Source organism: Dermacentor andersoni, chromosome 11, assembly GCF_023375885.2.
Source record: "Dermacentor andersoni chromosome 11, qqDerAnde1_hic_scaffold, whole genome shotgun sequence".
Lineage (NCBI taxonomy): Eukaryota > Metazoa > Arthropoda > Arachnida > Ixodida > Ixodidae > Dermacentor > Dermacentor andersoni.
Window position 1 is genome coordinate 15,500,884 of NC_092824.1, and position 125,272 is coordinate 15,626,155.

Consider the following 125,272-nt stretch of genomic DNA (forward strand, 5'->3'; position numbering starts at 1 on the left):
AGACGGGCTGCCGTCAAGCTTTCGGTTTCAGCTCGTGTAGTTTACACGGAACAAGACGGCTACGGCAGGAATACGCCTGAAGTGTCCATATAAGTTCTATCGCAGTAGTATAATAAGAGTGTCAGAGTCCCGTGGCCCATCACTTTCCGGAAAAGAAGAAGTAACAAAATCAAACTTTCACCATGCAACAATACCCTGCGCCGCAACAATGTCTTTCTTTTGTGGGACGGGGGCACCGGAGAGAAAAAAAGAACGAAAGGGAAAGCATGTTGGCCACAATCTAATGCCTACTTTGGGCACCTAATGTGGTTACCGAAGGAATATCGAAAAAAACGAGAGACGCTAGGTCCACAGAGAGCTATACGCCTATTGCTCGGTATCCTACACCGGCGAGACAAAAGATTTTCCGGAAAGGTTGCGATAACATCAAAGTGAAGGTGATGCACTCAAGTGGAGGTGTTGCAATCCGTCGAATCCCCACAGTGATGGCGGCGAGCGACCATTATTTTTCTCGTCTACTAGCCAGAAAGTGTCCAAAACTCTGGCAGGCCAAAATCCAATCGGCCTGAGAAAAACGAACGCACACCAAAGTGCGCCGTGCAGTGGTCCGGGCAACACGAGAAAACGCATGCGTTCTGGCCGGCTCTAGTAGCCTGATAGTAGCGAGAACAAGAAAATTGAAGAGGCTAAATGTGTCCTCCCGAATAAAAGCCAAAGAAAAAATAAATACGACAGTAGTTACCTATGCTGGCTTTACTGCCTTGACATCGGTGCTTTGGCGCAGGTGAAAAACATGTTGATATTCTCTTCTGCTACATGACGGCGAAAATGAACCGCCACAATGCTTCGTCTCATAGGACCTCGCTGAGTGCTTTGCCCACTTGTATGATAGTGTGTTGATTTGGCTCGCCTCGCTGTAGGGTCCGATGTACGACTTTAGAAAAGTCAATGCACTTTTGGTTTCAAAGGTTTATAAGAATTTTATGCCCATAAGGTTTCGCAGTTGAAATCCATGCGCTCCGTAGATTCCGCGGCCTCCGCGCGACGCCGTAAGGAGCCCGCTGGCCATCAAAACGCCCTTGAAACATTGTGGTCGGGTGGGACTCTGCGTTATGTGACTCCAGGTGCATGGGCATCGCCACGAAATCCAGCCCAAGTTCGCAATGTTCGTGCCGAAATGTCTTTTCGAGCATAAAAGACATTCTAGACAAAATCCAGAATGATTTCCGGCGCCAGGGTTGTTTTGGTCGTAGTAGAGCCCGGGCAGCATATATTGAAAAAAGTCGCGGCGCGCGGTAGTGCTGGACTTTGCGTCACAAGTTGACGGCTGAAGGCAATTATGCTTATTCAATCGTGTTTTTTTGCTAATGGTAAAAACGTGTCATTATTTCGCATGATTGGCGGCGCCTCCAGGACACCAAAGCGGCAACGGGGACACCAAAGCTAGAACCTGAACTGGTCCGTGGGTTGGAGCACGGGCCGCCCTGCTTCCAGCTTTGATCCCCACGCTATCCCTTGGGTGCCCTGGAGATCCTGCGCCGCCTGCTCTAACCTCAGGTGCTCTCCTGAGGCCTGTGTTTGCCAGTTACATGTGCCCTCCTGGAGCAGTGCTTGCAAAAAATGCAATCTATCGTCGCGACGAAAAAAGCCACCCGCGCCTTATACAACACCAGTCAGAACCTTGCCCCTTCAGACACAGCGATCATCAAATGGGGCGTCCGCGCCCACTGCCTCACCGCGCGGGCAGCCAGCGGCTGAGCGTACTCGGCCGCACTCCGTAATGCCGGCATGTCTGGGTACAAACGAATACAACGCGCGCTAAGAAACCTCCTCCGTGGTGCCCAGGCAGAGTCACATATTCAAGGAACAAATGTCCCCAGATTTTTTCTCTCGCGCCAGCTCTTACTCGCGCCTGCGCACAAACTGCTGGCGATGCCTCAAATGAACGTCTCGTCCCCAACGACGCCGCACATGGAGGAAGGAAACTGAGGAGAGGCCCTACCCCCTCCGTGCGCTAGGACAAAAGTGTGGAGGAAATGACGTAGTAGGTTCTCCTTTGTTTTGATGTTTTTTTTATTTATTTGCTGTAGTGGCCCCGCCTTTCGGGCCACAATGGCGGCTTTGTTATTGTTCTGTGCTCTCACACATGTTGCTCCGTAGGTTTCGTACCGTGGCAAAGGCGCCGTGCGGGCAGGTTTGCGTTGGTCTCGCGTGTTTTGTTGCGCTGCGTTATCTGTACCGTGCTCTACCGGATGTTGCTGTGGCCAGGTGGGACAGGAGGAAATAAAGTTCGTGAAATGAACGCGCATGCAACGCTGTACGCAATGTACCGCGCCACGGCAATGGCAATGGACGAAGGAATATCCGCGGGAAATTTCGCCCTGTTTGGCGAATCATGCTAACTTGCTAACGATTGCTTAGTATTGCTGCGGAGCGCGCCAGTCCGAGCAGCACGGGTGCGCGCAGCGCGGCGTGGTTTCGCGAGAAATGTAAACAAGAGAGGAGAGCTGGCCCGATAGGCAGAGCAACGCCATGAGCAACGCCAACTTCCGGCTTCACTTTCGCTTCACAAAGGGTGACGTCAGGCCCCGCAAACTCTCAAGCTCAAGAAATGGCCACAGAGGGCGAAAAAATCGACCGCGCGCCGCTGCTATTAAACAACTATAGTAGAACACCTCAAGGGATTCCCGAGTTAGTTTCAATATCTCCCGCTAGGGGCGCCATAATAAGCGCAATTTTTTTTTACAAACTTTCTCCTACATTTAGCGAAGCATGTTTATTACATAAGATAAGCCATAAAATTATATTTGCTAATTACCTACTGTACTTTTCATGAGTAAGTTTACTGTTTTTGTCATTATAACCGCAAATAGCGTTCAGCATCATCGATCTTCCACGTGACTCCTCGCCTGGATTCAAATTTTTTTTCGAGTGCATGGCGACACGGATTCATTCGTTCGTACACTCAGACTGGTTGCTTCTTTGTTGCTAAAATTAGTTTATTGCAATTCGATGTCTCGCGTTACTTAACTTCGGGTGAAGTGACGTGTTTGCAAGTGGACATGTAAGCCCGAAAGCTACGTTTCGGTCGTAAGCCGTGCGTCTGCATCGAAATGGGAACCGTATTCTGCGACTGAGGACAGCAGTACCGGTGAGTCGTTTAATATCGCTGCCTGAATCCTTAAGTAATATCGCTCTCGTTAATTTACAGGCGGGGACAAGTTAACGAACTAGATGCTGCATTACATATGGGCCTTTAGGACCCTCCGTTGCTGTTTCCGAAATAAACTTTTAGTTGCGAATTCACGAAATAGAAAGCGATATCGGAACGCGCGTCACATTTTTTATCTCGCAGCCGTAGCCATGGGTGACAGTAGACTTATCAAAGTATTTTTTTTTCGAGTCCGCCTGCAAGTTCTTTCGTCCGCAGAACCCAATAACCCTTTGATAAACTGAAGCTAAAGTATTGAATTTATTGTATCAACCAGTTGCCCGCACGATAATTCACCCATATTTCGTACCTGCTGGTTCGAAATGTTCTTGCTGTTTAGTTTGGTTTACCTGAGGACATTTATTTTTATAGTAGTGAAGCGGTTCATCACGTTCATGCAGAAAAAGAATGCATCATTGATAATAGCTTCATGTCTTTCATGCATTTACTTGTGAAACCAGCAGTGTGATCTCTTCTACTGCATAAAATGAGCGCACAAATGTTCTCATTTGTGATCATAATGATACTTAAGCTGTTGACACACATTCTAGTTAGGAAAATACCAAAGTTATGAACAATGGCAATATTTATTTAACCCCACAAAGCCAAACATATCATTTTTGATAAGCTGGATTCGATTAAGCTGGAGTCATTCGATAAGCTGGAGTCATTTAATGTCCGTTAACAACTCATCATCATCATCATCATCAGCCTGGTTATGCCCACTGCAGGGCAAAGGCCTCTCCCATACTTCTCCAACTACCCCGGTCATGTACTAATTGTGGCCATGTTGTCCCTGCAAACTTCTTAATCTCAACCGCCCACCTAACTTTCTGCCGCCCTCTGCTACGCTTTCCTTCCCTTGGAATCCATTCCGTAACTCTTAATGACCATCGGTTATCTTCCCTCCTCATTACGTGTCCTGCCCATGCCCATTTCTTTTTCTTGATTTCAACTAAGATATCATTAACTCGTGTTTGTTCCCTCACCCAATCTGCTCTTTTCTTATCCCTTAACGTTACACCTATCATTCTTCTTTCCATAGCTCGTTGCGTCGTCCACAATTTAAGTAGAACCCTTTTCGTAATCCTCCAGGTTTCTGCCCCGTACGTGAGTACTGGTAAGACAGAGCTGTTATAAACTTTTCTCTTGAGGGATAATGGCAACCTGCTGTTCATGATCTGAGAATGCCTGCCAAACGCACCCCAGCCCATTCTTATTCTTCTGATTATTTCAGTCTCATGATCCGGATCCGCAGTCACTACCTGTCCTAAGTAGATGTATTCCCTTACCACTTCCAGTGCCTCACTACCTATTGTAAACTGCTGTTCCCTTCCGAGACTGTTAAACATTACTTTAGTTTTTTGCAGATTAATGTTTAGACCCACCCTTCGGCTTTGCCTCTCCAGGTCAGTGAGCATGCATTGCAGTTGGTCCCCTGAGTTACTAAGCAAGGCAATATCATCAGCGAATCGCAGGTTACTAAGGTATTCTCCATTAACTCTTATCCCCAATTCTTCCCAATCCAGGTCTCTGAATACCTCCTGTAAACACGCTGTGAATAGCATCGGAGAGATCGTATCTCCCTGCCTGACGCCTTTCTTTATTGGGATTTTGTTGCTTTCTTTATGGAGGACTACGGTGGCTGTGCAGCCGCTACAGATATCTTTCAGTATTTTTTACATACGGCTCGTCTACACCCTAATTCCGCAATGCCTCCATGACTGCTGAGGTTTCGACTGAATCAAACGCTTTCTCGTAATCAATGGAAGTTATATATAAAGGTTGGTTATATTCCGCACATTTTTCTGTCACCTGATTGATAGTGTGAATATGGTCTATTGTTGAGTAGCCTTTACGGAATCCTGCCTGGTCCTTTGGTTGACGGAAGTCTAAGGTGTTCCTGATTCTATTTGCAATTACCTTAGTAAATACTTTGTAGGCAACGGACAGTAAACTGATCGGTCTATAATTGTTCAAGTCTTTGGCGTCCCCTTTCTTATGGATTACGATTATATTAGCGTTTTTCCAAGATTCCGGTACGCTCGAAGTCCTGAGGCATTGCGTATACAGGGTGGCCAGTTTCTCTAGAACAATCTGCCCACCATCCTTCAACAAATCTGCTGTTACCTGATCCTCCCCAGCTGCCTTCCCCCTTTGCATAGCTCCCAAGGCTTTCTTCATTTCTTCCGGTGTTACCTGTGGGATTTCGAATTCCTCTAGACTATTGTCGCTTCCATTATCGTCGTGGGTGCCACTGGTTCTGTATAAATCCCTATAGAACTCCTCAGCCACTTGAACTATCTCATCCATATTAGTAATGATATTGCCGGCTTTGTCTCTTAACGCATACATCTGATTGTTGCCAATTCCTAGTTTCTTCATCACTGCTTTTAGGCTTCCTCCGTTCCTGAGAGCATGTTTAATTCTATCCATATTATACTTTCTTATGTCAGCTGTCTTACGCTTGTTGATTAACTTAGAAAGTTCTGCCAGTTCTATTCTAGCTGTAGGGTTAGAGGCTTTTATACATTGGCGTTTCTTGATCAGATCTTTCGACTCCTGCGATAGCTTACTGGTATCCTGTCTAACGGAGTTACCACCGACTTCTATTGCACACTCCTTAATGATGCCCACAAGATCATCGTTCATTGCTTCAACACTAAGGTCCTCTTCCGTTAACAGCTAGTGTGTGGCTAATTGCTGACGTTCTTGCCTGTGCTGTATCTGATGTGTTGCTGTTCTGCCCCAACAGAGTCTGTCCCAAGCACGCCTGAACCCAGTCAGTTGACCCAGCTCCACTACCCAGTGAGCACGACTCCGCCAGTTGTCGTTCAAGGTGCGTTCACAGCTAGTGTGTGGTAGTGTGTGGCTAATTGCCGACGTTCTTGCCTGTGCTGTATCTGATGTGTTGCTGTTCTGCCCCAACAGAGCCTGTCCCAAGCACATCTTGGTCCTCGTCGCAGGAGCTACCATCTACGCCAACAGGAAGAAGCCGGAGCCGAATCCGCAAGGCTTTTACACCACGAACTAAGAAGCGGACACAGAAATATTTGGATGAAATAGCAAGCCTACGGAGGACGGTGTCAAGACTGAAAAGTGCCTCGGCCTACATTCCACCAGCACGGATATTGGCAGAGTCATCCAGGTACCTCAACAAAGACATTTTAGAAGTTCTTCGTGTTCAGATGCACCTGCAACCCATGACCAAGCACGGACGACGCTGGCCAACAGAGTTCCGCCAGTTTGCACTTAACCTCTATTTCAATAGCCCAAAAGCATACAGGTACCTGGCAAAAACCCTTAGCCTTCCAACAGTAAAAACATTAAGAACCTGGCTGTCGGCAATATCGCTCAAACCAGGATTCATGCCAGAGATTCTGGATTTTGGGAAAGAAAAAACAAAAAATTGGGATTTGATGGACAGGGCATGTGTCCTTATTTTTGATGAAATTTCTCTGACACGAAACCTGCAGTATGACTCTAAGCACGATGTTGTTCTTGGTTATGTTGACAGTGGCACTGAAAGGTCTGGTCGTGTAGCAAACACAGCACTCTTGTTTCTTGTGTCTGGTATAGCGAAGCAGTGGCTCCAACCTGTAGGTTTTATGATAGGTGACGGCACAGTTCCTTCTGAAGCCATATTGTGTTTGCTGAGACAACTAATAAGTAAGCTGAAGGACAGTGGTCTCCTTGTAAAGGCACTGATCTGTGACCAAGCTGCCAACAACTGTGCACTTGGGAGAGCCCTCAAAAAAAACCCCACAAGATCCTTTTTTTGAAATGGATGGGACGAAAATATACTTTATTTTTGATCCGCCACACTTATTGAAGTGTACTAAGAACAACTTGCGGAAGTATGACCTCAAGGTTTGCAAGGATGTTGTTTCATGGAAACACATACTCAAGATATACGAGCCCACCCACCACTTAAAGCTCAAATACCTGCCTAAAATCACTAACAAGCATTTGTACCACACTCCTTTCGGCAACATGAAAGTAAAGTTCGTCTCGCAGGTCTTCAGCAACAGTGTGTATTTGGCAATTGAGGCCTTCATTGCTTTTAATGTTCTGCCTCCTGCTGCCACACACACGGGGAGCTTTGTAGAAAGGATGGACAAGCTATTTGATGCTTTGAACAGCTCCGCAGTACGTATAAAAGAGCGAAAAATGAGACATGCCATGACATCGTCCTCAGAGCACATTGAATTTTTAAAGGCTTGCGTGCCTTGAATCAAGTCCGGGAAGTTCGATAGCCCTCGCCGGCCTACGACTATATATGGATGGCAGGTAACAATCAAGGCAATCTTGTTGCTGTGGCAAGATCTGCACCACTCTTTTAATTTTCAATTCTTGCTAACCCGGCGACTCAACCAGGACCCAATTGAGAATATGTTCGGGCTCATTCGGCAGCAGCATGGTTGCAATGAAACTCCAAACGTCTACCAGTTTTGTGCCGGTCTACGGCACATTGTTGTGTCAAAGCTTTTCAAGCTTTCTGACAACTGGCAAACCTTCCAACACACTTAAAAACCTTCGACCGATATCCCTCACATCGTGCGTGGAAAATTGAAGGAAAAGATGGCCCTGATGAGACCAGAATTGCACCTTGAGAGCCAAGGCCATGTCCCAGACACACTCATCGGCTTCCGCAGGCACGTATGCGCCCAAGACGTGGCCCTGCAAATTACCACAGATGTCTACGATCACCCTAGCTCGGCGCAACTCCGGACAATTGCAGGCGTGGATATCAAACGTGCATTCGATAATGTACTGCACGAAGCTATCATTGACAACCTAGCAGCCACCAAACCCGGAGAACGCTTGGTTCGCTACATCTGCGGCTTCCTCAGCGCTAGGCAAATGCGCTTCTTGGGTCCGGACACCCAGCCATCCATGTGCTTCCCTATAAACCGAGGAAAGCCACAAGGTTCCATTCTGTCACTGACTCTCCAACTTTGCGATGCAGGACCTCCCCGCAAAGCCCAACCTCGTTACAGGTTTACGCCGTGCAATATACGCTGACGACATCCCCCTTTGGTGTGCCACCGGAAACCCAGGCGAACAGGAAGCCACACTTCAAACCGGCTTAGACATCGTCGACGCCTACATACACCAGCTAGGCCTCACATGCTCCCCGGAAAAATCGGAGTATGTCGTCGTACTGAATTCCTGTACGTGCAAAGCAGCTGCTGAACGTGCACGCATCACCCCGACTATGACCGGCGAACCTATCCCGCGCAGAAAATCCGTCCATATCCTCGGATTTCTGTGGCAAGAGAATGGACGTAGTGCGGTGTGGCTACGGCGCATTCCCCATCAGGCCAGTCGAGTCATACACATGAAGACACGCGTAAGCAAGCGCCACACAGGCCTGCGTGAACACGAACTCCGTAAAATTGCTGAGGCAGCAATCTACTTCAGAATCCTCTACGGTCTGCCATACGTTGCACTTACACGCACTCAGACCAAACGATTTGAGGCTTCTTTGCGAAGATGTCACCGCACTGAAATGCGTGTTCCTAGGTACGCCAGTAGCATCGATGTTGAATGCGCAACCCTGCGCAACACCTTAGATGCGAAGGTCCAAGCCCACCGAGAGCCTCAGCATCTCCGTCTGAGCACCTCGTCCCAGGACGCGCCATCCTGCGAACGTTGGGACACGACACTTCACCACTGCCACCTCTTTCTATCGACCCTCCACCATGGATAACTATCCCTCGAATCGAAGTCCGACCGATACCCCGGTATATGCGCCCCGAACGCAATGCAGGCAGACGACAGGTGCGGGCGACCCGTCTAATTGACCCAGCGCATGACACCTACTACGATGACGCTGCCTTCTCGCCTACCGCATCCAAGACGGCAGTCATTGGTGTAGTAGCGTACGGCAACTGAGAAGCCGTACTCCAGAAAACGACAGTGGCCGGTGCAGAACAAGGAATCAGCGTTTATTCTTTTGGACACGCTTTTTATAGGCAGCGGTTGCTTATCCGCTGCTGATATTAGTGCCCGTGATGACGAAGTGGCACGGCATGCACTGGACGTTACGTCATCACATTCCTTCCCCCCCAAGATCGTCGTCGTCATTAACTATCTTCAGTTGCGGAAATTGTGACACCCATATCGGTCTGGTGGTTTCCTGGCGCGCTGACTTCTGCGCAGCACTGGTGGAGGATCGGAAGGTGCTTCGGCTTACGCCTGAGGATGGTCATTGTGGGTAGCAGGCAGTGGCAATTCCTGACCGTCTGGTGGTAGCGGGTCCGGTGCTATTGCATCCTCTGGGAGAGGTGCTGCCGTGTCCGCTTCATGATACGCCTGCTGTGGCATGGTTGGGGCCTCCCGATGACGCACAACGTACTCGGTCCCGTGTCTTCTCGGGGCTTCCGCACCAACGTTTGATCCTGCATGCTGGAAACTGTGCGAGCGTAAATGGTCAACATGAACGTGCCGGTCTGTGTTTTGCGTTTTTACGAGATATGTCACAGGGTTAACTGGCCGCACCACACACCCTTCTGTCCACGACACCTTCTCTTGCCTGACAGTCTTCACGTATACGCTGTCCCCTGCCCTGAATGAACGGAAAATCGATCTTCGTTGGTCATGCTGCCGTTTCACCACTTCTTGTTTGCTCTGCATGTCGTCTCGAAATGAGGGCCTTGAGTTTCAGTTTAAGCGGCTCTTCCGACTGTCACGCGAGACCTTTAACTCTCTTGCAGACCACTATCAAGCATCTCCGTTCTTCCCAGAAGCTCGAATGAGCGCCGAAAGAACGTGTCCCATCGTTTTGAGCCATCTCGGGAGCTAGTGCAGCATGTACTCAATTGCAGACAGATTTGATGTTACAGAGTCATCTGTGCACGCATGCATTGAGAGGGTGTTAAACCTTTTACATAGCATGAGTGAAGGACTGATCACGTGGCTGGACCAGCAACAGCAAGAACGTAGCAAGGGTTCTTAATAAAGAGTGCTGGGAAGGGGCCACGAAACACCATTCGCTGCGTGGACGGAAGCCACATGCAGATAAACACCCCGACCGAATCACCGCACTCGTACTTCAACCGAAAAAAGTTTCCTTCTTTTGATACTTCAAGGCATATGCAACCATGAGAACAGGTTCATAGATGTGCTCATTGGATTTCCCGGCTCGGCGCACGACGCCAGGGAGCTCCGCGAAGGCCTCTTTTTTGAAGCTGCAGCAACGAAATGCAGCAATGGTTACATCCTGGGGTATTCAGCCCATCTGTTGCTACCATGGCTTATGACGCCTTACAGGATACACAGCGGAGCTTCCCCTCCTGGAAAAGGAAATATACCAAGTGCCATTCCCAGCAGCGATTTCGCAGGCTGTACTTGGTGGACGCAGCCAACATCAAGCAGTGCTGCCTTATAATCGTGGGCGCATGCGTCCTGCACAACTTATGCAATGAGGAGAGAGATGTCTTCGAAGAGCTGCAGGAGCTCCCGGATCTGGAGGAAGTTGGAAATGATGAGGATAGTGGCCATGTTGTTGACCGCAGTGTGGCAGGCTACAGTAAGTGCCTGCGAAAGGCAATTGTCGATAAGCAGTGCTAAAACACAGAAGTGCATATCCTTGTGCGACTAGCAGAACTTATGCAGATAAGTTTTGTTTCACTTTGTGTAATGCTGCAAATATACTTTTTGAATAAACGTTTGTGAAATGTAAAGAATCGAGACGTTTGGGGCCTGCAAGTCCCAGGCTACTTTGTATGGTTGTCTTGTGCTGTCTGATAATAATACACAATACGCACACACATAAGTATTAGTGTTTTTGTTGGAAATTTTTATTCAGAAGCCGTTGTGGCAACCTTCTCAACAGCTGTTACCAGCCGCTCTAACAAAAACATTTTTCTGTCAAAGCGTTCGGCCCGCTCTTCCTGTGGCTCCAAGGCGATGCCTCGCTATGGCTTATGAATGTCTCGTTGTGCGTAAATTGCTACTTTGCGGTGATGCCGTAGTGAATCCCGGTCCTACACCGACCGAGATGCTTAAATAGTTATATTAGAGGGGCAGGATACTCTTCGTAACGATATACAAGCACAGCAAACGCATTTCTTGAAAACTGAGAAGCTGGTTTTGGAACATTACAGCACGCTTAACAAAATGCAGACGCAAATCATGCAAACAATTGATACCCCAGTAACAAACACCCATAGTTTACACTCTATTGAGCTCTTGATCAGCTTCAGGCTAAAAAGCTTACAGACCTTGAGGATCGAATCCGACGATCAAATCTGATAATTCATGGGATACCTGAAATTCCGAATGAGGCAGAAAATGCACTCAAGGATAAAGTTGTTAAGGATGTATTTAAAGAAAAATTGCATGCACAGTGTGATTCTGTCGGTCGGATTCACAGATTAGGAAAGCAAGGTGACAAGCGACCGGTAATTCTGTATCTTCAGAATTGTAGTTAGAAGAAAGAAATACTGCAAAATGGAAGAAAACTGAAGGGAACTAGTATTGTCCTCCAGAACGACTACTCGCAATTTACCTTAAAGAAGCGCAAGCTTCTGTGGGAAAGTGCAAGAAACGATAAACTTCAAGGAAAGAAGGTGTCACTTATACACGACAAGCTCAAAGTAGACAGGCATGTTTTCTTTTGGGACGAATCGCAGAAAAAACGGGTACAGGTTGCAGATAGTCGGTCTCGGCAAACGTAGTCGTGATACAATGAACCTTCAAGGAATAGGCAACTACGATTATTGAATATTAATACTAGAAGTATTGTAAATAAAGCAGATTCCTTAGAAATACTGTTACTTCAACACGACCCTCACATTACTGTTATTACCGAAACATGGCTTCGCGAAGATATTAACGACCAAGACATCTTTCCTCCCTGCTATAGTGTTTATCACGTGGATAGGTCTATGAGGTGTGGCGGTCCTAATTAAAGATCCGATAGAGGCTGTCGTTCTGGACATACTACCTACGTTGGAATTGTTATGCATAAAGGTATCTCTTTGGGGTTATACCCTCGTTATATTCGCAATCTACAGACCTCCTGACTCCCCTCCTGAATTTTTGCATGAATTACGGTCTTGTATGAATAACTATTTACACAGTAATATTATCCTACTAGGTGATTTCCTACTGTGATGTGGCCCGGGCTAAAGGCCTATCCTACAGGGTGCGCCTTCAGCCCGGGCCACATTACAGTCAGAATATTAATGTACTGTTTGATATCATGTTAACACATGTTCTCAGACAAGTTGTTCTTGAACCGACACGTGTGCATGGTCCATCTTCAGTTTTGGACCTTGTTTTCTTAGCTCGGAAATTCGCTGCATTCACGGTGGTGATCGACTAGGGGCTGTCTTGTTTGTGTTTGCTTACAGCTTGTTTCCTGTGCTAAACCTAAAAAATCATCTGTCCATTTTGTCAAAGATTATCCTCGCGCGAACGACGCATGCGCGATTGATTACTTGGAAAATTGTCTGATTTTGACGAAAATAATGTTAACTCACTTTGAACCCGCTTTAAGGACATGTGTCAGTTTTGCCTAATACCAAATAAATAAATAATACCAAATAAGAAAAAACAAGATCTCAAGCAAACACCATGGATCAATCGCAACATCATTCATATGAAACGTAAAATTAAGAGGTTAAAAAAGGCCCGTACGCAGCCAAACTTAATATCTGAACCACAAGACAAGCTTGCACTTGCCGAGCGTAAATCAAAGGATTATTATTTTAACTCATCTCTGCCTAATTTTATTACAAACGATCCAAGTAAATTTTCGAATTACATTGCCGAGAAGAAGAAACCAATATCCAAAATGACAATAAATGGACAGATGGTTACGGAGAAGGTTGAACTTGCTCATCACTTTAATATGTTTTTTTCAGTGCCTTCTCAACTCCCAGTAATTATTCACGTAACTGCCCAGCGTACCAAACGTTTGATGTGAATATTATATCGCATGCTAGTGTACTGTCTATGGTGCTGAACCTAAAACCGATATGCTCAAGTGGGCCTGACAATATCCCTAATTTGTTTCTCCGTAGATATGCTGTAACCTTATCAAAGTTTCTTGTTATAATATTCCGTGCTTAATTATTGTCGTCTGAATTACCGAATGACTGGAGAACAGCCCGAATAACACAAATTCATAAAAAGGGAGACCGTCTACTTGTAAATAATTACCGTCCTATTTCTTTAACGTCATCATGCTGCAAATTCATCGAACATATTATTACGATATCATCGAGCGATGCTCAAGGTACGAGGCGCCGCGAGAACGACGACGAAGTGGGTCTGTGCCCTTGGCGCGAGTGAATGACGGCCTGGTGCTCTGGCTCCAGTCCAGTGTAAATAGCCTGTAAATAGCCTCTTTCGTCTGTGTCTTTCTACACATAACATTCTGGTGGAGGTCACCGATCCCCGTTCTCGCCACGGAACTCCGGAGTGGTCGGTACATCGAGCTTGTCACCATGCCTCCCGGTGACGAGCCCGCCTCTGCAACGGCTTCGGCTGGTCCGACTGCTCCAATCATCACGGTTGCCCAACATCGCGACCCTGGTGTGTTCTCTGGCCTGGAGGGACAGGACGTTGACGAATGGATCAAGCTATATGAACATGCCAGCGCTAATAACAGGTGGCACCCAACCATTATGCTCGCCAATGTCATCTTTTATCTTGGCGGCACCCCACGCGTGTGGTACCAGGCGCATGACGACGAGATAAGCAGTTGGGACACTTTCAAAGAAAAGCTACGGGAACTGTTCGGCGACCCCATTGGCCGCAAGGTTGCCGCGAGAAAGGCTCTTGCGTCTCGTGTTCAGACATCTACAGAGCCGTACGTTTCATACATCCTCGACGTCTTGGCTCTATGCCGCAAAGCTGACCATAAATCAATAGTCTGAATCAGATAAAGTGTCACATGTTCTAAAAGGCATCGCCGACGACGCTTTCAATTTGCTTGTTTTCAGCAACGTCTCGACAATCGGCGCCTTCATTAAAGAATGCCGTCGCCTTGAACAAGCCAAGAGCCGCCGTATCACACACCACATCACGCGGCTACCCAACACCGCTGCTACGTCGACATGTGAGGATCGACCGCGTCAGGCCACCACCTGTGACGACGTCACCCGTATTGTTCGCCGCGAGCTCGAGGCCGCCTGTTCGCCAGTTTTCTCCGCGACGCCTCCCGATCCGCCAGCAACCACGATTGCCATGATTCAGGCCGTAGTCAGACAGGAATTTGAGAGAACATGGGTCTGAACTCCGTGTGTTCAACATCTCAACCCAGCGTTCCCCAGTTCTCTACCGGCCCTCCTCGTCCCCGACAGTCCTTTTCTACCACATCTCGCCGCAACCCGTCCGAATGGCGTACCTCTGATGACAGATCAATCTGCTTCCACTGCTGTCGCATCGGCCACGTCGCTCGTCACTGCCGCAACCGATGGCCACCGCCTCCTCGGACATACGCCGCCACTTATTCCCGCACCTTTGGGCCTTCTGTTCCCTATGCCACCCGCCATGAACCCAATGCCGCTGATGCCCCTGCTCCGAACCTTCGCTACAGCCGCTCGCCCTCACCTCGACGCCATCAGTCTCGTTCGCCCCAACCCCGCCGCTTCTCTTCGCCACCTATCGCCTCCCGGGCCCAGCCGGAAAACTAGGCACTGCAGTTTCTGGAGGTGAAGCGGCGTTGTCGACACTGCCCTCAAATCATCTGCTCACGTTAAACACGAACCAAAACCTTCTTGACGTTGACGTTGATGGCTATCCTAACACGGCACTCATCGATACAGGGGCACATCTTTCTATTATCAGTGCTGCCTTCCGACGACGACTGAACAAGCTCCTCACCCCAGTGTCGGCATGCGTCGTCCGAGTTGCGGATGGCGGTACTGTGCCTATCATCGGCATCTGTACGGCCCGTGCTAGCATCGCCGCCCGCCACACTCCTGTCCTCTTCACCGTGATCGCTCATTGCGCCCACGACCTCATTCTCGGCCTCGATTTTCTCTCCGCGCATTCTGCTCTTATTGACTGCTCTGCCAGTACCCTCCGCCTTGAGTTGCCGATTCTCGCAGAACCTTCTCACGCACCTCAGTGCCGCCTACGCCCCACCGGCTTTATTCGCCTGCCGCCAAAATCAATAGCATATATTGAACTCTTGTCGTCCCCACCAGACCCTGATGGCGAGCACCTCGTCACTCCTGTCCGACATTCCACTACAGTATGACGTTACCGTGCCTCACAATATACTTACTATTACTGCGAACCGCACTTTCATGCCTATCTTTAACTTTGGATTGGCAAAGTAAATTCTACCGCAAGGTATTTGCCTTACCAACGTTGATTGTATCGGCGACCATCACGTGGCAACTTTATCGACCGATACTTCTTGCGAGCTTAGCAGGCCCATCATGCCAGCCTCGGCCGCCGATCCGAAGATACAGAAAATGGTCGCGACGGACCTGTCTTCTGCGCAGGCTGAAGCCCTTTACCAAGTATTATCGTCCTAGAGATATTTTTGACTTCGACGATCGCCCTTTAGGCCAGACGCTCGCGGTCAAGCATCGGATTCTTACTGGCGATGCTACTCCTATTCACCGACGACCGTATCGAGTTTCTGCATCGGAACGCCAAGCAATCCAAAGTGAAGTGAACAAAATGCCAGACAAAAACATCATTGAGCCTTCTTCGAGTCCCTGGGCGTCACCTGTAGTGTTGGTTAAGAAGAAGGATGGCACGTGGCGCTTCTGTGTAGACTACCGTCATCTGAACAACATTACTAAGAAGGACGTCCACCCGCTCCCACGTATAGACGACGCCCTTGACTGCCTGCACGGTTCCAGCTATTTCTCTTCTATTGATCTTCGTTCTGGATACTGGCAAATTCCTGTTGACGATATGGACAGAGAAAAAACCGCGTTCATCACACCTGATGGCCTATACCAATTTAAAGTAATACCGTTTGGATTATGCAACGCCCCTGCCACATTTGAGCGTATGATGGACTCCTTGCTCCGAGGTTTCAAATGGTCCTACCTCGACGACGTCATCGTCTTCTCGCCCACGTTCGACACTCACCTTGAACGTCTAACAGCTATACTTCATGTATTTCGAAAGGCGAAGCTGCAACTTAACTCGTCCAAATGTCGTTTCGGCCGCCGCCAAATTACTGTTCTGGGCCACCTCGTTGACGCTTCCGGAGTACAGCCTGATCCCGACAAAACTCGCGCTGTCCGACACTTTCCGGATCCGAAGACAGCCGCAGACGTTCGAAGTTTTGTAGGGCTGTGCTCGTACTTTCGTCGTTTCATTCAAGATTTTGCGGCAATTACTGGACCCCTCACTAATCTTTTGAAGAAAGGTGTACGATTCTCGTGGGGTAGTGCAGAAGCCGCCGCCTTCTCTTGTCTCGTTACTCTTCTCTCCTCACCACCCATTCTCGCCCACTTCGACCCTGATGCCCATACAGAATTGCGTACAGATGCCAGTGGTCATGGCGTAGGTGCCGTCTTAGCCCAGCGTCAGCGTGGCCAGGATCGCGTTATTGCTTATGCGAGCCGCCTCTTCACACCATCGGAGCGCAACTATTCCATTAAGGAACGAGAATGCCTTGCTGTAGTCTGGGCGGTTGCGAAGTTCCGTCCTTACCTTTACGGTCGCCCTTTCTCGGTAGTCACTGACCATCATGCTCTCTGCTGGCTCTCATTGCTAAGAGATCCTACAGGCCGGCTTGGGTCGATGGGCTTTGAGGCTACAAGAATTTTCATATTCCGTGGTCTACAAGTCTGCCCGTTTGCACCAAGACGCTAACAGCTTGTCGCGTTACCCTGTTGACGACCCTGACTCCTCCAATATTACCGGTGCTGCTTGCGTTTTCTCTGTGTCGCAGCTGCTTCATTTCGCCGACGAGCAACATCGTGACGCCTACATCAGAGCACTCATCGACCGTTTTGAACACTCTCCGGCCAACGCCACTCTACGCCTCTTCGTCCTCCGCGACGGTACTCTGTACCGTCGTAACCTTCATCCGGACGGCTCTGAGTTCCTACTTGTCATACCTAAACACCTCCGCTCAGCCGTTCTAGAAGAGCTTCACGACGCACCAACGGCAGGACACCTCGGCGTATCTCGAACCTATGACTGTGTACATCACCGTTTTTTCTGGCTGGGCCTTGCCCGTTCCGTACGACGTTACGTCGCCGCTTGTGAACTTTGCCAACGACGCAAGAAGTCTTCCCAGCTCCCCGCTGGTTACCTGCAGCCGCTCGACATCCCTGCCGAGCCCTTCCATCGTGTCGGCTTAGACCTTTTTGGCCCATTTCCGGAATCTACATCAAGAAACAAGTGGGTTGCAGTCGCGGCGGACTACGCCACCCGCTACGCCATAACCCGCGCTCTTCCGACCAGTTGCGCAACTGATGTTGCGGGCTTCCTCCTGCATGATATCATATTGATTCATGGTGCTCCGCGTCAATTGCTAACTGACCGTGGCCGTACGTTCTTAGGCAAAGTCCCTGACGACATCATGCGTGCCTGCTCAATACAGCATAAACTTACCACCTCCTACTACCCTCAAACGAACGGCCTCACTGAGCGTTTGAACCGCACCCTTACAGACATACTATCCAAATACGTTTCAGACGACCACCGTGACTGGGACCAGGCTCTACCTTACATTACCTTTGCGTACAACTCTTCCCGTCTCGACACTGCTGGCTTTTCTCCTTTTTACCTATTGTATGGCCGTGAACCGACGCTACCACTGGACACTGTGCTTCCGTCCACCACAGCATCAACTAGCGCTTATGCCCGTGATGCTATCGCCCATGCTGACCATGCTCGCCAACTTGCGCGCGCTCGTCTACAAGTCTCTCAAGGAAAACAAAAGCAACGCTACGACTTCCGTCACCGTGATTTCCATTTTGTGCCCGGCATCCTCGTGTTGCTTTGGTCACCATCGCGTAAAGTTGGCCTTTGTGAAAGACTGCTTTCCTGCTACACGGGCCCATATCGCGTACTTCGCCAAGTAACCGATGTCACCTACGAAATCGTTCTAGCCACGCCCACTGCGTCCTCTGCTGTGACAACCAGTGACATTGTCCACGTCGCCAGACTCAAACCCTACGACTCTCCACGCGCCTTGGATATTTAACAGCACCGTGACGGCGCTTTTGCCGCCGGGGGGTAGTATTACGATATCATCGAGCGATGCTCAAGGGACGAGCCGCCGCGAGAACGACGACGAAGTGTGTCTGTGCCCTTGGCGCGAGCGAATGTCGTCCTGGTGCTCTGGCTCCAGTCCAGTGTAAATAGCCTGTAAATAGCCTCTTTCGTCTGTGTCTTTCTACACATAATAATATCATAGCAAAAAGCATAAGCACATATCTAGAAAAGCGTTAAAACATTCAATTTTAACTAACTTCCAGCACGGGTTCAGAAGAGAATATTCGACTGTCACACAGCCGGTCACTGTAGTTCATTCATTTGCATCAACCCTTGACAAGAACGGACAAATAGACATAATTTTCCTTGACTTCCGTAAGGCATTTGATACGGTCCCTCATGATAAACTAATTCTAAAACTTGAAAATGCAGGAATCCCTCAGATGTTTATCTCTTGGATTTCTGCTTATTTGTCTAACCGGAAACAATTCGTTGAGATAAATGGCGATAAATCGGGCTGCCTTCCGGTCACATCGGGTGTTCCCCAGGGCAGTGTGCTCGGTCCTCTTCTTTTTGTTCTATATATTAATGATATTGTTAACACAGTTGAAGGTGGTGTACAGATTCGATTATTTGCCGATGATTGTGTGCTCTTTAAAGATATTGTTTCTCTCCATGATCAAAGTAGTTTATGTTGTAGTTTAAATAATATTCTCGCATGGTGCGGGTGCTGGGGAATGACACTAAACAAAGATAAAAGCGTACTACTGCGAATGACACATAAGAAATCATCCCTGCTTTATACATGTAAGTTAGGTCCATCACCTCTTCATGAAGTCACTAGCTATAAATACCTAGGAGTGACCCTTAACAATACACTATCATGGAATGATCACATAACTAACACTTGCGCTTCAGCCTTCAGAAAACTATGTCTGTTGAGACACAAACTTAAGAAAGCCCCATCTAACGTTAAAATGCTATGCTACATCTCCCTAATTAGACCTAAGCTCGAATATGCTTGCATAGTTTGGGGTCCATACACAAAAACTAATATCAATAGTCTTGAGAGAATTCAGAGAAAAGCGGTCACATTTATATTTCACAAATTTTCCAGATGTGATTCCCCCACCGAACTTATGGAAATTAACAACCTTGAACCACTCGAACTTAGAAGAAAAAAACAGAGACTTGAATTCCTTAAACTGCTTCACACTAACAATTTATCCCTTGACCCATCTGAGCATTTATAGCAGCTATCGACCAGAACTACACGCCACCGCAGACATGATGCATTAACCCCTTACTTTGCAAGAACAAACACATAAGTTTTCTTTTTTTCCTCGAACTGTAACCGAATGGAATTGTATAAATTGAATCCACTTCCTAATCTTGTTTTTCATTGTTCTGCTTTTTTTTTCAATCTGATTTTCTTTGTATGTACCATATGTCGCCCTCCCTGCTTGGACCACGTGTCCGCAGTATTCAAATAAATAAATTCTGTTAAAAAGCATTCCAATTATGTGCTGTCCTTCTTCCTTTTCCTTGGCAAGGCATCCATTGGGTGGGCATTCACAACTGCAGCTGATGCAGGGCTTGGCAGGGGTTTGCCCGTTGACAATTCTTCTGGCTCTATGTCATCAATGCCGTCATCAGCGTCGGGAGACTTGCTGAAAAACAATGTGCACCATTAAGGAGGATAACTAAACTTATGTCAAAATGAGGCAACTGCACCTACTGTCTTTTTCAATTGTTGCTCCAGGCTTCATCAGAACTATAGGCGTGATGTGATGTTCTTTTTCAAGAACGTCACTTAGCTCTCTATGAAAGAAGAAAAGAATTAGTTGCAAATACAAGAGCCTGAGACTGCAGGCAATAGTCGACAGCACTCACACTTCATATTCACACAAAGCCGTCGAGTGCCCAGATGAATTGTTTTTTTTTTTTGTTTTTTTTTGGGCTTCTTATAAGAGCGTTCAAGGCTCTTCCATTTATTTTGCACTTGGAGCTCAGTCATCCCTGCTGAGAATTCTGTGGTGATCTTCAGAGCAATTGCTTGCCACATGGCTTTTTTTGTCCTGTGAAAGAAAGTCATGGATTAAAAATTCGCAATCCTAGCACATTAAAAGCTACTGAAGTATGCTCACAAGTGCCTAAGAAAACAAAGTTGAAATTTGACTTTTTGTTAACACGTCAGAAATGAGAAAGTAAATGAAACTTGCTTAAGGCCGCCTTTTTTCCATTGAAGAGGATTGAGTTCTTTGTATTTCAAAATCAGGAACCGGGTCCTCCGAGCACTCCAAAGCTCGGCCTCGGGGGATCCGGATCGCTCCTCCATCGGTGCGGAGCCGATGTCCGCAGGTGTTGCCTCCATGGCAGGTGATGCCGATGAAGCTGCTTCTGATGCGTCAGTGTCAGATTCTTGAAATATCACCGTAATGACCGCCCCATCTGTGACAGAAAATAGTACCGCATTGAGTTGTAGGTATGCATCTACTCTAGACTAACGTATTCGAAGCTTCACACTTAGGCTCAGTAGTAAAGAGGAGCGACTTGTCAACCTACGCACTCAGACGTAGATTTACATGTAGATTCTTGTGGCCTAGTGGCACGTACCCACTCTGGGGGATTGGCCAACAATCTGGTAGTTTATAGGAAAGTGTAAAATAAGTCAAAATTTCATAATAGGTAAGTAATAATCGAAAGGTAAAGATTGTGGAGCCTGTATAATTTCACAAAAATGAAAATTCTACGATACTTACAATAAAACACTTCAAATTCAATTTTAGTGAAAGAAAATGAGGCTTAAAATTTTGTATTCAGAGTTGAAATCTCATTGCTCCTAAAAGAAAATCTTGGATGGCAGCGCTAACCTTCCCGTCGCTATGCCGAAGTGTGGAGGCACCCAAAGATAGCACATTTTGAAAAGTTAAATCTAATCCAAGAAGGTGGAGTGGTGTTTGTAGGGTTTGTTTACTTAAGCTAGTAAATCGTCGACAAGAACTTAAAATAATCTTCTATGGTCTCATCTTCACTACAGGTGACAAATCGGTGAGGGTGCCAGAATGCCACAGCGAAGCCTACTAATAGTGACTGCAATTTTTTTATCGATTGGCATACGACCTTGTTGTATGCAGTGCAACAAATAAACGTTAACGTCTTCTTTCTTTTGTCGCAGCCAACATGTTTAATTTTTACGCACGTTACTACGTAATTGCTATTCTCTCCGCCTTTGTTGCACGGGAAACAATGCGCAATAAATTTTCGGATCCAAATAACATGCATTTTCTACACTTCAGTACTGGCATATTGTCAAACAGGCACACTACTATAGCTAAACAACGAATACATCGTGTTTACCATATTCACAGGCGCTGACAGCTGAATTGAAGAAGCTTACAACAAGAAATTAACCCCATGTGACTAAAGATGGTTAACATACCTGGCGTTCTGTAGGCAAAACCATCGCCGAAGGGAACGCGGGTCCCATGCTCGTTGACTACAGGGTAACCTGCGTTTGCACCCCGTCTACAAGTACAAACAGCGTCGGAAAGTCGTTCGCTGACATCGTCTGCTGTGGTCTGCTCTCAAGTGTGCAAGCTCGGCTGATTGACCAAGTGAGATCAAGGTTTGTGTCCTTCTCACGTGAGTTCCCCAATCTGGTGGGAGTGGTAACGTCGTTTAGGAGAGAGACTTTGCAGTTTGACATGAAGGTGTCTAACTTGCGGCCCAGCACTAATGTTTGGTCATATCCCCAAGAAGGGTGTCGACAGTTGAAGTCTCCGAGGATTAGGACAGTATGATCAGATGTTAAGCGTTGCTGGGAGGGGTCGTAGCTTGATAACGGTCAGATATTTTGATTTGGCGTCCAATAACAGCTCAGAATATCATGACTGTAACCATGAACGTCTGTCCTCGTACTCACATGCTCAGTAGTCGGTGTACTCATATGCGTAGTGTCGAGTTGGATTATGGACAAGGAGCTCTTGACGTAAGTCACTGTCACTGTAGGAATAAGTGGGTCTGACGTACCCCATTGTTTGTGTGTAATACTAGGGGTAACAAAATGTTTATAGCCAGCAAGGGGAAAGGCACCGTGAGTCTCCTGCAACACAAGAAAATCCGGTTCTGTTTTCAAGAATAGCATATGTTGCAGGAGATGTTTCTTGCGTCTGAGACCACGACAGTTCCATTGTCATATCGTGAGAGATGAGGATGGTGGGGTTGGGATCGGAGGTGTTTGCCTAGAGCTAGTGGTCATGTTGTGATTCAGGAGGGTTATGGGGGATGAGGCGTTTGTGTGGGTGCATAATGTCCTCTATGTGTTGGAGGTGGGTGGAAATTTGCGCAAATTGGTTTGGTAAGGGGGTTAGAGCGGTTAAAATGGCGTGTTGTATCTGTTCAGTAACTATAGTTGCTATAGTAGATCCAATCGCTTGTTGCACGATGCGACGAATACGTGCATCTAACTCCTCTGACAGAAGGTTTGAGCTCTATGGTGAGGGCTGCGGAGTGGGGGCAGTTTCTGGGAGAGTTCTACCACTCACCTTTCAAGGCATAGACTGCGTCTGTCGCTGGTTAGGTAGCGCAGGCCAGTTAGGGTCATCAGCAGCAGGCTTAGGTTTAGGTAGTTGTTGCCACGAAGGACGGTGCGGATCGTGTTGATCACATTGTGATTCGAATGATGCTATGCGCACTACGGAGTGTACCTCTGCTGGAAATGGCTCGGATGGATGGATGGATGATTGAGGCTCAACCCTTTGAATCGGGTGGCGGCGGCGCGCGCCACATAGCCTTGAATGGTACTATATGCATGCATACCTATGTATTTACTCCTTGACTTTTGCCTTGATATTATCCACCAATCAGATAGCCTCCGCTTAGTTATTTCTACCTGTTCAAAGTCTCTTTTACTTTCACTGTCTTTAAAACACAAAGCTTTGAATAGTTCCCCGTTACATTCAACTGCAGGGTGAAGTTGTTTACAAGCAAGTATCAGGTGTTCAGCCGTTTCCTCCTCCTCTACACACGCCCCGCACAAGAAATCTATCTCCTGGTATCTGGCTCGGTACGTTTTAGTCCGCAGTACACCTGTCCTAGCCTCAAACAACAATGAGCTGCCTTTAAGGTTACCGTAAATATTTTTTTTTTGGCTATTTCTTGCTTAAACGTCCTGTATGTCTCTAATGCTGATTTGGTTTGCATCTCTGTTTTCCACATGCCCCTCTCTGTCTTCTTAACCTTTTTCTTGACGGATGATTCCTTACCTGTCCCCCCTCTGCTGCCCAAGTATTTGCTTGACAATTTTCTAGTTCGCTTCCTCCAACTTGTGTCAACATTCCTCGTGTATAAGTGACTGAAAACCTTCCTAGCCCACCGCATTTCCCCCATTTTTCTCAATCGCTCCTCAAATGCTATCTTGCTACTATCCTCTCTGCCCTCGAAAGAAGACCAAACATCCCAGGTCGCCCTGCACCCCAAGATTTGGTGTCTTGCCATGTGCTCCCAGAGAGAGCTGTTAGAATCGCACCGCTGGCACGAGTTGTTGGAACCTCAGTGCTGACACCCGTTGTTGCAAATGGGCCGCAAGCCCCAAGGGTAGCGTTGGCCTGGCGGCCTGGGGCACTGGAAGCATCCGAAGGTCCCGGCAAAGCATGAGTAGACTGGTAACAGAACAACTTGTTTATTCTAGCATCGCAAAAGAGCGGGCGGTCAGGTCGACCGAAGTGGAGAGACGGGAGAGCACGTAACTCAACGGAAGAAATCGGAGCCTCTCTTGGCGTCCGGGGGCAGCTGCTCTTATACTTTCGCAGTTGAGGGCAAGAAGGAAGGCCTCGTGACGAGACCACGTGACGGCGGGTACGGACAGACTGAGAGACACGTTGAGACGAGTGTAGTGACGCATCGCCAAGCTGGCGCCTGTCAGACCTCCTCGCTTCACACTTGGGGAGCTCCTCTCCCCGGCTGCCGCGCTTTGACAAGCGTGGGCACACACACACACACGCACACACGAAGACACGTGGCACTGAAACACGCCTGGACGCGCTTGGCGGGGAGACTGCGGGAGCTCCGAACGGGCCAAAATGTCCGCCGCTTTGAACGAAGCTCCGGCGTCCGTTGCATCCGCGCCGGCTATACCGCGCGTTGTAGGCGAAACGTAACAGACCGCCCCGCCGGGGGAAGGAGATCCCGATGGTCAGGGGACTGCATCCGCTGTCCGGAGGGATGTCGCTCGATGATGCTCATAACCGAAGTCGGGCGTCCTTCGGCGTTTCTTGAGCGCAGCGCACAGAGAAGGCCTCGTTCTCTCGTTCAGGTTCACCCAGGACGCTGCAAAGTGACTTCGGGAGAGTTGACATTTTTGTTCTCGTTCCCGGCAAGCGTTAGAACTACGCCGTAACTCAACCGCTCAGTCAGCAAGCACGGCACAACCCTCACTAAGCCCTGCCAGGCTCTTTCCCCTTTTATACTACTGCCTAGTTCCTTACAGTAGTTTAGCAGCACTCAGAACACGTCCACGAATTGGAAAATTGCACGAGAAAGCACATCATCACTTTGAAACACTACACAAAAGCAATATGTTAAAAATCCTGCCTCAGGAAGAAAAACATCAGTAACAAACAATTTTGAGGCTGATTCCCACGTTAGGGGCTTCGACTTAAGCCATCGGCGTTACCGTTGAGACTCCCCTTTTTGTAACGCACCTCAAAGGGATATTGTTGCAAAGCTAGGCTCCAGCGCAGGAGGCGGCCATTTGTGGAAGAGATGGTCTGCAGCCATTGGAGAGGGCAGTGATCCGTCTCGAAGCATGCGAAGCGGAGATCGCAGCGAGCGATCGTACACTAGCTCAGCTGGCGAAAACCCCGTAGCCGCATGCGGTGCGGTCTTTAATGCCAACGTCACCCCAGGCAGACACAGCTCCCAGTCAGTTTGTTGTTCAAACCACAATGCTCTCCACACGCGCTTCATGACGGAGTGGAGCTTCTCAACGGAATTCGACTGTGGGTGGTACACTGAGCTGTCTAACAGCTTTACCCCGCACCTTTCGAGAAAGGCTGTCGTCAAAGCGCTCGTAAACACCGTGCCCTGATCTGACTGGATTTCCGCAGGAAAACCTACTCGCGCAAATATGGACAGTAGTGCATTGACTATCTCAACTTAGCTGAGTTCTTTAAGCGGCACTGCTTCAGGGAACTTTGTCGCTGGGCAGATCACAGTCAAAATGTGTCTGTACCCCGTGGCTGTTACCGGCAGAGGTCCCACTGTATCAATAACGAGCCGTCTAAAAGGCTCCGTAATGATAGGTACCAACTTCAACGGCGCCCTCGATTTGTCCCCTGGTTTGCCCACCCGCTGACAGGTGTCACATGTCTTCACAAAGTGGTCTGCGTCCCGAAAACACCCTGGCCAATAGTACTCTTGCAAGAGACGGTCCTTAGTTTTCTTAACTCCTAGGTGTCCGGACCACGAACCCCCATGCGACAAGCGCAACAGATCCTGACGATAGCATTGAGGCACGATCAGCTGATCGAACTCCACTCCCCTGCGGTCTAGATACTTCCGGTACAGGACGCCACCTCTTTCCACAAAGCGAGCATTTTTCTTGGCGATACCTTCCTTGACAATGCAGCGTATGTTTTCTAGGCTGCCATCCTTCTTTTGCTCGGCTATCAAAGCCGCCCGGCTGACTTTTAGCAACCTATTAAGTCCGTCTGACGTAGGCGCGATGAGCAAATCTGCAGATAGCTCTTCTAACTTTCCCGTGTCGGGCATTTCCTCTCCAGTATCTGGTGCCTTTAACGCTACAGGCTCAATCTTATTCAGTTCGGGCGTGCTCTGAATATCAGCTCGCTGCGCCTCTGACCCTTTCTCATCGTTCGACAACGTCGGTCCCGCAACTACCGCCTTTGCAGCGAGCTCCCGAACCTTCGATCTGGTTAAGGCCTGAACGCTAGCCTCACCAAACAAAAGCCCCTTCTCGCGCAGGAGGTGATCGGACCTGTTCGAAACTAGGTACGGGTACTGGGGGGGGGGGGGGGGCAGCATAGATGACACTGCGGCCTCCGTCTCAAGCGCTCCGAAAGGTCCTTCAATAAGCACTTTTGCTACGGGCAGACACACGCTATGAGCTTCCACGGCTTGCTTGATCCATGCACACTCGCCGGTGAACATATCGGGTTCTACGTAAGAGGGGTGAACTACATCCATCGTAGCTGCGGAATCGCGAAGCACTCGGCACTCTTTCCCGTTCACGAGGAGGTCTCGCATGTAAGGCTCGAGAAGCTTCATGTTCTCGTCAGTGCTGCATAATGACAAAAACACGACTTTTGTTTTTGTTTCCGGACACTGCGCCGAAAAGTGACCCGGTTTCTGGCACGTATAACAAACGCGCGCTTGCCTCGCCTCGAACCGCTTTCTCCGTTCGGCTTCGGTTGCCGCCGTCTCCTTACGTTCGGTCGGACTGCTTTCACTCGCATCCGCACTACGTGTGTCCCCCTTTGCTCTCATGGGCGTGAACTTCGGCCTCTCAAACTTGGAGCCAAATTCACCCTTTTGACCGTCCTTAGCTCCGCGAGCCCGACGCGTCACAAACTCCTCGGCTAGCTCAGCGGCTCGAGCCACCGTACTAACGTCTGGCCTATCCAAGACCCAGTACCGCACGTTCTCAGGTAACCGACTATAAAACTGTTCCAGCCCGAAACACTGCAGAACTTTCTCGTGGTCACCAAACGCTTTCTCTTCTTTGAGCCACTCCTGCATGTTTGACATTAGCCTGTAGGCAAACTCTGTATATGACTCACTTCTGCCTTTCTCATTTTCCCGAAACTTCCGACGGAACGCCTCCGCTGACAGTCTGTACTTTTTTAGCAGACTCGATTTCACTTGGTCGAAATCCTCTGCCTCCTCTCTCTTCAAGCGAGCGACTACGTCGGCCGCCTCGCCGGGTAACAAAGTGAGCAAGCGCTGTGGCCACGTTTCCCGAGAGAACCCCTGCTTCTCGCACGTTCGCTCAAAGTTAACCAGGAACAAACCAATGTCCTCTCCAAGCTTAAACGGCCGCATCAGGTCAGTCATTTTGAACAATACTCGTTCTCCTGCACCGTGTGCCTGACTTCCATTACGAGCGCGTTCCATCTCTACCTCGAGACGCTTCATTTCCAAAGTGTGTTGACGGTCGCGCTCTTCTTTTTCTTTCTCTTTTTGTTCTTTTCGTTCGCGCTCATCTTTCTCTTTCTGTTCTGTACGTTCGCGCTCCTGTCTTTTTGCCGTCTCCCTCTCCTCAATGGTCTCAAGGCATTCCGACAGCTCGTCATCCTCAGCTTCTAACTCAAGAATAGCCCTTAGCAGTTCCGGTTTTCTGAGTTTGTCTGAGACATCCAGACCCAACTCTCTTGCAAGCTCCAGCAATTTCGGTTTGCGCAACGACTTCAAATCCATGGCTGCTCTGAATGCTGCTTTCTCTACTGCCTTCTATTGTCTTGCCGCAAACTAACCCGGCAGCAACGACAACCACAATTACCAGCTCTGTTTCTGACACTAACAAAAGCCTGGCAAAACTCAGAAGAAGAAAGTCCCGCACTCACCAAACCTCGCAGCCAAGAATTCAGCGCAGTCGTTCCGCTGCAGGCAACCAGTCATCACACAGGGCTCGTTGCACTGCTCCCGGATGGTCGTTGTGCTGCTCAGCATACAGTCAACTGCATATCTTCGCTACTGGCCTCCGTTGTCGCGATCTCACCGCTGGCAACCAGCTGTTGGAATCGCACCGCTGGCACGAGTTGTTGGAACCTCAGTGCTGACACCCGTTGTTGCAAATGGGCCGCAAGCCCCAAGGGTAGCGTTGGCCTGGCGGCCTGGGGCACTGGAAGCATCCGAAGGTCCCGGCAAAGCATGAGTAGACTGGTAACAGAACAACTTGTTTATTCTAGCATCGCAAAAGAGCGGGCGGTCAGGTCGACCGAAGTGGAGAGACGGGAGAGCACGTAACTCAACGGAAGAAATCGGAGCCTCTCTTGGCGTCCGGGGGCAGCTGCTCTTATACTTTCGCAGTTGAGGGCAAGAAGGAAGGCCTCGTGACGAGACCACGTGACGGCGGGTACGGACAGACTGAGAGACACGTTGAGACGAGTGTAGTGACGCATCGCCAAGCTGGCGCCTGTCAGACCTCCTCGCTTCACACTTGGGGAGCTCCTCTCCCCGGCTGCCGCGCTTTGACAAGCGTGGGCACACACACACACACGCACACACGAAGACACGTGGCACTGAAACACGCCTGGACGCGCTTGGCGGGGAGACTGCGGGAGCTCCGAACGGGCCAAAATGTCCGCCGCTTTGAACGAAGCTCCGGCGTCCGTTGCATCCGCGCCGGCTATACCGCGCGTTGTAGGCGAAACGTAACAGAGCCTACCCACACCACGTTGCCTAGTTTCCAACTGTTGCTGGGTCTCTGCTCTCATACATAGAACTGCATTGGCAAAAGTCAGGCCTGGAACCATTACCCCCTTCCATATCCCTCGTACTACCTCGTACCTATTGTAGTTCCACAGTGCCCTACTCTTCATTATCGCTGCACTTCTGTTACCTTTAGTCGTTACATATTTTCCTACTCCGTCAGATACTCAATGATATTATTTATCCACACCCCAAGATACTTGTATTTACCGACTATCTCCAACGTGGCCTCCTGTATCTTATGCTCGCCGCAAATGTTATCATTAAAAATCATGACTGCTGATTTTTATTTGCTAAACTTCAAGCCTAATTTGTCCCCTTCTATACCACCTATGTCCATCAATTCCTGCAGATCTTCTGTATTGTCAGCCATTAATACAATATCAAAAGCGTACATCAGTCCTGGTAATGACTGTTCGATCAATTTTCCTTGTTTGAAAAATGATAGGTTGAAGCCGAGTCCGCTTTGCTGTATTTAGGCCTCTAACCCTTCTAGGCACGGCATAAACATCAGAGGTGACAATGGACACCCCTGCCTAAGCCCCCGCCGAATCATTACAGGCTCAGAAACCTGCTTTACCCATTGTTAAATCACCCGGTTACATTTATAGATATCGTTTAAGAAATTGATTACTCCATCTTGCACTCCTAAAGTTTCCAGAATGTCCCACAAGCCCTCTTGAAGTACACTGTCATAGGCTCCTTCGATATCCAAAAAAGCCAGCCATAGGGATCTGTGTTCCTTTTCAGCTATTTCAATGCACTGTGTTAGTGAGAAGAGATTGTCTTCTAGCCCCGCATGCTTCCGGAACCCATATTGTAGCTCTCCAAGCACCCCCTCGATCTCTACCCATGCCTGTAGTCCTTTATAATCTGCGTAACCACCCTCTGACGTCACTGTTATGGGCCGGTAGTTATTTATGTCAGTTTTGTCCCCCTTTCCCTTATATATCATTCTCATCCTACTTAGCCCCCATTCGTCAGGTATTTTACCATCCATTAGCATTTTGCTCAACACGTCCCTTAATGCTTTCTTTGATTTCGGGCCCAATTTCTTTATTAACATAATTGGAATACCACCCGGGCCTGCCGATGTGCTACTTGGTACCCTCTTCTCGGCCCTTTCCCACTCTCTTTGTCCAAGCGAAAGCAGTGGATTGACCGGGCTATCCCTCTCCGACATGCATGCATGCATGCATGCATGGACGGACGGACGGACGGACGGACGGACGGACGGACGGATGGATGGACGGACGGATGGATGGATGGATGGATGGACGGACGGACGGACGGACGGACGGGTTGATGGATGGATGGATGGACGGACGGACGGACGGACGGACGGACGGACGGACGGACGGACGGACGGACGGATGGATGGATGGATGGATGGATGGATGGATGGATGTTGTGAGCGTCACCTTTGGAACGGGGTGGTGGGTTGCGCCACCAAGCTCTTGCTATTATACTGCCTAATGCCCTACCTAAGTTAAACAATAAAACTTTTTTTAAAAATAAACACTATGAACTCCCACACTCAAATTTTCTGATCCCCTATTGCAAACTGTGCTTTTGTACGTCTCCATTTTTTGTCGTTTCCCTACTTTCCGTCCACCAATCTTCCAATCGCCTCTTACTAATGCCTGTTGCGGACATGTTTACTTTTCCGCTGCTCCCGCTGAACCCAAGGGCCAGTGGTGCCTAAATCGACAACTGGGCAGACGTCTTCACATTCTAATAAAACATGCTCCATAGTTTCCCTAGCTTTACTGCAGCAAGCACATGCTTCTTGTTCCTTCTTATATCTCGCTTTATAGGTACGTGTTCTAAGGCATCCCAATCTCGCTTCGAAAAGTAATGAGCTTCCCTTTGAGTTATCATAAATTGTTTCTTTCCTGATTTCGTTTTTTTCCTCTTAAGTAGTTACTCATGGCAGGTTTTCTTTCCATTGCCGCCCCCCATGAGGTTATTTCAGCCTCTCTGACTTTCCGCTTGACCGCCTTTGTTGCTGTGTGGCCCACCCTACAGGCCACATACTTGCTGGTAAGCTTCCCAGTTCTTTTCCTCCACTGTGAATCAATATTTTTCCTGTACAGATAGCTGAACACTCTCCCAGCTCCCTGCATTGCACGACAATGCAGCGCCATCTGGAGAATGACAATTGTCGCATTAGTAAAACTTATTTTTTATTTTTTTGTAAAATATTGGGTGTGTTTTCACCTGCCGGAGGAGTCGTAATTTTGTTTTAGAAGCCGTAAGTGATCGCTAGTGCCACCTACGAAACCGCGGTGAAAGCACGTGTTTGACAGTCTATGCACTCAGGACCTCACGTGCGCTCCACGGATCGGGTGTTTAAGGACGTGTTAGCATGGAGATAAAGGTTGGTGCAAGGTTTGCGTCGTATGACGACTTTGATAGGGCTTTGCGCAAGTTGCAGCTGCAGACAAACGCATTGTAGGTCAAAAAGACTACAAAATCAGTAGAGGTTGTCAACGCACACCTGGCATCTGGAGCCTGTCGAGTTGGATAGAAAATGAAGTTCGCCAACGCAACATTCACATGCAAGCACGGTGGTAACCATAGAACAAGGGGCACGGGGATACGCCCAAACCAGAGGCAAGTCCGTCCCTTAATCGAAGCTGGCTCGTCTATTGTAACTTTTGACAACGTGCGCACGGTAGAACGAAGCCATGTTTTTATTTCTCGAACAATGAAGAATGACTGCCCGGCTAGAATTGTGATTGCTGCCAGGCGTGCAAGCCAAGAGCTGGAACTCACCTGTGTTATGCTAGAACACAATCATGACATCACATCTGATATGTTTGCCTCCTATTCGGAGTGCAGGCAGCTGAATGACAATGAGGCCAAGCTTGTGCATCCGCTCCTTGAGATGAACGTGCCACCCAGCCTCATCGTACAGAAGCTCAAGGAAGACACAAGTAACACTATTCTAACATCATTGCTGTAATTATGAGTAAGCCTTGTACCTTTCTGTCTCAATTGTTTTACAGGAAGAGTAATCATTGCAAAGGACATCCACAACATGAAAACTAGCAAGAGTAGAGGAAATGATGTAAAAAAGCTCATGCAAGTAGTGTGGTTTTCTAGGCCAGTTGGGGCATGGTGAACGTATAAAGGGTTCCAGCAAGTACGGACGCGAGCACAAGTAAAAAGAAACGGTCAGGACAACGCTGTCCGTTTGACAGCGTTGACAGGACAGAACAAATGCACAGGATGTTTAAGGGACATCCCGAGATTTTAATACTAGACGCTACGTACCGAACTAACAAGCACAGAATGCTTTTGTTTGTGTTTAAGGTTGAAGGTGCGCAGGTGCCAGCCATGTCTTCGTTGCATCCGAACAACATGTTGTCACTAAGCTGATTGAAACTTTTGTTCACGCAAATTCAGCTGCAGCTCGCACTAATGTTGTGATTGTGGACAAAGACTTCACAGAAATAGCCGCAGTACAAGAAACGTTTCACTCAAGACCTGCTGTGCAGCTCTGCCAATTTCATGTCATGAAGGCTTTCCGGGCAGCTGCATGGACAGTCGGCACATTCGGCAGAAGAAAGGGAGAGACCAGTCGCCAGCTTCAGTGAAATGGTGAATGCCCGAACTCCAGAAAAATTTGAAGAAGCACAGACAGACTATTTACAACACGCTAATGCTCAAGCATGTACTTACATTGAAAAAAAAAATTGGAGAAACATTGCCCACATGTTGGCAAGACACCTGTGTGACACGGAGTTCACTACAGGCAATAACACCACCAACAGAGTCGAATCCCACAACGCCAAGATCAAGCACATTTTGTCATCATCTGACAAATTGCACGAGATACTGAGGGAGGTTGTGAAGCTGTCAAGTGCACTCACGCAAGAAGCTCAACATCGTGCATGTGCCATGAAAACATCCACATTTTACTAGCATGACGCATCAAGCAATATTGAAGCCATATGTGCCAAGCAGTTAACTCCTTATGCTTGTTCTACAATTTACAAAGAAGCTGCCAAAGCTAGAAAAGCACCTCCAGAAATACAGCAACTAGAGCCGGCTGTTTATAATGTATCAAGTTCTTGTGGCACCTGGCATGTAGTTTCACAGAAAACTTGCACGTGCACGTGCACCACTTTTTCCAGGATGTCGGCTTCTTTGTCGGCACATTCTGGCTGTGTGAAACAACTGGTGCTGTGCCTGACCTGTCTAAATTAGTCAAACCACGATAGTTCAAGTTTCATCACCTCAGGGTCATGGCTGTTGACAACAATTTTGAAGAGAATTGTGATAAACCATCATCAGAAAGCACGGAACCACGAACCATGTCAGGGCCAGCATTTCATAAAATGAACAGAAACCAACTACTCAATCATGCGATGAGGACACTGAAGACAACAGCAGATTTTTATACTGACTCTCCGCATAAGGTCTTTGCTGCCCGACTTGAAATTCTTGAGAATGGTTATGCAGAATGGCTTACAGAAACGTCCTCAGGTTCTGCTAGACATTCAGCAACCTAAAGCTAACCAGCAAACCAGCAGAGCTGGCTCCTCTCTGCTGAAATAATTTATTTAGGTAGCTTTTGGGCACGCTCGCCGCACCTGGCTTTGTGACGAGGAGCACCTCGGCCGTGTGACGCAGTTTCGCGTCTACTGAATCTTACCGGGACAAGTTTTGGCGCTTTCTCTGACCCCAGGCATTATTGTAACTAATTTCCCTACTTCTTGGGGTACTTCTCAAGTACAGTGGCCGCGCTCGGCGTAGTGGCGCAGTGCGAAAAGCAGCTCGGCTGCGTGCCGCAGTTTCGCGTGTACTGAATCTCACTGGGAGAAGTTTGTGACGCATTCTCTGACCCCAGAAATTATTGTAATTCATTTCGTAACTTTTTGGGATACTTTTAAGGCATGCTCGCCCTGGGGTTGCGAAGCTGTTAGCAAAAAAGCAAGCCGGCCATGGTGAGTTAGTTTTGCGTGTACTGAATATTAGTGAGACACGTTTGTGACGCTTTTTATGGCCCTGCAACAACATATACCTTATTACGGCACTCACGCCTATTGAAAACGTGACGAGCGATTGCCGAGAGTGATAACACGGGAGTGTGTTGCTTGCGCCAGCAGGACGCGTAAAAGATAATGTCGAGGAGCTCAAGAACTTGACATTTCTGTCTTCTGAGCGGCTGAAAACAGGCTTTGCACCCGCGAATCTGTCTTCAGTACGACTAGAAGGCATTTTGCGAGCGTGTAACATGGTCTGGCTGAAAGCCTGTGTTGTAGCCACCTGTGTGTACTTGGCGGATCATCGCGTCGACTGAGGCCAAGTTGTTTTGGAAACGCGCAGTCACCCGTGTATTTGTGCGCCTAAAGTGCAGGAAATGATACCCGGAAAGGGAGGGATGCTTGAAAATCGGATTTTTTCTTCAGATTTTGGGGCATTGTTTGAGAGGAGTCTATTTGCTACGAAATGTATGTAAAATTGAATTTATCTGTAATGCCGCTATTCACCGCTTGCACACGTTTCGCCTTCACACAATATTTCTGTTAGGCAGGCACGTACCCAGGATTTGTTTTCAGGGGGGGGGGGGGACCCAAGGTAACTCTTCCTATGCAAATGAGGGGGGGAGGGTAGCTTTACTAGTACAAATGTGAATAGACGCGTAAATCCGCAAAAGAGAATTGAAGTAAGGTGTACGTCACAGGTACGCCTGTGAGATACACCACTCCTTTACATGGCAAACATGGAAGCACATCAAATGGACTCGCGCATGACGGAAGCGCAGGAAGAACGCTACCAAGAACAAGTAAACAAGCGAAAGTAAACAATAAAGATTTTTAGCAGCGTTTCTTGAATTAGCCCTTGAAGAAGTATAAAGAAATATATATGTTTGCGGAACAATCAGTTCTTTTGGATCCCTCGTTTACTGCTCTACCAATTTAAGTGCAAAAACCGACCCGTGTTGCTATTTTGGAAGTTGCGTAACTATGCGTGGTCACCAGTCCTGTACAACCACGCAGAGCGCAGGACGCTGCTGTTCTAGACGTACTGTGCCCACAGCGGAAGATTAGAAAAACACTCACATTAGCACAGCAGAGAAGTGGCTACGTCAGGCGACTCCAATGATAACTGTAGAAGTGTGATTCAAAACACGCGGAATTATCCTCCACTTCCGGCGGCGTTATCTCTACTTCCTTTTTAAATAAAGAAATGCTGATCCACAAATATTGTTACGCGAAGGATGAGTCAGTAAGACGAGCAACTATTTACAGTTTATATTTACAACAGCGGTTGCAGCGCTGACCGGCTAGATTCACAGCGCGAGCCCAGTTCGTTCTTCCTCCTCTTTTCTCGAGTGATGGCGCTCACGCGCCTCGTTCGAACAATCAAATATCACACGCGTCTAGCATAATCGCCCGGCCGCAGAAGCGACGTCCCGGAGCGTCTAAATGTCATCACTGTGAGGGTGATACTGCTTCAGTCATGTAACGTGCACGATATCACTGGACTGGGAAGCAGATGGGGCGTCAGGGGCGATCTCGTAGATGACGGGAGTCACGGCACGAAGCACTCGGTATGGGCCTGTGTAACGAGACAACAGTTTTTCTGACAGGCCGACTTGACGCGACGGAGACCATACAAGCACCAAAGAAACAGGCGGGAAAGTGCACATCTCGGTGTCTCCGGTCGTACAAACGCCTTTGACTCTCTTGGGATTTCAGAAGGCGGTCACGAGCAATTTCCCTTGCGTGGACTCAGCGGGCGATGGCGTCAAGTGCATATTCACTGGTCGGTGCAGCGTGAATAGGGAGAGTTGTGTCGAGTGGCAGTGCTGGTTCTCGGCCGAACAGAAGGAAAAACGGAGAATAGGCCGCGGTGTCGTTGCGCGAGGAATTATAAGCAAATGTGACAAACGGTAGAGCGAGGTCTCAGTCAGTGTGGTCTGAAGAGACATATTTCGCGAGAATGTCTGTGAGAGTGCGATTGAGATGCTCCGTGAGGCCATTTGTTTGCGGATGGTATGACGTGGATAGCTTGTGTCTCGTGGCACAGGACTGCAGGATGTCCGCGATAACTTTTGATAGGAATGTCCGGCCACGGTCTTTGAGAAGTTGTCGCGGAGCTCCACGTAATAAAATCACGTCGCGTAGAAGAAAATCGGCGACATCTACGGCGCAGTTTGTAGGAAGCGCTCGGGTGATGGCATAGCGCATGGCGTAATCCGTGGCCTCAGCGATCCACCTGTTCCCAGAGGTAGAAAGAGGAAAAGGCCCAAGTAAGTCCAAACCAACCCGAAAGAATGGTTCCGCGGGAATGTCGAGTGGTTTAAGGTACCCAGCAGGGAGCGTCGATGGTGTCTTGTATCGCTGGCATTTATACAATACAACATACCCAATATGCCTTTATTTCCATAGACATACAATTTATGGGGGATTTAAGGAAAAAGTTGCTCGCAGCAACTTGACGGGCCTTAAACCCGGTCTGGCGGCAACAGCAGAAGGCATGGGCACTGATTCAGGACCGACAAAAACAATATATAAGCAAAAAATGACAAGTTGGCTTAGGCATTATGCCATTATGCCATTCTCACCCGCAGCTACGTATCTTCGAACGGAGCGAGCAAGCCCTGGCCAAAAGAAACGTCGGCGGATCCGGTCGTAGGTACGTGACACATCCAGGTGACCGGCAGTGGGGAGGTCGTGAATGGGTGAAGGGAACTGTCGGCAAGTGACGATTCCAGGCGGTCAATGATGATACGCAAGGGCGGGTCACGGCGCTGCTCGTCGGCGACATGGAGCAGTGGAAAAACAGAGAGAACACAGGCATCAGTGTTAGTACCAGACGTAGAGGTCGCGTCTTGGACTCGGTAGCGAGAGAGGCAATCTGCGTCCTGGTGTTGGCGCCCCGACTTGTAAGTGACTGTGTAGGAATATTATTGTTGTCGGAGGGCCCAACGACCGAGCCGGCCAGTAGGATCCTTCAGCGACGAAAACCAACAGAGCGCATGATGGCCAGTGATTACTGAGAAGGACTTGCCATATAAGTATTGGCGGAACGTTGAAACAGCCCAGACGACAGCAAGACATTCGCGCTCGGTAATCGAATAGTTGCGCTCTTCAGTTGTCAGGAGCCGGCTAGCGTAGGTTATAATGCGGTCGTGTCCGTGTTGGCGTTGCGATAAGACGACGCCGATCCCATAACCACTGGCATCGGTTCAGACCTCTGAAGGTGCGGACGAGTCAAAGTGGGCCAAGACCGGTGGGTTGGTGCGAATCGTGATAAGCCGTGAAAATGCGACAGCCTGAGGGGAACCCCACGTGAAAGGCACGTCTTTCGTCTGAAATTCAGTGAGTGGTCGAGCGATTGCTGCGAAATCTTTCACGAACCATTGGAAATAAGAACGGAGCGCGCACCACAAAACTCTGGACGTCTTTGACAGACTGAGGTACAGTGTTGCCACGACACATTAAAAAATAGTAGTAGATTTTTTCGCGAGAAATCAGTAGAAATCAGTAGATTTTTAATTTCAATTTTTGCACTCAGTTTATGAGCCCACGAATTCAGCGCTTATATTAGTACTCTGTTGAAGTATTGTAGCTTCCAGGAAATAGTACAAAAATTGACCCCGAGATTCTTAGCGATACTTCTGAAAAACCCGGGGATATAGAGAGCCATTGTCAAGCACGAATTTAAAAACAGTGAAGCCTTCCGATGGCCTATTCAAAGGCGTCAGATGGTAGTTAGTACCTGAAAGCCTTAGAGTATAGCATCTTCCAGACAGGGGTAATTGGAGATCGCTGGGAGAGGCCTCCATAGAGGCCTCCGTGCTGCAGTGCACATAAAAGGTTTGTTCGATTCAGAAAAAGGTGCACGGCACCTCAAACGAAAAACCGCAGTGGGTGCCGGGCTGCACCCACCCGCTGCAAGGTTCAAGGGTGCAGTGCACCGCGGCGGCACCTTGCCTTGCACACCGTTCAATCGAGCACGGGGGTGCAGGGTGCACTGCTGCACCCCGGGGAATCGAGGGTCTAGGTGCAGTGCACGATGAATAGGTGCAGAAGGTGCAGAGAAACTTGGCTGAATCGAATAGACCTAAAAATAGGTTGGTCATGATGATGATGATGATAATGGTGGTTTCATAGTTGTGGGCTTCGGTAGTGCACCCACTTCCACAAATTCACCGCCTCACCTTTTCCCATAGAGCATAGAAAGTCTATGCCTTTTCCCCACTTTGCTCAAAGACAGAGGTAGCGCCACGTTTGAGAGTCTGGAAACGCAACAATGTATGTTAACCTCGAAGCCAACCACGTTTTTCTTTCTCTCGCTAGGTGGCATCACATTAATATAACCTCTGTAACCTCTATAACCATCCATCCATCCATCCATCCTCTGTACTGAAAAAGTTGCAGATTTCGCTTTCGTTTCAGTAGAAAAGCAAGAAAATCAGCAGATTCAAGCGCTTTATCACTGAATCAGCAGAAAATTTTAAAAATCAGTAGATATACTGATAAATCAGCAGCCGTGGCATCACTGCTGAGGTATAGGAAAAGCCGTTACTGCTCGAACCTTCTCCGGGTCAGGTTGTACTCCGGAAGCATCGACGAGAAGGCCTAGCACTGTAATCTGTCGGCATCCGAAGTGGCACTTCGATGAGTTTAATTGGAGCCCAGCCTTGCGGAAGACGTCAAGGATAGCTGCGACGCACTCAACGTGCGTCTCAAATGTAGGAGAGAACATAAGGACGTCGTCAAAGTAACAAAGGCAAGTTGACCATTTTAAACCTTGAAGCAGAGAGTCGATCATCCGTTCGAACGTGGCGGGGGCACTGCATAAACCGAACGGCATAACCTTGAATTGGTAGAGGACATCTGGAGTGACGAAAGCGGTCTTGGTGTTGCTCATCGACGGAAATCTGCAATCACCAGATCGAACGTCGATGGACGAAAAGTATTTGGAACCGTGAAGACAAGAGCGTCGGCGATTCGTGGTAAAGGGTAAACGTCCTTTTTAATAATTCGGTTGTGGTGGTGGTAATCAACGCAGAAACGCCACGAGCCATCTTTCTTTTTGACGAGCACGACCGGCGACGCCCAAAGACTCGACGAGGGCTCAACACTACCTCTAGCGAGCATCTTGCTTACTTCGTGATGAATAACTTGCCACTCTGCCGTAAATACGCGATATGATCGGCGGTGAATGGGAACTGCATCACCAGTGTTTATCCCATGCTTAACAAGGGACGTCTGACCAAGTGGCCGATTGTCAGTGTCAAATATGTCGCGGTTGGAAAGCAAAAAGCGATATAGGGCGGCTGCTTGGTCAGGTGCGAGGTGCGGAGCGACCATGGGGTGTAATGGGCCGTCGAGGTTCAAGACATCCTGCGAGTAATCAGGAGGATCTGGAGACGCGTCAGCTGCAAAAGCAGTGACGTGGTCGTCTGTCACTGACCGGAGCGAGGCCACCGCTATGCCTTCAGGTAACACTTGCTTCGTCAAGCCAAAATTGATAACAGGGAGACACATGCGATTAGCGGCAAGGGTTACGACGGAGTGTGGCAGAGAGATGTCGCGCGTCAGGGGGATGTCACGAATAGGTGCGACGACGGAGTGTGGCACAGAGATGTCGCGCGTCAGGGGGACGTCACGAATAGGGGCGACGACATAGTCGCCATCAGGCATGGTTGCCGTTGAGGCCAATTCGACGAAGGTTAGGGCTTTTTGAGGTATGCGAACAAACGCTGTAGTGCAAAGGGTGTTTGGTTGTTCGGGGCGAACGTCTGAAAGAAGAGGAAGCTCGAGGCACACCGTACCGGTGGAACAGTCGATGAGGGCAAAATGCGTCGTCAGAAAGTCGAGCCCTAAGATTAGGTCATGAGGGCAAGTGGTCAGCACGGTGAACAGGACAGGAACATGGCGGCCAGCAATTCCTATGCGAGCAGTGCACACACCCCTGACGGCAACAGTGGCGCCATTGGCGGCGGGTACGGCTCGAGTGATGGCAGGCGTAAGAACTTTTCTGAGGCGACGACATAGGTTAGCGTACATTATGGAGACTTGGGCTCCAGTATCAATTAATGCCGTCAACGGAACACCATCTACGTCTACTTCTATTAGGCTCGTGTTGGTGAAGAGCGTCAATGGAGGATTTGGACAGGACGAAGGTGATGAAGCAGTACCTCCAAGAGCTGCATGGCCTAGTTTTCCGTCCGGGATGGTCCATAATTTGTCTGCGACGAATAGCGGCGTGCCTGGGGCGACGGAGACCGACGGCGCTGAGGTGACGGCGAGCGAGCAGGACGACTGGCATCGACGGATACGTCAGAGGTAGGAGGCATACGGCGAGGCCAGTAATGGCGCGGGTCGGCATATGGGCGACGAGAGGGGGAAAAGCAGATCGAATACGGCTACGTCCAGGAAGTGCGGCAGTGGCGAGCGACGTGGCCAATGCGGTGGCAACGGAAGCAAATGGGCTTGTCGTCCGGAGTTCTCCACTCGGCAGGGTTGCGGTATCTGGGATGGGAATACAGGTCGCCGTGAGGCGGAACAGTCGGCGCCGGTCGGGCGTCAGGCTGGGAGACGGAGCAGGCAGCAGGAAAACCTAGGTTCGCAAATTCTTGCCGTACAACTGCCTGAATGAGGGAGATCGCTGGGGCTGGTTGGTCAATGGTGGGTTCAAGTAGGCGTGAATGGAACGGCGCAGGACTTGTAGCCTCGAGTTCACGGCGAACAATACGCGTGACGTGCTCGTTAAAAGGTGGTGAAGTGGTTAGGTCAACGCAAGACGACGTCGCAGCCGTGTTAGGGAGCCGGGAGAACTGTGGAATGACGCGGCGACTTTTGGCGAGCTCAAAGCGGCGGCATTCCTTGACAATGACGTTGATGGTAGACACATTGTTGAAGACCAACAAGTTGAAGGCGTCGTCCGCGGTCCCTTTAAGTACATGACTGACTTTGTCAACCTCGGCCATTTTCTCGTCGACTTTCCGGCAAAAACCGAGCACGTCTTGTACGCACGAAGCATACGATTCAGAAGAAGACTGAACTCCGGTAGCAAGCTCCTTTCTAGCAGCCAGTTGCCGACCGGTGGGATTTCCAAAGAGGTCGACGAGCTTCTCATTGGAAGCATCCCAGCTAGAGATCTCGTCCTCGTGTGTCCGGAACCAGACACGAGGAGTTCCGCCCAAGTAGAATAGGACATTGGCTAGCATAATGGTAGGGTCCCAGCGGTTGTTTTGGCTACCACGCTCATACAGGTTGAGCCAGTCCTCAACATCCACATTTTCTTAGCCAGATAATATGCCAGGATCGCGGGGATTGATAACGGTAACGTACGTTATTGTCGGGGTCGCAGGAGTAGAAGGAGACGAGGTGTCGTCACCAGGAGCCATGGCGGAAAGCAGGACGGTTCGGCCGCTGCGGAGCTCCGTCGCGAGGACGGGGAACGGCACCCTCCACCACAATGTTACGCGAAGGACGAGTCAGTAAGACGAGCAACTATTTACAGGTTATATTTACAACAGCGGTTGCAGCGCTGACCGGTTAGATTCACAGCGCAAGCCCAGTTCGTTCTTCCTCCTCTTTTCTCGAGTGATGGCGCCCACACGCCTCGTTCGAACAATCAAATATCACACGCGTGTAGCTTTCACAAATAACAGTTAAATTTGTTAATTTTCGCTTTTCCTCCTTGTTTTGCTGTTGTCTTGGCTCTCTCCCTTAGTATATCGTTTAATTTCTGAACTCATTGCGACACTTCTTTGCAGTTGCCAATTTTGCACGAAAAGTGCTGTACAATTGGGGAAAATCCAGACCAGGTAACAGGTGACAATCATATTGTTTATGGTTTTACCGGTTATTGCAGTTTCTGATGATGGACGCTGTTTGGCATTATTTTATTTTCCACCTTATCTAACCCATGCATATCGCGGGTATATGCTTCCGAGGATCTGTCAGCGCCGCGGCGAGCCGTCACTCGAGGAAATAACGAAGCAAAAGGAAAAGTTTAACGCAACTGGCGTTTTTTTCCGGCCGCAGCTCGTTCCTCGAGCATAGAGACCAGCTGACTACGAACCAGATCGCTTTCCTGGTCCCTGGATCAGTCTCAACAAAAAAGGTTGAACTAACAATGCAACAGCGATGCGCGGGATCGTTGAATAGATCGTAACAACTGAACTCATCTCCAGTTAATCGCGCGGGCACCGGATCGAATAGAAAACTGGCCTTCACGCCCCAGGAGATGCATATAACTACCGTCATCCAAAGGGAGTGAAAAAAAATTGGAGGCTTATCAAGGTTAAGCCCAGTGGATGCGAAGCATGTTAAGCAGCTGCCTCAGTGTGGATGGGGCTAAGTAACGGAGACGTGGTTTTAGGTTAATCGTTCTTCGCGTTCTTCATCGGCTTCCGTAGCACGCTGCAGCCTTCGTTTTGCATTCCTATTATTAACGTCCTTAGCGTTTGGAGGCATGTTGACCGCATACACGCCCGGCGCAATGACGCTGGCGCGGTTGCGGGCACAGAGACTGACGCGACGGCGGGCGCGCGCCGCTTCATCCCTCTCGTGACGTCACATATCACGTGATGCAGCGATGGTGGCGCCGCCGCCGCGTCGCGCGCGACGGCGCGAACCGAAGCGTGGAGGCCTCCGCCGGGCGACGTCCGACGGCGCGATACGAGGCCCCATCTGCAGACGGTGTGACGTCATCACGTGACGTCACATCATGTGATCTCACTTCAGGGTCAATGGTGGCCACCGCCGGGAGGCAACCGAAGGCGCGATGAGGCCCCATCTGCAGCCGGTGTGACGTCATCACGTGACGTCATGTCACGTGACCCCACTTCAGGGTCAATGGTGGCCACCACCGGGCGTCGTGCGAAGGCCCGAAACCTACGTTAATATGCTTCGCATAAAAATTGACAACCATTCCACTCTGTGAAGATGGAATAGCAGCGAGGGCTGACGACTGTCAAAGCTCTCAAACGAAAAGCATTCACCCATGTATGGGGAGTGCTTAACACCGGGTTCACCTCCCCCGTGGGTGGGCCCAGTATTGTACTATCTTTGGGATCGGCCCACGTATGGGGAGTGCTTAATACCTGCTTCGGGCTTACCCGCGGTGGAGGTGTAGCAGGCATTAAGCACTCCCCATACGTGGGCCCATCCCGAAGATGGTGCAATACTGGGCCCACCCGCGGCGGAGGTGAAGCAAGCGTTGAGCATTCCCCATCCGTGAGCCCATCCCGACGATTTCGAAGGGCGCGTTACAGGTTCCCGAGCCCACAGGGGAATGTGCCATTGAACTTGGACCCCTTTTGCACTACCACCAGGATCGGTCCACATGAATTTTTCTGTTGACGAATGACGAAAAAACTCTATAAGGTAATATGTGATATACAGCTCTCGCTGTAAAAGGCATCAAAATGTTCACTGCTGAATAGATTGATTTGTCAGCGCTTTGGGGATGTGTGTGAGTAGTGGTGGTGTGGGCCCGGGAGGAGGTATGCCGCTTAATTTGGGGGGGGGGGGGGGGGGGGCTGCACCCTTTGGGTACGTGCCTGCTGTTAGGTCAATATACCAAAATGATACATGCTTGTAATTTACTTTTTTTCAGCTGATGTCATCTGGTGGAGCTTCGTACGGCAATGACTGCTGCTTACCTGGTACCACAACATTGGATGAACGCACAAACCCGGAACGAGCATTTATATAGAGCAAAATAAACATTTCAGCATTTCAGAAGACGTCTTGCGTTTTCTTTATGAAATAGCACGTGACAGATTCGGTGGAGGCTTATAAAGATCATTCGCAATCATTTTTACTAAATGATAAAACGATTCCGCGGCAAGGCCGCGCCGATCAGTGGAGCCGGCATTATGTGCACCAAGTGGCGTTTAAAACGCGCGCGCCCAAAACCGAAACTGGAAGGTGCTAATACCATCCGCTTGGTGCGCTACAGTCAATTTGGCCGCTGAGCTTTATGTCGTCTTCTATGTCTGTGTCCCTGTTATTTGCGCTAGTCTTTTGATTAATTTATGCGAGTGTCCGCTCTTGTTCAACTTTCTTTCTCTAGGCCGGAGTCTCCGGCTTCTTGAGTAGGTGGTCGTGAGCGATGGTGGGCTGCATGGCGATTCGGATTTATGCGTGTCGGTGTTTGCGTCCGTAGCCGGATGGTCACCCGCGCAGTAACTCTATGCGCGCAGTTGCAGCAGCGCATATCGCACTCGTGAGGAGTTGTTGATGTATCAGTTCCAGGGGGAAAGTGTTGCCCACAAGATCTGTAGCACGAATATGTCGAGGCGTTGGGGCAGACATCAGATCTGTGTTTCAGGCTGTAACAGTGCCAGTACTGACGGCATTTCGGCTTGGGTGGGTACAGTGTATATACCGCTGAAAACAGGATGGCGCTCTTTGGTATATCAGGGCCCTCCGCCGTCTTGCCAAGTCGCCGAAAAGGAAGGATTTTTCGGCCCGGAATAAGGAGTTCTTCCCGTACGGTATCTTCGGAAAAGGAGAGTGGCACGCCGTGCAGGACTTGCGCGGGCGTTTTATGGGTCGTTGGCGCAGTACGCATTGCGAGTAATTTGGTGGTGGCGGTGGCCGATGCACGGTGCCTATCGACGGCGATGAGGTTTTGGGCGGTTCGAATTTTCAAGAATGTGTCCTGTATGGGCCGCCCGACGAATTTATAGGCTCAACTCGATTGGTGTTACTGAGGAGAGTTGAAGCCATCGGTCAACTTCAAGGCTATGGCGATGGCCTCGTCCTGCCGTGGTGCTGAAGGGGTCGCGCACGTAAATGCTCCCTGCGAAGCGTCACCAAAATCCATGTCCTGCGAGTTCAGCGTGGTGGATTGCGCGGGCTGCGATGCAGTCGTAGCTGTCGAGGGTTGCGGATCCATCCCGAGCGCGGCAGCGGCGGCGGCAAAGCGCCTGCAGTGCGGCACGGGGTCGGGGGGCCCTGTGCTGGGGCCGGCCGAGGCCGCCGATATTTAGGCGAGGCGCAGTGCGGCGGGCCAAAGTTCGTGCAGCGATGACAGGGAGTTCTCAGAGTTCGGCGGAGCTCATTGCGCAAGTCGATCGGGGCCAGCCCTCGACCAGCGAAGGCCCGTTTTAAGAGAGGACACTTGCAACAGCAAACAGTGCGTGACCACTGAAAACCGCATACTGCCGGAAACTTTAACAGAATCATCCTTTGGTTTCATAACTTACACCTGCACAGCCAACATCTATGGCAACATCGACCACACCATAGAATAAAGCCATACAAAAAAGAACGAACTTACAAAGCCCACACCACACGGCTACACGCACATCCAATTGGCACATCACATCACTAGCATCACTACAAGCGAGACGCCATGCTGCTACGGTTGCCAGATTAAAATTGACTACTCGCCAAGTCTAGAAAGCGTAGGAGCTGGGAACCTCAGCGGTAGCAACAGGGCGGCGCTCTTGCGATTCCCGATTTCGATGCATGGGCCCATAGAACTGCCCATAGAGTTTCTCACTATAACACATATAGTGAGAAACTCTATGCATGGGCCCTATACGGGTAGTTTGTCCTCTAGAGTTAGTCATATGAGTGGTAGCTTATCCTCTAGAGTCAGTCATAGGAATGTAATGCAAAAGGATAGAAAGTTGGGCGAGTTGGTACGGTAACATAATCTTGGATTGTAGCGTGAAGTGAACACGGACACAGAAAGGAGCAGACAGGACGAGCGCTAACTCTCAACTAAATTTTTATTACAACTAAGAACACACACACACACACACACACACACACACACACACACACACACACACACACACACACACACACACACACACACATATATATATATATATATATATATATATATATATATATAGGTGATTGCAAAAACTGCAGCATAAGAACGTGACAAGGTGAGACAAGACAAGGTAAAAATACATCAGTTAAACATATCAGCAGGTATGGAAGTCAAAGAAGGAAACACAAAAAAAGATTACTTCAGATTAGTACACGTATTGTGAAGGTACTGAAATTCGCTCTCTAACAGAGACAAAGATGCATGGCTAAAGCAAGTGTCTCCTAATCTTTTGATGTGGAATGCCTCGATTATTTCCCGTGTGGTTTGGCATTTGTGTCTGGAAGGAATTTCTTGTGTCTTCAAAGAAAGGTTTACAACCAGTTGTAAACCTGGTTGTAAACCTTTCTTTGAAGACACAAAAAGACACATGCATCGCGCGCTGCCTTCCGTCGAGCGCGATGCATCGGAGCAAGTGGAGGGGGGTAGGGAGGGCTTAAGATTTTGTGATCGGTGAATCTACGATTGTGCAACATCTTTATTTGCCTTGTTTGACACACTATACAGTGTGTTTCAGCGAACTTAGCCAGAGTTTAAAAATGTGCCGATTAACTCTCAGATGATGCGACCAAATGCATGTTGCTCACTTTTGTATGCAGTGTGTCACGCTATTTTTTTTATTTTTTTTAATTGGATGATTACTCAAGATTAATTAACCTTGCAACTTTTGAAGCAACGAAGCTAGGAAAAAATTCAAATTAGAAAATTGCAGAGCCATTTGCAAAACGTCCGAATAAACAGTTTCTGTCTTTCTCTCTATTAAGTATTAGTGTTTTTCAGTTTAGTGCGGATGCCCGCGAAATAAAAAAAAAAACAATATGACATGCCCGCTTGCGCGTCATGATTGCACTGCTCCCAAGCGTTCTCTGCACACAAACAGCCATGGGTGCGCTGCCATTTAAAAAGCAACAGGGCAGCGACGCAAGCATTAGCTGTTCGATTAAAGCTAGCAACCGTTATCGCTTGTGCTGTGTAAAGCGACCGATTGACGTGGTGGTGGTGGTAGTTCCAGACAGCGATAAACAGACTATCGTGCATTGGCTGTTAAAGCGCAAGCAATTTCGTGATGCCTTTTTCCAACGAGGATAAAGCAGACATGATCCTTGTCCTAGGAGCTGCAAGAGGACAGAGACGGCAGGCTCCAAGAATGTTTCAAAGCTAGCACTCAGGTACGCGACTCAGCCCGACAACAATAATCAACACCTACTAGTCGCTGAAGCAAACCAGAAGCTTCACAAGCAATAGGCAGAGATCTTCAGTCATAAATAATGAGGTTCACTCCAACGTTTTGTCTTTCATGGCGGCTAAACCGCATGCTAGATGCACAGCGTGGTGCACAGCTCGGTGTGTCCAACTCAACTACTTGGAGGATTTTGAAAACAGCTGGACTGCACCCCTGTCATCTGCAGTTGCATCAATGCCTGGAGTCGAGAGATCTCCAAAAGAAACTCGACTTTGCGAATTAGATTTTGACTGACGAGGAGCAGGATTCTAACTTTCTCACCAAAGTACTCTGGACTGACGAGGCGAACTTTTCCCAAAATTGCCAATATCCACAACGCACGCTATAGGAGTGAGCAAAATCACCACTGGCTAGGAAGAGCCTGCCACCAATAGCAGTGGTCTTTTAACGTTGGGTGCAGAATATATGACAGCACAGCCATTGGCCCAGTGTTTTTTAACAATATTCTGACCGACAATAGGTATGCGAGTTCCTCAAAGGGCCGGTTCAAGACTTCTGCTGCAACATGCCACTAGCCCGGCTTGACGCAATGTGGTATCAGCGCAACGGGGCCCCAGCCCACAGCTGCAGTCAAGCACGAACATGGCTTGATGTTACCTTCAGGCCAATGGATAGGGAGAAACGGGCCTTTCCTGTGGCCGGCAAGGTCACCTGACCTCAACCCTGTTGACTTTTGCTTGTGGGGCTATATTAAAGATCACGTATACACAACGGAAATGACGACTCCAGAAGCCTTACAGGAGAAGATAATTGAAGTCTGCCACAGCAAGCCTTCTCAGAAGATCCCAGTGTTGTATCTCTGCAGAAGGTGACCTCTTCCAGCACTTGCTGGGAAGGCAGATGAAAAATAAGCGTAATTTAATTGAAAGGTGGCGTCCGGCCATTTAGGATACTCTTATTCTACCATTTTCAGCCTTCTGAAAACTGAGTTTCTTTTATTTAGGGATGTTCAATTTGCTTACAGCTATCGCGAAATGATGGATTTGTTGCTTCCAGCAGTACAAGCGGTAACCTCTGCGTCTGCTTATCGCCATAACGGACTGTCGCGAGGGGAGCACATCGCTAGTGTAAATGGCACACCGAATGCCTACGTCGATACCCTGTTGCCTTTTAAGTGGCAGCGTACCTATGGCTGTTCGTGCGTGGAACGTTTGAGAGCAATGCAATCACGATGTGCAAGCAGGCATGTCACGTGGTGTTTTGTATTTCGCGGGCAGTATCAGTGAGCTGAAACACGCTAATACTTAATAGATAGAAAGACAAACTGTTTATTCGGATGTTCTTAAAAACCGCTCTGCAACTTTCTAACTGCAATTTTTTTCCTAGATTCGTTACTTTACAAGTTGGTTAATTAATCTCGACTAAAAATCTAATTAAGCAAAATACAAAAGATAGCGCGACACTACATACAAAAGTGAGCAACATGCATTTGGTCGCGTCGTCTTAGAGTGCAAGTTTTAAACTCTGGCTAAAGTTAGCTGAGGTACCCTGTATACAGTGACTGTTGCTTAGACACGTAGATTTATCGTAGACTTGTACATCTATTGAAATCTCTTTTTGTGAGGTTTTGTGGATACCTGCAGCGAACTTTGTTTCCAGTAACACTTTTTTGCCCTTTATCAATTTTTATCTTTGCATTTGTGTATTCCATTGTATCTTCGCATTTCTAATACATATCTTGCAGAAGTCCTGCTTTTTATATGTGACCTCCATTGCAACTATAATTTTGGTGCAATTACAATACATGGCCGGTGACAGCTGCTCCTGCGCAATACATTGGAACGAAAGACAGCGTCATTGAGATTTTTCCCTAGCCATTGCATATGCATAAATATGCAAACAAGGTTCTTGAATGACAAAGTTTCATTAAAATATTTGTCCTCAACTCGTTCATTTCACAGCCTTTACATTTATCATATCAGCGACATGCACTGCTTTACTGGTTCCTAACTGATATAGTTCTAAGTTCGTGTGATATTTTCTTTACTTATTAAAAAGATAAAAAATGTGGAACCGTTGATATCAGTTCATGGCACAATTTTTGGGACATACGAATATATTCTTTTATGAAAAAATACATATTTTACTTGTCTTGATAGTGAGCAGTGTCCAAGAACTCATTTGCAGCATCTTTGGCAACGGCAATGCAGTTATTATTCATGCATTTGATGCCTCGACAAATTCTGCAAGGAGCAGGCCGAGCTCCAACATGAGCCCTCCCCTCCCTCCGAACGAAATTTTTGGCTACGCCACTGGCTGTGGGGTGACTCGCGCTGGGATGCAAGAGGGCGTACTGTAGAAGGCTTTCTTTTATGTACTGGTGCAGTTCTGCTGATAAAAAATAACCCACCTTTTACAGCACCACGCATAAGTCATATTTTTCAATAGACTTGACCATCTGTAATGCTGTAGCTTCATTGGAAGGTCCTAAAGAAACCTTACGAAAGTGACCACTTCCCTATTCTTTTAAATTTAGCAAAACGAGCTGATTGCCCTTCACAGGTTCCCCGATGGAAAACCAACTTGCCAAATTGGGAACTGTTTCAAAAGATAACATACTTACAGAGCAATGATCTGTTCTCTTTAAACATAGATGATATGACATATGACAGTCACATGTCATACATCATATGATATGACATAGATGACATAGTTGCCAGGTTTTATTATCGATGCTGCTGAAAAATGCATAAAGCAAACTAACGGACTTGCTAATAAGCATCGTTTACCTTGATGGAATGACGAATGTAAAGCACGGAAAAAACAAAATAAAGCTTGGGGCCTGCTTCGCAACTCTCCAACTGCAGAGAACCTCATTAATTTCAAGCAGGCAAAATCACAGGGCAGGAGGACACGTCAACGTGCTAAGCAAGAAAGTTGGGAAAGGTGCAACTTACAAGGATGAGGCCAAGGCGTGGAACAGGGTGAGCAAACTAATGGCCGGGAACCACAACCGCTTCCTTTAGTAAACGCTCAAGGCAACACCATGAAAGATAAGGCAAATTTCCTGGGCAAGCCTTTTCAAAATATTTCTCATCGCATCTTTCGCATATTTCTTTCGCATCACACTATGCGCCAACTTTCCTAAAGTTCAAGGAACGCATAGAGAGAGAGTGCGTAGAACGAAAGTGCGCAACGGATCAACCTTACAACCGTCCGTTTAGTCTCGCTGAACTTCAGGCTTCTTTCTCTCAGTCCCTGCAGCAACTCAGCACCAGGTGGTGACCGCATAATGTATGCAATTATCAAGAATATGTACCCAGAAACATTGAACACACTTCTGTCTCTTTACAACACCATGTCGGTATCTGGGCATATTCCATTCTTGTGGAAAGAAGCGACTGTCATCCCAATTCATAAGCAAGGCAAAGACCCCGCATTAGCCAGCAGTTATAGGCCAATAGCACTAACAAGCTATATGTGCAAGTTATATGAAAAAAAGGTAAATCAGCGACTAATCCATTTCCTACCCTCCAATGTGGTTTCAGGGAAGGTAGGTCAACAATAGACCACCTTGTTCACATTGAGGCAAATGCTAGAAATGCTTATATACACAAACAATTCTTTCTCTATATTTTTCTCGACTTGGAGAAAGCCTATGACACAGCATAGCGATTCGGAATCCCCCGAGACCTATCTGCGATGGGCGTACACGGCAATATGTTAAACATGATAGAAAACTACTTGTCTAACCGTACGTTCCGTGTCAGAGTGGGCAATGCCCTGTCCAGGCATTTCACTCAAGGGAATGGAGTACCACAAGGAGGCGTGCTTAGCTGTACCCTCTTCATTGTGAAAATGAATTTCCTTCACAAAGCCATCTCGTCCTCAATGTATTACTCAATATATGTGGATGATGTGCAACTAGGATTTAAGTCTTGTAACATTGCAGTCTTCGAGTGCCAAGTCCAACTCGGACTGAACAAAGTCTCAAAACAGGCAAATGAAAATGGCTTTAAGCTAAACCCCCTAAAAAGCTCCTGTGTACTTTTTTCTAGAAAGAGAGGCTTTTACATGGTCCTGATATTATGCTGCACGGACAAAACATACCACTCAACACTGAACATGAATTTTTAGGCATAATACTTGACTCAAAGTAACCTTCATTTCTCATATCAAGTATCTGAAAGCTAGATGCCTGAAAACAATGAATATCGTGAACTGTCACACACAACATGGAGAAGCAACAGGAAATGCCTCATGAACCTCTACAGGAGCCTTGTATGATCAAGGTTAGACTATGGTGCCGTAGTGTATCACTCTGCTACACCCAGTGCTCTCAAGCTGCTGGACCCTGTGCACCATCTTGGTATCCACCTTGCCGCCTGTGCCTTTAGGACGAGTCCAATTGAAAGCCTCTATGTCGAATCGAACGAATGGTCTCTTGATCTGCAGCAGCCGTGTTCTACTTTTAATCATTTCCTGAAAGTACGTGCTAACAAAAATCATCCTTGTTATCCCATAATAAACAATATGACCTCTGCAATGCTCTTTCATAGCAAACCTACAGCCAGAGAGCCATTCTCAATCCGTGTGAGAAAGATGAGCGAGGATATGAATGTTGTTATTCATGAAAATCGTGCAATGGCTTCTGCTAAGCCGTTTCGTGGATGGTTGTGGCACATCATTGAGTGCAACACGTCATTTGTGGAGGTAAGGAAGCACACTCCAGAGGCCCACATTCATATGCATTTTCTAGAATTGCAATTTAAATACTCATGTGCAGAATATTACACAGATGCATCTAAATCGAATGCTGGCATGTCGGATGCAGCCGTCAGCCCATCGTTTTCGGAGTCCAATGTTCTTCATCCTCAAACAAGCATCTTTACAGCAGAGGTGTATGCACTATGGTAGGCTGCGAAACACATCAAACAGTTAAAAATACACACACATATACAGACTCATTAACCATTGTAAAAACATTGATGTAATGCTGAAACCACAGAAATCCAGTAATTGCACATCTTTTAAAAAAATTAGATTATGGGGTTTTACATGCCAAAACCACTTTCTGATTATGAGGCACGCCGTAGAGGAGGACTCCGGAAATTTCGACCACCTGGGGATCTTTAACGTGCACCTAAATCTAAGTACACGGGTGTTTTCGCATTTCGCCCCCATCGAAATGCGGCCGCCATGGCCGGGATTCGATCCCGCGACCTCATGCTCAGCAGCCCAACACCATAGCCACTGAGCAACCACAGCGGGTAATTGCACATCTTTTCTCTCTCCACTGTGCTATTTATGCCTCTGGCCAACATGTGACGGGATTCTGGATGCCTGGACACAGAGGTATTGAAGGTAACATCCTGGCAGACCAAATTGCTACCTTCTTAGATACGAAAGCTTGCAACATAACATGTCCATAGCCGTTCCGGTCTCAGACCTAAAGCCATACTTTCGGAAAAAACTGAGAACCTACTGGCAGCATAAGTGGGACACTGAAATCCTTAATTATCTCCACGTAGTTAAGCCACACTTAGGGTACTGGCCATCACTGACCAAGTCGAGACAAAGTGATGTCTTATTCTGTTGTCTCAGAATAGGGCACACTTATGGTACACATAGTTTTTTTGTTGACTGGCGGTGAACATCCTATGTGTAGTAGATATGGGGAGACACTCATTGTTCAGCACGTCTTCCTAGAATGTCACGAAACACAAGTCGAGACGAAAAGACACTTCCCCTTAGCATATATTCATTTCATTTCATTTATTTGTTGTTTGAGACATACAGCTGTCTCAGGTGCTGCAGCAAAAGGCAGTATTCTTGCCTGACAAAGGCTGCAGCACCCAGAGCATGTTGACACTCTGCAGCAAACAACAGCACAACAAGTGCATTTTCAAACTACGATAACATATCAAAACAATGAAGGATTGGAATCTTAATCAGAACATGTTAAAAAAAAAGAAAAGAAAACAATAACATTGAGGTACGTAAGGAAGTTATACAATAAAGCAGCGAAGAAAATACACTTTAACAGATTTCTTGAACCTCAAGCTTGATTTCGAGGTTTGAAATTGTTCCAGGATTGTGGGATTATTGTTTAGTAATGCCGATATTTGAAAGTGTAATGCCTGTTTCCCATAGTTCGTGCGAGTAAGCGGTATAGAGATTTTGTCATGTCCGAGATTATACGGAGTTTCTTTGGTGGCGAAGGTCTGATTAAACCGTACGTGATCAGCTTGACGGAGACGGAACGCCTCGAGCGATAGTTTATGCAAAAACAGGTGGTCTATATATGGAGTATGCCAAGCTTATCAAGAACTGTTTAGTATGTGCAGGTAGGTTACAAACTGCCCTTATGGCTCTTTTCTGCAGCCTATATAGTGACATGAGGTTAGTTTTGGTAGTAGTTCTCCAAACCAGAAGGGAATAGTGTAGACGAGAGCGTATTAGTGTGAAATATAGCTGTATCTTTAAATTCATTGGAATAAGATGCTTTAACATGTTAATCATTCCCGTTGCTCTACGAATGTCGGCTCTCACGCTCTCTACATGAATGGACCAATACAGGTTTTCGTTAAACCATACGCACTTCGTATTTTCTATAATGCGCCCCCCGAACTTTAACTCGTAGTGGCCCATCAGCTGCTTTCCTTTAGGTCTAAATATGACATACTTTGTTTTTTCGCAATTCAGTTCTATTCTATTTGAATTTAGCCAACAGTTGAGGTCCCCCATCTATCTATTGGCACCGTTAAATGCTTCTTGAATGTTATGATCAGAGAAGAAAACGCTGGTGTCATCTGCATACAAAGTTATGCACGGTGTGTTTGGGATGTTGACAATATCATTAATATATAGAAGAAACAAAGTTGGGCCTAGGATTGAGCCCTAAGGAACACCGCAGTTTAAATCAAGAAGTTGGGACTTAGAATCTTTTAGGCAAAGAAAACTGCTTACGGGAGCTGAGATAGTTCTTAATTAAAGCATATGCTACACCTATTATGCCATACCAGGGTAACTTTCGGAGCAAAAGGTGCATTTCAAAAGTGTATTTCAGTGTATACCACTTCACCTGGCACTGTTTCCAGACAGAGAACCGCTTTTCGACACGAAATCTATTTTAGCCTATTTAAATGATGTTTACAGGCTCCACGTTTTTGGCCCAAGAAACTCATAAGACGGCCTGTTGCGAGAGGCCACGGTTGCGATGTCAACCTTTGTTGCAGCACATGCCTACAGGCCTTTGTACTCGAGGGACCCGCTGAGCCTGTTGTGCTACTCGTCATCAACAATCACGTGTCCATTTATTTTTACACATGTAATGCTAACACAAGATTGGAGGGACAGTAGGAATTAGCTGAGAAACAGCCTACACCAGAATCTGACAGACCACCAGCCTTTATAACAAAATATTCTAATGCACTCCCGAACATAACATCCTAATACCACCCAATATTATCAAGTAACGAGCATATGAGAAAAGCGTTTCCGGATGTACCATTGGGGTTACCTATCCCAAAAGAAACGTTAAAGACAAGTTAGTGCACGCAAAAGGCAGCCAACATCATCATCATCAGCCTATTTTAGGTCCACTGCAGGACGAAGGCCTCTCCCTGCGATCTCCAATCGCCCCTGTCCTGCACCAACCGATTCCAACTAGCACCGCAAATTTCCCAATTTCATCGCACCACCTAGTCTTCTGCCGTCCACTACTGCACTTCCCTTCTCTTGCTACCCATTCTGTAACTTTAATGGTCCAACGGTTATCTAACCTGCACATTACATGACCTGCCCAGCGCTATTGCATTTCTCTTAATGTCAATTAGAATATCGCCTATACCCCTATCACCTATCCAAACCACTCTCTTTCAGTCTCTAAATGTTAGGCCTAGCAATCTTTGTTCCATCGCTCTTTGCATGGTCCTTAACTTCTTCTCAAGCTTCTTTGTCAGTCTCCAAGTTTCTTCCCCATATGTCAGCACTGGTAAAATGCACTGATTGTACACCTTCGTTTTCAATGATAATGGTAAGCTTCCAGTAAGGAGCTGACAATGTCTGCCACATGCGATCCAACCCATTTTTATTTTGTGAATTTCCTTCTCATGATCAGGGTACCCTGCAATTAATTGACCTAGGTAAATGTACTCCTTACAGACTCTAGAGGCTGACTGACGATCCTGAACTCTTGTTCCTTTGCTCGGTCATTTATCATTATCTTTGTCTTCTGCATATTAATCTTCAACACCACTCTTACACTCTCTTTAAAGTTCTCAATCGTTTGTTGTAACTTGTCTGTAGAGTTGCTGAATAGAACAATGTCATCGGCAAACCGAAGGTTGCCGAGGTACTCTCCGTCGATCCTTACTCCCAAGCCTTCCCAGTTTAATAGCTTGAATACTTCTTCCAAGCATGCAGTGAATAGCGTTGGAGAGATTGTGTCTCCTTGTCTGACCCCTTTCTTTATAGGTATCTTCCTACTTTTCTTGTGTAGAATTAAGGTGGCTGTGGAATCTCTGTAGATATTTTCCACGGCATTTACGTAAGCGGTCTGTACTCCTTGATTACGCAATGCCTGTATGACTGCTGGTATCTCTCTGAATCAAATGCTTTTTCGCAATCTATGAAAGCCATATAGAGAAGCTTATTGTACTCTGCGGATTTCTCGATAACCTGGTTAATGGCATGGATGTCATCCCTTGTAGAGTACCCCTTCTTGAAGCCAGCCTGTTCCCTTGGTTGGCTAAAGTCCCGTGTTGCCCTTACTCTATTGCAAATTACTTTGGTGAATGTTTTATATAATACTTGGAGTAAGCTAATGGGCCTATAATTTTTCAATTCTTTAACATCTCCCTTTTCGTGGATTAGTATAATGTTTGCATTCTTCCAGTTTTCTGGGACCCTTGCAGTCGATAGACACTTCATATAGAGCCGCCATTTTTCCAAGCATTATGTCTCCTCCATTTTTGATAAAATCGGCTCTTATTCCATCTTCTCCTGCCGCTCTTCCCTCTTTCATGTCTTGCAAGGCCCTTCCAACCTCATCGCTAGTTATAGGAGTTTCTGTATCCTGTCCATTACTGTTTCGAATGGAGTTGTTCCGAGTCCTCTGGGTACTGTACAGGTTAGTATAAAATTCTTCCGCTGCTTTTACTGTACCTTCGATCGAGATCGCTGATGATATTACCCTGCTAATCTTTCAGTGCATACATCTCAGTTTGTCCTATGCCAAGTTTCCTTCTCACTGATTTCAGGCTGCATCCATTTCTTACGGCTTCTTCAGTGTTCCTCACGTTATAATTTCGAATATCTTTCATTTTCACCTTGTTGACCAGTTTCAACAGTTCCGCGAATTCTATCTTATCTCGAGTTGGACACTTTCATACTTTGTCATTTCTTTATTAGGTCCTTTGTTACTTGGGAGAGCTTGCCTACTGGTTGCCTTGTTGCCTTGCCTCCCACTCCTATTGCTGCCTCTGAAGCCAGCCTAGTTATGGTTTCATTCATTACCTCTATGTCATGTTCATCTCTCTGTTCTAAGGCTGCATATTTGTTTTCAAGTACCAGCCTAAATTTGCTTTTACGCTTACTGCCTCTAGGTTGACCTACTTCTTAACCAATTTTAGTCTCTCCAAATTGAGGTGAATCCTAGCCCTCACTAACCTATGATCACTGCACTTTACCCTACCTATCACTTCTACATCCTGCACTATGCTGGGATCGGCAGAAAGTATGAAATCCAATTTCATTTCTTGTTCCACCATTATGGCTTTTCCAGGTCCACTTTCCGTTGCTACGCTTCCTGAAAAAGGTGTTCATTATGCGCAGCTTATTTACTTTCTGTGAATTCTACCAGCAACTCTCCTCCAACATTCCTAAAATCGATGCCGTAGTTGCCAATTGCTTGTTTACCAGCTCGCTTTTTCCCCACTTCTGCATTGAAGTCGCCCATTATTACAGTATTCCGAATCTGCACTTTCCTCATCGCTAATTCAACATCTCCGTAAAACTGATCTACTTCATCATCATCGTGACTGGATGGTGGAGTGTAGGCTTGTACTACCTTTAATCTGTACCTCTTATTAAGTTTCATTAAGACTACTGCTACCCTCTCACTAATGCTGTACAATTCGTCAATGCTGCCCTATGTCCTTATGGATTAGGAAACCTACCCCGTATTGCTTCTTATCTGGGAGACCTCTACAGCGGAGGACATTATCGTTAGTCAGCACTGTATAAGGCTCACCAGTTCTAATATCGCTAAGGCCAAGGATATCCCAAACAATATCTGATAGTTCCCCAAAGAGTCCTGCTAAGCTAGCCTCACTCAACAGAGTTCGGCTGTTAAAGGTTGCCAGTGTCAGTTTCCATTGGCGACCTGTCCGGACCCAAAGATTCTTAGCACCCTCTTCTGCATTACGGGACTGACTGCTGCCTTGGTCAGATGCTCTGCAGCTGCTGGGGGCTGAGGGCCATGGGTTAATTGTAGGAATCATGAGGGAGGGATTGGCCGAATACTGCACCAGGGAAGCCCATTCTTGTTCTGGTGAGGGAGTATCTGTTGAAGCTTAGTGGGCCTTCCTAATTTGGTTGTACCTGGAATTAGTATAGCCCCACTCGCTCTCAGCATCTTTTACCATGCTAGACGTCGCTCCAAGCCGGCAGATGTAGTCATCATTTCCCTATAATAAAAGCATGCTGTCGCCCCAGGTGCAATATCTGTAGACACCTTCAAAGTGACATTAAAATTAAAAGGATAGCAAATAGTTACGCACACGAAGTCAAAACTAGCTTTACCTATACAAGTGTGGATGCGATTTATGTGCTTGAATGTTCTTTGTGTAAGAAACAAGATATCGGTGAAACGGGACAATCAATGAACGTCACATTAAATGGACTTTAACGCAGACAGCTAAAAAGCTTCCCAATGCCGCCGCCGAGCATTTCGACCAACCAGGTCATGACCTTGATGACCTTTGATTACAGTCAAATTTCCGTTTCGAACTAGAAAGAAAACACAGAGAATAACACCTTATCCATAAGTTCAAGTCATTGCAACCAATAGGCATAAACATTTCAAAGGGAGCCTTAGTATCTATTCACTATGCTAAATTTCAAGCTATAGGCAAGAACACTTAGGCTGCTTAGTGTTTTCTCCCTTTGTTTTTTTTATTTCTATTTCATTATATATATATATATATATATATATATATATATATATATATATATATATATATATATATATATATATATATTTATTTATTTATTTATTTATTTATTTATTTTACCCAGGAGCACTGGTTTCTGCCACTTCTATTATCTTTCAGAGACAAGATAGCCCATGACCACCAGTGAAGCAGACAAGAGAGGATTGATGTGCACGCCGGCTGACACACTGCCGGTGAAACGTGGCTGACAGAGGCCGTGTCACGGGCCTTGTGCACAGCACTCCTTTGTTTTCAATTCTACACCCTCACAGCTAACACACCTTCACCCATCGCCACACCCACCCACCTTACCCCCTCTCCCCTTTACAAGAACCCTACCTATGTATACTGTGCCGAGGAAAGCATATGCCGCCTTTAAACAGACAAGTCCACTTGTCGAAACGTTGGCTCCCATTTTCATTTTGTTCTCATTTTCATTTTGTTCTCACCTGGGACATGACGTACCTAATCATCACGCTCGTCAACATGAAAAGACTTGTCCATCGGGTGCGTGCGATGCATGGAATGTGCAAATCTCACTCCCCTCTGTCCAACATTCAATCCCTCTATGACAAGGAGTGGTTTCCCTCCCATGACCCTCCGTGTGGGTTGACCTGATGCGTCCCCACAAGGCCCTCTGCTAGGGAGCAAGAGAGAAGGAGGTTGCCCAGATTGTGGAGGGTATAAGAATGCCAGCAAACTACCACATGTAGTCGTATCTTCTCTGCCCTTGCGTGCACGTACGCTGAACGTTTCTATATTTTTTTGTCTTGGAGCGCACCGCTCACCCATAATGATGTACTAAAGTTCTGTTACCTTTTTCTACATCACCTTGTCTTTTCTGCCGTACCCTCTCCAGAGAGATGGCTAACGTGGTTCGAGCTCCAAGCAGACGCTGTTAAAGGTCACAAAACCCCATCCCCTTAACTCCTCATGCTCCTCTCGCAAAATATAACAGAAAAATTGCAGTCTACATATTTTCAATCCTCCCTGTTCACCTAGCTCACCTTGCATTGAACATCAAATTAATGTTGCTATACCGCACAAGGTGCTCGCCTAAATAGTGCTCCAAGACATTCATGCCAAGAAAAAGCTTCGATTGGAACCGCTTGCCCGCCTATATATATAGTGTATCCACTACTAAACGACGCATATTAGAATCAGCGAAGTGAAATTCAGATGAAATAAATAAAAAAGAAATTATTGTCATTGGCATGAATAGAATTCACTTGAGAACAAGAAAGTGTGACTCGTCATTCAATTCATGTGTTCGACTGATTTGACAAACATTATTTTAAAAGACTGCCTATGCTCAGATTTCGTGGTCAGTCAATGATGTGACCATCACAGGCTTAGAAATTAGCAGTGTGGGCAATACCTTGCGATGAAGGTGCACAGAGAGCAAGCACGACCTGCCCCCACGAATGGAGAAACATGCGACGGAATCGTCATCTGTTGAAGCGAAAATGCCAAGCAGACGCCACGCCCCATGAGCCTTTATGAGTTTACGCCTCACCTATTGAGAATCACCACTTTGCATCAACTCTGCATTGGACTAGTCAAAATATGCAGCCGGGAGCATTCCTGGCACTCTGCACACATAGCGAGCCTGGCACAGAGCCAGAAACGCTGGTGGACGTATATACCTACGCATCTGGTGCAGAGTCGTGCAAAATCTCGCGATAGTGATAGTCCCTCTGAAAATGGTCATAGTCGAGCACAAAAATGAACCCACAGCAACCTTCCAGTATTACTGCAAGAAAACATGCTCTGCCACCACCTTGTGATGGCAATGGCACTGCGTCTCATGGCTCTGGAGGTAGGCTGTTGCCAAGGCCATGGACGAACGAGGTTTTGGTTTCGTATCAGGTTGTCACGCACAGGCAATTCTCGGACCCGTATTTTTCAGAAACAAGGTTCATGCAAATACGGTGTGCAGAGGTTTATGACAACCAGAGTGTTTTACATGCCTGCATTTTTAAGCATGTGCACCATACACTCATAGACAGCATCAGGCAAATACGACATTTCCGTAATGTTTAGTTATGCAACAAGTTACTGTCGCCAGTCAACGGTTTCATGCAGTTTAGCACTTTTCCATTTGAGTTTAGAGGCATTCAAATTCTCTAACCAAAAGAAAAAAAATGTCATGCATATTTACAAACATGCATCACATGTTTTGTAGACAGGATGCCTCAGTTTGTGTGGTCACTTCCTCTCCTCCTCGCCCCCCCCCCCCCCCCCACCGCACACACAAACACACACGCAACAAGTTATAACTGTTCAATTATTAAATCTTCATTTACAACTTCTCTAGAGAATGAAATTGCACAAATTGGCCTACAGCATAAAAATAAAATATAACAAGTTCAAGGTAACCTCAGTAAGCTTGACAATGAAACCGTTCAACATCACAGTTAGCCAAAATAATCTTTAAATGCCATGCAAAATGAAAATAAGCTGTACAGAACATTAAGACACTCACTTGTACGTGAGTCATCATGAATTTAACAAATCGAGCACTCAGAACAACAAGTATTAAAAAGCTTGTACTGTAAGGAAGGTTTCAAAATTGAGCAGTGTTCACATGCTGCAACATCACATACATACTATATGAAAAAGAAATGTACAAGATATTAAAATTCCAGAATGCGATGTAATAGTATCAGCAGTGGAAAACATCTCTCTGGTTGCCAAGTGTTTCACAAGTTTAAATGCATCACAGGGACGATTAACTTTCGCCCATCACCATGGACGATTCGCCTTACATGTAACCTAACAATGGTTACGTTACACGGAGACTAGTCACATGAACATTGTGCATGTGTGCATGCGAACAGTGTACTTGGAATCGCATGTACTTCAGTTGAAGCATGTGCATTCATCAGCCAATGGTAGGACATGATCGACATGCAAGGACAACTCATCTAAGTACTAGAACAAAAAAACATACAGTATACTTGCATTAATTTGACTATTAATTCAATCCCAACAGAAGGTCCTGGTCAATGCCAATGCACTTCTATGGACCCCTAATTTCCATTATTACGATCCTAAAATTGGCCTTGGCTGGATAATTTGAACTTGACCAGTCAGCATGCTTTACTCCTAGCTGACCACAATAGTGACCCTTTTACTGGCAGCATCTGTCTCGGCAGAGCTTACGGGACAGTGAATGTGTTCAACGCAAGTGTTAAACACCTCCCTTCAAAGGCAACTATATTCGGACTGCCCTAGCAAAATTTTCAAGCAATAATGGTAGCTCACAATGTCCGAGTATGGTATTTACCCGATTCTAACACATGCCCTTTCTTTCAAAGAAAATCTCGCCAAAAAGCGCGTTCCCGGAGTTTGTATGCCTTGCCGCGTAACACGGCTGTACTGCGGCAAAGCTGACTTTAGGAAATAAGCCACCACTGTGCAACACATGTTAGACCCTTGCCCATTTTTCTTGCTAAAAAATTGGCTGCACGTTAGATTTCTACTTTGCTCAGGAGCTTCAATGTTATCTCTGCATTAATTTTCTACTTTAGACACGTAGGAAGTGGGCATGCATTTGATTCGGGGGCATGTTAGAGTCGTGCAAAGACTGCCGAATGAAATCAACGGTGTGTGTGGTGTTTTTCTCCATCTTTTAATTTCACCCGCTAGATAATTCAATCAATTCCATCACTCCGGTCAGGGTCAAATTAACGAAAGTCGACTGCATTGATGTTTTGGACGCACTATGACTTGTTCACAAATGTACACAAAATTAGTACGGAGGTATATTGGCTCACGAGCTTAGTTCATTCCATAACTCTGGCCGCAAACTAATTCGTTGTGAAATGAAGTAAAGTTGCCCACACAAAAGAAAGTAAATATGGTTAATCTGTTCAGACCCTATGGAAAAAAAATTTTGAGCTGGAAATCTGGAACCATCTATACTGTACAGTAAAGCACTGTACTGTTCAAAGTTATTCATAGTAAACGTGTTTATGGTGACCAATAAATAAATCACAATCTATGCATTGCAAAAGCAAGCTGTGTGAACCTGACATGATGTGGCATGCCTAAGCTACCCAACTATGCTGTGCTAAATACAATGCAGGCCACTTTTAACGTAACCGCATTTAGCCGGGACCGGTTATAGAGTGGGTTTTTTTACCACCGAGATATCTCCCATAGAACTCAATGTATAGACGGACCGTTTATTGCATAGGCGTCCAAAGCAGAATACCAGTTATATCGTAGTTCCTTTAAGCGTGCGACCATGAAATTGGCACACTGAGCACAGCCTTTTCTCAGAGGCATTGAGCACAGCCCGCAAGGCCTCACGGTTGCCGGGCGCGCAAACATGGAGAAGGGGGAGCGTGGGAGCCCGCGTGGAGACCATTGGCAAAAAGCGAAACAAAAAAAACGGCCGTGGCTTAGCTTGGTTAAGCCTGGTGATTGCGAGGCAATGGTGTGTTATTCTCGGATCAGCTGGTAGTATGGCTGGTGGTAGTCTTGGGTTATGCTAGTGTTATGGCTTAGTGAATCATCTAAGCACCAGCACGTCCGGGTGCATCTCGGACTTGAGCACGCCGTTGGCGAACGCCCGTATCGAGCTGAAGGACGAGAGGTCCAAGTAGCGCATGACGACGTTCTCGATGCTCGGCACCCGCCGAACGTCGGCGGCTGCGAGGAGGCCGCTGCTGATGTCGCGACACGCGAGGATGACTCGGGCGCCGCGCCGCGCCCCTGGTGAGAGGAGCGGGAGTTAGGCCGCCGTTGGTGGCTACCGCCTCGCCTCGCGACGGCGTGAGATGGGGCCCCGTTTTTACACAGTTGGTGTGACGTCACTCTAGGTCACGTGGTGCGACGTCATGCAGTGAGGTCACGCTAAAGGTCAATGGTGCCTACCACCGCCTTGCCACGGAACGGGCTGAAGTGCGACCTAAAGTAGTATTGCTTCGCAATAAAAGGAGAAGGGCGGGAGACTTTAGAGGAAGGGTGGCGAGTGTTCTCGCCACTATAGCAGCATCCAATCAGGGTGCGCGCTGCACGGAGCGCAGGGTACAAGCGATAGCGGCAACAGCGCACTTTTTTTTTTCAGTCTCTTTGTTGCACTTGGTGTGTGCACGTCGTGATCTCGTCGTGTCGTAGTCGTCCTCTGTGCACTTGTGTTGTCGGGCTTTTCTCACCATGGCGTTGGCGGCATCTTCAAGCGGTGTGAGAAAGAGGCATGCCTTATCGCTGGAGACGAAGGAATGCATTATAAGGGACATAGAAAGTGGGCTGAAGAAGGTGGCGGTGGCGGCCAAATACGGCGTTTCCGACACAACCGCGTCGACCATACACAAGAACAAATTGCAGCAGCAACTGCAGCAACATTTGTCTTCCCTGTCACGGAAGAGAATACATACATCGAAGTACGAAGACGTGGACGCAGCGCTCTTCATATGGTTTCGTGAAGTTAGGGCTCGGAGTGTACCAGTGAGTGGCCCCATGCTCCAACAAAAACCCTAGATGCTCAAACAAAGTCGAACAAAGTCCCTTCGTGCTCTTTTACGCCACGACGACTTCAACCCACTTAATGGATCGATCCAGCAATTCAAGGACTGCCATGGCATCAGCTGCAAAGTGGTACGCGGTGAAAGCGGTGATGTCAACGAAGAGTCCATCGAAGTCTGGCTTGGCTTAAATTTGGAAACCATGCTGTCCACGTATACGGACAGAGACGTATACAATGCTGACGAAGCTGGCGTATTTTATAACCTTCTGCCCAACCGCACTCTTGCACTGAGAGGCGAAGCCTGCTCTGGCCACAAGGCCTCAAAAGAGCCCATAACTGTGTTGTTCTGCACTAACACGGATGGAAGCGACAAGCACTGCCTGTTTATCATTGGAAAATCAGTGAGGCCACGTTGCTTTAAAAAGCGAGAGTGCCTGCCAGTGACATACAAATCCAACAAAAAGGCGTAAATGACGTAAGACATGTTCACAAGCTGGCTTTGCAAGTTCGATGAAGGCATGGTGGCACAGAAGTGACAGGCCATGCTCATTCTCGACAATTTCATAGCCCACATCATCATCACCACCATCAGCCTGGCTACGCCCACTCCAGGCCAAAGGCCTCTCCCATACTTCAACTACCCCGGTCATGTGCTAATTGTGGCCATGTTGTCCCTGCAAACTTCTTAATATCATCCATCCCCCTAACTTCCTGCCGCCCCCTGCTATGCTTCCCTTCCCTTGGAGTCTAGTCCGTAACCTTTAACGACCATCGGTTATCTTTCCTCCTCATTACATGCCCTGTCCATGCCTTTTCTCTTGAGGTATAATGGTAACCAGCTGTTCATGATCTGAGAATGCCTGCCAAATGCACCCCAGCCCATTCTTATTCTTCCGATTATTTCAATCACAGCCGACAAGCCAAAGTTGACTGCAGTCAAGTTAAAGTTCCTGCCTGCCAACACAACTGCAAAATGTCAGCCGCTCAACCAGGGTGTCATCGCAACCGGAAAGGCACTTTACAAAAAACGCATCTGCAAAAGAGTTTTGCTGAGCATGCAGCAACAGCAGCCTCTTAAAGTGAATTTAAGGGGTGCGATTGATATGGCTGCCGCTTCGTAGTGGCAGGTAAAAGCCAATACAATAAGCAAGTGCTTCAACAAAGCAGGCTTTGTGCACAATGCAGAGGCTCTCGATGCTGATGAGCCAAGCGACAATGTTGCCGATGAGACGGTCAACACCGACGACATGTGGTCCGGCCTCGTTGAAAGCAAGTTTCCGCCACAGACACCTTCCAAGAATGTCGATGCCGGTGATTCGGAGCTTCCTGTCTGCGAGGAAGTGAGCAAGGATGATGCGATCGTCGCAGCTGTGCGCGGTAGCACAGAGCTTGCAACCAAAGACGAGTCGGACGACGATGTCGACCTGACGCCAGACCCAGATGTCCCGTGCAAAGACTCTTTGGAATACCTCAGCAAAGTGAAGATGTACTGCGCAAAGAACACTGAGTGAGAAAGCGCTTCGGTGCTTAAGCCTTGTGGAGGGCGAAATTGTTCGAAGCACTGTTAAAAAAATCTTCAGACGAAAATAACACCACATTTGTCAGAACTTGGTTTCTGTGCTGTGTTGTGTTGCATGTACGTGTGAGTGAAATATGTAATAAATTGTGTCTGAAAGGTGGGTGGTCCGTTTGGCATAGCAAAGCCGAAAAAAGCATGCTTTGGTTATAACGCGGTACTGCTTATAGCGCGAACTTTTACAGCTGCCACGACTTACATTATAAGCGGTCTACACTGTAAAACTGAATTCAACTAAATACAACAGGGATGGTGCCGCAAGGCGGTAGTGGCAGATTAATCAATTTTCCAGTGATCATACTTGCGGGTTCCTGTTCATCATCCTAGGAGCAGTTTGTGAACTGGGGTGAAATTTTGCCAATGCTACTGTTCATGAATGGAATTTTTGTGAAGTGTTCATGAACTGAGGTACCACTGTATTTAGGCAAGCACTCGCTTTATTTCGAAAACTTGCGACCCCCACTCAACCAGTTTTTGGAAGATTGTGCATAACAAACATCAGCTGTACATGCATTTTCTTTTCACCCTTGTACTCAGGCGAGTGCTTGCCTTACTTTGACCATGTCAGCGTTAACCGCCCATGCGAACATAAGAGCACCACTGTTCTCAATGTTTAAGACACACCGAGCAGAAACACTTGGAAACATACAGGATGACCAGAAAATGTGAATCCCTAGCTTTGCAAAGCATTGCCCATCTGTAAAAGAATGGCCTTTCAGTCTGGCCAGGCACTGTAGGCTCCCTTAGACATGTATGCATAAAACGCATGGTAAACAACAGCTGCGAAAAAGTGCACAGCTACAGAGAAAGCATAGAAAACAAGGCACCTCTCGGGAGAATCTGCCAAATGGATATACAAGAAAAAAATACCAAAGCACCATTGAAAAAATTGGTCCATAGATTGTGCGCATGAGTAAAATGCAGAAAACGTCACTGCTCTAAGCTGAACAGGAAAGTCCAGACACAAAAAAAGGCACAGCTCTCGTCAACAAGCCTACCCGAAAAATGACCCGACACTTAACAGTGTAAAATGCTGAGAGGATTTGCAGTGAAACACACTGTGCAAAGAAATGCAGTCTGGTATAGCAGTTTGCAAATGTGTCAATCCCGAAGGCCCAGTTCGGTGACCTTCCGCTGCGCGTAGCTCATCACAATCATGCTGGTCCCATTGGCGACGAAGCTTCGGATGGAGCCAGGAGCAAGACCACGGTACATGGCTGTGAAGCCACCTTTTTGCCTGTAGATGGACTTCATTCGCTGGAGGAGGGACACATTTCTGCACAGATTTCATTCCAGCACAACCATGTCACAACCAATAAAGAGGTAATTGAACCAGTATAACTTCTAACCTGACTTGGAACATACACATTGACTGGCTATTGGGAAAATCAAATCGGACTCTTGGCTTCCTCCGACGCTCATTTTGCCAAGCTAGCGAGGACACAAAACTTCTTGTCTACAACTCAATAGTTCGATCCAAACTTGAATACTGTTCCGTTATTTGGAAACCTCATCAAGAGGCTTAAATCACTACAAAACAAAGCTGCTAAGTGCATTGTGTCCGATTACTCTCGCTATTCAAGTGTACCTAAAGTTAAACACAGCCTTGACCTTGCAACACTAGAAAGAAGGAAGGCATCTCGTTCAGTATTATTTCAGAAGATATATCACAACCTTACACCTAACACTACATCAATAATGACACCAGCTGCAACGTTTCCACGCTTCGACCACTCTGTTTTAAAGTTCGTCAACCATTGGCCCGCAACGACCTACTTCGTTTTTCATTTCTGCATTTGGCAATCCAGGAGCGGAACTAGTTGCCAAGATCAGTAGCCAAAGAAGGAAATGCTGATAAATTTTCAGAAGCACTACATCAATTCTTAGTGCTTACCAAAAACCATAGACATAACCACAAGGATGTTCGGTAGTTTTGACACCTGCAAATGGCATGTCTTCTAAATTTCATTACGGTGTTCTTCAGTTTTTTTTTATGATGTATCAAATAAATCATCCCATGCTTCAGTATCTGCATATCGAAATTGCTGTATTGCCTTCCCTAAATAATGTTTTTTTTCTTTTTCGTATTCCCACTTTTATGGATGAACTGTATTATACTTCTTTATGCAAAAGTGCTTATGCAAGTTATTAGCACCACTATATTCTTTGTAGTGTGTATGTAAATTGTAGAGTTCATTGTACTAAACATGTCTCCGCCCTCCCCTATGTAATGCCCAATGGGCCTTTAGGGTAAATAAAATGAAAATGGAATGGATTTCATTGCAGGCAAAGTTCTAAATTGTGGGGTTTATCGCACAAAAAAATATTTCATGGTTTTATTTAATTAACTTAAATTTTGGGTTCTTATGTGCCAAAACCATTATGTGATTATGAGGCACACCGTAGTGGGGGATGCAGACCACCTGGGGTTGTTTACTGTGCACCCAATGCATGGTACATGGGCCTTTTTGCATTTCACCCCCATCAAAATGCAGTCAAACGCACCCCAGCCCATTCTTATTCTTCTGATTATTTCAGTCTCATGATCTGGATCCGCGGTCACTACCTGCCCTAAGTAGATGTACTCCCTTACCATTTCCAGTGCCTTGCTACCTATTGTAAACTACTGTTCTCTTCCGAGACTTAAATATTACTTTAGTTTTCTGCAGATTAATTTTTAGACCCACCCTTCTGCTTTGGCTCTATAGGCCAGTGAGCATGCATTGCCATTGGTCCCCCGAGTTACTAAGCAAGGCAATATCATCAGCGAATCGCAAGCTACTAAGGTATTCTCCATTAACTCCTATCCCCAATTCTTTCCAATTCAGATCTCTGAATACCTCCTGTAAACACGCTGTGAATAGCATTGGAGAGATCGTATCTCCCTGCCTGACACCTTTCTTTATTGGGATTTTGTTGCTTTCTTTATGGAGGACTACGGTGGCTGTGGAGCAGCTATAGATATATTTCATTCTCAGATCACGAACAGCAGGTTGCCATTATCCCTCAAGAAAGAAGTGTATAACAGCTGTGTCGTACCAGTACGCATGTACGGGGCAGAAACCTGGATGCTTATGAAAAGGGTTCTACTTAAGTTGAGGACGACGCAATGAGCTATGGAAAGAAGAATGATGGGTGTAACGTTAAGGATAAGAAAAGAGCAGATTGGGTGAGGGAACAAACGCGAGTTAATGACATCTTAGTTGGAATCAAGAAAAAGAAATGGGCATGGGCAGGACATGTAATGAGGAGGGAAGATAACCGATGGTCATTAAGGGTTACGGACTGGATCCCAAGGGAAGGGAAGCGTAGCAGGAGGTGGCAGAAAGTTAGGTGGGCGGATAAGATTAAAAAGTTTGCAGGGACAACATGGCCACAATTAGTACATGACCGGGGTAGTTGGACAAGTATGGGAGAGGCCTTTGCCCTGCAGTGGGCGCAACCAGGCTGATGATGATGATGAAAATGTGGCTGCCATGGCCGCAATTTGATCACATGACCTCGTGCTTAGCAGTGCAATGCCAAAGCCATTAAGCAACAATGGTGGGTATTGTCTCTCTTTTGCACAAACATACTCTTCATGGTGAACGAGTACTAATTTTCCTTCATGTGAAACTGTATTTGGGCATTACATGGTTCAAGAAGCGTCGCAACACTTTTTGAACACAGCAAGATAATGTTCACAATATGTAGACAGTGCTGCCATGAACATGCAAGCCAAACATTATTTTGCTGCATGCAGCAGGGAGCTCACAACCTCAAAAAAAAATGATTGCTCGCTCTCTCCTGCAGCTCTTTTGCCACTTTCAGTGACGTCATAGCCAGTGTAAAAGCTCACACATGCCAGCCCAATGGCTGGCATATATGAACTATGAGGTTTATGACCATGAACTGCTCCCAAGCAAATGCTTGCAAAGGCACAGGCACCTCTGCCAACCTTCTGCAGCTAACAGGAAAGCAGTGGTTGTTAACACATCCCTTTCATCCGGTCACTGCACCTTCGGCAGACACCAACCTTGAAAGGCTACCACAAACATGTATAGAGAAAAGAGTAAGAAGGGCACAATAGGCAGAGAATAGACTAATGGCACCACTGAGCAGAAAAGAAACATTGTAGAAGTGCTGCTTGCTGGGCCAGTTGGTTCATGATGACACTTGAGAAAGCCAGCAAAAATATTGAAAACCAAGCATGTGAACAAATACGTTAAGTGTACGACACTTGTTATCTACAAAATCCCATTGAAATGTGGCAAGGTCTGTATTGACCAAACAGGCCAATGCGTCAGTGACCAGGTGCGCAAGCATTCTGCGTTGACAAATTCTCAAGGAGCTGGTAACCTGGATTTTCATTGTCATCACTGTTGTCAGCGTGACTGTGCACCACTTTCTGAATATGTGACCATTCTTGGCAGGGGCAGGACGAAAACCAAAAGAGAAATGCATTTCATATCAGTATTCAAGAGGAAGGAAAGAAAGGAAGTGTTCCTTCTACCTCACTCTGTGATAAAGAGATAGCTTTTCTAGAAGCTGAATTTAAAGATGTGGTACATAGTTAGGGCAAAATGGTCTGTTCATCAATTTAAAGAATTTGTGCCTTGCTAAGAGCGTTGTGCAGGCGTCGGCGGTTTGATGTTCGAGGGTTGATCCGTGTTTTCAAGTATGTCAGTTGCCGAGTCCAGCATTGTGGTGTCTCTTCTTTCTGTCGTGTTTGCGTCTCAATTTTTTCGCTGGTTTTCTCAATTGTCAGAAACATTGTGTTGACGAGAAAGTGTGCTCTCTAGATCTGTAATTATGAGGCCCTTCTCTATGATTATAAAGACCAAGAACCTTTATCTCACAAAATTGGGAACCAGAAGTGCATGTGTTAAATTGGTCCATTAAATTAAGCTTTTTCCTTCCTCCGTAGTGCTCATCTTTCGTACCCTCCCTTGTACCGTATTTTCCAGCATATAAGATGCATCGTTATAAAGACACACCCCCCACCATTCGAGAGTTCTTAAGCAAAAATTAGTACTGTATTTACTCGCATAATGATCGTACCCCTGAATTTTGTCGTCAAAAATATATTTTTTCTTCCCCATGTAATGATCGCACCCCGAACTTGTCGCAGTGATATGTTAGGCGCCAAGTCTAGCTAACGATGATCGCGCTTACCATCTGTCGAATGCCATGCAAACGACTCTTGAAGGCATACCAAGCGGTCTGCACGCACCGAACATTCTTAACCAGATGCTCCATTTCATTCCTTTCATCACTTTCCGCACTTACAAGAAAAAAAAAGCTACAACCAAACCTACCTTGGCTTCACAATGGTTTTGGTCAAGAACAAAAAAAAGGCGCCTTTCCATTCTTCTCGTCTGCACTCGTGGGCACGCAACAAATTGCGAGCGACAACGATAGTGGCCATGTTTACAATGATACGTTAGCATTGTTGTACCCTATTCATACGCCGACGCTTGTAACACAGCCGAGATATTCGCCCGCTTTTAGCGAAAACATGCCATATTAGGATAGTAGTGAAGACAAATGCAGTTTTCGCAGCATGCCCGCCATGTGTTTCTATGTTACTGGCAGCTAAGCATGCCCACCTCTGTTTCTGTTCCCTCAAAGTTGACATGGCTACGTTATTGTTGCAAGCTTGCCGATATTTACCATATTATTCATTACTGATACGGAAGAACCTGTTTCAACGCGCGTAATGTACTCACGAGAAGGAAAAAAATAACGTTCAGCGCGTTCAGCTTGCTCCGCCGGCCGCCATTTTTGTTTTGGTGTCCCGCACTGCTCAGCGGCAGCCGCCTGCTTGTTGACCTGTTGTCATCCCGCAGCAAATGCGGGATGAAAATTAACTTTTTACGTTTTGCAGAAAATTTACCTCACGTAATGATCGCACCCCTGAATTTGCGTCAATTTTTTTGACATGAAAGTGGGATCATTATTCAAGTAAATACGGTATATAAGATGCACCTGTGTGTAAGACACATATTCCCGCACTTGTTGCGAAGAAACCTCACAAAGTGTGGTTGCACAAATATTGTGATATGCTGCACTTATCAATTAACATCTCCGAGTACTAGTCTCTGTAAGAACACTTATGAAGCGTAAAATTTGCGGGGAAAAAAATTCGCAACCACTTGAAGCCTTCAATGTCTTCTTCCAATGCACTCTCAAAAATTTCGGCGAGTTATAGCGATAGCATCGTTGAGGCGTCCTCTTCTGAATCGCTGCTGTCGCTGCTTTTGTCGAGCTCAGGTGCTGACAAAGCTAGTAGGCCTGCCTTATGGAACCCTGTAGTCACTGGTACCGCACTGCTGGTACTGGTACCATCTGGGAGTCACTGGTACCGTCTCCGAAACCGCACTCCAGGCATCGCAGACCCACTTTGCTGAATGAAGCGTGCCTCATGCACCCTGTTGCTGTGTCCCTGTGCTCTCGTTCAGTCATCCATGCCTCCCGCAGGCGCCACAAAACGGTTTTAAAACTGCGGTTCACTGCAATATCCAGAGGCTGCAGTATTTTAGTCATGCCGCCTGGGATTACTGCAGGGATGCAGTTTCTTCTGCTTTTACACACTTGAGCGTCAGCCCAGTTATGTGCGCTCGCATGCTATTCACGAACAGAAGGCCCCTCTTGACATTAAAAAGGCCGTCTGGCCGCTCCAAAAATCCCTTTTTAAGCCACCTGCCCATCCAGCCCTTCACATTTGTCTCTATGACAATGCTGTGCAGGAAGGCTTCTTTTGGCATGGTCTTCCTTTTAAAAATTATCATGGGTGGAAACTTCCTCCGTCAGCACAGCACAGAAGCACAACCGCGAAATGCACTTTTTTGTGGCCTGTAGTTTTAATCGTGATGACCTTAGCACCCTTCAGTGCCACACTCCTTTCCATAGGAATATCGAATGTCAGTGGTACTTCATCCATATTGTTACGGAAGGATGAAAGAAGAGAGAGGAAGCAGAAGATCGCAAGACGCTGGCTGCTGCAGGTCGTTGGTGGTCGGTCATCCTAACTACTCACTCATTTTGTATATCTATTGTAAATATAATCTTCTATACTCTCAACATCCCCGTAACATATTGGTGGAGGTGTGGGGTACCACGGCTGGAAATGGAGCTCCGCAGTGGATGTCGCATGACCGTCCGCACCATGAATGATTGTGAGCACTCGGGATCAACGTCATTTCCACCTACTGTGACACCTTCGCATGCTACGTCGCTGTCACTTTCGGTTGTCATTGTGCAACCCAAGGATCTTGGAATTTTCTGCAGGACTGATGGCGCCGACGTTGAAGAGTGGGTGGCCATGTAGGAACGCGTGAGTGGAATCAACAGATGGGACCCTACGCTTATGCTAGCCTACCTATTGTTCTACCTAAGAGGCATGGCAAAGGTGTGGTACGAAAACGACGAAGAGGAGCTAACCAGCTGGAACCAATGCAAAGAGAATTTGACAGAGTTGTGTGGCAAACCAGCCAGCCGTAAAATTGCTGCAAAGCAGGAACTGGCCTCCCGTGCCCAATCCCCTATGATGTCTCGTACATCCAGGACGTGCTGACACTTTGTCGTAAGGCCGGTCACGACACGACAAACTGAGAAGGTCGGGTACGTGTTTAAGGGCATTGCTGAAGACACGTTTAATCTGCTAATGTGCAAAAGCTGCTCTACAGTTGATGCAATCGTTAAAGAGTGCCGACAGGTTGGGCAGGTCAAAAGCCGACGCGTCTTGCAACCATTCGCCAAACTTCACAATACTGCCGCAACGTCGACGTTTGAAGATCAACCCGCACAGCAGCATGCGTCATCATCAGAGGGCATGGTGCAAATCATTCGACGTGAACTGGATGCGATGGCGCCCGCAGTTTTCTGTTCGCGTAGCCCTGATGCTACCACATCTTCAGTTCCTCTGATACAAGCCATCGTTCGCCAGGACCTTGAAAACATTGGTTTACATTCTGTGTGTGTTGTCGCCCATCCCAGAGCTAACGAACGCCCTTCTACTATTTTCGCTCCACCCCAATGCTTCACTCCGCCTTATCGCAACCCGACTGAGTCGAGAACTGCGGAAGACCAGCAGATATATTTCACCTGTCGCCGCATTGGTCATGTCACCCGATACTGTCGCAACTCGTGACTCTCAACACCTTGCACGCCAACCAACTTGAGCCGTCTTGATGGAAATGCCTGCAATGTTTCGCCCACCGCCGAGTCTAACAGCGCTGACAACTCTGCTACGAACACGTGGTACAGCCGCTCACCATCACCGCACGGACACCAGTCTCGTTCACTGCAAACAAGTTGCCTTTCGTCCCCTGTGACGTTTGGCCGCGCCCTTTCGGAAAACTAAGAAATGAAGCCCTCAGAGGTGGTGCTTTCAAGCGTTGTAAAGGAGACACTCGAAGCGGGAGAATCTCGCCACTAAATGAGGACCGCAGCGTACGAGGGAATTTAAACTCGTTTTCAGCTCGCTTCGGCGTTCCCGAAGCAGCCGACGCGGACGCTATGTCCACGTGATCCCTAATAGCACGTCACGCCGACGGTGCCGCCAGCTTTTCCAGTGGTGGAGCTCGAGGCCAATAGCAGCGTCCAATCAGGGTGCGCGCTGCGCGGAGCGCGGGGTACAAGCGACGGCGGCGACAGCGCACTTTTTTTTTTTTCACTCTCTTTGTTGCACAGTAGGTGTCAGCAGGTGGTCATTTTTTTAACGTGTTCTGAAGTTTCATGATCATCGAAGTAGAAAGCAACAATGGCTGGCTTCAGGAGAGGAGCGCGCGCTTCAAAAGACTGCAGATCTCGCAATTCCACTGCGTCAGCAGCTGATTTTATCAATGTATCGAGCAGCAGCGAGTCTCACTGAGGATGCTGCCTTTTCGTTGAACTTTGACTCTGAGAGCGATGACGACGCAAACCAGCCTGGCATAAGCAACTGTAGTGCTTGCAGCTAAAGTTTTGCAGTGAATTACCTGTTCAGTGAAAAATTGTTTTTTTTGGAGATAGTGCCTATTAGACAGCAATACATTTTGTATATCTCATAATTTTTTGGTACATTTCGTTCCTAGTAGATACAAGCGTGTCTTTATAAACTTTGCTCAATTTTATCCCACAATCTTGATTCTGGCAATTTTAGATCATCTTTATGACATACATATAAAATTTTTATGCGTGAAAAGTGCAATCATTCTGCTTTTTTGTTGATGTTTTGCACAAAATATTGAGTGCAGTAGTTCTTTCAGAAAAAAGAAATTGACGTAAGCTACAAAAAGAACACCTATTTTCCCCATGGTAGGGAAAGAGTTAAGCCCTCCATAATTGGTCAAAATGGGTTGGGCCAACCCCACATGCGCGGTTGCCTTGCCATAAAGGCCGGGCCTGAGCCACTTTGACCCATCACAAAGGGCTAATGGCAGATTTGGAATAAAAGCGTATTGGAATAGTTTTACTTTGTCGTGGCTTTGGAAAATGTACAGTGGTGCTCAATATTAGCTGCCACACCAGTGCCCGTGGTTGAAGGGGCTCCAAGACTGCACGGCAGCTCTGACGTAAGAGTTGGTTTAATAAATACTCTTAATTAGAAACATGTTTAGTTCTACCATTTTTTGTATGTCAGCATATGCAGTCTTGCAGCCCTCTTCAACCAAGTTCACCAGTATTGCAGTTCATACTGAGCACAACTATACATGTCAATGAATGTACATTGAAATTAAACTTGAAACGCACTGTCCATAGTGGCCCTGTACTTGCGACTTCATGTACTCGAGTGGCCAGACAATCCACCAGGCCGCCGTTGCTGCCAGGCCCGAGATGAGAAAGGGTCCCAGCAGGGGTCGCTGGAAGTACTCGTTGAAGTTGCGCCGCCCCGAGTCGAGGAAGATGAAGTAGGACGTCATGAGACCCACTGTTCGCATCCATGTCACACCAAATCCCTGCATGGGCAAATAGTAATCGGGCCACATGAAACGGCAACACACTGTAAAACTGTGGTTTTTATAGCACTAAGTAACTACTTCAATTACTGTAAAACAAATGCGTCCACAAAGCTTCCTACTAAACATGCTCGAGTAGGGCTTAATGTTAGCATGGTTGGTAAAGGTTAGGCTTGGTAGAAATGAAGGCAACAAAGAAAAGCAGACAGCAGGACAGGCACCCCTTTCTAGCAAGATCTACAAAAACAAGCACAGGGAACTGGCATTATGGGAGCTGCAAGTAAGGGTATGTAGTAAAATTAGGAGCGCGAAAAAGGAGACAGACCAGACAAGTCTTGTTCATGTACTTTTTGCACTCCTTCAACTTTACTACATACACCCTAAATGAACCAGCCCAGCAGCAAACCTTGGTAATGGTATAGCATGGGAAGGATGGGAACTATATGAATTTCCCTAAACTTTGGCCCTTTGGCTTCAAAATGGCTTTTTGACCTGGCAAATCGATCATTTCCACTAAAACACTGCATTACAAAGGCAACAGTATGCAATGATTATGCACGTGCGTAGAGACTGATTGCCTCTGCACGTAATGTACAGTGGTGCCTCACTGAGTGAAGGCTCACTGGCAATCACTTTACTTGCAGAGCAGTTTCTCCCACTTAGCCAGGATGAAACTGCGCACAGACGTGCCTGCGTATCTATACTGGCTTGTCATACTCCCTCACCTAGTCTCACTCTTGCCTCGCCTTCAAACATGCACTGAAGGCGACTTTAGATCACTTCTTCCTCCCTTGATCTTTAAAAAAAATAACAAGGAGAAAGTCCTTTGCAGCAGGTCTCTTCCACCTCATTTAGCAGAGGAACACCAACTGAGCTGGAGGGAATTGGCAAATGTTTCCAAATGTGCAAGTGGCTGCACACACTAGTGTGTAGTAGTGATTCTTATACCATCTTTCACCTCACTCTGGATCTCGAACATCCCCCTCCTCGGTAAATATTGTGACTTCTTTTTTTCTTTAGATGTTGTAATTAATGAATAAATAGGTCTTTACAATCAAAACAAGATTGCCCTGTGGCCTAAGTGGACATATTTTCTGCTTTTCCATCATTAACCCATTAGGAACCAGCGTAGCTTTCAAAGTACAGCACCACTTTCACTTGTAAATAATTAAAGAATCATACTGTTTTCCTTAGTATGCCATTTTGCTACGAAGGGTTCCGCCAACACAGCCACGCTGTACTTTTTTCTCAGCTGCATGATGCGTTCGAACTATTCTTCACGAACTTGGAGAAGGGCTGAACATAGCAAGTATTGTGCATGCAACTTATTTTTATCTTGCTTAGTATTTGCTTCTGGAAGCTTACTTTTGTCTAAATTTTATAAAAGAATGCTGTAAACAAAGAATACTTTACATTGCGTATACAGTGCATCTTTATAGCATCGCAAGGAAACATACAGACATACTTTAATAAGTATGCTGGGCCTATGTGTAGGCTAGAAGAGGTTCTCAAAGCATATATGTACGACGGTTTTTAACCTGTATTTTCGCAAAATATTTTTTGCTGGCTGGGTCCCTTTCTTGGTGCCGACAAAAATGACAATGCTCTTGTCTTCAAAATCAATAAATACCAAACAAGGTTACAGTGAACTTCGATAAATAAAAAAATAATTCCAGTTATCTCACGAAAATGTTCTATTAATAGAGCTTATTTACACATGGTTTTGTTACTAATCGCAATGTGAGAGGAAGCGGAAAACAACAAGGTTGCAAACGAGCTGGGCTATGGAATAAAAATAGGGCAACCAGCATTCCAGAACCAGAAGCAGAGTCTATGTCTGGGTGGGTCAGAAACTTCTAACAAAGTGTCCCCAAGCAAACAACGCAACAGGATTATAATGCAACAAATCTACTGTAATTGCAAGACAGTAGGCTTTTCTCCCATAAAAGCCCAATGATGATGATTATTGGATGTTTTTGGCACAAGGGCCATGTGTGGCCAAAGAACGCCAAGGCAATTCTAATTAGCTATCAATGAAGCATGAACTGAATTTTGGAGGGTTTGAATTTTAAAGAAATTTTCCAGTACCCAACATCTCCCTGTCAGGATGCTGGTCACTGGAAATGAAATATTCATTCAAAGCAGCTGCTGCTTCTCTGCCTGTGAACACGCCAATGGCTGTCTTTATGTTTATCTCTGTGTTGTGTTTTTTCGCGCAAGTTAGGACTCCAACTTCATTCCCAACTTCATTTTTGCTTGCTTTAATTCAGCTGTTACCTTAATTCTGTATTTTCTGAAATCAGTAAACAGTTGCGCACTCCTGCATTTTACAAACTAGTGATAAGTCTTGTTTTTCTTATAACTTTTAGCAAAGCCGCATTTATCCAAGGTTGTTGTATTTTCCTGCTTCTCTGACTGCACAATTTCAACAGAAATGTTTGGTCGTAACACAATCATTTTATCAAAAAACTACTTGTGTGCGGTGTTCAGATCTTGTTTTTCAAATACACATGACCAGTCTTGATAGGATCAGGGAACGGAAATTTCCTAATGCTCTTGCGTGGAAAGTGCAAGTCTGTGTTCTTGTCCCTCCTTCCCCTCATTTGTGTGCGCAAGGAATGAAACGAAATACAGGCAGATCATCGCTTATCTCAGCAGATAACAGTCCTCCAGTGCAGTCAGTGAACTGAGCAGTCATCTCAACTTATTTCAAGTGCATATATAATCACTGATGCTGTGAATTTCATTTTGTGATCAAGGCACCCCTGCTGGTGCCGAAAGAGACGTCAATATATTTGAATTGGTAGGTGTACACTTTCTACAATGACCTTCACTCTGCAGATGACTTTTCATCAGACCTTCATGTAAAGCACAGTTTCGGAAGCGTTCTTCGTTCTTCACTGTCACAACAAGGTGACAGTATGCTGTTCTCCTGGATGTAGAAAACAGAGTGAACACAGCGACAGCCAGGTGGGCCTTTCAACAGCAAAGATGGTGAGAAAAAGATGCGATGTTCTGTTACAATGTCAAATGGGCAGCTACGCAAGCAAAAGCGCAACTTCCCGAGCAGCCAGGTGATGGCCAAGCACTCGCATGGTGTAAGCGAGCAAACAAGCAGGCAAGAAAAAAGCTGCCCACCTGACTGCTTTCTGAGCAAATGACTACAGGGTTGCAAGACAGTATCCACTTCTCTCGTGTCCGTGTCTGCACGCCTTACCCTTTTTTGCATTATGAATCCTTACCAACTAGCTCAGATTTATGTTCTAAAAAAAGATAGACCCCTAAGACTTTAATTATGTCCAATGAACTAGACCAAGCTTGCACCCTACTTCATGATAAGAGGCTAATTACCAGAAGACAAAGTAAAGGTGAAAATTCCATCTCAAGAATTTCACACCAAAACGACAGTGTGATGTCACAAATTTCAATGTATTTCCTGGTTTTGGGGTCACAGTGGCAGAGCAGAAATTCTTGAAATCAGGTAAGTTCATTCCACGGCTCCTTGAGAGTACACATTGAATTGAATTCTGGGGTCCTACAAGGCAAAACCACGATTTGATTATAAAGCCCACCATAGTGGGGAACTCCGGATTAATTTTGACCCCCAAGGTATCTAAAGTGCCCTCTATGCACGGGACACGAGTGTTTTCGCATGTCATCCCCATTGAGACGCGGCCGCCGCGGCCGGGATTTGATCTCGCGACGTCGTACTTAGCAGCACAACACCCTAGCCGCTAAGCCACCGTGGCGGATTGATCAAGAATACAATGTAATTAATGTCTACCAATAAAAAATTTGCTAGGCCAGAGCAGGTGCGGGGACATCAAGATGGCATCACCCCGTGTCTTCCGCAGTTGCGTCTTTTCTAGCTTACTGGGCCTCTCTTAGCGACAAGAGCAGCTTGTTGGTATCGCAGAAGGGCGATCTGTTAATACAAGGATGCAATCTGTGAAGATCACTCTCAGCTATACTATCGCCTTGGCCACACCTTCACCATCCGCACGTACTGTTTGGCCGTTCTGGCAAAACTGCAAAATAAATAGCGCCGTCTAGTAGTTCCAGTCTGCATCAGCTTTATGTCACAGTGTCATTGGGTGCTGCCAAACATATACTGAATAAACAAACATGCCTTTTCCGGTTCAATTGTTGGTGAAGTGTAGTAGAGACGAGAGATGGTAGTTTATAGTACTTTTTTTGACGGCGGCTCACACATGTTTCTGCGATATCTGTTGAGTGTTGATAGCCTAGTACAATGGATTGCACTGTGCAAGAGATAAGTTTCGGTGACAGTGTCTTGGCGCAGCTGACAGCGGCACCACGAACAATGCGTTGCTTGCGTAGTTCCTCGCACGCCGACAGGAACGACATGCCCGTCCCAGAGCCGTGACAGGGAGAAGCTTTTTGGCGACACTTTTGATGTCGCTGTATAACATCGCCAAAAATGTGCTTCACAACCATGTGAGTTGTAGCACAATTAAGTAACAAAATAAAAAATTTCACACTTTCTTTTCAATTTAGTTTACGTAAAGCGGCCGTAGTTAACCCTTGTCAGTGTGCAAAAGCCGTAATGTGGCCGATTAACCAAGCCGCTGTGCACTCGCCTTGGCAATACGTGCTGACAACATGGGTAAGCAGTCACTTGCATTATTCAACAGGCCTATCGTCGAGGCGCTAGTATCGCTGAAAGTGATCATCACAAAATGCATCCCTGGCTAAAATTATTCTTCTCTTGAGTGTTCTTTCAACCTTCATTAGCACTATATCTGTATTTTCCCTTTGGGTAGGTTTGTTACGGTAAAGTAAAATCATAATCCTTACCGTGTAAACTTTGCGTAATGTCCATGTCTGCCCAATCTGGCGGCTTATCTGAAATAATTAGACATATTACAGTGTGCCACTACTACTGTAAATCATATACATATTTTTTCTTCTTAAAAGCTTGGTCAAACCTTAGCATACTCTAAGGGGCACTCGATGATGGCTCGGGCGGTAGATGCAATGACGCCTCCGATTACGACCCTCCTGCAAAAGCACAATTTAAATTGGCAAAGGTAGTTTTATAGAGCAAACAGTGATTTTCATGCTTCTTTTTTTCTTTTTTTGTGAGATTAGGTATATGGCACATGCAATATGATGCACATTGCTTGTTATTTTTTCGTAGTTTCAATGCTGCCTGTCGTATTTATAAAGATCATTAAATTAAATTATGGGGTTTTACGTGCCAAACCACTTTCTGATTATGAGGCACGCCGTAGTGGAGGACTCCTGAAATTTCAACCACCTGGGGTTCCTTAACGTGCACCTAAATCTAAGTACACGGGTGTTCTCGCATTTCACCCCTATCGAAATGCAGCAGCCGCGGCCGGGATTCGATCCCGTGGCCTCGTGCTCAGCAGCCCAACATCGTAATTATTAAGTTACATTGTTTTTCTTTTTTCTCTTTCATTGTCTCACATGTTTTGCTTACTTGTATGCTTTGTTCGTTATTTCTTTGGCCTAGTTAATTGCTTATGTTTGTAAATGTTGTACTGCTTTTTTTTTTCCTTTTCCTATATTCAGGTACTTTTGTCCCTCCCGCTTTGATGTTTTGGGCTGGCAGTATTAGCTAAATAAACAAACAAATAAAATTGAAGTCCTAAGAGCTTACGTCTGCAGTCCTGCTGTGAGTGGAATTTGGCTCGTGCACACAGTGTTGTCAAGGTATGTGTACCTGGAACAAGGAAGAAAACACAAGGATCAATGACAGCATAAGTGTAGGACATGCAACTCCTTTAAGGACAGCAAGAAAATTAGAAACCAAATGATGTTTTTCTTTAATCGAACACTAAAGAGAAATACTATTACATTAAGCTGTAATAGTTAACTTCACTTCTGCAGTAGCAAAACAGCCCTTCTTACTATGAGGTGACGTTTGGCAAAACACAAAAGGTGAACACAAGGCAAATCATGACACCACCTTAAGTTTCCTGAACAGCTTGCTGCGACCATCATGGATTTTTAACATTGTCAATTGGGGCCTGGTTAGCTGTTTATCAGTAAAGAAGGATAACGTATTGCATTACAGAGGGAACAAAGGATTAATATATTATGCTTGAAGAATGTTTCCTGTGCCAAAACATTTTAAATGTGTGAGAAAAGATTGAAACCTGCGATGTCATGTTGAGATGACGTAGTGGTGCTCAAGTGTCAGTGCGAAATTCAATAGCTACAACTTAGACCTTCATTTGCTTCACTAATAATCCTGATTTATCAAATGAGTGAAATGGAAAAAGTTAAGATATCTTGCCAGTGTAAGCTTATCAAGTACTGCTCTTTATAGACCCTTAACATGTTCACTGTGACGCGAGTCACGGCAGTTATCCCTCATGTGTAGCTATGACTTTCTTGCAGCGTATAAGCAAAGTTTATGCTGGAAATCAATGGAGAGGGAAAATCCTTGTTGCTTCCTATTTCACGTGTCATGGCACCATCCCTCCACACCTTAAGAGGAAACCTTAGCCCGGGTGCTCCTATCTAAATACATGTAAAAAGGAAATTCGTTTTTCTCGGCAGCCACTGCACCAAATTTGCATCAATTTGCACCAACAAGAAAAAATGATATGACAGTTCTATAACTTGAAAAAGGGGGTACCAGCGAAGCGTTAGACACGGACGGACGCTGGACTTTCAACTTCATGCACCAACTGGCCCAAGAGCTTGCGCTAATACAATTCTATAATTGCATCTAAAAGTACATCTGAAGCGGACAAAATTGATATGTTACACATGAACTTAAAAAAAGTCAGTAATATGGAAATACAGTTTTTCCAGAATTCTTGTACACAACAAATTCACGTAAGATATCAATGGACATATCGAATTTGTCCGCTTTGAATGATCTAATGGATGCCATTTACAGAGCTGCGATATCTGTTTTTGACAGAGAGCTATTAATTTATAAACTTCGTGCTTCTATATTTTTCGAACTTGTAAAAGTCTTTAAAATTCTTTTTCCGGAAAAAATTTTTCCATCCCTAAATCCAAATTCTACTTCCAACAGTCACTAGAACTTAACTCAACTCTCTCAAATGCAACAAACTTCATTAAAATCGGTCCAGGGGTTATCTCAGAAAATCATTTTTGCATTTTACATGTATCTGAAATGGCCACGTCAAAGTTGGGCCCGAGCTAAAGCTTTCTCCTAAGGAAGTTTCAAAGAAGTACAGCCCCTTGGTGACAATTCCTTGGTGGGTCACAACGCACTAAAGGAATACGACAAGTGACCCAATAGTGCACCATCATGAACAGGAATTGGGACTACAGAAATTGTTGCCACAATGAACATGTTGAAGTTTAGGACTGGGCTGGCTACCACAGCCTAAGCATTTACAGAGTCGACAGCAATTTACGAAAAAAATCAAGTTGCGGAGGAGCCCTTGTAGCACAAATAAGACAGTCGCAGATAACAGACACGAGGACAGCACATGTGCTAGCTACACTCGACTGACTATTACAGTCCCTAGAAGACTAGAAAAAAAATGTATATAAAATATATTGCCAAAGCATACAAGTCCATCATGGCAAAGAACACCACAGTAATTTCACTGCTTTGACCAAGAATTTGACAAGATACAGAGGATCAAGCTTGAAAGCCATGCAGTGTGCATCAATTGTAGCCGTCCCAAGAGAAACCTTGAGAAGGCTACATTACTTACCCAAGTATCAACCCAAGAAGTTACTTGGAGTTTTTGAACTAAATTATACTTCTAGTCCCATCTTTTTGATGTTTGGATTAGAAAGATTTTAACTGAACAACTGTTCAAAGGTATGATGGAAAAGAAAGGGAACACCAATCAAGGAAAAATATTTAGTGAAAAGTTAAAAGAAGTTTAATCTCCCACATGGGAGCTCACATGGAAGCCGTGTGGCTCCCGTGTTAGTTAAAGTTGGGCTTGTTCGTATATCATGATATACCAACGAGCCCAATGTGCAACTTAAGTCAACTTCATTTCTAGTTCAGTGGGCCCTTCCTTACAAGTGTTCAGGGATCCCTGCAGTACAGTTGCCTTCATTGCCCTGGCAGTGTGCACAGCCCAATCTTCTGGCTTTTTAGCACCAAACATGCGTCATCTGTGTTCTCCTTTGCCCTGTTTCTGATGCGCTACACCTTTTGTCTCCCTTGTTAGAGCCACACAAATTTTTTCACCAAGTATTTTTACTTGCTCAGTGTTCCCCTATTCTCATCATGCCTCTTCCCGACCAGATTGGATTCCATCAAACCCTGGATTTCATCTGTGCCAAATGTAGAAACTGCATGGCAGACACTGCAATTAGTTCTAAGTACACTTCCATACATATCTGCTCCTACAGCACTTATTTGAGCACTACAAGGCCTCAAACTTCACACAACATGCTATACTGACAATTAGCAGTTTCTGCTAAAAACGAATAAGATAACCTCAAAAGTAATCAGGCATCAAATAAGGGGGTCCACCGTAAAAAGAAGTTTAAAGAAAAGTGGGAGATGCTCGAGGATTCCAAGTGCATACGACACATGCTTCAGCTGTCCCTATATGGAAGCTAAGCATTCAAGAATGTTTGCACATTTCCCCCCCCCCCCTTAAAAAAATCTAAATTACATCTCTTGTAGGGTTTCTCTTGTTCTGTTTTCTGTGCTATTGCCGTTCTCCGTACTAGAAGGCTTTTAAGTCGCCAAAGAAAATAAAACCGGTGCTGTTGTACTTGTTACGAACCACCCTTGGCAGGAGATGAACGGTCACATTATGAACAACTTATCGGTCGTTGATGAGCGGTACGCACTACAGATAAAAGACATCGATTGCTCAAGGCTGCGCGACCTCAGTCTGGCGAGTGACTGTAAATTGGGAAATTACCAAGAAAAAAATAACAGAAAATGCTGTATTCGTAGAGCCACTTACGCAGCTTCAAAAACGGCGAACTGAACGGAACGGTAGATCCCAGATCCCAGGAGTGGCGGGACGCAGCCCCTGTAAAAGCAAAACCGAAACTGGAGATTTTTCTCTCCATCTCTTTTACATGGCGTTGTTGATAGCATTACCACCGGCCACTTGCCCTATGGCATAACTTTTTGACGCTAGTGAGTTATCGAGACGACACTATTATGCAGCGAATAATATGCCGCGCGCGAAAGAGTGCGGTCAGCTGTTGACCTTGACACTCCACAACGGACTTGCGCAGCGTGATTTTTCGGATATTCGCCTTCTTTTTCGTATTCAGCTTACTGTTTTACCTCCGTTGCAGCGTGAACAGATATGCAAGAAAAGTCAACACACACCAAAAAGAAGTAAATTAACTTAAGCTACACCTGTAGAGCCCGACGACGCCGCCGGTCCTGAGCGTTTTCCGGAAGGACTGGTACATGCTGCAGCTCTCGAAGCCGGCTTGAGCCTGCATTTTTGTCTTAATGGTGTCGAACGGATGCCCGACGCACACGTTGGTGACTCCATAGAGCACGCCGACTGCAACGGAACAAACGTACTACGTTACATAAACACCCCGGTGCCCGGACGAACGGACACGGTGGCTTCCCGTTTGGAACAAGTGTGCCCAATAATGTAGTTATGTGTACCATTACAAGTTAACTGTACATAATGTCACGTCACGCCTCAGAAAAGCGCCGACAGAATCGTTGCGCAAGAATCCCTGTGCTTTAAATAAGGAAAGACTCACCGCCTAAGCCGATAGCTCCTTCCTTGAACCAGTGCGTCCGTTCTTCGTTGTGCGTCATCGCAAAAAATTTGAAAAATTAACTGTTGGGCTTGACTTAACAGTGAGCGATGCGCGTGGTCGCAAACAACTGGGAGCCTCGACGATATATGACGGTATCACATGGCATCACTTGTCCGGAGCGCACAACACGCGGTCATTGACGCGGTTTCGCCGGCGGGCAAAAGCACGCGTCGCGTGACGTGACTTCCGCTCTGCTTCCGCTGGTCAATCAGTAGGTTGTAAACTGCACCACTCATCCGCACAAGTTGTATCAAACCGCGCAGAAATGAAAGTATTTATTTCACAATTAAATTCACAATCAGCAAATTATATTTAAATATGTGCAGGGTCAGAATAGAGCACTTGTTGGCCTGCACCTGGCACTTTCAACTATGATGCTTAAAAAAGCTTTCCTTTTTTTTTTTTTTTTTGCTCTAGCCGTATTCATGGTGGCGTCCTGGCGGGAATTTTAATTTCATGTGCAGCCGACGTGAACGGACGGACGGTGAAAGCTTTAATGAGGAAAGGACCTGCGAGGTTGCCAGCCAGGGCTCAGGCCACCCGGGCATTATGTGCTGTGAGGCATAGCCTTTCCACCGCTGCCCGGGCCCGCTGGATTGCCCATAGCTGCAGTCGTGCAGTTCCGAGCTAAGTCAGAGCGCTTAGTCATCGCTCCTCGAGAAGGTCCGGTTCTGTACGTGTTCTCCTCTACATATATTGATCTGATCTCTGTGCATTTCCATAAGATGTGTGCCATGTCTACGTTTTTGTGCTTGCAGCTCGCGTCTGAGTATTGTCTGGAATTTACTCTGTTTAAGTGTGCTGGTTTTCGGAACGTTCTGGTTTGCAACCTTCTCCGATCTGTTTCTGAGACCTGTCGAGTTGTTTGTGGGGTTGTAGGTGTTATGTCAGGTTCTTGGGAAAATATCGTGCACGCAAGGTTGACCTTGGTGCGAATAATAAGCCATTTGTACACAGAATGCAATCTTTTCACACTGCTCTCATAAGATCGATTAAGCTATATTTACAACACATGCAAAGGCACTCAGAAAAGAAAGCACCCTTATAGCTGGCAGGAACATATAAACAGGGTGCCCGTTAACGACGTCATAACACACATAGTCATAGTTATAACCATGGGTTCAGTTGCCGAGGATGCGGCACTGGACGAACCGCAGCTTATCTGTATAGCGCAACAAAACAAAGACACAAGAGGAAACGAAGACAAGCGCTATCAACAACGAAATTTTTACTTCCGGGATCGGTCATACTTTTACCCCAAACAACCACGTGCACACTATGATATAAACCATGAGGATGCACTTACGTACATGACGGTATGAAAACAATCTAAAACCGATTCAACACGAAAACACAGAAATAAATGTCACAGTGTATCAGGCGACGGGTTTCTTGCTTCCCATGCATTGTAAAACGTGTTCGTCGGCCATGTCGCCCACTTCTAGAAGATACCACTATTATAGATAGGGATAAGCGCGAATGTGCAAGACTAGAATACAAACGGAGAATAGAAGAATAGAAACGGAGCAGATCCTCTCGGCCGCTGACCAATGCATCAGCAAACCGCGAGAGAGTTGGATTGTTTGCGCATGGCATAAAGGCTGAACTGCATTTTACATGTCATTTAGATTTTCTTGTGTTTTCGTGTTGCATCGGTTTTAGATTTTTTTCACACCGTCACGTACGTAAGTGCATCCTCATGATTGATATCAATATCATAGTGTGCACGTGGTAATTTGGGGGTATAAGTATGACCGATCCCGGAAGTAAAATTTTCGTTGTTGATAGTTATCGCCTGTCTTCGTCTGCGTTTCTTCTTGTGTCTTTGTTTTGTTGCGCTATACAGATACCTTTCAGCGATGAGCGACCAACAAGCCCACATTGCCACCCTCATCGAACCGCAGGGTCCCTTGCATGTCGCCGCTGGCCTTAACGCGACGCTTGGTAGTTGCGACCAGCCCGGCCGATGAGCGCGTCCCAGCTGCGTTCTCCGGGAGACGTGAGTAGGGCCCGGTGCTGAACCGGCGCTCACGAACGGTTGGTGCACGGGTCGTACCCGCGCTCTTCGGGAAGCGTCGATTGGGATGGGGCGCGGGAGCAGCATTCAGCAACGGCCAGCGGGCCCCAGGTTGTAGGGCAGGCCCGGATCCTCTCGTCTGACCGGTCAGTCGGCTCCATCCACCAGGCTCGGTTCGTCCGCGTGTACCGTTGTCCGCGGACATTCACCGGGACAGTTCGGTCCTTTGGAATAGCAGGGCTGCCTCCAGGCTCCGCCTGGGCACGCTTTTCTTTTTCCCGCTCCACGACCCGGCGCCGGCTCCTTGCCACCCGTCTTGTTGTTGCCTCAAGACATGGCTCGTACCCACGGTGGGGATTGGCCACACTGTATAGAATGAAACGAACACCCAACAACATACCAAAAGGATTATAAGGGCAAACATTTAGAACGAATCAATTGGCAATTAGCTGATAACACCGATTTTGTGAGTACCTATACATCAAAAAAAGAATTTTTAAATAAATCAAACTGAGAAGCTAAGGAAATACAACAATAAAATGAAATCTCCCATGGTCGGTACGCTAGCAGCGTAACTTTCCGGATGCTTCAATGAACTTGCGCAGAGCACTGATCATCGAACCATGGCTTGGGCCTAATTGACAGGCACCGAAAGACAAAATGTTTGGTGTAACTGCTAAACCTAATTTTCTAGCTTGAAAAATGGGGAACATCTTGCGAAAGCAGGAGAAGCGGCGGCAAGAAAGGAAGAAATGGTCAATAGTTTCCGGTTCATTACAAGAAGAGCAGAGGTTAGTTATCGGTAGACCAGATCTATGAAGGTAAAAATTTAGGCGGGGAACTCGACAGCGGAAACTTGCTAACGTCATCTTGCATTGGCGTGAAAGGCATTTGCTCGTGTTCGACTGAAATTTAAGATATTGAAAATCATGTGCAGAAAGTGTGGATGATTCATTACAAGTCAACAATAAAAGGCATCTGAATTTGGCTCCTGTTATAAAAGAAAAATCAGGAAGAACATTTAACACCGGACCATTTAGCGCTGACGATGCGAGTGAATCGGCTGATACATTTAAAAATATTCCACTGTGTCCGGGGGCCCAGACAAAGCGGACTTCCGACAAATTGTCTTGGACAAGAGTCAAAAATATACTCAACAGGTGTGACCGGTTCATCATCATCATCAGCCTGGTTATGCCCACTGCAGGGCAAAGGCCTCTCCCATACTTCTCCAACTACCCCGGTCATGTACTAATTGTGGCTTGTTAGTGGAAGTTAAATGTGTACAGACCGAAAGCGCGTCTGTAGCCACTATTACCTTAGGTATTTGTGGACCCAATTTTCGGAAGGCCAGAATTATCGCCAGGAATTCAGCAAGGAATACTGGAGTGTAATCGGCGAGACGGAGAGCAAAAGACCAGTTAAGATGAATTGAAAAGATGTCAACACCGGCCTTCTCTAAATTTTGTGATACATCCGTTGAAATTATTAGGTGAGACGTGCGGAAATTGATTAAGATGATCTTGAAGGAGACCTTCAAATGTGCGCGCCGGAAGAAGTTTTGCGTGTTTTGGAAAAATATCACCAAAGATAAGTTTTACCTTGAACGAATTAGATATTGGAGAAATCAGGTTCGGCAGACCAACTTGAAGTTTCCTGAACAAGAACAACTTGTGGCTTTTGGTAATGCCGCCAACCTGTTATGAAAATTTAATAATACGTCAGAATTGAAGAAAACGGTTTGCAAATGGAAAATAAAACTGAAATGGATCATAAAACTTCAAGAAGGTCAGGACAGTAAGTTGCTTAAATCTGGATTCAAGCGGAATGATTCCAGACTCCTAATAAAATACAGTGTTAACCACGAAACTTGGCAGCCCAAGGCAGAGGCGTAGCGCCTGCTTTTCTAGCAATATTAAAGGTCTTTTAGTTTGTATGCTGCACACCCTGAAAAAAGGACACAGCCATGCAAATTCGAGAATGGGGCGTACGCAAAGTTTATAAATCATAAGCAACGTAGCTCTACGCATCCCTGTGTTTTCATTATACTGAACCGGCGCAACGATGCCATGTTCCGCTTTTCTAGCATTCGATTTGTTGCTGCCAGTTTATCTTACCGTCATAAGTTATCCCTAAGTACTTCAAGGCTGCAACTTACGGGGTCGGTTCATTTCGGTAATGAAGATAAATAAAAATGGGATTTCACAATTGATTTGACAATGTTCGGTTATTGCACAGCTCCTCCTAGAAAATTTCTGTCAACCGAATGAATCCACCTTCTGTGGGAACGATCGCCACGGGCAAGGTACGTGTTGACTCCATTGCGAAAACCCGCCGTGGTTGCTCAGTGGCTATGGTGTTGGGCTGCTGAGCACGAGGTCGCGGGATCGAATCCCGGCCATGGCGGCCGCATTTCGATGGGGGCGAAATGCGAAAACACCTGTGTACTTAGATTTAGGTGCACGTTAAAGATCCCCAGATGGTCGAAATTTTCGGAGTCCTCCACTACGGCGTGCCTCATAATCAGAAAGTGGTTTTGGCACGTAAAACCCCATAATTATTTTTTTTCCATTGCGAAAAAAAAAAAAAAACACTCCAGGGGCACCGACACCAGTGTGCAGGCAAAGCTGCAGGGCGAGCCCTGGCCTAGGACAGGAAACCGCGCGCATTCACGGTCCCTGAAAAAAGAAAAGAAGAAAAAAGCGCACCTATATAAAAAACCAAGTGCTACAAGCAGTTAAAGTGTGGCCAATCCCCTTTCAGATACGAGACAAGATCACAATTGGAAGCCTGGCCGTGGATTTCGAACCGTTAGAGCCCTGGCGAAACTCTCCCTGCGCCCGATCTGCGCTTCCCAGCCCCGCAGCGCACGCTCTCCTCTTTCTTCTGCCATTTTTTTCATTATCCGCCACCTATTTTCCCGGGCTGTGGCTTCTTCCTTCTTTGGCTTATATGTTGAGTTCCACAATTAAGGACGTCTCACAACACAAGCACAACGTCAAGTGCATATCACAGTGGGTATAGCTTCTCTTTGTTTTGAATAGTGTGTCAGTATGTCGTGGTACATAACCAATCGTCTTGTATCGCTGCTTCGATCGTCGTCGTCGCCTCCTCCGTGTTCTCCATCGCCACCGCGCATGTCCTCCCCACCTCCCTGGGGGTTGCGGGGTGTTGGGCCGTCACTGTCCGAGCCGCGGTGGGCTAGTTCTGGCGCAGCTGGGTGGGCCTTCTCGTTGAGGTTGGAAGGGGCGCTCAGGCGCTCTGTGGTTACTTCTCCCATATGTGCACGAAGACCCTTTCAACAGAAGTTCAGCGTAAAGTTTTATTTGACTTCTTTTAATGTTTTTGGTCGGCGTCCGTTTAACCCTTGACTATTCTTTATTCTACGCTGACTATGGGCAATCCTGACCAGACGAGTTTTCGTCAAACTCTTGATTTCATAAATTAAGCGGTTTAAGATATAGTTGCGCTAGTATTTACAACCCATTCGCCTCGTTAGAAAGCGTGGCGACACTATGGCACTATAGTGACATAGAAAACAAGTTATTACGAAGTTCCATATCGAGTTGGTGGTAAGATTTAGGCAAGAAAAAAAAAAGTTGCGTTAGTACGACCATCTAGTGAGTACATTTCTAAACTCTTTTTGCTATGCATTGCCTCCGAGATTGCATATAATACTAGCGTTTGATCTCGGAGGCCGTATCGTATTTTATGCACCCGGCATATCCGCAGCGCGTGTTTCGCATGTCGTCGTGCGAGGTGTGCGCATGTGGCGCGGCGGTTTATTGAAGCGCATTTCACCATTGACCGGCATCCTTGCGAGAACGCCGCGAAGCACCAGTGCGTTTAATAACGGGGCATCGCAGAGCTCCTGTTGCGATGCAGATCGACAGCATAGCTGCTGTACTAGAGCAGCTTCTGTCACCCGTGGGCATCGAAACATACCCTTTCAAGGTAAGGCGATATTCAATAACACTTTGACGGAGGTCAAAGCCAGCTAACTCGCGCAGTACGAAAAAGAAAAAAGAAAGAATATTAGCGGATTATTAGCACGGCAGGCCAACCTTCAACCAGCAACAGCAAGCGCCTGCTCTGAATTCTTGGAGGAAATAAGTCAGTCGCCTGTACTCCACAGTACGGAGCGGTTCAAGGCCACGTCGTGTTTTGACGACTCCTGATAACGTGCAGCTTTCTTTCTGTCTCCGCAAGATTACATGTGGGCCAGAGATATGCCGAGTTGGAGCTCGCGGTAGTCATTCACCTGTGCGTGTCGCCGGTGCTTCCAGATTTCGTGGTACAACGAATGCGTGCCGGACGTGTTCAAGTTCCCGTACCACCCGGACACAGTGTGTTTCGTGGCGATCAGCACACCGTCGACGTTTGAGAAGGCGTTCTTGCCTTTCATCCTGGACAACCGGAACTCTTCGCTGAAGGACCCGTACGATCAGTGCATGAGTGCATGCTTCGCCAGAGTCAAGCAGGTGAGCAGCTGTTGGCGCTTGCATGTGTTCATCCGCCGCCTGGAACAAGGCATCGTTTTCATGTTCTATCAGTGTTCCGTGCAAAATTTGACACAAATAGCGTCGCCTCGTGCGTAATTGTTTCTGAATCTCGCGCGACGTGGTTGGCCGCTGCAGCGTAAATTAGCACAATTTAGTCACATAACATGAATAAATATTGTTTATTCTCGAGAGGATGACACTTCTGCCTAAATGCAGAGCTGAGGGTTACTTAAGTAAAGAAGGGCTTAACCGCCTTACAGCCGGCCAGTTTGGGCAGCTTGTAGAGTGAACTTGAGGCTGTTTGCTCAGCATCACGTGTGCTATGAATAGTGTGTTTAGAATGGTCAGTGTTGGTGTACTGTGTGCTAAGCTCCAGCAAGTACAAACTCGTCAAATGAAAGCACTTCTGCCGTCACGAGAGTAAAATATTGCTTGCAATTATCAAACATAAGGAGGCTTCTATGAGTTGGTTTGAGGATATGGGTGCCGATTTCCATATCGTCGACTATCATTTTCTTGCCACTAACATTGTGTACCACCAGTGTCACACGGCCACTTTTGATTGCGATCAAGCTTGATCCAGATCAAAATTCTCCACTGCAATTAGCTCCCTCGCGCAGCTTGCACAAAGGAGCCAATCACGACCGAGAAATTTGGTCCGGATCGGGTTTGATCGCGATCAGAAGTCAACCGTGAGACAGCCATATAACTCGCAGCACCATCCCATTTTGTGCATGTTATCGTGTGAAACACGTCGGAGCATATCGGCTCCTGGGCCAGTTGTTCCTTAAAGCTTCTGAATGGTTCGCTGCAGCTTAGTGCTCATGAAGTATATATATCAATTAGACATCATTAAAGAGTGCGAAAAACACACTACAAAAGGAAAGGAGTGGCCACAGGGGAGCTGTTTTGCCTTGAACAAAAGAAATAATGAACGCACATACTTGGCAGAGCACATAAACTCTTGTGGTGGTCGGGCATTGTTTTGGGAAGTGAAAATTGCCCTCAAAAGTTGGTCAGCAAACTCGTTTGCTACTGAAAATATTTCACGTAAGAAAAGAGGGAGGAGGGCTGCATCAGTGAGCCTTCTGTTTCTTTGTTTCTTTGAGGTGTGTATCACATAGTCAAACCTATCTTTTTTCTGTTTCCATTAACGCATCTGCGCATGCGCAAATCATGTATGTATAATTCAAGATGACACTATGGTATAAAGAGTTGATGGCAGTGGTTGTCCTTTGTCCACTCCTTTTCTTTCACATTGTGCTTATTCTTTGCGCTTTTAATTATGCCAAGTATGCACTGGCTCTGTGAAAGTCCTTTTAATATATATATCCAATGTGGCATTGGAAAATGTACTCTTAAAGCATCATGAGTTGAGAGCTCTATTATTAAATTACTCTTCTGCAATGCTAAAAAAGCCACTCTTGCTGTGAGTTGAGGCTTAGTAAGCCAGAAAAGATGTAAAAAGCAAAATGCAGATGGCGACGCCGGGTTGAAGTTCGTGCAAGTGCCAGCTCACCGTGACGACATGCATTTTGACGGTATTTACTCAGCCCCAGTCAATTTTTCATTGGTAAGGTGAACTGCATTGCAATCTATAGGAGCCAAAGACTGAAATCAGTAATCTCGAGAGGTAATACTGGTCAACAACTGCCCAAATACATAAAACATGTTGAAATCCGTGACATAACACTAACATACCGATTCTGACTTTTCGGCACGATATCTAAAAATGAATGTTTGGCCTTCATTAGCTCTTCTGGTAATCAACCTATTACCAGATAATTGACGAAAATGGAGTTTTCGAAAACTACTTCATGAGTCTAAACTTTTTTAAGGTTTCCCATTAGTTGTCCCTGTAGGGTATGTGTAATATTTTCCAAGACCTTCTGTTCATTAGCGTTACATGTGGATGAATGGAATGAGCATCCTCAAGGCATTGTCTTCATAAACAACATTAATTCATTTGAGAATGCGCTTAGTGCATTGCTTCTCATAATGCCAAGACCACAACACAGCCAGCTGCTGCTTTGCTTATGGCTTGTTCTGTTTTCCTTGCTTGTATGAATTGCTTTATAGTTTGTGTTCCTTTTTAAATTTTTTTTAGTTCACTGTATTATATGATTTACGTACATGCTAACTGTTGTCTACTGCCATTGTACATTGTATAATACACGCTAGTTTGTATCATGTTATTTCACTTTCATTGTATTTCTCGCGTATTTTGCTATTTCTCCAGCCATTTTATCCTTTCTTCCCCCTAAGTGATGCCCCATGGGCACTTGGGTCATTAAAAACGTATAGATATGTCTAGGCCCATGCATGAGATGTCTAAAAGAAGTAACAACATTGTCTCAATATTTACAATGCTCATTTCTGTTATACTTGTGCTTACTGATCTTTGCCAACTGTATTTGTGTTGTCTAAGGCTGCGAATATTGCGATTCTTGTCGCACTTTGAGGCTCGCTGTACATTCAAAGAGCGTTGTACAAATTTGAGACATATGGCATAAAAATACATCATGGCATCGGCCACCATTCTCTCTTTTTGTTTACCAGGAGAGTAGGCTTCATTATGTTTGAGCATCGCATGACCTCATTCTTTTTCCATATGTTGTCAACACAACCAATCCTGGACTGTTATGCGGAAAGTTGCTTCTGGATTGAATGCAGACATCTGTGTCTGCTTCCTGTAGTCATTTTCATACGTAGCGGGCAATGCACAAAGACTAGAGGTACTGCATTCATGAGCCAGAATGGTTTATGATCACATCGTACCTCATCACATCCATATTCATAGTTTTAATAAATACATCTTTCAGGCACCCCACAGCCACCGACACTTCTAAGGCCCTTTTACTGCCTTGTTGCATTCACAGTTCATGCACCATTGAAAACCGATTACCATGGCCCTAGCACCAATAAAATCCATTAATAAATTGATTAATTACATGTGCGAGCAAATAACATTAGATCACGTATGAAAGAAAGACATAGGTATGCACCGTAGAATTCAGTGTAACATCGTCTCATGTGTTTATGTTGGAAAATATAACAATTACTACAGGAAAGGCATCGTAGGCTTGAACCAATCTACCACCGAAAAACCAGCAGGACGCTTTCCTGTGACCAGTGGCCACAATGCATTGCTTGCGCTTGTGACCAAAATACAGTACACCGCATGCAAGAATCGCAAAAGTGTATAAATAATATGCGATTTGGCCTAATCTGATGCTCACAAGTTATAGTTGCAATATACGAAGTACATCAGTTATTCCGTTGAAAGCATTTGCAGATCAAAAACAACTGCACTGTGCGTGGAGAGATACTTCTCCAATCACACTAGTTGTGTCATTTCCGTAGCGTTGTCTACTATGGATAAAACGGAGTAATAAACTGAAATGCATGGTTATTATAAAATGTCTCGAGTGCAACCAAAACAAAAATAAGTGGGAAGATACAGGTGCTACAGCCTCCATAAAATGATGGCCTCGCTTTGTTCCAAGGTATTGAGCAGCTGATCTTACGATGAAGCTGTTCATTTAGTTACTTCCCTTTTGTATTACAAGACTGGCACTCAAGCTGGTTGGTGTGAGGTTTACGGTCTGCGCGAAAATTGTTCGTCAAGTGACTTCAAGATGGCACTAATTTTTTGTCCGCAAGGTGTCAGCTATTGTAAGTCATCATTGAAATCAAGTGTGAAATCTAGACACTGATGCTTGTCTGTTGCACATGGATCCATTGCAACATTTGTGTTTCCGTTTCCCCAGCTTTTAAATCATGTAGACTGTGCACATATACTCCGACTATGGCATATCAGTTCTGCAGAACCCCGCAAGGTGGACGAAAGTTCAGGAAAGGGAAAAATTGTCATTGACCCGACTAGCACAAATCTACCCAAGAAATGCGTATGCGTTTCCTCTGTAGCTTCGTGTTACATTTGGGTGGATGATAACTTTACATTTTCATATACCGACTGCAAAACCAGCTAAGCGGCCATTAGCTTGGCAAATGTCATTGCACAGGAAGTAGCTTTACAATACAAGAAAAGGGACTATTTTAATGCTGCCCTGTTCTACTGTGCTGTCATCTTGTGACTAAAAAGCAAATGTTCCATTGTTACCACAGTTCCTTGACAACTAACCAGTTAGCACCTGTCGCATGTCACCCATAAGCTCCTTAGACAATTTTCAAGGTAGCGCCATTCGTTTATCTAGCTGCCGTCTTTCTCATCCTCACACTCTCCCACCATCACCCCAAGTGCCAGGTGCTCGGTTGTTCGTATGGGTTTTTGTTTCAAAAGAGGGCCCCATAGAGATTTGTGGTCTCCGAGTGCCCCTTCTCTCATCACAGTTTTGGGGAAATAGTCGAGCATCCGTTGCAGGCAGGCAAGTGTTGCCACTGGGTGCCTGCTGGTAAAGAAGGTACAAGCACGCTTCCTGCCCGGTGCTTGGCAACTACGGGAGTTCTAGGACACTTGGGACACCCACCTGTTGGGAAGTTCGTGGCAGGGTACAGCCATTCTCCCCCCTTTTATATTTTAAACGTATGTAAGGCGATTCTTGCACCTCTGCAAGGCGCCGGCTACTCCTCTGCTCTGACGTGCAATAAAAAGATGAACATTCTTGGAATACGAAAACCATGGCAATGCAAAAGCATTCAAAAACAAGATCCCTTGAGTAGTTCACAAGTCGTGACTCAAAAAACTACTAGTTTGCAATCTAAATTCAAAAGCTAGAACACAAGTGCAATGCTATCTGCAGTGGACATCACGAGAATATGCCATACACCACAGTATAAGAATGTACAATGAACAGTGCATGTACAAGGTCACACACACACATGCACGTGCACACACGCGCACACACACACACACACACACACACATCTCTGAGACCTACATTGTCACAAGTCTTGCAAATGTCGATGCACATGCCTGAATTAATGTTCATATCGTCATCATTAGCCTACTTTTATGTCCACTGGCGGGACAAAGGCCTCTCCCAGCGATCTCCAATTACCCCTGCCTTGCACTAGCTCATTCCAACATGCACCTGCAAATTTCCTAATTTCGTCACTCCACCTAATTTTCTGCCATCCTCAACAGCGCTTCCCTTCTCTTGGCATCCATTCTATTAATCTAATGGTCCACCGGTTATCTACCCTACACATTCTTGAAATGGCCAGCCCAACTCCATTTATTTCTCTTAATGTCAATTAGAATATCGGCTATCCCTGTTTGCTCTCTGATCCACACCGCTCTCTTCCTGTTTATTTACATTACATGTAAAATTTTTCATTCCATCGCTCTTTGTATGGTCCTTAACTTGTTCTTGAGCTTCTTTGTCAACCTCCAAGTTTCTGCCCCATATGTTAGCACCAGTAGAATGCAATGATTGTACACTTTTCCTTTCAAGGACAGTGGGGAGATTCCAGTCAGGATTTGTTAATGCCTGCCATGTGCACTTCAACCTATTTTTATTCTTCTGTAAATTTCCTTCTCATGATCAGTTTTTGTTGGTCTAGACAAACACTCCTGCGTAGACTCTATAGGCTGACTGGTGATCATGAATTCTTGTTTCCTTGCCAGGCTATTGAACATTGCCTTTGTCTTCCGCATAATAATCTTCAACCCTACTGTTACAGTTTCTCTTTCAAGATCCTCAGTCGGTTGCAATTTATGCCCAGTGATGCTGAACAGGACAGTGTCACCTGCAAACCGAAGGTTGTTGAGAAATTCGCCATTGATCTTCACTCCTAAGCTTTCCCAGTCTAATAAATAATTTTCATATACAGGTTGTTTCTCGTAACTTGAACCAAGAATTTTAAAAAAGCGGTTAACGGCAGCTGAATGAAACTAATGGTCAGTAAAGTAATGGTCGTCATGGTCATGTCCCTTAATGCCTCCAAATGCAAGTTAATCTCATTTAGTCGAAAGCCGCACTAACTCAGTGTTCCACTATTCGATTAATAATACCGTAGTTTCGGCTGCTCCATCGTACAAATATCTTGGCGTTTATCTTTCGTCGGACTTATCCTGGACAACGCATATATCGCAACTGTCTCATCCAAAGCTTCTCAATCTCTCGGCTACCTTCGTAGAAACTGGCGTAATGCGCCTTCTAATGTACGAAAGCTAGCATATATTATGTGCACCCACAACTAGAATACGCTTCATCCACACGGTCCACCATATCAAGATTATGTAATCCGTATGTTGGAAGCCGTACTGAATAGGGCAGCCAGGTTCATCTCTGGCAACTACGACTATCATTCGAGCATTACCCGAATAAACCAAGACCTTGTATTTAAGTTATTAGAAGATCGCCGCGTCATTTCTCTTTTATGTTTGTTTCTCAGGTACATCTATAGTAATAATTTTTGCTGTTTGCCACTTCATGCTCCTGTGCACACATCTCGTCGCATTCACAACACATTTAGTTTCATGGGTGTTCTTGGTCAAACGCAGCCATTTAACTTATCACCAGTACCGAGAGCTTTTGCACATTGGAACAGTCTCCCAGATCACATTGCATTCATCTCCAATCGTGAAACGTTCCATGATAACCTGAATTTGTTGCGTATTAATATTGTATAATGATGTTGCACTTTGCTATTTTTGTCATGTAATCAGTCACAGTCACTACATTGTAACTATATATATATATATATATATATATATATATATATATATATAGAGAGAGAGAGAGAGAGAGAGAGAGAGAGAGAGAAAGAGAGAGCAATTGATGGTGGTCTTCTGCAAACCACCGTTAGTTGCACTTCGTTCCTCAAAGAGACAGGGCAAGTGTCAAGTGAGCTTCTGAACAACATTTTGCAATGTGATGAATATGGTTTAAGTCATAGATACGGGACCTGAATAAGTTCCCACATAATGCTAATGCATTTTTCTTGCTTTACTGCTACATCACCACTGAATTTTTTCTGGTTACCACTCATATGGTAATTTGTCTAAGTAAAATTGGTAATCTGTCCAAGTAAATTGAGTAAAATGATTTTCCTACATATTTCTTTCTTAAAAGTGCTGCGGATGAGTTGGCACTAGTGTGAGCCAGGGATAGACAGGCCTTTTGATGCTTTCCTGGCACCTCGTTGTAGGGTGAACGCGTAGATCATGTCGCATGCCAAGTGTTAATGACACTGAGTCCAGATGCATTTTCAGAGAGCTGCACATTTATGTGTGCACATCCTAACTGAAGCTTGGGGTTTCATTGTTGCCTGGTCATTGAGTGATTTGTAAGGATGTTGTCATTTTTCTTTGCAGTGTTCTTTTTTCCTTTTGGATGTTTATCTAGATTGTTGCACAAGTGAATTGAACCAATGTTTGTGGAAGCAACTTGATCGTGTGTGTGTGTGTGTGTGTGTGTCTTTGCCATCTTTGAGCACTGGGATGTTGCCAGTGCACAGTCCAGTACCTTTGTCAAGCTGTTCATCTGACTGCTTTCTTTGCTGTCCTACAGCATCATGTATTTTAACTAGGGCTATGTGAGTTGCAAAATTTTCTAATCGAGTCAAATACGAATCTTCTAGAAAAACATGCTTCAAATATTGAATCGAATGTAGAATATTTGATCACTTCTAAACAAACTAAAACATGAAAGCTCCTGTGTAGTGTGTTTGGCATTTTTTATACATTTATGATAAATTTGATATGTTCAATTTTGTTATCAACTGCATTTTAGCTCATTTGAAAAACTTGTTAATGAGAACAACTAAGTGTGACTGTATCTGGGGCACCATGACAGTCACAGTAATTCAACAAACAAAAAGTATGTCAGTATACGCACCTAGAACTGTACTGCACATTGAAGAAGTGAAGCACGCTACCATACAATAACCATACATCATTTTAAAGGTATGCAAACATAGTCACATTGCCCAAATAATAGATTTGCCTAAATCTGGAGATAAAATTCATAGCATGAATGTTTAACAACTGAAAACTATTGTGTGTAAATTATTTCTTTCATGCATTCGCTCGCAAACGTGTGCATCTGCACGGCAACCCCGATTCTCCTGCAGCAGAATCATTCAGAAGGCTCTCCACTCACATCAATCAGTCTTTTCTCCTGCACATTTCAAAAACTCTTCTTGTATCTGAATGTTCGAACAAAACGAATAATCGATAACTTTGAATAGTGAACTCTCAAATTGAATATGAATGGAATAGCATGAATTATTTATTCATATTTAAAATTTTGAATATTTGCACAACCATAACTTTAACGTATGATGAATGAATTTGTTGTTTTATTTTATTGTTGTTGTTGTAAGTATTCATTTGGCTCTAACCGCAGGCTTTTCCTGGTGATGTGCTGGAGGTGATTCAAGACTTTGAACTGCACCTCAACCGGCGACCAAAGGTCATCATGCAGACTGCCGGTCACGTTGCTGGTGCTGTCCACTACTACAGCTGTAGGGGCATGCAGTTTGACGAGGAACTACCACCAAAAAAGGTGACATTTCACGATGACGCCATTCTTCATTTCTGGGTTTTGTTGTCGTTTTTAAATTCAGGGAGTAAAAATAGGATGTTACTTTTAAACAGGAAAACTGGGAAGAAATCAGTGTTTTTGTTGTTCTGCTCCCCAAGGTCTGAAATGTTAAACTTGTGATTATATCCAGCCTTGGGTATACTGTATGTATTTGGTTATAGTGGGGATGTACCATTGGCGATCACATAACTGAATAGTTTCCATCCTGTGCCATTCCCCTGGTTGGGCTCCAGGTGGGTGGCAGCCATACCTGCCAAATATAGTAATATTATTTGTGACGTCCAATTTCCCTCCACTTCCTGATCGCTTGAATTTGAATTGATTTTGAATTATTCTCGTCATGCAAGTGTCTCGTCAATGAAACTAACCCTTGACTTGCCTAACCTAGAGTTACGTCGTAAATACTTTCGCCTATGCCTTTTTCACAAGATTTATTACATTAACGAAACACTTAAGGATGAACTAATCTCCTCGCCATCATACATATCGTCATGCACAGATCATCGTTTTAAGGTTGAAGTTCCAACTTGTCGCACCAACGTTTATTTTGATTCCTTTTTACCGAGAACGACGAATGACTGGAACCGCCTCCCTGCGTCCATCACTGCCATTTCTGACGCCACAAACTTCAAGAATGTTGTTAACGAATTTGTTTGTAATAATCATCACTCCTCTCTGTAATGCCCCCGGGCCTTGAGAGTATGACAATAAATAAATAAATAAATAAATAAATAAAAGAGAGTGAGTACAATATCTCCTTTTGTTGTGGCAATATCTTTGACAGAATCAATCGGCCCAGGCTACAAAGTAACTAAGATGGGAAGTGGCGACCTTCGTGAAGTTTGTGACAACATTCAGTACAGCAGATTGTCCAAATTCATTGCTGTTGGAGACATTCCTGTTTCAGTGGGCCCACACCGATCCTTAGACACTGTCCACAGTGTCATCTCTCAAGATGACCAACTTGATCCTATTGAAAGTGAGCTACTCAAGGGATGGCAAGATCAAAATGTAGTTTTTTACAGCATAGCAAACAAAACAGTCTCATCTATCGATTTAAGCATTGCATCTAGTACAGTATGTAGAATGGAATGATCAAGAATCCCTATGGGAATGGCCATTTGCCATTTGTCATTAAATTAACAAAAGGTGATGAGTACTCTCCCTCACTGAAAAGTCGAGTCAGCCGACTGGAAGTGGTATAAAGAACTCACACACCTGACCTGGGAAGACGTCTCCACTCTTCCCATCGATGATGCAGTGTCATATTTTACAGCCTTTACTGTTGATACGGTGTCAATATCTCTCCCCGAAACAAATGGATTGCCCTCCAAATGACGTGTTCCTTGGTAGAATGAGGAGTGTAAGGAAGCTCGCAGAAATCAAAATTAGGCTTGGAGTCACCTTCGCAATTCCCCAACTTCCAAGAACTTGATCAGCTTCAAGGAAATAAAGTCGGAAGGTAGCCAAAAAGCCGTGCCAAAAGGGAAAGATAGCAAAAATACATCTCTAGCATAAATTCTTATACAGATGAAAGATAAGCCTGGAACACGATAAACAAAATAAAAAGCCGTGAAACTCATCCTCTACCATCATTAACTATAGAAGGAGATACTCTTGAGTACATTTCTAGTTCGTCTCATTACGCAGATGCATTCCTTAGATAACAGTGACAAGCGGAGTGACTGCCTCTGCATCGGAAAGGAAATAGAAAGGAACTTACAACTGTCCATTTAACACGGCGTAATTTCAGGCTGAACTAAATTGTAGTAATAGATCGGCCCCTATAAACGATCAAATAGTTTACAATATGATTGAACACTCATACCTCAAAGCACATAAAACACTCCTATAATTTTTTAGTGCCATATTCTCTGCCATCTATGTATCATCCGACTGGAAGGAAGCACTCGTAATACCTAGTCTCAAAGAGGGCAAGGACTCATATTTGACCAGCAGTTATAGGCCTATAGCCCTGACAAGCTGCCTATGCCAACTGTTTGAGAAAATGGTAAACTGACTCCTGATCTGTTATCCTGAAATCAACAAATTACTAGACCCCTTGCAGTGCAGTTTTAGGAAGGGTAGGTCCACAACAAATCACCTTGTCTGCATCAAGGCGAATCCGCGGTGCCTTTGTGTACAAACAGTTTTTATTATCAGTATTTTTAGATATGGGGGGTGGGGGGGGCATACGACACAACTTGGGGCCTTTTGGAATTCTCCGTGAACTGGCTTCAATGGTAGTCCTGGGCAACGTTTTGAATGTGATTCAAAGCTAGCTCTCTGATCGCAGGTTTCTTGTTAGGGTTGGAAGCGTCTTATCTATTTACAGAGGAAATAGGCATACCGCAAGGTGATGTGCTGAGCTGTATTGTATTCATTGTAAAAATGAATGCGCCGTGTAGTGTCATACCATGCACAATGTCTTATTCTGTATATGTGGATGACTTACAAATAGGTTTTAAATCATGTAATATTTCTATCTCTCAGCAGCATGTACAGCTTAGCTTAAACAAACTGTCTAAGTGGGCTGACCAGAATAGATTTAAATTAAACCCTTAAAAAAGCATGTACATTCTCTTCTTGATCAAGAGAAGTATAATGCCTGACCCGCTATTGACCTTAATGGACAGCAGGCTATCTGTCAGCCACGAACATAAATCTTTAGGTTAGGTATTATCTTAGACTCCAAACTAACTTTTGTTCCTCACATCGGGCATCTGAGACCGAAGTGCTTGAAGACAATGAATTTACTGATGCTCATGTCTCGGACATATTGGAGAAGTGACTGGAGGGGCCTTTTGAGGTTCTACAAAATCCTTATACGGTCCCGCCTAGACTACGGAGCCATAGTCTATAACGCTGCTGCACTTAATGCTTTGAAGATGCTAGATCCTGTTCACCATTTGGGTATACACCTTGCTACAGGCTCTTTCATGAGTAGTCTCATAGAAAGCCTGTATGTGGACCCTTATGAATGGTGTCTACATCTCCAGAGGACATATTTAAGTTTTTTCTACGTTCGGAAGGTTAAACCAGATGTGGAGCTTCGATGTCACTCAACTTTTTACGACATGTCCATTGCCAGGCTGTTTCATAACCGCCCAGCTGTTAGGGCTCCACTGAGCCTTGGTTTGGAAGCACTGGCACTGGGAATAAGCAGACCACTGAATGCGACATGTCTTTTGTAGAATTATCAAAGGGTGTGCCGGAGACACATATACATTCCCATTTTCTTAAATTTCTGGAGAAGTAATCCTGTGCAGAATACTGCAGTCGAACCCACTTATAACGATACTGTTTTTAACAATATATCCATTATAGCAATGAGAAGCTGCTGCACCGTCAACTTTTGTATGTTTTCCATGGTGAAATAACCCACTTACTATAATGCCCCGATGCCGCATTATTGGTTATAACGATGAAGTCTGGCTGCTGGGCGTCCGAGCCGAAAGGTATTAAAAAGCGAAATCCTTGAATAGAAAAAAACAAAAGAGAAATTCAAGACGCTGCATGATGGGCTGCTGCTCCAACAGCTGCCGCACACTAATTTTCCAGCCTTCTTCACGCACCTCTCTCGCGGTGCCCTTCCAGCCCTCTGAACACAAACGGGCTGCGCCCATATCTCTATGCTGGCCCACCCTCCGAAACACGAATAGACCGCGCCAACTGTGCTGCTTGCAGATTGCTCACATTTTGCTCACGGCCTCCTCATTCAGCATAGTTCAGCAAACAGCTTCATCGCTCGCACCCGCCGTGGTTGCTCAGTGGCTATGGTGTTGGGCTGCTGAGCACGAGGTCGCGGGATCGAATCCCGGCCACGGCGGCCGCATTTCGATGGAGGCGATATGTGAAAACACTCGTGTACTTAGATTTAGGTGCACGTTAAAGAACCCCAGGTGGTCAAAATTTCCGGAGTCCTCCACTACGGCGTGCCTCATAATCAGAAAGTGGTTTTGGCACGTAAAACCCAATAATTATTAATTATTAATCGCTTGCGTTCGTCTTTGTTGGTTCCGTCGAAATTGCTTCTGGCCATGCGGTTTCTCAGCGTCGTTTGACTAGCCGTCGAAACGGAAGATAGCTGATCTGCACGCTGATCCTCTGCAATGCACAACGTTGCCAATGAATAGAAAGCGCAAGGCTATAGGTTTGAAAACAAAGTGCTTCTAAGCGATATGGCGATCGTTGCGAATGTGCTGGCATCAGATAGTGATGGCGATGATGGCAGCGATGATACGGTAGGGCAGGCTGCCTCAACATTGTCCACACAGGAGGCCCAGCAAATGATTCAGTCCCTCCGGGGCTTCGTTTTCGTGAGGAACCTTCCGCTGCACTACTTGGAGCACTTGGATGCCTTGGAGAAGGATGTCGGCAAGCTTCGCGCAAAGCATGCAAGGCTGACAAACAAGGTTTTTCATCCAAGCCAGTGGGAAGTACCCGGCAAGATGCTTGTGGCGATCTTGTCTCAGCGTTTCTTCTGGATTTCTCAAGCTGACAGGCTGCCGTGGCTTATACCAAAAAGGAAAACGGGGAACTAGACAGCGAAATTATGGAATATGAAGTACGTGCTGTCCTAAACAACTCAAAATTACAGCGGCGGTTGGCGAAGACCGCATCATCAATAAAATGCTTAAACCTAGACGATCAGTCGGTTACCGAAATCGCCAACTTTTTCAACATCCACTGGAAAGAGGGAATTATACCTACCAGCTGCAAACGTGCAAGTGTGATTTCCATACCCAAACCAGGCAATAGGCTGGAGCTGGAGAATCTCTGCCCCATCTCCTTAACCTCTTGCCTGGGGAATGTTATGGAACACGTCATTCTTAACAGGCTAAACGAGTACACTGAAAGCAATGGGCTACTGCCCCATATGGTGATTGGCTTCAGACCAAATCTGTCCACTCAGGACCTTATATGGCAAATTCAACAAGGTATCCTACACACGAGCCCTCTAAGAGCCACCCTTACAATTCTAGGGCTAGACGTGAGTAAAGCGTTTAACATGTGTCACACGCATTAATACTTGCAAATCTAGCCCAAATGAATGTCGGGAACTGCACTTATATCTGTATTACAAACTTTTTCAAGGATCGCACTGTGGAAAAACATTTTGGGGACATTAAGAGCAGACAAATTCAATTAGGTGCGGTCCTCTCCCCCTTCCTTTTCAGTGTGACCATGCAAAACCTGCCCCCATTACAGGAAACGATCCCACATATCAAGCACTCCATCTATGCTGATGATATTGTCACATGGTAGTGACGGTAAAGAACACAGTAGCGATACTGTGAAAGACGAAACTAACTTTTATTGGACGAACTTGCACCCACAAAAACAGACTACACTTAAAGCACAACGATAGTGGCGAACACAGTCAACCAGTCAAACGTGTCGGCTTTTATACACGAACTATCGAACATTCCAGAATAATCGCTGGTGCTCGCCTGTCTTCCAGAAAGTTCTACACCATTCGCGTCGCACATACATGTAATCGGATTACACAAGGTTCAGTCTCCGACAGTGGATGGAACCATCGATAACATTCCAGAAACTTCCAATATATGCAGGTGTGTCCCGTGCTGAGCGATAACATTTGTTAGATGGTGAAAAGTGCTCACTTGTAAAAGATAAAGAAGTTCACATGTCACTGTCACCATCTGGTCCAATAGATGTTTCGATGGAGAAATCACGGAAGCATTACAAACGGCTGTGGACACAGTACAAAATTTTGTGCGACAAAATGGTCTCATGTGCTCCCTGACAAAATCCGAGCGTCTCGTCATCTGAGATAAATCAACCAAACCCGCCACCGAAAGGGACACCACCTCGCCTATACGAGTCTGTATGGAAGACGGCCCAGTTCCGCCCGTACTGACCATAAGAGTCCTGGGCATGCTAATTCAGCATAACACCCATAATTGTGAGCCAATTGTCCGATTACAGACGACAGCTCGCCAAATGTGTGCCCTGCTCAGACGAGTAGCCACACGACACCGCGGTATAAAGGAGGCCGATCTCTGTCGTCTGACGCAGGCTTTCCTGGTCAGTTGCATTGTGTGCTCCTTCCCATACTGCGGCTTTCTGACAAGGAAAAGGTTAACAGTGTCATTCGCACAGCTCATAAGCAGCCCTTGGTTTCCTGAGGTATGCGAACACTGAACGATTACTTGAGCTAGGTATATACAATATCCTAGACAAAATCATGGAGGCTCATGAAACAGTCCAACCTGAACGACTCTCCAGCACTGCAGCTGGCAGGGTCATTCTGAGTAAACTCGGCCTGAATCCCGTTATGAATTCAGCAGGACGAACCACACTACTCGGTGCGGTCAAACGCCGTTTGGTGGCCGTTTGGCTATAAAACCATTGCCCAAGAACATGCTTCCTGGGAGACACGACAAGAGGCAGTCTGCCAGAGCCAAGGCCCTTCAAGAAAAGTACCAAAGCAACCAGCACACCGTGTGTGTTGATTCAGCAAAGCAAAATCACCAATGTTGCGTAGTCAGCATTGTGGCCGGAGAGGGAAGTATCCTCAACGCCGTGACCGTAGAAGCACTGTCCACCATGGAAGCGGAAGAGACTGCCATTGCTTTGGCCATCACAAATCTCTCCGTGCAAACTGTCATAAGCGACTCCAGAGGGGCAATCGTCAACTATTCGAGAGGCAGCATAGGCATCCGCTTGGTGAGAGTCCTACAGGACTCCAGAAATGAAAATACTATTGAACTTGTATGGGTCCCTGCCCATTCGGGGAATCAAGGGAATGAGGAGGTGCACTGGGTAGCCCGAGGTCTAATCAAACGGGAGGTGTGCCCCTCAGATTCGTATCCTATGGATGATGCACCAACGAAATACCACGAAATAACAAACTGCTACAAGCACAAAAGGCGAATCTGTCCGCCTCCAAACGCAAGCCTTTAGCGAACACAAGCCTCGATCCTGTGTCCAATCCAAACTAATTCATTCCCCAGCCCGCATTGGCGGGCCATAATTATCAACGGGCAATGGAACCCAATGTGTCAAAACTGTACAAATCAAACATTAGCTATCCAAAATCACATTCTTGGGGTGCGAGGGTTTACCCCCTCCCAGGTCGCTCCTGCCAGCTCCCTAACAACAGACGTGGGAGGAGCTGTTGAGAAGGCCAAATCGAAAACTACTAAAGTCCTCGTTGCCTGGGCTGAGAGGGTCGCTCCTCATGTGGGGCCATTCTAGGACTCGACTCTACCAGATCTTACCTGAGCAGAATTTTAATAAAGTTGTTACCATCACCACGGACAGTCATGGCTTGTTACACGTGATAGGAGTGCCCAGGAAGCAGTTAAACGAGTGAACACAATCAACAGCCGGATGGAGGAAGGTGATGGGGAGGGGCATTGGGCCTCCCTGCCTATGTAGTTTTCTCACATGAGCTCTGCCATGCCAACCCGGCTATAACAATTATCGGTTATAACAATGGAATTTTCGTGGCGCTTGAATATTGCTATAAGTGGGTTTGACTGTATACAGGTGCCTCCAAGTCCTCTGCTGGTGGGTCTTATGCAGCTCTCAGATTCTCATTTTCAACGTCTGGGTTACTAAATCCACGCACAATGTCATAAGAAGCCAACAAACACCGACTCCAAGGACAACATAGGGGAAATTACTTGTGCTTAATAAATGAAATAAAGAAACGATAAATTAATAGAAATGAAAGCGGATGAAGAAACAACTTGCCGCAGGTGGGAAACAATCACACAACCTTCGCATGCGAAGGTTGTGGTATCGTTTCCCACCTACAGCTTGTTGTGCTCCGCATGTATGTGCAACCAAGTGATTGTCTTATGCTGGGTGTCTGATCACAAAGGTATAAAAGGCAATGTAGCTGCTGATGAAAATGTTGCGTCAGTAACTTTTAGCGACACAGATGCAAATATATATGCTCTACAAATTGATGCTACCGCGGCGCCGTCTTCCCATCAACTTTCTGAGGTATTTATGTGTCACAACTAGAACTAACCCTGGGAGTGTTAACCAGTGCCACCACTCACAAACCTTGGCGTCGGATGTGGAACATCCTTACTGCTGCAGGCATCACGAATACGTGATCTTTTTGGGTGAAGGCAACTGGTCAATAAACCCACACGTGCTACCTGAAGGCATCAGTGTTGCCAGATACGAGACCCTCGTTATGTAATAAACGAGAAGAAAGGGGCTTAACCGAGGGGCCTGATCTTTATTAATCATATAATATAAGAAGCCAACAAACAAGGACACCAAGGACAACACAGGGGAAATTACTTGTACTTAATAATTGAAATAAAGAATTTATAAATAATGGAATTGATAGTGGATGAAAAAGCAACTTGCCGCAGGTGGAGAACAATCTCACGAGCTTCGCATGTGAACATTGAGGTTGTTACGTCAGTAACTTTTAGCGACACAGATGCAAATATCCGCATCCCTGCCACAGACCTAAAACCTTTTCTATGCCATAAGCTCAGGAAGTATTGGCAAGGAGAGTGTAACACCCAAGTATTGAATAAGCTACACATGATAAAACCATATGAACCTGGCAACGTTTAACGCTAGAACGTTATCTAGTGAGGCGAGTCTAGCAGTGCTATTGGAAGAATTAGAGGGCAGTAAATGGGATATAATAGGGCTCAGTGAAGTTAGGAGGCCAAAAGAAGCATATACAGTGCTCAGAAGCGGGCACGTCCTGTGCTACCGGGGCTTAGCGGAGAGACGAGAACTAGGAGTCGGATTCCTGATTAATAAGAACATAGCTGGTAACATACAGGAATTTTATAGCATTAACGAGAGGGTGGCATGTCTTGTTCTGAAACTTAATAAGAGGTACAAAATGAAGGTTGTACAGGTCTACGCTCCTACATCCAGTCATGATGACCAGGAAGTCGAAAGCTTCTATGAAGACGTGGATTTGGCGATGGGTAGAGTGAAAACAAAATACACTATACTGATGGGCGATTTCAATGCCAAGGTAGGCAAGAAGCAGGCTGGAGACAAGACAGTGGGGGAATACGGCATAGGCACTAGGAATAGCAGGGGAGAGTTATTAGTAGAGTTTGCGGAACAGAATAATATGCGGATAATGAATACCTTCTTCCGCAAGCGGGATAGCCGAAAGTGGACGTGGAGGAGCCCGAACGGCGAGACTAGAAATGTAATAGACTTCATAATCTGCGCAAACACTGGCATCATACAAGATGTGGACGTGCTCGGTAAGGTGCGCTGCAGTGACCACAGGATGGTAAGAACTCGAATTAGCCTAGACTTGAGGAGGGAACGGAAGAAACTGGTACATAAGAAGCCGATCAATGAGTTAGCGGTAAGAGGGAAAATAGAGGAATTCCAGATCAAGCTACAGAACAGGTATTCGGCTTTGACTCAGGAAGAGGACCTTAGTGTTGAAGCAATGAACGACAATCTTGTGGGCATCATTAAGGAGTGTGCAATAGAAGTCGGCAGTAACTCTGTTAGACAGGATACCAGTAAGCTATCGCAGGAGACGAAAGATCTGATCAAGAAACGCCAATGTATGAAAGCCTCTAACCCTACAGCTAGAATAGAACTGGCAGAACTTTCGAAGTTAATCAACAAGCGCAAGTCAGCTGACATAAGGAAGTATAATATGGATAGAATTGAACAAGCTCTCAGGAACGGAGGAAGCCTAAAAGCAGAGAAGGAGAAACTAGGAATTGGCAAGAATCAGATGTATGCGTTAAGAGACAAAGTCAGCAATATCACTACTAATATGGATGAGATAGTTCAAGTGGCTGAGGAGTTCTATAGAGATTTATACAGTACGAGTGGAACCCATGATGATAATGGAAGAGAGAATAGTCTAGAGGAATTCGAAATCCCACAAGTAACGCCGGAAGAAGTAAGGAAAGCCTTGGGAGCTATGCAAAGGGGGAAGGCAGCTGGGGAGGATCAGGTAACAGCAGATTTGTTGAAGGACGGTGGGCAGATTGTTCTAGAAAAACTGGCCACCCTGTATACACAATGCCTCATGACCTCGAGCGTACCGGAATCTTGGAAGAACGCTAACATAATCCTAATCCATAAGAAAGGGGATGCCAAAGACTTGAAAAATTATAGACCGATCAGCTTACTGTCCGTTGCCTACAAAGTATTTACTAAGGTAATTGCAAATAGAATCAGGAACACCTTATACTTCCGTCAACCAAAGGACCAGGCAGGATTCCGTAATAGCTACTCAACAATAGATCATATTCACACTATCAATCAGGTGATAGAGAAATGTGCGGAATATAACCAACCATTATATATAGCTTTCATTGATTATGAGAAAGCGTTAGATTCAGTCGAAACCTCAGCAGTCATGGAGGCACTGCGGAATCAGGGTGTAGACGAGCCGTACGTAAAAATACTGAAAGATATCTATAGCGGCTCCACAGCCACTGTAGTCCTCCATAAAGAAAGCAACAAAATCCCTATGAAGAAAGGCGTCAGGCAGGGAGATACGATCTCTCCAATGCTATTCACAGCATGTTTACAGGAGGTATTCAGAGACCTGGATTGGGAAGAATTGGGGATAAGAGTAAATGGAGAATACCTTAGTAACTTGCGCTTCGCTGATGATATTGCCTTGCTTAGTAACTCAGGGGACTAACTGCAATGCATGCTCACTGACCTGGAGAGGCAGAGCAGAAGGGTGGGACTAAAAATTAATCTGCAAAAAACTAAAGTAATGTTTAACAGTCTCGGAAGGGAACAGCAGTTTACGATAGGTAGCGAGGCACTGGAAGTGGTAAGGGAATACATCTACTTAGGACAGGTAGTGACTGCTGATCCGGATCATGAGAGTGAAATAATCAGAAGAATAAGAATGGGCTGGGGTGCGTTTGGCAGGCATTCTGAGATCATGAACAGCAGGTTGCCATTATCCCTCAAGAGAAAAGTTTATAACAGCTGTGTCTTACCAGTACTCACGTACGGGGCAGAAACCTGGAGGCTTACGAAAAGGGTTCTACTTAAATTGAGGACGACGCAACGAGCTATGGAAAGAAGAATGATAGGTGTAACATTAAGGTATAAGAAAAGAGCAGATTGGGTGAGGGAACAAACGTGCGTTAATGACATCTTAGTTGAAATCAAGAAAAAGAAATGGGCATGGGCAGGACATGTAATGAGGAGGGAAGATAACCGATGGTCATTAAGGGTTACGGACTGGAGTCCGAGGGAAGGGAAGCGTAGCAGGGGGCGGCAGAAAGTTAGGTGGGCAGATGAGATTAGGAAGTTTGGAGGGTCAACATGGCCACAATTAGTACATGACGGGGGCAGTTGGAGAAGTATGGGAGAGGCCTTTGCCCTGCAGTGGGCGTAACCAGGCTGATGATGATGATGATGATGATGATGATAAAACCAAAACTAGGCAACTGGATAACTGAGAAAACAGCACAATACAAGGAAGTCCTTGTTTGTCAATTAGGAATAGGACGCACAGTGCTCACTCCTACCTCTTGATTGGGAGGTATCCTCCGACTTGTAGTAAGTGCAGCAATAATCTCACAGTCCTCCATGTTCTTATTCAATGCCCTTCAATAGAAGCGGAAAGGAAAAAGTATTTCCCTTCTGCGTATCACAAGAACATACCTCCACCCGGCATTTTTTCTTACCAATTAACTGCTTTTTAATCTGAAAATAGTTTGAGTTCTTAGCTGAAACAGATATACTGAAAATCATTTGGCCAGGTAACCTTTAGCACGTGATTAACAGCCCTTGTATTCAAGGGCTCTCTTGAAACTGTAGTGTCACTGTTATGTTTTGTCGCATCATATGTTTTTAATATCGCTGATCAACATGCATCTGACGAGGCTGTCTGCTACGCACTCGGATGTTTCCTTTCATAAAGGTTACGATAGTGCATTATCATTTTGATCGTTGTCATGTCCATCCTGGAATTTTCGGGCCTTAGATGCACCTCAGCTGGGCGAAGGATCGCTCAGTGTTGCAGTGACTGTTCACAATGCAGAGCGGCCTCAGCTCTGCATTCGCTAGGTTGGGGTAGCGGGCGGCGGCTTCCTGCCAGTAGGCCAGCATGTGAATGCCTTTCTTGGTGCTTCATTCTATCGGATATTGTAAACACTCATGTTTTAGAGCATGTATATTAGTGTTGATGTAACTTGCATAGTCGGTGAATGGTTGACTAAGCTGGCTCTTTGGACAGGGATCCAAAACTGTGTCAAGTCACCGTACGTGAGGCTGATTGACTTCCTTATTATTGCAGGGTGTCTACCAACCGGGAAAACCGGGAATTCTCAGGGATTTTGAGTAGTCTGGAAAAACTCAGGGAAAACTCAGGGAATTTGTGTCTTTATCAGGGAAAATTAGCTGTAATTTTACTGGAAGGGTGGAAAGTCGCGGTAATGCTGGCTCGAGCAAGACAGGAACCGTAATGAATCGTCTTTGACGCCCTGTCGGCTGTTGGAGGAGCTGCCAGTGTACAATCAACGACCGACTTTCCGGATTCCCGATAATTCGGACGGCTTCGCGGCACTACCACGTACACCATAGAGTCAATGTATCAGAACGTCTGAAATTTCGAACGCAAGAACTCTTCGCCGTTCGATTTTCCGGACGTTTTGCCGTGACCACAGGTCCGAAACTGCATTAATCAAAGCCACCACTGCTGCCATTTTGATTACCTCGCCGCCTGAAACCGGCGCTCTCGCACGCAGATCCGCTGCCAGCCGTAGCCACCGCTGCGGCAGCACTAGGCCTAGCTGCTTCGACGTTCGCTATGAAGCTTCTTGCCGTTGGGTGGCGTGTTTTTTATTGAAAGAATTCGCTGCTGTCAGCAATTGCACGAACTCCGCCTTTGCGGTCCTCGCGATTGGCTTAGAAGCTTGGAAAGCACGGTGCGTTGCATAATGCCGGTTCCCGAAAGTCAGCTTCGCCTCCGTACAGAAATTTACTTGGTGAAGCGTACGCAAAAGTATTGCAGTGAAGCGTAACAAGCCTGGGAAGGGGCTATTGCCACGGGACACAGTATGTATTCCTTAATTATACACGCGTGCACGCCGTATTTCCTGTCACAGTATGAGCACCGATATGCCTAATACGTGTACCGACAGGCCTTCAGAGCGTTTTCGAATATGTCGAATACGCCTGTGGCGGCTTAAGCCCTTAAGGCAGTAAATGACATGCATTTATTTTTTTCCAACTGGCCGATTTTTCGGACGTTTTCGCGGCCCCTAAGGAGTTCGAAAACTAGGACGTGGACTGTGCAAATGACCAAGAAGACGCTTCAAATGGTCCGTGGGGCGAACGAGTGACGGAAGGAGTACAAGAACAGAAAGAACCTAAGCATTGAGGAATGAACGGGAAAGGAAGCGTGCTGCCGCCGTTTTGAAGGAGCTTGAGCTCAAAAACAGTGCTGGCTGATGCCGAGATGCAAGTGTCCCTCATCCAAACTAAAATAAACTCTTTGAACCAGTGAAACACAACAATTAGGCGTCGTGCGCGGCCTGAGAGTATGTCAGGACAGTTGAGGTTGAATTACGAGCTGTTGAGAGAGAATCTCAATTGTAACAAAGTTCGGGCTTCATACCAGTGAGCTTGCTATCAGTTGATAGAAATAGCTCATCTTCGAAAATATTTGCTTTTATATGCATCTCCTTTTCTAGTCGTATTTGAGAATGTCCGACTCGATTTGCAATCTTTTCGAATACATTTTATTTGCTGTGCATCTTACTAACCCCTCCCTTCTATTCTCTTCTTGAATAACATGAACACTACTTCTTAGTATTCAAATTGGATTAACTCGTTCTTTTAAATTTTTTTATATGCTCATTAGAGAGTGACCGCATCGGGGGATATGGTTTCAGCTCGTCTTGACATAAAACAGTTCTGCATCACTCAGGGAATTTTGCAACGACACTCAGGGAAAACCTAGAAAACTCAGGGAATTTGGAAATGTCAACTTGGTAGACACCCTGTATTGACATTTGGCTGCATTGTCCTGGTCCACGTCAGGCAGATTTTGTTGCTAAATTATATGCATTGTGATACATCTGTCACAACATACGTGCATCGTGACTACTTCCTCATGCAAGGTGAGCAGCATTCCTTGCGTTTGTAACACCTGCATTTTGCTCAAGCAGAATCTTTATATGCCACCCATCCTGTCGTATGTCTTCTCTGTCCGTGTCTAGCTTGCGCCATCAGTTCTCTTGAGCCTGCTTTCATTTTTTTTTCGCTCTTCAAGAAAGGGTGGAACTTCAGGGAAAAATCGGGTTTAGCTCAATTTCGGGAATGTGGATGAAAAGCTGTTGTACTTGTGCACTTTTTGCCATGTTTTCAACATTCTGCTTCACTGCGGTATGTGACATCCTTGCCCACTATGCTCGTCCCCTTTTTATTTATTTATTTAATTACTGCTGGCTTCCTTTTGGAAGCCCAGGCAGGATTGCATGCTGTTTTGCTTCAAAGGAAAAAAACAAAAAAGCAGTATAAATGAGGCAAACATATGCAAGTTGTTAGAAGAAGATATGATGACACCATCACATTTGCTGACGATAGGAAAGGCGTACAAAAAGTCTCAGTTTCACCTGAAAGGCAAAGCATTGATTATCACAGTAAATTAGGGGAACGCTATACAAAGTAAGGATGGTAGTTTTATCGGCACTATAAACTGGTAAACATAGGCATAGTGACTAAATTAACAAGCATGGTATCACATGTGCACTAGGAAACGTGAACACATCTCACTCGATGACCGCAGAAACTCTCTGTCAAAACATGAGGAAGCTCAAGTGAGCAATAGTGGCAGCAGCAGTGAATGAATTGACCTTCATGCTGTGTCTCGCATTAACACGAATGAAGTCATGAAAACACGGCGTGCAGGGGCTTTGTCGCCCATCGCGGATGGCTTTCAAAATACAGCTGCCTGAGTAGAACACGCAACCTGCCATGTTCCCCTGCCTCCCCCCCCCCCCCCCCCTCCCCGCCTCCCCTGGAATGTTGTGTGTGATGGAAGATGGCGCACTTCCTCCCCGTTTTCATCCCTTCTGTGTGCGAGATTGAGCTGCGATCGCCAGCTCATTCCCATGCTTTCACTCGCACATACAGCATATGGTGCACGGTGACAACTTTATCACTGTTGGACTTTATACGGAACCTCACGGCATCAATGGGGGTGAAATGCGAAAACACTTGTGTACTTATATTTAGGTGCACGTTAAAGAACCCCAGGTGGTCGAAATTTCCAGAGAGCCCCACTGTGGCTTGTCTCATAATCAGATTGTGGTTTTAGCACGTAAAACCATCATTTAATTTTTTTTAATCTCACGGCAACGCCAATGGCGAAAGTGCACCTGGTTTGTGCATGTATAATTGCTTTCACAATAAAAAGAAACAATGGGTGCATGGCAATGGGTGCAGGCAAGTATGCCTGCACTGCAGATAAAAAGGAACTGGGAGTGGTTGAGTTGACCATGATTTGCAGAAGGTCGCTCCGTTTGTGCATTGTTTTGGGCAGGAAGGAAGAAAGATGTGTGTTTATTCTAGTATGTGGTGTTAAAATTGTTTTGTTGTACTTGCCTCTTGTCTGGCGTGATTCACTAAGTTCCATGTAAGTGTCAAATCCCATTTTTGTGTGGTTGTGGACAATGTCATACATTGTTTGTGAACTGTGTAGTTTGCAGCAAGTTTGTAGTGTCTAGAGCCAAGATCTCAGTCTGAGGCCAGTGACTGAAATGTGCCAGTCATAAGCATTATACATAAATACTAAGCGTTTTCATTTGTACACTTTTGATAAAGTCTGTGCCATTCATTGTTTGGGGGGCCCAGACAGTATCTACATAGTCGAGCAACAGCTTTATGACTGTCTTATATGCCGTTAATTTGGTATCACTGATGCAATTCTTTAAACAGTGTTTTAATAACCATAACTTTTTCATTGCCACCGAGGAAACATACCCAATATGTCTGTTATAGCTCATCTTAGAATCAGTTGTTATCCCGAGATATGTGAATTCCTTGACTTGTTTAATGTTCATATTCTTTATCTTGAAAGCGCAAACTAGCGGATATTTTTTACACATTATAACCATGTGCACACATTTTGCAAAGTTTAGTCATATGCCACTGGCGACACTAGTTGTGTATTGCTATGAAAGAGTCATGTAAGCGTGATTGATCATCCACAGAGTGAATGCTCAAATAAAAAATACAGTCATCTGTAAAAAAAGTGGTACCGCACGCAAAATTTGCACGCTGGGTCATCCAGGTCAATAAGAAAAAAAAAAGAAGTAGCCCTAAAACGGAGCCCTGTGGAACCCCCAAAAGTACTGAGGTGAGCGAAGAATTCGAAGTGCCTATGTTGACCAACTGTCTTCGATGTGTCAAGTACAAATCAAGCCAATGCAAAATTTGTTTGCTGCATAGGATACCTTTTAACTTTATCATATTTATTTTTATGAAACCTGATCGAAGGCTTTACTGAAATATGAAAAACGCATGTATTTCTACCCACCTCAGTCCAGGATTGCCAGTATTTCATTAGTCATGTGAAATAACTGCATTTTATTTGAAAAGGCCCGCCTGAATCTGAGCTGGCTCTCATTACAGAAGTAATTGTTTTCTAAAGAGGTACTTATGTGCTTAAAACGAAGTGTTCCATTACCTTACAAAAGGTACGGAACAGAGATATAGGTCTGTAGTTTTCTACGTTAAGCTTGTCTCCCTTTTTGTGGACTGGAATTACTTTGGCGACTTTCCAATCATTAGGGTAGATCACCTTCATTTCAGCTTTCATTAATTATTGTGAACTAGTATTTTTCACACAAGTGCAAAATTTGGCTGCAATGTTGACTGCAGTTTATGTTATCTGTGGACAGTTCTTTTTCACCAAGCCTGAGAGGTGGTTCAGGACCCCTTTAGAGGGCCCCTCACCAGGTCTGGCCATTTTGAGCCAACAAGCGCAGAGCATACAGCGCGTGCTAACGATTGTGTTTGCAAAGAATTACATCGCTATGCACCGCGGGAAAGTCTGAAATTTAAATCCAAACGCCGTTTTCCCTTTCCCTCATGGTGACCGCGCTCCAAGCCAGGTGGTGAGGTACTCGCGTTCCTGCGCCTACGTACTTGTGTCCACAGTGTGACATCGCTCGTGGTGACATGTGACTTCGAGAATTATTCAAGGCAACATCTGTTATTAGTGTGATCTGTTGCTTGAATTGACGAATGAAGTTTACAGAAATAATAAAACGCACAAAGGGAATGTCTGCATGTTTTTTGTTTTACTTCGTACCGAAGCAAGAGAGATGTACTTCGGCTTCATCTGCTTGTTCCCACAGTCGTGCAGTCATGTGCACAGGTACCGAAACTATGCCATTTTCTTGTCGTGTTCCAGCGCGTGATCATGCTCAGCGATCCGCTTGTTCTGCCTCAGTATTTGTGTAGCACTGAATTATACCATTAGTCATGCGTCCTTGTGCACAGTGCGCTAAATCATGCGCTGCGCGAAACCAGACAATCAGAACAGCTCACGTGCGACGCCATCAGCGGAAATGCGCAGCGCCACACACACACACACAAAAAAAAAAGCAAGGTGAAAAAAAAATGAAGGCGGAGCCCATGATGTATGCGTCACGCGATGCTCGAGGTCCAGTATGGGAGAACGTACGGAAAGGATTTCGCTTGCGGAGGCTAGACGGTGCGAGTGGACAGAGTGTCTTGCTGGGTAGTGGAGCTTTCCTCATGAAATCATGGGTTCGTGGCACTGAAATATTTCTATCTCGACTATTAATGAGCCCTCCGAAAAATTTTTGTGGCAGAATGCTCCCTAGAGGACATGTAACAACTTCCAGCATATAACCAAATTTGCTATGAGACCTGGTGAGGGGCCCTTTAAGAAATGGCAGCCACAACATGTTTCCAGCTCCTGCAATAGCTTTCAGCGCATGCCATGATTAAAAGCACAGCTGTCAAGATTAGTTCGTGTTACTCGGAAAGAGCCATCGCTGGGATGTAGATTGGAGCAGCACTTATTATTTGTTTTAAATAAACATACTTCGCTTCCCTTATGCTTTGTTTGGCTTCATTGTCCCTTTTTTTTTTCATCTGGTTGTAATCAACAAAAAATTAGGCCCTGCGGATCCACTTATCTTTATAATGGAATATATACAAAGAATCCTTGTCAATGAGCAGTCCCAAAAGAAAGAAGTTCTTGTGATATTAGCATGTTTGCTTTGGGTCCATGTGTAAAAATAAATTCCAGCAGAACCCATCTTGTGATGACTGTTGGCATTAATGTGATTGTTATTCGAGCAATATAGCGACATACCGTATTGCTTAAAGCACCTTTATTTACAGTCTGTATTGGAGAAAGTACGCTAAGAATCTGGGCTGGTCGGTGTGCAATAATTGCTCTTGTGATAGGTACAGCACAAACTAACAGGTACAAGAGGAACACTGACGGGGAAGCAAAACAGACTGACGCAAAGGAGCTCAAGTTGTACCTGTTAGTTTGCGCTATATATAGTGCACTAACAATCAATAAGCTAACATTGCTAATCACATTAAAGGGCTCATATGCCACAGTTCTGCCTCGGACCACACTGTGGTCGCTGCAAAAAAAAGAAAGGCTTGACTGAATGAAGCCTCTTTTGTCCTGCTGGCAGTTGGGGTTGAGCATATCTGATTTTGAATGAGCTACGGCCCGATTGCATGGGCATCTGTTTTAGGTGCAAAAGTTTGTTTTATTGTCGGCTACAAGAGTGTGCATTCTCACTTTTATCAGTCAGACATGCGCTTGTGGAAGGCACTCACAGTGAGTTTAGATAAAAAGATGTCGACACCAAACTGGGGGAACTGGGATGCATTGGAAAAATGACGCATATGAAATTGCTTGCTCCTTGTTGCAAAGCACTAATGTGCCTGTGCTTGGTGTTCCTGTTTCAGAGGCTCCTTGGGGTCAGCATTCACCCACGGTATGGCGGGTGGTTTGCATTCCGGGCCGTGTTTATTTTCCGCAATGTCACCGCACCCGAGCTCCAACGGAGGCAGCCGGTGGATGTTGTTTGTTCCGACGACCAGCGGACAAACCTTGTGCGCCTCTTCAACTTCTCGTGGCGTGATGGACGCTATCGTGACATCATCGATGTCGAGGAGCGCTACTCTGCAAAGCAGCAGGAATACTTCAACACGCTACCTGGCCAGAGGTGGCAGCTCATTGAGAAGTGGAGGCAAGAGGCAAGCTCTTGTGGGCAGCTCAACGGGTGCTGTTGATGACTGATGCCGCTGTTAGCAGGGGAAAATTCTCGCCCGCATTCCTCAGGAAAACTGCGTAAAAAAGAAGCTACTGCAATGAAAGCTGCACGTTGGAAAAGAACAAGGAAATCGATTGCATTTTGCAAAATTTCGATATGCGACACACAAAAAAAAGGGATCTGAGTGAGCTGGTTTATCTCGCTGGCAACGTTGGTGCGGCGTAAAAGACAAAAGACAGAAGGAGTATGTGGTAAAACAGGTGCTTACAGGAAAAGTAAGGCCTTGGACCAAAAGTTTTTTTAACATCTTTACTCTTTGAGATATGGTGCTGAAAATTTGTGCTACATATTCTTAATGCTATCTACTTAATTTGAATATGGGGTCAGTTTTTCTTTATCTTCTTGAGGTTATAATTTTATGCAAGTTTATTTAATTTTCTGCAAATATTTACAAATTATCAGTTTCTCAGATTTCACTAAACAGGGAATCTTCTGAATGATTCAAGAAATGCCGTTAAGAGCAACTTTATTGCTCTGCCTACCCTAGAACAAGAGTTGCGAAAGTTTGAAGATGAGCTTTATGAGAACACTTTCTTGATTTTGAACTTCAAAATCTAATATATATGTGTGTGTGTTGCATACATGCATAATACGTATTACATACTGCATGTTGTAGTAGAGGTTTTCAGCACCATTCCTTGAAGATGGAAGGCTTTTCCAAATGTTTGGTTCAAGGCCCGACTCCCCCTTTCTGTGCCACTTTCCAACAACCGTTTGCACTTTCTTGTGCATCTTTGTCCTTTGCGCTGCATTGACATCACCAGCAAGTTATGCTTGAGCGATTACCTTCAGGCTAATGCTCCTGTAGGTCAAGTTGACTTTGTGATGATCTTATTGTGATCTTCAGGATATTGATCCGGTCGTCATTGTGGCATGGCCAACACCAAGTGGTTTTGTTGACAGACACATGTACCAATACTTGCCTGCCACTTAAATTTTTCCACGTTGTTGCAGAGCTGTTGTCTTGTGTAAACGCACAGGTGTAATGGCTGCTCTTATTTATATATATTTATTTTCACCATCATATCGGTGATGAGGGCAATGAGTTGTGATATTGAGCTAATAATAAGTCCACAAATAGATTTAACATTTTTTAGGTTGTAGTTGTATTTTGCTGAATTGCTTTGCACGATGTGAAAAAAAAAGGAAGAAAACTGTGTACATCTGGTGTCAGTGCAAAATTTGGGGCACTCAGAGACAGTGATGTTGTTTCTGTGAATTATGTCAGTATATAACAAATGCATGGCTATTGAAATCTCATGGCTGTTTAGTACACAACAAAATTCTACAAGTAGGCAACCCTGTAAAATGTTTACCTAGGTGCGTGTGCATACTGAACAGTAGCTCTTGAATTGCAGCAAGATGGTGCTTTACTCTGGGAGTTCCCATGTGAATATATAGGAACACGGAAATCGTATTGCTCAGTATAGGCTGCACCGAAGTCAGAGAGGATTGTTGCATTTAAAAAAAATAAAGATTAAAATCTAAAGACTGCAGGAGCAGATATTTCATTTTAGCCACAGGTTTCTTTCACAAAATTGAGCACTATAGTGAACTTTTAGAAGAAATCATGAAGTTTACAGCTCTAACTCGGCGATAAATATTCTCATAAACATTGTAATAGTGATGACTGAAGTGGCTCCAACCAAAAAAAAATAATTTTGTGTAAGCTGTTAACTCGTACATCAACTTTGTTCACTTCAGATGCTTTACTAACAGATGCAGTTTACGGAACGATGATAGTGTCTGGTGTTTGTGCAGACTTATGGATTTGTAAACTTTGTCTTCTCTTTCTTTGAAACTGACATGTTCAGCACTTTTTAAAGAACAAGCAAATTGGATTCTCAATGAAAATATCGCCTAACAGCAGGGCTTAAAGTCTCCCTTCACTGGAAGGGGGGCCCACACGTGTGCAGTCAGACGCTCATATATGTGTATGTCTGTCAAGTGTTCAATCCCAAGATCCGGCAGTGAAACAAGTCAAAGAATATAAGCATGCAGGAAAAATACCATGATTTTACTGACGTTTTGGCCGGGGACCAGCCTTCACTGCAACGAAAACCAGCTGCTGGCAGACATGTCAGTAACATCTTGGTATTTTTGCTACGTACTTCTATTCTTTGACTTACATACGTACTACATACATACATACATACATACATACATACATACATACAAGACGAAGGGTTTCGCGCCAGACCTGAAGATATAACATTAAAAAAAATATATAACGTTATGATATATGCTTTTACTGGCAATGTCAGAGTGGTGGTGCTTGCTAACACTTCTAAGGTTAGTTCCAGTAGTAAAACATAAATACCCAAGAAAGCAGATGGAAAAACGGTGCCGCGGTAGCTTAGTTAGTTAGAGCACCGCAAGCGTAATGCGAAGACGTGGGATTGTTCCCCACCTGCACCAAGTTGTTTTTTCATCCACTCTCATTGCCATTAATTTATCATTTCTTTAATTCAATTATTAAGTACAAGTAATTTCTCCTGTGTTGGCCCTGGTGTCTTTGTTTGTTGGCTTCTCATGGTGTGGTGTGCATATATATATATATGCACGAGAAGAAGAGAAACTGAGGGGCTCGAATCTTGTTAATCACGAAAAAGAATCCAGCAGACAATAAAGCCAAGGAAAGCATAGATTAAATCAGCTGCTGTGGTTGAAATTGATATCTAGAAAGGAACAGAGAAAGGGAAATGAATGTAGGTGAAAAGATAACATGCCACCAATGGGATCCGAACCTACAACCTCCGCGTTATGCGAGCGTTGCACTACCGCTTGTGCTACGGGGACGATTATCAATATATATATATATATATATATATATATATATATATATATATATATATATATATATATATATATATATATATATATATATATATATATATATATATATATATATATATATATATATATATGAAGTGAAGGACAGGATCAAAACATTTCTGCAGTAGAGGAGGCGAAAAAGACAACAAGCACATAAGGAAAAAATTGTAGTTTTGCTCGAAAGGCGAATCATTGATTGCGATAGCAAGTTACTAAGCAGCTATAAGACTTAAGGTTAGCAGTTTTATCAGCCATGTAAATTACAGTAAACATTTGCTTACTAAATAAATTGCCAAGCATTTTATCGCGCGCACAAGAAAATGTGAACGCCTCTCACTCGATGCCCGTGGAAGCTCGCTGTCGGAACAATGGCATGACGAAGAGCGGTGAACTGATGCTTCATGCTGCTGCTAGCTTTAACACGTCTTCGAAGCTTGATCTTACATGACTTTCTACACTAGGCACGCGAGAACAGGGCTCACACGAAGCCACAGGAGATCGCTGCTCCCTAGCCGTTGTGTACCCCTGCTCCCTAGCCGTTGTGTACCCCAGTGCAAATTAACTCCAAGACAGGGCATGCGCGGCCGCACTCAGACACGGCACACATGGTGGCGACTCCGCTGGAGTTGGAGACATAGGACACCAGTATCCCTCCTCCTTCTCCTGAGGGCTCACCCCTCCCCCTTATCAAGTACAAGACTGGGTGAGCGGGAAGCTGCTGCCTTCTCCTGCTTTCCTGTTCTGCTCATGCCACATAACCGATAAATCGCGATTAAATCAATAATAAAAAAAATTGGGCTGTTACAATTGCCCCGCACAAGGCACTGCTGGTAATAAACTCGCCTCCAGCGCTTGCTGAATGGGTGCCACAGTGCTACAGTTGACCTGCCGAGAAGGGGCAGAGCTCCTCAAAAAATGGAGGGGGGGGGGCAGTGCCCTCTGACTTTAAGCCCTACTTAAAAGAAAAAAATTAGTAGAATTTATCTTTAAGCTCAATGTTTCACGTGTATTTGAATACAGGAGCTGGCCTTGAGGTAAATCTTAAAAAAAAAAAGAAGGTAAATTATTCATTGAATCGGCGAGAATAGAAAAAATGAAATGCAGGCACGAATGTGTGCAGAATTTCTGTTACAAAAGCAGCCTCTACGCATGCTTCGGAGACAAGCAGTGGTGGCTTCACTTCACTTCACTTCACTCTATTACCTTAAAAACCCCATTATAGGGGTATTACATAAGGGGTGGTTAATAAAATAAACATTAGAAACAGGCGTTCATTTTGAGATATTGGTGAGAACAGCTTCAGTAAAGGCAGATGGGCTTGTGATGGCTGCGATGGCATGTGGAAGGCCATTCCAGTCCCTTGATGCTCGAATAAAAAATGATGCTTGAAAAGTGGTGGTCCGGGCACGTGCGAGTGCAACTTGAAGCGGATGACCGGTGCGATGAGATATGTATGAAGGGGGTGTGATGTACAGTGGGTGATTTAGGGAGCTGAAAAAAAATTTGTGGAAGAGAGAGAGGGTGGCAACCTGTCGACGGAAAGAAAGCGTTTCCAAGCCAGATTGCGCTTTCATCGATGAAATGCTGATATCTTATGAATATGAAGATTGAATGAACCTAGTAGCACGATTTTGCACAGCCTCAAGTGTATTTATGATATAAATCTGATGCGGATTCCAGATGGGAGATGCATATTCAAGTTTCGATCTTACAAATGATTTGTAGGCCAACGCTTTTACTTGTTGTGGGGTATGATGCAGATGTCGCCTAAGAAATCCCAGTGATCTATTAGCAGCTGAGATGATGTTAGTAGCGTGCAAGTGCCAGGACAGATCACAAGATAGGATGACACCGAGGTATTTGAATGATTGGACTGATTCTATTGGAACATCAGCAATGGAATAGGTAAATGTGAGGGGGTTACGGCTGTGAGTGAAAGACGCAAGTTTACATTTGTTAGGATTTAGGTTCATTAGCCAGCGATTACACCATTCTTGTACATTATTCAGATCGTTCTGAATGAGTGTGTGGTCAGATGTATTAGTAACATTGCGGTAGATTACACAATCATCTACAAACATGCGAATGTTACATAATACATGCGTTGGTAGATCGTTAATGTAAATTAAAAAAAGAAGTGGTCCCAAGACGGATCCCTGGGGGACGCCTGATGTTAGAATAATGGTTATTAACACAAACAGACTGAGAGCGGTTAGTCAATAATGCTTCTATCCATTTTAGTACGTCGGGGTGTAAATTTAGCTGAGACAATTTTAGCAGCAAACATTTATGAGGAACTGTGTCAAATGCTTTTGCAAAATCCAGGAATATGGCGTCAGTCTGAAGGTTACTGTCAAGGTTAACATGCAGGCTCTGCGGCATTCAGCTGCTCGAGCACAAAGTTGTAGGTTGCATTCCCAAACACAGTAGCTACACGAGGACAGCTGTGGGATGCCAAAACAGGCACGTTCCAGCCCGTAAGCAAAATGAAAGGAGGTGCAGAAACAAAAGAATGACGCAAAAAGTCCAGCGCTCACCCTTTTCTGTCCTTTTGTCTCTGCGCCTCTTTTGATTTTTCTTAGCCGTTGGAACGATTCTTTCTCTAAATTCCAACTACCCCAACTCTGTGCTTTGAATGCAAAAACATTCCACTTTATGCTTTAGTTGTGCTATCAAAGAATCCTAGCTTATCAACCCTAATCTGGAGACCTCCCCATAGGCCATTGTATAGCTTTGAGTAAGTTTTTCAGTTCTGGCTAACCTCCCTGCCTCTCACTCTTTCTTGTGGGAAAGAATAAGGGCAACCAAGCAGCTCGATTTGTCTGTTAGTAACAACCAGAGCTTCACCTAGCTGTATCTAGATAAATTGTGCAGGAACCATAGATGATGGTTATCAATGTAAGTAAATAGCCAAATGATTCTAGAAAGCGGTTTGCTACATTAAAGGAATGATGTGCTTGATTGCATATATTTGTTACAGTCGGGACATTTACGCAACACTTTTTGTTTCATTGTGTAATTTTTTCGAGAAAAGAGCCATTACCCGGCACATCTGTAGCAATGGTGGCATTAAACATGCGCCCAGTTGTGTGAGAGCACGTTCCTTTCACATCGTTGCCTTTGCATCATTAGTGAAAGTCTACCAACTGCCAACTATGAAAATGCATGCAAAGAGGGAAAAGAAAAAAATAACTTTCTTTAAAAATTTAGCCCCTCGGATCGCCTAATCTTCTTGCTCATTTCATAGTGATTATCTTGACATTGTAGGCCTCGTTGCCCTGAGGTACCATACGAGGGCATTTTTGACCACTTATCTGTGCTC

General features: G+C 45.7%; 2 protein-coding genes across 2 annotated transcripts; one reads left to right on the forward strand and one right to left on the reverse strand.

Moving 5' to 3' along the window:
• Window positions 1–60,319: 60,319 nt before the first annotated feature.
• On the reverse strand, window positions 60,320–86,470 carry LOC126517597 (uncharacterized). Its single transcript, XM_050167366.3, has 8 exons — window positions 84,714–86,470; window positions 84,349–84,502; window positions 83,942–84,010; window positions 80,671–80,733; window positions 79,973–80,045; window positions 79,842–79,889; window positions 74,818–75,023; window positions 60,320–66,379 (listed from the first exon to the last, which is right to left on the reverse strand). Exons 1-8 carry the CDS (start codon window positions 84,769–84,771, stop codon window positions 66,205–66,207), a joined length of 846 nt encoding a protein of 281 aa, XP_050023323.1. The 5' UTR covers window positions 84,772–86,470; the 3' UTR covers window positions 60,320–66,204.
• Window positions 86,471–90,358: 3,888 nt separating this feature from the next.
• On the forward strand, window positions 90,359–120,604 carry LOC126517598 (cyanocobalamin reductase / alkylcobalamin dealkylase-like). Its single transcript, XM_050167367.3, has 4 exons — window positions 90,359–90,744; window positions 91,077–91,271; window positions 99,608–99,766; window positions 118,748–120,604. Exons 1-4 carry the CDS (start codon window positions 90,670–90,672, stop codon window positions 119,072–119,074), a joined length of 756 nt encoding a protein of 251 aa, XP_050023324.1. The 5' UTR covers window positions 90,359–90,669; the 3' UTR covers window positions 119,075–120,604.
• Window positions 120,605–125,272: the final 4,668 nt, after the last annotated feature.

Excerpts from the sequence above, each read along its gene's own strand:
- LOC126517597 (XM_050167366.3), bottom strand. The coding sequence starts at position 84,771 with ATGACGCACAACGAAGAACGGACGCACTGGTTCAAGGAAGGAGCTATC. Across the intron at positions 80,734-83,941 it reads TTCGCCGTTTTTGAAGCTGC|GTACACATACCTTGACAACA; the intron begins GTAAGTGGCTCT and ends TCCTTGTTCCAG. Across the intron at positions 80,046-80,670 it reads CTCACAGCAGGACTGCAGAC|GAGGGTCGTAATCGGAGGCG; the intron begins GTAAGCTCTTAG and ends GTGCTTTTGCAG.
- LOC126517598 (XM_050167367.3), top strand. The coding sequence starts at position 90,670 with ATGCAGATCGACAGCATAGCTGCTGTACTAGAGCAGCTTCTGTCACCC. Across the intron at positions 90,745-91,076 it reads TCGAAACATACCCTTTCAAG|ATTTCGTGGTACAACGAATG; the intron begins GTAAGGCGATAT and ends CGGTGCTTCCAG. Across the intron at positions 91,272-99,607 it reads GCTTCGCCAGAGTCAAGCAG|GCTTTTCCTGGTGATGTGCT; the intron begins GTGAGCAGCTGT and ends CTCTAACCGCAG.